Genomic DNA, 144,179 nt, shown 5'->3' with positions numbered 1-144,179 from the left:
TATCGGACTGCTCCAAATGCTCTCTGGACTTCACTGTCAGTCAATTTTCTATAGTGATCGACTACTCTCCGAATCTTTTTCCGACTTCCTCCTATCACGATCAACTTTACTTCGAGCTTCTTTCGGATTTCGTCAACGTCCGGGCTTCTCCAGCAGCATGACTTCTACAGTCACCAGATTCCATCCAAGTTTCTACGGTGGTCGGTTGCCTTCCAAATTTTATCCGAGTTTCAACAGTAAGCGAATTCCGTCCGAACTTCCATGGCAACTAGTCTCCATCCGAGCTTCTACGATAACCGATCTTCATCCAAACTTTTACAATGGACGGGCTCCATCTCAGTTACAACTGAGTAGTGCTGGATGCCAAGGAATGAGTTTGAATCTTCTAGGATCTCCACTATTATGACCTCCCTGTGATCAGCCCATGTGGTGGTGGTCATGGACCACAAGACAGGAAAGAAGCTATTGCATGATCTTTGTTGGGATATACCGACTGACCCCCGTATGCCGACTTATCCTCGGATCGATCCGACCAACGTCCGACTCTACCCACCGGACAGACAGACGACTCCGATAATTACTGCCGACAATATCCGGTCGAAGGTATGCCGGCCAAACAGACCGATACTATTTCCAACCGACCCAATGACCGAATCCATATCACCGACTCACTGTCGGGGGTGGCAGCCGACGTCCGATTTTCACAAGGCACCAGATCAGCCGACGATATTTTTGAGTCATCATCCGACGTCCCGGCAGTCGAATACCGACATATAGTCGGCCAGCCCGTCCAAACGTCGTACAATCGCTATGGGCTATTGTCCCGTCAAGGATATGCTGTGCGGCCATCCTGGGGCATTGTCCTACTAAGGACGTGGGTCAATTCTGATGACCTGACAACCCACGTCGATTTGACAGCCTCCGACGATTTGACAACTCCCCAATTGTCTGCACTATTAATGACGGGATCATACCGCATTCTACTATAAAATGGGATAAGACAACAGTTTCGGTAATTTTTCGAAAGTTCTCTCAAGCTTTCTCAAACTCTGCTAAAATCTCATTCGAGTGTTCCATTTCTGTTGAAGCAGAGTACTGATTTGAGCGTCGGAGGATCTTGTCGGAGCACCTCTAACTTTGGTTTAGATTTTTCTTGCAGGTCCCGATGGCGGCCGTGATTTTTTCGACTCCAAGTTTTTCGGCATCGACAGAATTCTGTACCAACAATAATTAATATCGGACATCTGCAGATGATCGGACATCTGAATTAGTTGATATCCGACTCCAACCGTACGAATACTTCAATCCTCATTGATTTTTATTTCACTGAATACAGTTAATCCTAATCACTTCTTCCCTTCAGCGTTCATCTCCATCACTAATCTAATCTTATCAATGTTCTTATTTTAAAATTTAAAAATATTTATGATATTTAGCTGATTCTGTGATAGATAAAACGGATATAACCATTCGACCTCAAAAATTTTAATTAAAAATTTAATCATACCACATCCAAATCAATCATGTAGTCTGTTTAAAATATTTTTTTGATCTTTACTGTAAATTTTTTTTTTTTTTTTTTTAAAGACTCCTGAGATATGCGTGAACAATTTTTTTATATTTTTTTTATTTATTTTTAACTGAAATATTGAAAAATCTCTGTCAGAGTTAACTCCCATCAAAACTTATCTTACAGGCTTTTCTTTCGAGAGGACGCGCCATTGCTCCATTTTTTTTGGCCGAATTTCAGATTTGAATGGCAACACGTAATGCCATTAAGCCGGATGCACTGGCCATACCTAACCTGGGTACTTCTTCACCCAAGCCCGGTTTCTCCGTGGTGCGGGCGAGCACACCGTGTGCGGCACACGCTGTCCGGAGTTCCAGACTCCTCCAACAGCTCGCGCAACTTTGGCTTACTCGTAGCTTTTCCGGTGCATGGCGTCCGATGTGTGGTGTGTGGGTAGAACATCCAATCCACCACTCAACTAAAGCATTTCTGACAGGACTAGTTTCGAAGGGCCCGTCCTCCTCTGGTTCTGGTTTCCCTCACATGACCCTGTCTCCCTTCCACCACAACAAGACCAGCCGCTGTATATCCACCACCACCCCCAATCGGGGTGTTATTTCAAGTTCTCCCTTATCCCCTCACCCAAACACAATCTGAGAAGTCCCCTCTCAACCCCATCCGAGAACTCCCCGCTCCTCGCAAAGATGTTCTTCTACTCCAAGACCATGGCGGCCTACTCCTCCGAGCGCGCTGGCGTCCTCCAGATCCTGTGGCAAGCCGTCCAGCTTCCCACCAAGGCTGCCACCCTCTTCTTCCCCCTCTTCGCTCTCACTCTCTTCTCTTCCTCCTGTGTCTTCTACGCCAACTTCTCCTCTATCTCTCCTGTCCTCATGGACTTGGTCTCCAAGCTCCACATCCTCCTCAAAGGCCCCGCTCCCGGCCCCGAGCTCTCCCACGTCCTCCTTGAGATGAAAAAAGAACTCAAACAAGTCGCCGGCTCCGAGTCCATCATCACCCTCATCTCTTTCTTCGCCTCCCTCTTCCTCCTCGTCGCCACCTTCTACACCTTCGCCATGGCCTACTCCGGCACTTCCCTGACTCCCAAAGCACTCCTCTCTAGAGTCGCTCGCCGCTGGTACCAAACGCTTGTCACCAGGCTCTACGTCGTTCTCCTGAGCCTGGGCTTCGGACTTTTGTCTTCGCTTGTGATCGGCACTGTCATGCTAGTCTGCGATGATTCCACATATCTGGCGAGCTCCAGCGTCGGTCTGTGTATTGTAGCGGCCTCCATTTACATTTATCTGTGGACGAGGTGGTCGATGAGCTTGGTGATCACGGTGGTGGAGGAGACATGGGGGATCGGTGCTCTCTCGTGGTCGGTGGAGCTCTTCGTTGGCAACAAGAAGAAAGGTTGGATTCTCACTTTCATCCTGATGCTGCTCAAGATCGTGATCTATGGAGTTCTCGGGCTTCTCATGATGGCCGGGCCGACTCCGCCGTCGCCTCCACCACCGCCATTGGAGGATCAGCTTAGGATTGGGTTTCTTGCGGCGACCGCTAGTGCTCTTCTGGACATGTATGCCATGGCAGTGTATACGGTGTTCTACTACGAGTGCAGGAAGAGCCATGGCTTGGATGAGATGCTCAAAGTTCAAGAAGGATTTATGTACACCAGCTTACCTGCTGCTGTTGTCAATGTTGAGGCAACTTTTCCATGAGCTTGGGTTGCAAAGAGAAATACACTGGAAAGAGCTCAAGGAGGGGGGTGTTGCCGGAAGGATTCGGTATGTTTCTACTGGGATCTATGTGGCATGTGGATGCTTTAGAATAGCTTAATAGTACTATTAGGTGTTAATATCAAACTATGGTTTGAAAATGCATGGGACTTGGCTTGCTAATATGTTTATTCTGTGATTTAATATGAGATCTACCTTGCATTTTAATATGAAATGCTGAATGATCCAATTCGGTTTGCTTGGATCATGTTGAAATCTAATAAGAGATTTGGGAAGATCTTAAAAGTGGTGCTGCTGAAGTTCTGTTGTTGGTATCTACTTTATCAGGGCTGTGTGCGAGCTTTGTAATTGATTATTGTAGCCATGGAGTGTCAATTATTGTGCTTAAATTAGGATTTGGAGTTTCCCACTATGTGGATTATTTTATTTTTTTCATGCATTCATAGAGGAGAGAGACAAATAAGCAAGTAAATAGGCCAAGAAGGTTGGGGCTGGGGGGGGTGGAGAGGGGAGTGGGGTGGCTGTGTGTGCGTAAGGAGACGGGATCTGTCGGTGAAAGACACTGAAGTCTGTATCGGTCCTTCACTTTGAAAAAAAAAAAACAACAAAATTTTTTTTGTGGACCGGATCTATTGCGTGTCCCTCAAGTGTGTCTATTCCCCCTCTTTTTTCTTTTTCCTTTTTTTTTGCAGTGCTGACCCTACTTTTGATGCCTGACAGCTTTAGTAATGTGGACGCATCCAAAAAAAAAAAAAGGAATATCTTTAGGGGTGTGGACACCGTACATTGCGCTAGGGAGAGGGTTATTGTTGGGCTCAGATAGAGCTCTTTACATGATTGGTGCTGGTAATGGGTCTCATTATTCGTATTGTGTGTGGGCCATCACCATCTATCTCTGTACAGGTCCGAGTGGTACCATTTTGTTAGCTGTCATATTAATTGCTGCCATTTTATTGATACGTGCCTAATAAAATAGTGTGTACGATAGGAACTGGTTTATAGCTCGCATCAGGATGTCACACGAGCTATCTAATTGCAATGGTCGTTAGTAATTCATGGAAGTGTATTTGTGGACGTTTCCACAACCTGTCCATCCGTTTCTAGGCTATGAACTTGAGGGGCATGATCATGTGGAACTACTACATGCTATATTGTTTTTCATATATCTACATCATGGCTACAAGCTTGTTGTTTCAAGTTGTTCCTTTTTCCACTAATAAATGACCATGAGAAGATGTAGCTTTGAGGTCGGTTGCTCGTGTTTCTTGCTGTGCACAGCAACGTCCGTAGACAACACTTGCTTAGCTATTATCAGGAAAAAGATGTGCGCTTTGCGTTATGTGAGAAAAAACTTAGTAAATTCACCCTTCTGCACATTAAATTGTTTCTATTTGTTTCTGAAACCTTTCTTAGTTCTATATTCACCTAGTCCTCGTATATTAAAGGTTTTCTATCGGCTAATTTGGTTTGTGGCTTGTAATTTCTGGTTAGTTTGCAAAGTCATTAATTCCTTGATAGAAAGGTGGATCATCCAAACACAATGACAAAGCATACAAAAATGCATCTGACCTAAATGTTATAGTTGCAAGTTGTCATCTCTTTTCCTTTTCTTGATTCTTGCAAAATCTCCTCTGGAGAATCTTCATCTGCATTCTTTTAAGAATAAAATTATATGCCTCTTGAGATCAGTATTTTTCACTTGTTATTTCATTTTTCTTCCTTTTCTTTATAAAACTTTCTCCTCTATTTGGATGAAAAAAAAATTGTTGAAAAGTCATCTATGGGTGGGTGGGTTTATATGCACAGTGAGAACTTCACATAAGTTTGAAGTACGCATAGAGAATCCAACTCATGATGTATTCATGTTGTAATTTCCATTGACCATGTGTATTATGTGTAACACCCCGGCCCAGAATCAGCCACAGCCCACATAAAAAAAAAAAAAAAGAAGAAGAAAACAGAGGATATCGGGAGGAAGAAGACTCCCGTTGAGAGTCTTCTTCCCACCGTGAAAGGGAGAGGGGAATCCGAGTAAAAAATGGATTCTTCCCTTATAAAACTCAAGCCCCTTGCCTCCTCCTTCGTGAATCACCCTAAAATCTCTATTTCTTTCGATTTTCTTTGTTCTCGGATTGAAGATTTTTGGCCGATGATTTAGTGGCCCAAAAACACCACAAAGAGCAAGGTAATAAATCAAAGACTCCTCCCTTCAATTTCTTTTGATTATAAATCAGGATTTCTACCGATTTATTGCTGTTTTTTTTTAGAAAAACTTCGAGATTTTGAAACCTTTATTTTGGCCGTCCGTGTGTGTGTGTTTTCCGACGCCGTTCGCCGCCGGCGAGCACCCAGATCGAGTGTCATGGTTGCGCCGCCTCAGGCTAGACCTCCCTTCCGTCGTTCCGACGAGATCTCGTGGGGGATTTGGATGGGAAAGAAGGGGGATCGCGTCTCCTGTTTCGGTCAAAAACAAGCCGCGGGAAGAAAAGAAAGGAAGAAGAAGAAGAGAAGAGAAGAGAAGAGAAGAGAAAAGAAAAGAAAAGAAAAGAAAAGAAAAGAAAAGAAAAGAAAAAGAAAAAAAGAAAAAGAAAAGAAAAAGAAAAAGAAAAAGAAAAAGAAAAAAGAAAAAGAAAAAGAAAAAGAAAAAGAAAAGAAAAAAAAGAAAAAGAGAAAGAAAAAAATAAAAATAAAATAAAATAAAATAAAGAAGAGAGAGAATTTTTCTCTCTCTCCTTTCTCTCTCTTTTCTCTCTCCTCTCTCTACCTTCTCTCTCTATATTTTCTCTCTCTAGATTCTCTCTCTAGATCTTTCTCTCTTTTTGTGGATTTTATCTCTCTAGAATCTTTCTACTCTCTCTGATTGCATCACAGATCCTAGGATATATTTGAATTAAAAATATGATGAATTGAGATTGCTTCGAAATTCGTGCAGTAGATCTGATCCCAGTCCGATCCTATTCGAAATTTGTAACACTTGATTCATATTGAGTCACCTTGATAGGACCTCTGATGATCTCGATCATGACTGCCTCATCGAAAGGATACGAAATTTTCTCTCTCCACTTTCTCTCTCTAAAATTTTCTCTCTCTTCATGAATTTTCTCTTTCTAGAAGTTTTATGAATCAGTGGAGGATCCTGATACATAGACAAATCCTAATTTTGATTAATCCTAAGAGAGATCCTTGTTTTGTGTATTAGGATCAATTATCGATAATTTCTCTATATGTGATTTTTATATTGATCAGGATTATGAAGAGATGATTGTCTGCATATGATATCAAGTGGAATATTTTGTTAAAGAAATTTATAAATTAAAGAAGAACATTAATTTTTGTGCTTGGATTAGTCACCGGTAAAGGTAAGAATCTCTGTACATGATCACTATTATATATATGCTATTTTACTGTTGGTCTTGCATTATTGGTTTTGCATCGTCGGATTTGAGATCGATGAATTTATTCTACCTGAGATACTGTTATTTGATTTTGAGCATGAGTATGTTATGTCAATATATATGTATCAGAGATTGATGGCATGATTATATGATATGACATATCTGAGTTGATCATAATGCAAGTCGGAATTGATTTGATGAAATCAATACATAATGATTAAATGAAAAGAAAGAGATATATGGTATGGACTAGCTTTGTCATGTGGAACAGCCCGCCAGGAGCTTATGCCTGGGACAGCCCCCACTGGCTTACAGGTGGATCAGCCGGTCAGGAGCTCATGCCTGGGACAGCCTGCCAGGAGCTTATGCCTGGGACAGCCTCTTACGGACTTTCGTATGTGGGACAGCTGGCCAGAAGCTCATCCTGGGACAGTCTTGAAAGACTTTTTAAGTGGATTCGATCCGGATGGTGACTAAGGTATAGAACTTGGATAGTCCAGAACCAGAAAGAAAAGGTTAAAAATCATGTGATTATGAAAGGAGAAATGAAAGATAAGACATGAAATAATTGTTGAATAAAAGGGGTTTCACCTGTTAACATATGATGATGCATCTATTTTGACAAGATAGAAAATTTATGAATATTTGCATTATTCTGGACATTGAACATGAGATTTTATATCTTACTGCTTATCCTTATTTTCAGATTATATTACTATATCAGTGTGATATGAAAATTTTTACTGGGCTGTAAAGCTCACACCTCTTCATCTTTCTTTTTCTTCTTAGAGCTACAGGACGTTCATGATTGGCTATGGCTTAGATTTATGGGTGAGCAGATGGATAGATAGAGTGTCATAGTACCTGATCAGAGGATTGAAGAAAATTAATTTGTAATTATGCAAGGTTTTATGAATTATTGTTGGAATTAATTGTTATGAATGTTAAGATTGTAATGATTTATTTTGGCCTTGCATATTCTTTAGGGCTTGCTCTAAGGAGTGTGCGGCCATCACGTATCCGACCCGGGTGTTGGGTTCGGGGTGTGACAGAATGGTATCAGAGTATAGGTTATGATCATTAGGGATTATGATATAAGTGATTAGAATATTACAGAGTGATATTAGAGCTTAGGTTATGATCATTGGAGATTACGATATAAATGAATAGGATGAGATAGAATAATATCAGAGCTTAGGTTTAAGATCACTAGAGATTATAAAGAGATATTAAAACTTTATGTAAGATCAGTAGGATGTGACAGAGTGGCATCTGAGCTTTGAGGTTAGGTTACGTTTATTTGGAGACAATGATACAAGTGATTAGGATATGACAGAACAGTACTAGAGCCCAAGTTTAAGGTCACTAGGGATTGTCACATAAGTGATATCAAAACTTGAGATTATAATCGATAGAGTATGATAGATAATATCAGAGTTTAATATTATAATTATTCAGAATTGTAATTTTAGTGATATCTGAACTTAGGTTATGATCATGAGGAACATGATAGATATAAGAGAGAAGATTCAATATTTAGATTTCGAATCAATAGATATTAAGATGAAATTTATGCATAAGTGGCATATGTTATCTATAATAAAATTGACGAATTATATCTTAGATTTCAATTAGTAAGATTGACCTAAGTATGAAAAGAGTTGACCTTAGAATAAAGTGGGAGGTATTGATAAGATATGTTGAGTATACTAGAGGATTTTGGAATGTAAAACTTATATGATTGAAGATCATGATAATTTTTTTTAATTTCGATGATAATTGTCTGAGCATTATGAATTTTGGACTTATTAAAGAAAGTTAATTAGGGTATGGTCTAAGAAGAAATTACATCATATGAGAGAGAAATATTTTTGAACATTGAATCTATAAGAGGTCAAATAAACTCAATTTAGATGAATATATATATATATATATATATATATATATTTAAATTTTATTATGAGAATACGAGATACACATCTTGGTAAAAGTCTTTGGTCACTCAAAATATCATATTCTGAATATAATTTCTTGTCTTTCAAATTACATTGAATTTCAAATTAAAAGTTTATTTTTCTAAGTGGATCAAAAGTATTTTGATATTGTTGTTAAATTAAAGAAGAAAATTTATTTTGTCAGAGTATAATATACATATTATGATGAAATCTTTAATAATTCGTATTATTATCTATGGATTAATTTTTTTTTAATTTTTTCTGTGATTGTTGAAGAGGGTGAAGTGTATTAATTATTCAAGTCAAGTTTAGATTTTTTTTTAAATTGAACTAAGACATCTAGCTAGTGTTAAATTTTGAATGACTTATACAAGGGACAAGATTTTGTATGGATAACAAGATTTTGTATGGATTTATTGATTAATATTAAGGGTTGTGATGAAAGGAGCTTTATAAGAAATAATCAAGTTGATTCTACTTAAGGATGTTGGCTTGAGTTCTTCTAGTTTGTCAAGTTAGAATTAATTCTTTTAAAAAAAAGAAGATTGATTTAAAAATTATCTAAATGATTGTAAGGTAAATCTAAGATTAACTCCAATTAATTCTAGACATATTGAATTCTTGAAGAGTGATGAAACTTATACAATAATTTCAAACATAGAAAGTGGATCAAGATTTAATTTTTATATGCTATACTCGAAGGTAGTGAGATAAAAAAACTTAAAATTTTACCCTAAGTCTTATATGAAATTTGAAGGTTAGATCTATCTTGGATTGATCTAACATATAAGGATATTTTTATCTTTGATAGACTTATATAATTTGATGAATTAAAATCAGAGTACGCAGCAAAAGTATGGTGGTTTAAATTGATTAGAAATATTAATTCTTTGATTCCGAAGATATTATGGAATACATTAGTTATAAATAAAGAATAATTTTAATCTGATCATAGTCGGATAATTTTGTTAGTAGGTTGTTTCATTATAGATAATGCCAAGAAATTTTAGACATTTCAAGTTACAGCTTGATAGTTCTGGTATTAGTTCAAACTTAGAAAGTCTTAACATAGATCTCATATTTTTAAAATTTAATATTGTTACTTGGACTGATATAGAAGATTGAGGTTTTCTTAAGATGAGAGTCTATATATAAAAATTTGTTGGAAGGTCAAGAGAAGAAAGAAATCGATAATCGTGAAGAGTGTCCAATGTTCGACCTTTCTTTATTTTTCTATCAAAGGTAGTCTGAGATAATTATGAATTTCGAGTGAAATATATTAGATAAATAATGATAGTATATTAATATAAGTCTAAAATGTTACAGTTCTTCAAAAAGTTGAGAAATCAAAAAGAGGAGATGAATTTAAAATTTTAAATAATTTTGTTATAACAAGATCATGAGAAATAAATAATATATAAGACATTATTGTAAGTTTGAGAATGATATGAAGAATGTATACTTTGAAATATATCTCAACAATATAACTTAATTTCGAGGACAAAATTATTTGAAGGAGGGAGAATGTAACACCCCGGTCCAGAATCAGTCACAGCCCACATAAAAAAAAAAGGAGAGAAAACAGAGGATATTGGGAGGAAGAAGACTCCCATTGAGAGTCTTCTTCCCACCGTGAAAGGGAGAGGGGAATCCGAGTAAAAAATAAATTTTTTCCCTATAAAATCCAAGCCCCTCGCCTCCTCCTTCGTGAATCACCCTAAAATCTCTATTTCTCCCGATTTTTCTTGTTCTCGGATTGAAAGTTTTTGGCCGGCGATTTAGTGGCCCAAAAACACCACAAAGAGCAAGGTAATAAATCAAAGACTCCTCCCTTCAATTCCTTTTGATTATAAATCAGAATTTCTATCGATTTATTGCTATTTTTTTGAGAAAAACTTCAAGATTTTGAAACCTCTGTTTTGGCCGTCCGTGTGTGTGTTTTCCGACGCCGTTCGCCACCAGCGAGCACCCAGACCGAGTGTCATGGTTGCGCCGCCTCAGGCTAGACCTTCCTTCCGTCATTCCGACGAGATCTCATGGGGGATTTGGACGGGAAAGAAGGGGGATCGCGTCCCCTGTTTCGGTCAAAAATAAGCCGCGGGAAGAAAAGAAAGGAAGAAGAAGAAGAAGAAGAAGAAGAAGAAAAGAAAAGAAAAGAAAAGAAAAAGAAAAAAAGAAAAAGAAAAAAAAGGAAAAAGAAAAAGAAAAGGAAAAAAAAAGAAAAAAAGAAAGAAAAAAATAAAAATAAAATAAAATAAAAAAAAGAAGAGAGAGAATTTTCCTCTCTCTCCTTTCTCTCTCTTTTCTCTCTCCTCTCTCTACCTTCTCTCTATATTTTCTCTCTCTAAATTCTCTCTCTAGATCTTTCTCTCTTTTTATGAATTTTATCTCTCTAGAATCTTTCTACTCTCTCTGATTGCATCACAGACCCTAGGATATATTTGAATTAAAAATATGATGAATTGAGATTGCTCCGAAATTTGTGCAGTAGATCTGATCCCAGTTCGATCCTATTCAAAATTTGTAACACTTGATTCATATTGAGTCACCCTGATAGGACCTCTGATGATCTCGATCATGACTGCCTCATCGGAAGGATACGAAAGTTTCTCTCTCCACTTTCTCTCTCTACTTTCTCTCTCTAGAATTTTCTCTCTCTTCATGGATTTTCTCTCTCTAGAAGTCTTATGGATCAGTGGAGGATCCTGATATATAGACAAATCCTAATTTTGATTAATCCTAAGAGAGATCCTTGATTTGTGTATTAGGATCAATTATCAATAATTTCTCTATATGTGATTTTTATATTGATCAGGGTTATGAAGAGATGATTGTCTACATATGATATCAAGTAGAATATTTTGTTAAAGAAATTCATAAATTAAAGAAGAACATTGATTTCTGTGCTTGGATCAATCACCGGTAAAGGTAAGAATCTCTGTACATGATCACTATTATATATATGCTATTTTACTGTTGGTCTTGCATTATTGGTTTTGCATCGTCGGATTTGAGATCGATGAATTTATTCTACCTGAGATACTGTTATTTGATTTTGAGCATGAGTATGTTATGTCAATATATATGTATCAGAGATTGATGGCATGATTATATAGATATGACATATCTGAGTTGATCATAATGTAAGTCGGAATTGATTTGATGAAATCAATACATAATGATTAAATGAAAAGAAAGAGATATATCGTATGGACTAGCCTTGTCATGTGGAACAGCCCGCCAGAAGCTTATGCCTGGGACAGCCTCCACTGGCTTATAGGTAGATCAGCCGGCCAAGAGCTCATGCCTGGAATAGCCCGTCAGGAGCTCATGCCTGAGACAGTCTCTCACGGGCTTTCGTACGTGGGACAGCGGCCAGGAGCTCATCCTGGGACAGTCTTGAAAGACTTTTTAAGTGGATTCGATCCGGATGGTGACTAAGGTATAGAACTTGGATAGTTCAGAACCAGAAAGAAAAGGTTAAAATCATGTGATTATGAAAGGAGAAATGAAAGATAAGACATGAAATAATTGTTGAATAAAAGGGGTTTCACCTGTTAACATATGATGATGCATCTATTTTGACAAGACAGAAAATTTATGAATGTTTGCATTATTCTGGACATTGAACATGAGATTTTATATCTTACTGCTTATCCTTATTTTCAGATTATATTACTATATCAGTGTGATATGGAAATTCTTACTGGACTATAAAGCTCACACCCCTTCATCTTTCTTTTTCTTCTCAGAGCTACAGGACGTTCATGATTGGCTATGGCTTAGATTTATGGGTGAGCAGATGGATAGATAGAATGTTATAGTACCTGATCAGAGGATTGAAGAAAATTAATTTGTAATTATGCAAGATTTTATGAATTATTGTTGGAATTAATTGTTAGGATGTTAAGATTGTAATGATTTATTTTGGCCTTGCATATTCTTTAGGGCTTGCTCTAAGGAGTGTGCGGCCATTATGTATCCGACCCGAGTGTTGGGTTCGGAGCGTGATATTATGTTAAGGGAAAGTTCTTGGAGAATCAACTTACGAGTCCTGGACATTGATAAAATAGGGTAATCTTAGGAAATTAGAGGAATAAACTAAACTTGCATGCCCCAGCCCTATGGCCCGAGCCGGGAGCGTCAAAGACGGCCGCACATCCCTAAGAGTAGAGATAACTTACGGTTTTCATTCTATAATTTTATAAAACTTTATCAATCAAGAATATTAACTAAAACTTAAAAAAATTGAACATTTGTTTAGGCTTTTGAAAAATAGTGGATAGTTTGATTTATCTCATAATAGGTTCTAATCTAGATCACCGAACTCAACTTAGCATCCAAGGGTTTCAACCAATTCTCGGATCTAACAATTATCTAACATGGATATTTAGTTAGAATTCATGGTTATCTGTAGGCATAGGATTTGGCCGTGGTCATGCTTGCTCACTACTTAAATCCGAGATCCTAACTGATCATATTAAAATAGCTAAATTAGATCTAATTCATCAACTAAAGGAAAAATTAGACTAATTAAAGAAGATTAGACTCAGTCAGGATGAATCAGTAGAGATAGAAGTAGAGAGGGAGAGAGAGAATCAGTCTGGGTTAAATCAGCATCAGAATTTGATCTATCAATGATCACAATATTTGGTGCAGGATCAAGGAAGAGGAATTAACAAGCATGAAAGTGCAGAAATTACATGAATAACTAAGTCATGAAGGGATGGGAATAAAGAAAGGAAATAAAAGAAGGGTATGAAATCAGAGAGAAAGGAAGAAAGGGAAAAGGAAGAGAAAAAAAAAAAAGAGAAAAGAAGGAAGGATGGTGGCAGTACGGAGAGCATGACTGCAAGTGGCAGCAACAGTGCTCCACAACCGATGGCAGTAGTGGCAGTCGGCAAACATGAAGGGGAAAAAGGGCATTCGGATCTGGTTTGAATCTTGTTTTCTCTATTTTTTGAGTTATTGAAGACCTATACAGAGAGGGGATGAGAAAGGGGAAGTACCAAGAGTGGAGGCATCAGCAAATCTTGACCGACCAGAGGTAGAGTTTTCAACCAAGATTTACGATGACGATACTAAAATAGAAAAAAATAAGACAAATTGGGGTTTTTGAGAGAGGAGTCTCGGGTGATGGCAGCACTTGACACAGCAGCACTCAGCTGCTAGAGATGAGGAAGAAGGGTGAGGAGGTAGCGTGAGGTTTTGGTGGTGAATTAGCCGGAAGGGAGATTTAAATCGATGGACTGCTAGTGGGATAAGGTTAGTCTAATGCTGGCTCTTTCGATTGGAGCAGCTCCAACGATCGCCGGTCACCTTCCCTGATGGGGTTCGATTAAGGATCATGATTATAATTCTCCTATTTCGATTGCGATTTCATCCCCCTCCCCCCCTCCTCCCTCTTTTTTGTTTAGATTTGGGCTAGAGTTGGCTGAGCTTGCCAACTTTGGTCCAGTGGGTTCAATTTGGGCCGATTCTCATATTAAAAATAAAGGGTGAAAAGAATGGAGCCCTTGATGTTTAGGGACAGATGATTAGCAAGCTGATATTTTTACCATTTGAGGACAGGTGGAACCGGTGATTAGCTAGCTGATATTTTTACCTTGAGATTGACTACTTGACATTGGAGAAGTGTTGCACTACTTTTGGACTGAAGAGTCTCTACTATTGAAGATGTTTGACTCGAGGGACCTTTTCGATGTTGCTTGGACTAACTATTGTCGAGTTTTTGGAGAGACCAATTCCCTGTTGTATTCACGGTACTAGGTCAGGGCATAGCAAAAATTGGTAAATTTCACACTCCTGATGGGAGACAATAAAATAACATGAAGGCTCTTTATTATATAATTACTTGCAAACTCAAATTTATATGAATTATGCTATATATGCCACGTGAGCTTCAAATATGCTTGCAAATTTCCATACAACATCAATAGTTCGCGTATGATATCTCAACCATTTAAATTTTTATATAAAAGCTATTTATTCAATCTATTTTAACATACGGCATCAACTTCTTTAATATACCTCTTGTTGAAACAATCCATAGGTCTATTGTTGCTTGTACGATGTAATTGCTTGCTTTGGCACCATGTTTCCATATTTTCCAAACTACATGTTTAAAACTGAAAATTCAATTACTTACTCTCATATTTATTATTTATCTGATAATATTAGTTTTTATAAAATATTTACATTACAATACTATACTCATGTATTGTATAACTTTCTCTGTAAATTTCACGTCATCTTTATTTGATAATTTGACTCCATCTTTTGGTTGTATATACAGCATGTGTTAGATTAATGTACTTTAAAATCTTAAATTTATTAAAATATCCAAATTATAAGTTGTAGAATGATTAAAAAATATATATATATATATATATTAATTTTTGACATTTCAATGAAATATATATATTTTTTGCTCTTTTTGCATAGTATTGCATACTTGCGTTATTTTGCGGTTTATCTTTCTGTTATATTTGGCCGTTTCCCGTCCACCGGATCGACCTTTCATTTGGCCATTCGAACGCGGCAACTCTTACCGTAGGTGACACAATCCGTCCGAACCCTCGAGTTTGATTCGGTTCGAAGGAAACCCCATGCCTCAACTAGGCTTCTTCCTAACCGTCCGCATAGAAAATTATACAAAATTTGATCTACCCAATAATTCCCTCACCAACACGCATCCTGGTCGCTCATAACTGACGTTGTATTCCCACGTCACCTTCTCTCTGGAGGGACGCTATATCAAACGGACGTGATTAACCTATACGACAAAGGGAAGCAATCCTGGAGTATCGCATAAAAATGTTATACACATAGTATTATCCGACCTACCTCAAAATAGATACTAGCGCTAAATGCACGCGGACCGGCGGTGACCAGGAACTGCCTTCCCTCCTTAACCCTACTCGGCCGCTTCGCTCTTCTTCATTTCCTCACCGCTTCCAAATTCAAATCGTCCCTCGTTTCCATCCCCTCCCCCGGCTTCGCTTCGTGCGCCACCGCATCCGGACACTGATCCGCTACTACCTCTCTCCTTCTCTTCAATCACCCCCCCTCTCTCTCTCTGTTTCTCTTCGATCCGCCATGGGCGGCGCTCACAGCCGCGAGGGTTTGGAGCTGTCCGACTCCGAGAGCGAGGCCGAGGAAGAAGAAGAATACGAGGAAGAAGAAAACCCTCAGAAAGAGGAACATTACATGCCTTCATCGGCGGAGCGGAGCCGTGGCAAAACCCTAACGCCGACCACCCTCGACGAGGTCGACGAGAAGCTAAAATCCCTCAAGCTCAAGTACTCCAAACCCTCGTCCTCCTCCGCGCAGAACCCTAAGGCCAAGAACGTTGCCAAGCTCTATCTCCACATCGGCGGCAATTCACCCAACGCCCGGTGGATCACCTCCGAGAAGCTCGCCTCGTACTCGTTCTTAAAACCCTCCCGCCCCGACGCCGTCGACGATTCCGATGGCGACGATCAGAACCCCTTGTCTCCCTGGTTCTTGAAGATTGGTTCCAAGGTCCGGGCGAAGGTGGGCCCGGACTTGCAGCTCAAGTCGTTCCCGGACCAACGGCGCGTCGATTTTGTCGCTGATGGGGTCTGGGCTCTCAAGTTCTCCACACCGGAGGGCTACCGGGAATTCCAGAACGAGTACCAGAATTGCCTCTTCGAGAATACCTATGGTTTTGAGGCGACCGATGCCAACAAGATTAGGGTTTTTGGAAACGACTTCATGGCTTGGGCCCGGCCGGATGTGGCGGATGACACCATCTGGGAGGATGCGGAGGAGAGCTTCGAGAAGAGCCCGGGCCCGGGCTTGCCATCCCGGTCGAGCCAGGACCTATTGGAGGAGTTTGAGGAGGAGGCCAATGGGGGCGGGATACAGAGCCTCGCCCTTGGGGCTCTCGACAACAGCTTCCTGGTGAGCGACTCCGGAATTCAGGTTGTCAGAAATTTTAGTCATGGTGTTCATGGGAAGGGGGTCTCGGTGAAGTTTTCCAATAATGGAAACAGAGCCGGTGGATTTTCTACTCCCAAGAAGGCACTTTTGATGAGGGCTGAGACCAATATGATGTTGATGAGCCCGGGACAGCAAGGGAGGCCCCACGCTACTGGCGTTCATCAGCTAGATATTGAGACCGGGAAGGTGGTGACAGAGTGGAGATTCGAGAAGGATGGTACCGACATCACCATGAGAGACATTACAAATGATAACAAGGGATCACAGCTGGACCCTTCAGACTCGACATTCTTGGGATTGGATGATAACAGGCTCTGCCGGTGGGATATGAGGGACCGGAGAGGGATGGTCCAGAATATAGCCAATTCGATGGAGTCGCCAGTGCTGCAGTGGACTCAGGGGCACCAGTTCTCTAGGGGGACGAACTTCCAATGTTTCGCAACAACAGGAGATGGGTCCATTGTGGTAGGGTCTCTTGATGGGAAGATAAGGTTGTACTCAAAGAGCTCAATGAGGATGGCAAAGACTGCTTTCCCGGGTCTTGGGTCGCCAATCACGCATGTGGATGTTACTTACGATGGGAAGTGGATATTGGGCACAACAGACACGTACTTGATCCTTATATGCACTATTTTCAAGGACAAAGATGGGAAGGAGAAGACGGGTTTTAGCGGAAGAATGGGGAATAGGATTGCGGCTCCAAGGTTGTTGAAGCTTACTCCATTGGATTCACATTTGGCTGGCAAGAACAATAAGTTCCACAGGGGTCAGTTCTCCTGGGTAAGTGTGCACTTCCTTTATTCATGCACATTAATGCACATTTACAAAACCATTTATAGGTTCGCTGCTAATAGTTAGATTGTCTGTTGGCTTTCTTTCTAAATTAGTACTCTTGATAGTCAGAATGCCATGCTATTAAGATACCACATCAGGTTGGTTTTCTCGAGATTGTAATTTACTTCGCTAAATTAAATACTGGAACAATTCATTAATCTTGTGTTCATTTAGTGTATGTCATTAACTTCTTATGCAACAGTCTTCATTTTAATCTCAATTGTAAATTGAGGGATATTGTTGTAAACACTCGATAAGGGAATTGAGTCATCTTCACCTGAATTATTTAATGAGAGAAATAGAGATGTTTAAATGACATGAGGAAGGTGGATCCAGCTTGACAGGTTCTGAAATTTACTTTTCTTCAATATTTGGGGATGAAAAGCTCAAACAAGCTATTGGCAGGTAAAAAACTGAGTGACATTTGGCAATTGTCCTCTAGGGATTGCAAAATATAGTTTGACAGAAATATGTGTATGATATTGTCTTATAATTATGACATGCTATAGTTTTATATCATTTATTATTCATGTTGTACAATCAAAAATGAGATATTTAGTTCCTAGCTATATTTTCTATGGTGGAGTTTGTTCAATTCCGGAAACAAAGATACCATGTTTTGGTCTACCATACTTTAAATCGATGCAAGGGGGAGATTCTTTCCTCCTGCTCATAATAAAACCTTTTTTTCCTTTTTTTGTTCTCTTCATCACAGTTTATAGCTGGTACATAAGAAGAAACTAAGAATTCAATTGTCATACTTGAGAGTATGAAATATGTCTCTTTTTTTAACACTGATTTAGGAAATATAACCAAATCTAGAACACTTCTGCTTTTGTATTTTGTTGTCATGACCTTTGTGGGGGATAGATATTGGTGCTATAGCACATGGTTTGTGATTCTATCTATCTTTATTTGCATACTCAACTCTGTTTAAAAGATCCTTCGGTTAATTGTAATTCAGCATCATCACTATAGAATAGTTATTATTTCAAGCCTGCCGAATGATTGGAACGTGTTGACCAATTTGAAGCTGGTACTGGGTGATGCATATCGCCATTCATTTTCAAGCCCGTATCCCTGTACTGAGTGTAGCTTAAAACTGATATTAGATATTTTAAACAGATAGGTTGTGATAAGTGGCTCAAAAAGTCATTTTGAACTGCTCGGTCATCATTGAATGATTAACTAGAAAGTTTCTTTCTTTAGTATCTTTTCTCATACACTTTAAAAGCAACAACATTCATTAGTTATCAAACAATACTTTTTATCATCCTCTTCAAGTTGTGTCTTGTAGCTTATTGGCTGATTAAACAAGTCATAGGAAAAATTGGAGGGAGAAGTCCTTGAGAAACTGAATATGCTTGATAATAGTAACTTAGTGTCTTTCAATTTTCAACTTTGATTTTCTCCTAAGCTAGCTTTATATGAACAAGATCCTGGCATAGGTTTTTCCCTCTTTTAATCATTACTTGGGGGAAAGGATGAATGGTCGAAAAGCATCAAAGGTCATGATTGAAGTGATGCTGGAAAAGCTATTCAAAAACTAACTTGAAAAGCAATTGATGAACTAACTCCAAAACATTTTTTTTTTCTTGTTTTACATCATTATATATATATATATTCATCAATTGTCATTTTGATTTAATCAATGTCATTTTAGGCAATTTTTTAATTTGATTTTTTTTAATTTTTTTGGCTTATAAATGAAAATTAGCTAGGGCTAGAGAGAACAATTCACTAGTGATTAAGGTAGTTGTGATGCATGACCATGAGTGCTTAACATGAAGGTGCTCTAATAAAATGTAGCAAGTTAGGTGCTTTTCTAATATCTTGTCAAACTAAAACAAATTAGTATTGGAGTGAATGCTAATTATGTCAAGGCATAAAGCCAGATAAATACATTTTAAAGCGGCCTTTTTCCTACAAGTAGAATATTAATGAATGGTTGCATGTACGGATATTCCATGATGAAACTTACAGAAGATATCTGCTGTTCATGTTTAACATATTTATACAGCAAAATGCATACAACAATATAAGTTGCTGCATCACCTTTTATCGTCCCACTTTTCCAATTTCATGTGGATGATAAGTTAAGAGTTTGTATGTGATAATTTTGTTTAGAAGTCACCAAAAGAGTTATTCTAAAGCAATGAACGAAGAAGAAAATATGATGTTCAAGGACATATTTCACAAATGAGAGGTCATAAAAGCTCGGAAGAACCAAAGTGGGATTAATGAATAAAGATTCTCAAGCTGCGGTACTAGATAAGATCTAGGGGGAATGGCTACATGAAGTATGGTGGTCATCTTGGTACGTGAACGAACTCAATCCCACGATAAAAGCCCAAGCAGCTCTACTGGTGCCAGTTGGCTTTCCACTCACTTAGCTCGCCAATGTTGTAGATTAATGTATCTGGTTCAATTAATGTGTTTAGCATTGCTGAGGCAGTAGTTTCGGCAGGGGGAGAAGTTAAGCAGGAAGGTGTGCATGGAGGTTTAAGGGGAGAAGGAAAGCGATGGAAAGAGCTTGATACGTGAGGTAACAATGCTTAGCTGGTCTAGATTGGTTACATCATATGCAATGCAAGACCACAAAGCACAGTATGACCTAGGTTTGAAGGCAGCCTAGATTTCTATGAATGGCTGAGTGAAGTCTTATAATGCTGATTTTGGTAATATCAAGATTAGAATCACAAAATGATGAGGTTGGCAAAGTAGGCTCTCTACTAATTGAACGGTGTTCAATATAAAGGTTGTTTTGCAAGTGAGATGGTGCAGCAATTCCAAGCCATGGGCAAATGATGCAAGCTCTTTGTAAAACTACAATGAAGATGAGAGATGAATACTAAAATAGGCTACACAGTGAAAGTAATACCTGAGTTCCATGAGAAAGATCTGGAGACATTGTTGGAAGAAATAGCAGGTCGGAAAGCTGATGCAAGACTGCAAGTCAATTATGTATGGTAGTCTTGAAGTTGTTTGAAGAAGAAAAGGTTAGCTAGTGATTGGTGGGTTGATCTAACACCCAGAGCAAGTACATGTGAATGGATAGTAGTTCTGGATGCTCAGGTTATTAAATAAACCTAGGCTTGTGAAGAAAAAACTGACTAAAATAGGTTCAACTGTGTGAAGACCATGAGCATCATGCAACTCGGTAGAACAGGGCTGATATATCAAGTGATGAAGAACAACCTAGATTATTGAACAAGTCAATTGAGTTTTACAGCTCAAAGACTACAAATTAGCTAAAGACTCGTGATGTCTTCACATTTAATATGGTTTTGGATTGCTTTGAGCCCCAAATGGCACAAAAGTTAATGCCATGTCTTACATGTCTTTGCTTTGTTTTCTTGAGGTGTCATCTGACATTTTATGTTCATTACTAAGCAATGGTCTTCCTTAACATTTAATAATTCATTAACACCATGGAGGTTGCTGACGTAGATTGTATTTATGATTATATGAATAGGTGTGCAGATTTTTAAATTTTTGGCTTTTTTTGTTAGCAAAATGCCAAAAGCTGGGGCACTTACTTTGTTGTGATATAGACTTAATAATGCTGTTAGTAGTATTGAAGTTATTGACGTGTAATTTGGCACTTTGTAGCTACTCTAACAATTGTAGTGCATGGACAGACTGTGTACGGTAAGGGTTTTGTGGTGTTCTGTTCATTCTTTGATTGGAATAATACAAGGAACAAACATTGATGGTCGAAATGTTTTACACATTGCCATTTGTTTAGGAAGTTAGATGCTGAAGATATAAGCAATTTAGGAGGCGGTATTTTTGACCATGTCAAATCTAGGTTCAGTGATGTCCTTTTGGAGCGGTTTAACTACAAGCATGGTTGATATTAAAAAGGTGCTGCGGGTATTGAAAAGGATTCTGAACATTGACAAAATCTTGGTGAAAAAGTGGCTTTTCTTGTTTATGACGAAGAAATTGCTTAGTTTGCAGTCCATATTAAAGTGACATGAAAAACAATTAATGCTATCATCGCTATAAATGACTTTGACTTGAGTTATAAGTTGCAGCAGCTTAAGAAGAATGTTTTATATGCTTTCAATGGTTGACGACTTGAGTCCTATGTATGTTTCTCTCCATTTTATCATCTTATTGTTGAATGATGGAAAAATTGTTAGATGTGTGCCCTAGATGCCAGATTGGCTGACACATTCCTGTACAAATCTAAGAGCAAATTTGTAATTTTGACTATAAATCAATAAATGGGTTATTTTCTATCACATTGTGTACATTGTGTCTGTGATACATCCTTTGAGTTAGTAGGAATGTCAATTCATATTTTCAAGAGTTGAAAATTTAAGGCATGAATTTACATAACTAATTCATAAACAGCTCCTGACCATAGGATCATCACGAGGATGGTGATCGATCCGGAAGATTGGTGTACGATCGCTTCTTTAGGGTAGATGTGTCTTGAGTCTACGGTGTGGAGACCCCGAAGCGAGAGTACAGGTATTCGTTGAGAACGAGAGTACTGAGCGTGACCACCTCGAGCAGTCATAAAGAAATCTACCTTCTCGTTGATGACTAGCTCGATACTGCAGTTGTGTGTCTAGTTTTTTCATCTGAGGTGCATCGACAGTTCACTTGAGTGTGTTATAGTTTGACTACACCATAATTCGGTCTCCTAGCCATTCGAATCCTGAGGTGTATGTTGGCTGTAGCATATTCATTGTAGGAACTAGGTCGCACCAAGATGGGATCTATCAACCTCGGTAGATGAGAGTAGTTCTATGATGATCGAAAGATGAGTCCTTAAGCCCATGGCCATGGCAGAGTGAAATAATGAAAAGAGTTTTTCATTGGGGTTTCACATCGGACTCGGATCGATTGATTAATTCATATGATTGATGTTGGGTTTGACGAGTTCACCTTAATCCTAATTCAGTCGGGACTCATGATAGAAGAACTCAATCACACAGGTAGCTGCACCGAGAGGTTCGTCTTCAGTTCTAATAGGTTGCCACCATATATTGTTAGGTGTCACTGATGGATTTTGAGAGCAATTAGAATGATCTTGATGATCGATCATTCTAATTGTATGAATCAGAAGAGTTCTGGTCCATCGAAAGGAGTTTGATGATATCGATGATGAGATCACGACATGTCTCATTACCATATGGAATTGAACCTAACTGGGTCACACTAACAAGGGATAGGATCTGGATGTCATCAATTGGGTTAGCCAATTGATTTGGATTAGATTCAATTAGGTTCAAGAAAATCGTGCTAGCACTCGATTGAGCCTAACTTTCTCCTCGTGTAATCTTTTCTATCTCGACTGAGCCAAATGTGATTTGACTCACTCAGAAAATCTTGAGAAGGTTTTTCTCAGTCTAAATGAAGTTTGTCCAGCTCAGAGAAGTCTTGTCTTAATTCATGAGATGAATTTAAGACAACACCTACTAATTCCTGTCACCTGTCATTTTCATTTTAGGACATCTGTCAAATGTTGACATATGGGTCTTAAACTGAAGGCCACTTGGCAAGAACTCATTGGAGGATTTTTGTGGAGTGTTCACATGCCAAATCCACATTAAATTGGGCGCCATAATCAGATTATGGCGTGAGCCCAATTGGATTAAATGGCGCCCCAAATGGATAAGGATGGAGAGTCTTGATCAACATGGACTCTTGGGCGCCACCTCCCTTGTGCTTATCCAATGTTGCCGCCAACATAGGAGAGAGAGTGAGGGTTCTTATCTGATGTGATCAGATGACATCACTCCAATCAGAATTTTTCTGGATTTATTAGAATTTTCTGATTAGTCGAATGATATGGCACTGCGCAACGCAGCAGGGTCTATATAAACCTGTCTGCGCCTAGGGTTTAGAGATTTTGCTCCCTACCTAGCAAAAGCCAGCCACCCCTCCTCTTCTCCACGTCCTCCCTGGTGTTTTCTCTCCCCTCTTCACGCCCAAAAGGTTGGGCGTCCATCTGGTGAAGGATCAAGGCGTGGTGACGCCTTGAACAGGAAGGCTACAGGACTTCTTCGACAGGCTGCTGCTCCAACTTCAAGAAGACTTTTGAAGATCTTTCTAATCAGATTTAGTTCTGATTTTTGGAGCAGAGATTCGCGAGGAGAAAACGATCCAGATCCTGCCCGAGTGGATACTGGTAGAGGCCAGGCGATTGCGTGGCTAAATCAGAACCTCAGGCTTGCTGCGATCATCTACAGGGTAATCAGATTACCTTGAGATATTTCATGTTTCCTCATACTTTTAGATTTATTTTAGAATTAATATCAGATAATAAAATTAGATCTAGAGATTTAGATATGAAATAAATATAGGATAAAATTTTTAAAAATTATTCCGCCCAGATTTGATGAAATCTGGAAGATCCTACAAGGAAAAAAGCGGTTTTTCCCTTCAAAAATAGCAGTCCATGTTTCAAAATGATAATTGTTTATTATTTGTGGTGCTAGTTCATGAATATTTGTGAGAAAACAAGAGATTCTAAGCTATTTCTAGGAACTTAGAATTATTTGGTAGTTTTTTCTTCTTGATGTCCTATGCATTATTGCAATTAGGAAGTGGCAGCAGATGAGAGAATGGTAATTAACTTGAAAGAGTTAAGAGAGAATGGAAGATATCTGCAGTGCTGTTCATTATTCTTTGTTGTAATTTACTTACGGTGGATTTTATTGATAGAATTCTTTCTTGATCATAAAAAATGGATTTTCCTGAGATGAATATTTTTCTTTTGTTGGTGCTTCAGGTTTTGGGTTGTTAAGCAATTTTTTGCAGGTTGGTATGATATGTCTTATGTCATTTTTACCATAATCAATTAATAGAAGTTAAGATTATCTTTTATATTTTTTGTAGCTAATATATTGGATTTATCTTACTAATGTAAAAATCTAAAGGTGAGCATTTGTTAAAATTCATCAATATCCTTTTTTCCTATCCTTGGACTGGATCTATTTTTTCCACTTTTGACCAAGATATTCTAAACATTCCATTCTTGTGCTTTTTCATCCCTTTTTCATCTATAGCATGTACCAATCCTTCTCTTTCCTCCCCATCTCCTCTCTATCCAGTTGCCCTTGCCACCTAGCCTATGGTCTACATGGCAACACCACACTATCTCCCCCACCCCCTCCCCCCTTCCCTTCCTTCCTCCCAACGCACATGCAAAAGCTTTTCTTGCAATGGCAAGTAAAGGTTGGCTGTCAGGAACCTGCTAGCAGCTGGCAGGATAGCTGCCACCAGATGGACAGAGCACCCAACTGTGAGATGGCTATGGCCGGAGAGTTGGAGCACCTACTGACAAGAAGCCACCTTTGTGATTGCCTAGGGAAAAGAAAGAAACAGCTTTGAAGGAATAGAAAAGGGTTGGATCACAAAGAGAATTTAACATTAAATTAATCAAAATAATAAAAATATAGTCTTACCAATTTTGTCTTGTCAATGGCAGTGAAGGGAAAAAAAAATCTATTCCACGTAATACATGGCATGCACTTATCTTGAGCAATAAAAAATCCACATTATGTTGGACCAAGAAATTGATGTTTAGATAGTAGATAAAATACTATAAAATGATATCTGGGTACTAGGATATATTAGTTTATATTGGCCAAAATAATATTGGCTGATAGTTTAAGTATTTATATTTGCTTTGAAGATTGTTTGTATGTCTCCCATTAGTATGTATCAGTTATCAACACCACATTCCAGCCCTACTACCTAATCAGCTTAACACCATAAAAACTCAAATCAGGTTGCAGTGATTAACAACTTAGAGCACTATTATTGAAGGTACCACATTTTGAATTAATTGAATCCTTATTGGCATAGAGATTGTTAGTCTCCACAACCATTATATGTAGGACTCCATGAAGATGTTGTGTGTTGAGAGGCTGTTCAGAACTATCACAATGAATGTTCTGCTTCTAGCCAGTGCTTCTATCTAGCCATAAGGCCCTATTCGTGGAGAAATGGAAACTAGTAGAATAGGTGTTCTCAGTTTGCTAGAGTCTATTCTTTTTGGACTGTGTAAATTTATTATTTCTTTCCTTAAAATAAAAGTAGTTGCAGCTTTGTGATAAATATGCTAACATGTTGATATCAGACCTTTGTTGCATGTGCTGCTTGAGTTGAAGCAATCCTCTAGTTGCCCTCGAAGGCCCATAACTTAGGTGGACAGCTTATCTGCCAAGCATTTATTATAGCCTCACAAAAAGTGGCTTGGTAGTGTCTGGTTGGACTGTATTTTGATGCAGGTTGAGGTACTAGATATATCAAGGGTTTGGATTGTGGCCACCCTCCTCCCACTTGATGATACATCGTACAATTTTCACTAATTATTGATTTATTATTTATTTTTAAAGTAAATTATAGAAACCCCTTAAGGTTTACGTTTGTTACATTTATATCCAATAGTTTGAAACCTGCATTTACGCTTAATTAAATTAACGGTGTTGGAACAACCATTTACAATATATAAAAAGTCAAAATTATCCCTTCCACCTCCTATACAGCATCCCACCACTCTCTCCCATCTATCCGCTCCTCTCTTTTCTTCTCTTCCTCCCGTGCTTCGTAGGTTCATTTGGATGTGCATCGCACGCGTCACCATGACCCACCCTTCCCCTTCCTCTCCGATCTCGGAGATGTACATTGCCAGCGTGGCAAAGCTCATTGTCTAGATTTTTAGAAGGGTTGTGATAGCAGTGCGGTGAGGATGGCGAGAGATGGGAAGAAGCACCACACACAGCACGGAGAGCGAGGCTCTATTGTTGCTGACTTCATTGCCACTTAGGAAGGCCATCGTCTATTGATCAAGGGTAGCCTTGCCATCGTCTCCAGATTATTGCCCGCTGATTTTTGACTGTCAACACATGCAAAAAAGGAAAATGAATAGTTAGCTAGAATAAGATTATTGGTGTGCAAGGAGGCAAATCAATTACGCCAAGTACAGACAAACTATGGGAGAAGGGAGAAGGAAGATGGAAAGAAAAAACAGTGATTCTTGGAATGCTGGATGTAGGCTCACGCCAAACATCAAGGATACGATCCCTGACGTGATTTAATAAGCCTTTTGCTCCGGTCTTCCAGGTGGATGGAAGATTAAATATGTTAGCACCTAGTTGCTGATGTCTCATGCCTTTTCTGGCATGGTCCACTAAATAAACTAATCACAACCTGCCATGTAATCATGTAAGCTTTGACTGGTGAATAAGCAACAGCTTAGTGAAGCTCATCGGGTACACTTGTAGGAGATGTCAAAACATGCATCTCCTTCAACTCGGCAATGCACTTCAGAAGGAGCATCCTGTCATCCTTTTCCCTCTCTAGCAGCCAATGGAGGAGGCTCTCAATATCAATCTTGTAGTGGATGGCCTACATGATGGCCATGGAGCACAGGAGGGAGCAGAGGCAGGGGATCCAAGAGCACTAGTGGGCGTGGCTCGAGGGGCCCAAGGTGAGGCGGTGCTATAGAGGAGGAGAATGATGGAGTACAAGAAGAAGAAGGTATGGTAGAGGGTGGTGATCGCCTTGTGGATGGCATCAATCCTAGCCTCCTTGAGGGCGAAGCTTTTGGGAGATGAGCTTCTTTTCTTTAACCTATTGTTTCAAAAGAAGCTTGTGAGTTGCACCCTCGGCAATCTGATGGAGGGGGTGGTGGTGAGGGTTCTGGGCTTTTCTTGCGACTCACCACTCATGTTTTCTTTTTCTTCTTAGTGAGAAAGAGAGAGAGAGAGAGAGAGAGAGAGAGAGAGAATTGAATGGCAAGGAGGACAAGAAGAGAACAAAAATGGATGGAATCCGGTGGGGGTGGTAGCGAGGAGACTAGCATGTAGAGGTGGTCAAGAGAGGGGTCGGGGAGCCCGAGCGGCGAGGGATGAGAGAGCAGCGGAAGGAGGGGGGAAGAGAGCATCGGCTTGGAAGTGGGTCTCATCTTTGTCCAGAAACAGGCAATGGAGCTCTCTTCCCCATCTTTTCTTATCCTTTATTCGAGGCTATTTCGGTCATTTCAAAAATTTATTATGACGTGGCAAATAGGTCCAAGTTAATATTAATGGGCTGTCTTACGTCATGGGTTAGACTGTAGAGTTGAATAAAACGTGAAGGGTATAAATGTAGGTTTTGAAAACTACTGGGTGTAATTGTAATTTTGATCTAATCTTAGAGGGGTTTTTATAATTTATCCTTATTTTTAAGCATGCATTACCTTATTTTAGTAAGTGACGAATTAATATTGTTGCATAATATTGGGAATTTTGTATTTTGCTAGTTGACACATCATTCTACGGTAAGGATAGTTCCCCAAATAAATGTGAAATTTTCCTTAATTTACATTTATCATCTGTAATTTCTTCTAATTTATTTATAATATTCTAGTTAAGTTTATATGTTTATGATTTTTCTTTTTTTATTTTTCAATTTAGTTAGGCAGACAATCGTTTTCCTTATAAGTGTTATCTGGTCCTCTGGCTGCTTGCATACCATATATTAATCTACTGAAATACCAGTTGCACATTTCTGCATAATTGGGTGTTTTCCTTTTCTGAAATATTTCTTATACTATGCAGTCCATCATTCTCTCGGTTATTTGTTATTCCATGTTTTGATCTCAAGGTCAGACCACACTTGTTTGGTGAACAAATGGTGGTCAGAGATGTGTTCATTTCAAATGATCCTACATGATTGTAAAGTGCAACTCTATGTTAGGCATTTTGCCCAAGGTAGCTTAAAAGTGACAGTTTTATACTGACATGACATTACACTTTGTAATTATGATCCTAGTTCCTTTGGCTTCCAAATACCTGTAGGCTTCAGAAGGCTTCTTTGACAGTGACAACCTAGCATATTCATCCAGCAGTAAAGAGGATATGTACATACCAAAAAGAAAATAACACTAAGTTGTTTGGGTTGTAATGTCAGGCAATAAAGAGGGTAAGAGCATGTGAAGTGACTGTTGTGAAAATGACAATATTAAGATGGATATATGGTAAATTTGGTAGAAGTGGTTCTTGAATTGAATATTAGGAAGCTCAAGTAGATGAACTGAAAGAGGACAAAACAATGGAAGGCTGTATTATGTACATACCAAAAAGAAAATAACACTAAGTTGTTTGGGTTGTAATGTCAGGCAATAAAGAGGGTAAGAGCATGTGAAGTGACTGTTGTGAAAATGACAATATTAAGATGGATATATGGTAAATTTGGTAGAAGTGGTTCTTGAATTGAATATTAGGAAGCTCAAGTAGATGAACTGAAAGAGGACAAAACAATGGAAGGCTGTATTATATTGTATTTTTTTTGACCAGAGGAGATAACAGAAGGGTGGGATTTGTATATGCCTGGAAGATTTAAGGAGTTCTGATATTAGAAAGCCCAAGTATAGCTTTTTGATCAGGACAACATAAGAGGCTCTGGGGAGTATGGGGCCTGCATTTCACTGGAAGTTTAAGAAAGAGGAACAGGAGGAAGTTCAAAAAAGAGGAATTTGGAAGCCTTAGACATCCTTAATGGAAGTTTTGGAAAAGGATTTGAGTCTGAGTTAATCAGGAATTAGCACTTGAAATCTGTTAACAGAGAAGAAAGATTTCTAAAGTCACACCAGATAGATGGGATAAGCTTTTTTGGTTATGAATTATGACATGAATTTGACTTGTAAAGATTCGTAAGATAAACTAATGGTTACCCTTTCTTCAACCTGTTGCTGTAATCATTTTTAATGCCTTCATTGGAATATATAGCAGACTATGGTTCATATTAGCTGAGGGAGAAGTAGGCGAGACAAGCCGCTGGAGGCTGTGTTAAGCTATTTGTGAAATGATTGATAACTTCAGTCTTGGTATATTGTATGAAGGGTTGAACATCCACTCAGTTCAGGTTAGACCCAACATTGAACAAGGGTCAGGCAATTGTTTGGGAAGTTTATTTTGTTATTGATAATATATGAAATTCCTCAGCCTGATTAGGAACAATTTTAAGCTTTGTTCAGAGTTTTTAGTCCTTGATTGTCACAAAAGGAACTAGTATATGACTAATTTTTATTAAAGGGTCTGGAATTTTAATTGAATATTCTTTAAACTAGTTAGTGTTGGGTATATTGGATCCATATGCAAGAAGGGGCATGGATGGCTGTGATATTCTAACTGGTTGCATATTTTTTCGCTTGATAACTATGTCTGTACTTTTTACTGTAGGACAAAATTAACCAAGAGTTCATATTTACTGAAATTGGTAGCATGTAGAGTCGGTCATGCATGCAACATTTACATGATCAAAAGACTCCTACAGTCTTAACATCGTTCAGCCTTCTTGTTATGTAGTTAGTAATAATAGTTAGTAGTAATACATGAATTTTGTAGAAAAATCCAAATTTATGGGGGATTGCGTGATGAGGCATTCTTTGTTGATTATGTCTTTTGCTTCCTCTCTTCCTGTTTGGATCTGATTGTCATGAGACCTTTGAGTTTGAAACAAGCTTTATATATGAACTTAAGTCAGTAATAATGCTGTTACATCTTAAAGTCCTTTTTTTTTCTCCCCTTTTTTTGGGGGGCGGTTTGGGGGGGGGGGGGCGGCGGCGGGGGGAGGTAGTTTGGTGTTAAGATTGATACTGTCCTTGGTTTTGAAATATGCTCAGTAGTCATCAGAGGCTTTGTAGTGACAGTTCTGTTATGTTTGTCATTGTTGAAGAGCATTATGATGTGAAAATTTGCAGTTTTTGAGAGTCTAATATCATAAGGACTTGCAATTGAATCATTTCGTGTGAGTACATGGTTGGCAATCTTTGATGATTTTATTAGGTAGTTTGAAGCATTGAGACTGGGTTTTCAGCTTTCCATTGTTTTTCAAGCAATGATAATTGACAGAAACTCTGAACTGGTTTACAGAATTGAAGCAACCAATCATAAGCCTAGATATGTTGCTACTTGCTACAATACAGTAAAGATTAAAAGAAGAAAATGATGTGGTTCTAGAGTCCGATTATCATGAGGTACGAGTCTGGACAATGATTAAGTAAGATCCTGTTAACATAATAAAAATCCTTTAATATATTAACCCCTCTATTTTATGGATGTGTTGGATCCTAACTTGATGGTGATTTGGGGTTTTTAGCTGTGATTTTGGATGTGCTTTTATGGATCAGATTGAACCATATTGTTGGCTGGTTAGATGAAGGCAATCACATGGACCCTTATTGTCAACCACTACATCAGATCGGTAAATCAAAGAGTCAGACATCCAAGGCCTTGATTGTCAAGATTGATGACTTAACAACCTGGGGTCTATAATTCTTGATGAATTAAAATGTACATCTTTTTTTGTTGGAACCCTTGGAGATGGGTAACTTTAGTTGTTCAGATTCCAAAATAAATTTCTGATGAGAGCTTTTGTCCTTCAGTTGGTTGTTGCTGGTGGTAGAACATGATTGACATCCTACAACTGGTTCCTTAATTTGTTTTACATGAAATGTTACCTTTTTTCAATGGTGGTGGTTGGGGTGGAGGGTTGGCAGTGCAAGTATTCTTAAAGATTTATTAGAGAGTAAATTATTTCTATCTGCTTGGAGAAAAATGATGATGGAGCACTATGAGAGGTTTTGTTGTTGGCATTAAAGAGGGGAATTTTACTAGAGGATTACATTTATCAATCAGTACATCTGTCATTAGTGATCCTCATTCTATCACTGAGTTGAAACAAAAAGAAAAAGTCATGTTGTGTTTTATTTCTGATTTTGGAGCTTAATATTATTATGTGCCCTTAATTACATTGAAGATTCATACTAGATATTCTCAAGTAAGCTACCTTTGCCTTCTACCTGGCCTTCTATATATTCTTGCATACGTTTTTGCAGCTTGTACTATGTTGCTGCTGTGGTATTAAACAAATTTCTAATATTCTCAAGTTATTAATTTTAATTTTTGTGTTAATATAATCAGCATGAATCTCTAAACTCATTCATTCTGGTTGGATGCCAGATTTTAGATCTGATTTGGTTGATGTGTCTTTGTTTATTTATTGCAACCTTCAGGTCACTGAACATGGTAAGCAGGAAAGGCATCTGGTTGCAAGTGTCGGCAAATTCAGTGTCATTTGGAACTTCCAGCAAGTGAAGAACAGCAATCATGAGTGCTACCAGAACCAGGAAGGATTGAAAAGCTGCTACTGCTACAAGATCGTCCCCAAAGATGAATCCATCGTGGACAGCCGCTTCATGCATGAGAAATTTGCCTTGAGCGACTCTCCAGAGGCACCATTGGTGGTCGCGACCCCGATGAAGGTCAGCTCCTTCAGTATATCAAATAGACGCTAACTTGTGCCCATTGACTGCCCTTTGTATCGTCTTGTTTGGAATGTATTGGAGATTGTGTTTTGCTTGGAACTGCGCCGGTTTGCATTCACTACTGTATATTTGGATTGCACTCACTGTTTGTGATTCTGTTGGAACCACCTCTTTTTTGTTTTTTTTTTTGGGTAGAATTGGAACCACCTCTTTGTGTGGCTATTTAAATTCTGAGTTTGGTTTATAAGAATTTGTTTGTGGATTTCACGGTGATCTCTACCTTATTAGGAGGGCTAGGTGATCCTGTTACCAGGGACGAGCCGTTTTAGTACAGAAACCGATAGTGGTTATTAATTAGGGCTATGGTCTGGGCCCTCGTCATGAATGAGCCCAGCCAGGTTCTGGGACCTTTTCGCAAGCTGTAAGGTCCAGAGGTTCTATTCTTGTCTTTTTGGCTGCAGCCTTGAGCAACTCTTCATGAAATGTCATTTTGATCCGACCGTCGGATCACATCACTTCCATAGTTATTGGGCTTTTGGTAAGTTCGTCTTGTGCCGTAAGACCTTTGGCAAGTGTCCTACAATCTCTTTTGGAGAAATTTTTTGTGCACTGCGCGCGGTGGTTGGCTCACGCGCGGGCCGGGAAATTTTTTTTTTTTTTTTTTCCCACCGCTGTCCGGCCCCGCACCTGAGCCGTGCGTTCCGCACTGCACGCGGTGCACAAAGAATTTTTCTTTCTTTTGATAACTTCCACACCCTCAAACCATGCAATGACCTGCGGCAGGTGTCCTCCAAGGGCCGTGTCGTCAAATGATGTAGCTGCTGAGTGGACTCCCAAACTGGATTGGCGGCATGGGAGCCTTCGAGCAGCTTCCTTTATCCTCTAGGAAGTTGGAACTGGTCAAAAAGGACTACCATCTTAAGACAAGGTAAGGTTAGACACTTCTATTAAAATTCCTCTTCCTCTCTTGCCCTCTCCCTTTCTTCGCTATGGGATGACGATAGTTCCTAATCGTCACCTATCAAACTGGTCGTTGCTTTGGGTCCAAGACCTCCTTCCACCACGATTGGAGAGTAGGAGGAGAAATACCACATCGTTTGGAGACTCTGAATGTTCTGCTAGTCATGGACGGGGGCCCCAGCCACTGGATTTTCCACGTTTTCTCTGCGACTGATTAGTCTGGTCTTTGGTTGGAAAATAGGAAGAAATGTCTTGCTATTGTGTTGAAAGCTAAAGAGTAAAGATCTTTGAATATGGGTAAGGTTAGGAACCTCCAATTCTCTCTTCATGGTTTTCCTTTACTTATTTACTTATTTTAATCAAATGGATGGCAACAGGGGTGGGACCCTATCAAGTGGCTTGCCTAGTAATTGCCTCTCTTTTCCTGGATGCAGGATGGAAAGTGGTGAGTAGCAGCATATATTATGATCTTTTGATTTGGTGGGCAAATTGTACCAAACCAAATTCCATGCGACAATCAAAGAAAGATCATGTGACCTGCCGGCCCACTAATTCACTTCGACAAATGATAAAGAAATCCATCCACTCTCAGGAAATTTCCTACTCTTGGTGGATCGCTATCCCACATGCCTTAGTCTACGGTCAATTGATTTAATTTTCAATCTTGAAGCAAGTGCGATCTGGTGAGTGTTTTTTTTGGATAAAAGATCTGGTGAATGTTTAATCCATAATGTCAAACGACTAATGTAGTGGACAGCTTGAAACCACAGCATCTTGTTCGTTGTTAACATTGAAGAGGTGCTTGCTCAAGCACCTACCAGGCATGATTCCAAGCACCTCAAATCTAGGGCTCATTTGCAGTTCAAGGCAAGATTCCATGCAAATCTCCATGTCGGGATATGGTGCCTGCAACCCGATCATGGTGACGTTGGACCCATCGCTTGTGCCATTAACCAAATCCATGAGCCTATGGTGTTTATAAACTATTTCAAAAAAATGTAGCACTGCCTTTTCTTGCCTTTACCCTTAATGCAAGCTTTCTCACCATTTCTGACGCCCAGATCCATTAAAGACCCTTTTTCCACACATTACACTAAAGAAAGGTATATCAGGTCCAGGAGCAAGTTAGCAAAGTAATATCAGGTAAAAAGAAGAAGTTCTTCATTTTCTCATGACGTTCAATATAAAAGGAAGGCAATCATGAGTATTTAACTAACAGTCCTTGTAAACCTTTCTTAGTATCCTAATTGGATGATACCAGCCCCGCTCCATGCTTTTGAATACATGCGTAACATGCCTGCATTTATTTAAGCTTATTATCCCAAGTTTTGGACCTCCATCCCTTTACTTGGATTAGCTGCTTGGAGACCATGATAACTACTTCAAACAATCTCCTAACACCCCACATGTGGCTGTTGGACAAATAGGATCACACCATGATCTTAATTTATAGGAAGACAAGCCTACGGATTTCCCTAGTAAATACCTTCATTATTTCCTTGTGCCTTCCCCTTCGAAAAGTCTGACAGCAAATCACACGGCTGCGATTTTCTGGGCCACCATCTTATTCGTGGGCCCCCACCCTTGAATCGTAAACGAGTTAAATCTAAACCTAAACCTAAGAGCCCAATCCTGACAGCTTGCTTGTCCTCTCCAACCCGGCGGATCACCGTTTGACTGTTCTGATTCCCTCCACCCCTGACTGGTATTTGTGCAATTTCAGTGTATTTATTTTTTCGAATTGTTTTTGTATGGAGCACCATAGTAAAATGGATATCTGGGAGTAGCACATCGTCTTACTTCGTTCCTTGGTTCGGATAAAGTGGGCCCCCGCACCCCCACGTCCCCCCCCCACCCGCGCGCGCGACCGAAGCGTTCAAACTTCCACCACGCGCCTGGTGCCACGTGTACTAGTATTTCATCCAACGTCACCCCTCGGACGGTGACGTGTCCTCCATCCCAGGTAGGATGTTGGGGAGTTGGCGGATCACGTGGCGAAACCCCTATCCAGAAAACGAACGACCGTACGGAACTCTCTCCGTGCGGGCGGAGCATTTACCGTTCTTTCTAGTCGTGAAACACCCGTCCTGTATTGCGACCGGACGAGATGGATTTCCTCGCCTGGTCAAACGCAGCGATAGTCGGCAGCTAAAAGCCCAACGATCACGCCTTTCACACGTGTCAGGGAAGCGTGAGGTAGGCGGACCACGATCCCAGGAGAAATTATTATTTGGATCACGTCCCGACAGACCATCCAAATCCCACGATAGATAACACCCCATATTAACCCTTATATTTCGTAGATCCGTGATTGCGCATCATCTAATGTACACATGCTCCAATATTTATGCTGATCTACGTGGCATGGTTCAGATAAATAATTTTTTTGGAACCAAAGATGGTGGGTCCAAAAAGACGAGGCCCGCTGCCAGCCACACCAAATGTGACTGACATGGTGGGATATGGAGGCGGACGGGATGGTGACGAAACAGAAAAAATTATTAAGATAGAATAATTTTACCATGTGACTTTGAATCATCTAATAATAAATTAATATATTATTTATTATTAAAAAATATTATTATTCAAATTTAATTAAAAATTTTAAATAAAAAAAATTATTATTAATTATAATTGGCTAGTTGAGAGTTTTTAGTGTTTCAAATGAAAAAAAATTTACTTCATTAGATGATAAACTAGCTTATTTTGGATGATCTAGAGTATACATAGTAAAATTATTTTAATCAATAAATTATCAAGAAGAGTATAATATGCTTCATCTTTGAGAATTATTGATTAGAATAATTTTATTATGTATAATTTAGATTATCCAATAACAAGAGACTACACATATGTGTGTGAAAAAGATTAAATATGATTGAAAATCTTAGATGAGATTCATTGTTAACTGTAATTAGCCAACTGATAATTTTTATTATTTTTAATAAAAAATATATATATTTTTAATTAATATATTGATTTGTTATTAGATAATCCAAAATATATATAGCAGGATCTTCTGATCAATAATTTTTCTGTCCCGTTGCTTTTTACTCGAGCCAGCTGGAGCTTACCTGTGTCACGTGACCTGGCATTGGAGGTCTGCTCCACTGCCACGTTTTAGAACGGCTTGGATCTGAAGAAGTATCGAATTCTTTATATGACTAAATCGCCCTTCGTGCCTTTTTTTTTTTGGTAGAAACAAGAGCCAGAGCTTTCATTAAATAGCTAAACCGTAGTACATACCAGTTATATAGATAAAAGAAAGGAAAACAACACTACTACCAGTTATACACAGACTGAAACGAAAGTGAAAACCAACAATGATGTCTTCAATAGGACCAGCATTCAAAAGTAAAAGCTACACATGAGGCTCTCCCGACAGTAACTGCTGCCCACCTAGAATAGGATCTCCAACTCTGTCAGTTTTTAAAATAGAATGCAAAACTTGGTGTAAAGAATCATATCCATTGCAGAAGAAGTCCCCCTGAAGTGCCAACTTAGCAGCAAAGTTTGCAGCGTTATTGTTATTACGATAAATATGAGAAGCTTAAAAACTGATGCAGTTAGCCTTCCACCTAAAAATATCTTGTAAGATTGACGGCCTGAGCACCTGTTCATAAGACCACTATTGATAGAGAAAATAATAGATAAAGCATCTCCTTCTAACCAAATATATAAAGTTTGCAACTGAATTACAGCAATCATTAAACCCATCCAAGCAGCCATAAGTTCAGCATAATAGATGGAGTAGGGGGTAGAAGTTTTCCTCTAGCACAAATTAGAGAACTTTGGGTATCACGGACAACAAATCCCACCACAGTATTTTCGTCCTTCACCGCAGCATCAAAATTGACCTTCAGTGTGCCTAAGAGAGGAGGGAGCCAATAAGAATAAGTGAGATATTACCATTGAGGGACGGCAAGTAACTACCCCAGCACCTTAACTGACACCCAAAGATTGTGCCATTAGCTGCTATGTCATCAGGAAGGATATATAAATGAGCTGTCAAGGAATGCTGGTGGGAGATGGGTAGATATTCTGAAAGATCCTTTCATTGCGAGCAGTCCATAATTGCCAAGCCACTATTGCAATCAATGATTTAGTGCTTTTTTCTACCCTGAAAGTTGATAGCATATTAACCAATCTCGGCAAAGAAACGGGCACAGAAGTTTCTCTACCCCTTGTGCTTGCCCTGCGGGGTGCTTTACCTCCCGCTTTGCTTCCGACTTCTATGGCATGACTAGGAAGAGTGCGGTTAGCATCACCTATGCTAAGGTTATTTCCATTTCTGATCTTCATTTTTTTTAATAGAGTTCTACAGTCTGCGAAGTGTTGCGATCTATCTTCGATGAGGTAGTCGGTCAGGAGCTAAGCTGTTGTGCCTGAACGGTGAACGACAGAAAATCTACAAAAAAAGTTCACTTGCCAGAAGTTGTCCAGTGGATGACCCGTCGATGCTCAAGTTAGCCAGAGAAAGGAGCATAGCCAAGAGAGTTAAAAATGAGAGGCAAAGCTTGTAATAAGAAAAGCTTACTGGATCCCTCATTTCTTATCGATATTTATAGAAAAGTGATGTCGTTACTGTGTAACTCCAATCTTCAAATATCCAGGATGTGGGAGTTATGGTATTTAGTGGGTGGTTACTTCATTAACTGCCATTAAGGTCAAGTAATGGGTTGCTCGTGGGCAATCATTGCACTCCATATTCATATGTGGCTAATGCTCATATCGAATAACCATCATCGATTCAGATATTCAGTATGGCACCGAATAAGTAATTGACTATACGCCGAATGCTACCAGCTAGTTGTAGGTTGCATGTCGAATCAAGTCGGATAAGTGCTGACTTGGTTAGGTCCGTTGCTTTTAGCAGTCAAGTCTCATCAATTCTGATCGATCGAACGTTGATTAGGTCCAGACCACTGATGCCAGTCGGTGCAGAGATGAATTATTGCGCGTTAGTCGGTTGAGAGGTGAGGAAGAAGGCTAGTCGGTTAAGCGATGAGGATCTACCCAACACAAGAATAATAATTTTTTTTCTTATATTTTCATAATACGAGAGATAAAATATAGGGTAAAAAGTAAACAATCCCCTACATTTTATGACTAATTTCAGATAACCCTCTGGATTTCCAATTTCAACAATATCAACCCTGCATTTTACAAAATTTTGCAATGTCATCTTTCGACGAGAGAAATTGGTTCCTGTTAACTGACGGTCCTGTGTGGCAAGGAATTAGCCGATAGAAACTTATGTGGACATCTGGGGATGATGTGGACTTGACATCCTTTTGGCACCATTTTTCTCACCAAAATCAGTGAAACATATTTTATATGGCCTATGAGCTGTGTGCTATCTCTCCCTCTCTGTCCCACGCTCTGTCTTCTTCATATGCTCCTAGCTATGCGCTGTCTCTCCCTCCTATCCCATGCTCATCTACCTCTCTAAAAATGGGAAATGAGTTCTTCAAGCTTCAATTTTTTGGAAGACGAAATAGCTGGCGATAGTGTACCCCGAAGAGATGCTGTTGCCAACTTGAGGCCGTGGTGAAGAATTCTTGGACATCTACAAATCCAGAAAGGAGATTTTGGTCATGGCCTAATTATGAAGTAAGGATTTTGCTTTATGTTACTTCTCATTAAATGATTTATTGTTATCAATGGATAGTTAATGAAAGACTTTTATAGGTTAGAGGAGATTGCAACTACTTCCAATGGTTGGATCTAAGTAGACCGGACATGCATTCAAGGTAATCCACAAATTGCAGAAAAGAGTTGACAAATTAAAAGTTAATAAATAAGTTTTGTGGCTAAAGAAGGATAGAGTTGAAAAGCAACTAGAAATTAAGAATGCTGAACTATCAAAGATGGTGGCTGATATTAAAAATCAAACCTTTTTAAAGAAAAATAGAGTCAAATGTAATAAAGTCGGTGTTATATGTTGTTTGATGTTGTCTGTTTTGATTTTTCTAGCCTATAGCATTATGTACCTTATTACCAATCCTACTAATCACTGCTATGTAATTAGAATTCTGTAAAAATTGTTGATGGTAGTGCAAATTAGATTTAGAACCTTACGTGCACTCTGTTTCAATTTACTAAACCTTGTCTGCACTCAGTTAAGACATTTACAGGTATAAGTCCGGAGAACTGATCTTGATAATTAAATTCTGAAGTGGTCATTATCTGATTTTGGGATCAAATCCAAAAAAAATCAAAAAAATAATGGATTTAAGGGTTGGTATCAAGTTTTAAACTAGGTCTCCTTTTACAAATAATAACAGGTTGCAGAATATTACATTTCAGATGGTCTGTGATATTTATTATAGACCGCAATATTTTAAATAGACTTTCTAATTGCCAACATCACAGTTCAGACATTCTAACTTCAAATAGACTTTCTAATTTCAGATGGCCTATGATATCACATGTTTAAAATTTTGCTTCTATAACTTTTCAGAAAGCCTAGGACTTTTCTAATTGCCAACATCCGCTGTATCACCTGAAAATGGGGCTTGGACATTTCAGATAGGTTAGGACATTTCAGAAGGCCTAGGAATTACAATCACTATAGCAACCGCAACATTAGATATTTAACAAACAATTACTCCCATTCATATTAACAAACAGATTACTTCTGTATCACAATAACAGACATTGGATCACATACACAAGCTTCGATAATGTTGATCACATATAATAGTTTAAAAGTATATCAAATATAATATTTCAAAAAAGTTATCACATACATAAATGTAATACATTCATGTGTCTGTCAAAATAGGACCATAACAAGACCACTGAAATCACAAAATCCCGAGAAGCCAAGTCCATGTATCAAGTATCATTGTCTTCTTTCAGAACTTTTTACTTGGCTAATTTGGGATGATACATTACTCCCTTGACTTGGAATGATACCTTGACCTCTACCCCTACCTCGGCTGTCTCTTCTAATAAAGAACTTGGTTCTCTTTGTAGGCACAAGTTCTTACAAAAAAATAATAAACTTGTTAGTTTCATGTAAAAAACCTAATCTAGATCAATGTATCAATAATTATTAGTCACAGGTGACCTGATATACAAGCCCAAATCCTATGCTATTTTCAACATATCTTGGACCTGTTCTTGCAGTTTGTTCATGAACAACCTGTCACAGGACACTTTTATGATAAGTAACATAAAAATCAACAATTCAAATATATGAACATTCAATTAAATATAGTTACATCTGCGGGTCTTTCTTTTGTTTTTCCAAATTTTTAAGTTAGGTCCCTTAGCCTTCTTGCAGGTCTTGTAATTGTGCCTAGCCTGAAAATAGTTAGAGCACCTCATAGAGTAGAATCTAACTCTCACTCCAGCCTATTTTTTTGGCTCTTCAGACCTCTCTTCCTACTTTTTTTAGGTCTACCAGGCTACTTCTTAACTGTAGGAGGATCATGAAATTCGAAATTTGTTTTGACCCATTATTCCTCACTAGGAATAGGATATATCATCGCCTCATAAGCCTCTAGATATGCCTCCTTCCTGTAATAATGGCTAATATATATTTTAGGATTCTATTTTGAGGCATAAATGGCAACAACTGAATGTTTATATGGAACTCTGTGAGTTTTCATTTCTTACACCCATAAGACATTTTTTAGATCAATACAAAAGATCCTATTGGAACAACAAATTGATAAACCATATTTCCAGCATATGTAGGCAAACAAATATTTGATGCTGCTTTTTCCACTTTAAGCATCTTTTGTTCACTTGGCATTATTTTTATTGAAAGTTCCTACATCCATCTCGCTTTACCTGAAATCTTTGCATAAGTGTTGTTTTTATCCACTCCATCATCGTCAAAAAGGCTTATCCCTCTTCTCCAATATATAGTAATTGAATGACTCACAAAGATTATTGACAACTAGATCTACCTTGGACCTCGGGTTGAAGGTGTGTCCTACCCATGTCTCATTCTTAATACCAATGACGTAGTCATAGGCAGATTTTGATTTCAATTTCAAATTCTCCATGCACTTGTTAAACTCAAACTCCTTATATACACATGTTGCCATTCAAAGATCATCTTTCAGGGTTTTGCCTCTGTGCCCTCTATCCTTGAAATTTGCATACATGCTGCATGCAGATCCTTTGCTTTGCATCTGAAACTACACTGCCAAAAGCTTCAATCAAATCCTACAACGAAATAGTAATAAAATTCGGTTAAGCAAATACCAATGATCTTAATATAAAATCTTATATTTCAAGCATCCAAAGTGATCCTAACTTACCTTCTGCCTATCTGACATGAACACCTATCCATGTAGGATGGCAAATAACCCGACCGATGGTATACACCCTACCCGAACCGGTCAAACCCGAAAATAGGTTTGACTGGGTTGGGTTCGGGTTGGGTAAAACCGAAACTATAGTACGGTATGGTAGGTATGGTATGCTATTTCTACCGAACCGACCGAACCTATGATATGGTAATATCCGAACCATATCCAATATATAATATATACATATATATATATGTACATATACATATCCGAATATATATATACATATACATATATACATATCCGAATATATATATACATATGCATATACATATATACATATCCGAATATATATATATATATATATATATATATATATATATATATATATATATACATATACATATATATATATATATACACATATATACACACACACACATATACACACACACATATATATGATCTCTCTCTCTTTCTCTCTCTCTCTCTATATATATATATAATTATATATATGTATGTATGTATATGTATGCATGCATATATGTATGCATGTATGTATGTGTGTGTGTGTTAGAAGTGTGTATGTGCGTATGTATGGATGTATGTATATATAATTGGTAATTCTATTTTTGATTGATAGTATGCATAAAATTATTTTACTTTTTTTTTTGGTATAGAATGGATGGGTATGGGTTGGGTATGGGGCGGGTATGGATTGGGTATGGGGAAATGGGTTACCCACGGGTATCCCGAACCGTTGGGTATGGGATGGTATCTTTTCTTACCGATGAGTATCGGTAGGGTTGGTATAGGTATTAAGTTCGGGTTGGGATGGGTAGTATACTACCGACCAACCTACCATTGCATCCTATATCCATGGTGCTCCATTGGGTCGATAAACTCCAATAAACAACTAAGAAAGAATTCCCACGAGTTTCTTATCTTGCCTTCTACGACTGCATATGCTAAAGGAAAAAATTATTATTGACATTTTTGCTCCTCAGTAAGAATCTGTCCATCAAATTTATTTTTAATGAAACAGCCATCTAACGCAATAACAGATCTACAACCTGATAGGAATCCAAGTTTCTGGGCTTCTAGGCATATGAACATCTTTTGAAATCTAGAATGCAAAGATTTTTTAGGTCTCTCAACAATCATTTTTATCCAACTATTTAGATTATGCTTTTTCAAAGTCTCTACATAATCCCAAGCTCTAGTGTACTGCTCTATTTATTTCTATGTACATCCTTAACAGCTTGCTTCTTTGCTCTATATAACATGTGCTCACACAGATCCACTTGATACTCCCTCGTTACTTGGTCCTTGAAAATTTTGACTTTTCCTTCAGAATCGACCTAAAGTTATCAACATATTTCTTGCTTAACCACTTTGTTATCACTTGTCAGTTCACGAAACTTCTTCCACAATTATGAACTGGATTAAAGGTTTTAATTTGGAAAGACATCTCTTCACATACACTAGAAGCATGAAGCCTCCAACCACTTTTGTTCTTATACTCAATAGTGACTCATCTTTTCATTCTTGATGAAAACAATATCCCTATCATTTTTATAGTAAAGTTTTTCAAGACTTCTCTGAATTGATATACATCTCCGAACAATAACTTATCGATAACTTAAGATCATCCATGGTTGTTGGATCAAATTCAGGATCCTTATGGCCCCTAATAGTATCGTCATCTGAGTGTAGTGGACTATACAACTCTTCAAATGGGGCTTCTTCAATAATTTCATCTCCATCTTCAAGTGTTTGTTTATCCTTTTTATCCTTTACTTGATTGGCCGGACCATTTTTAGGACCAAATGAGGAATCTTTACCTATTGCATCAAATAAGTCCTCATTATCACTTGATTCTTCAGTGACATATATCCTGTATTCATCAAATTGTTCACCTACTTCACTATCTTCTTCAAAGTTATTATCAGTATCTGCAAGTTTTTAACCTCCATATCACTCAAAATCTCATCTTCTTTCCCACTATTTTTCTTTTCATCAACGCTATCTTCTTGCTCATTCTTGCTTGAATCTTGTTCATTGTCAACATCATCATCACTTAAACATTTAGTCCTTTTTAGATTTGGATCTGATATTTCTGCATTACAAACAAAAAAAAAATAATTTATAAGAAGTAATTTATACAAACCAGTTATTATAGTGCCATTCATGCATTCCAATAACCTATTGTTTAATAACCTACTCATGTTATATATGAGGATTTTATTATTCTTTAGTGCTTCCTGGGGTGAAGAAAGATTCCTAAAATCACTGCGGACTGATTGCAATCACGTCTAACTACAGCAATAAAAAATGAGATAAATAATAGGCAATGCACTAACTCTTTAGTGCTTCCTGGGGTGAACGAAGATCTCTTGAGTCCACAGTGAGCATGTCCCCCACTAACATGGACATGTATAATATTCATGTTAAAAAATTAAGTTAAATTTCATTTAAAGACATGCAAAAGAGTCACAATATGTTGGAAAATGGAAGCACGCAGACATAAAAAACTACAAAACCAAAATTACAAATCCTAACTTTGAGAAAAATAGCAAAATAAATGAAAACAACTCACTAATAGAGGAGTCTCTCTTATTGATCGTCCGAAATAACTCACGATGAAAATCTTAAAGAAACGCACCTACTATTTCAGAGGAATAAGAGAGAAAGTAATCTTTGAAAGTGACTGAGCATGTTTGGAGAAAAAATGAGAGATGGTTTGACCGAAGGGGAAGAAAAAGGTATATGTCATTTGCGGGGAGTCTGTCTAACTAAATGGTCCACGCCAGCATATACTGACCGTCAAATTGACAAATAGGATCCAAATGGTTAATTTCTTGCCACGCAAGACTGGCGGCGAACAGGAACCCAATTTCACTCGTCGGAAGATCAAATTGCAAAATTCTATAAAATATAGGTTGACATTGCTGAAATTGAAAATGTAGGAGGGTATCTGCAAGTATTCATAAAATATGGGGTGTTATTTACTTTTTACCTAAAAATATATAAGGCAATTTCCCCAATTTAAGTATCCAATTATACAAGAAAAAAACTTAATTAAAAACAATGAAAACTATCAACCAGTGCATTTCGATGACATCTACCATGATTTGCTCTTGTGACTAGAGCTATTCATAATTGGTTTCAGATCGAAAATCAGTCCGAATCAACTGAAATCGAATCGAATATAGTTCGATTCGATTTTTGATTTTTATTTTTAAGAATTTTGATTTTCGATTGGATTCGATTAAAAATCAAAAATCAAATCGAAAACCGAAGTCATAATTAAAATTTATATTGTTTACTATGTTGAGAACTTGTTGGTGATATTTAGATTGATCTATTATTATAATTTGGTGTGTTGCTTGATTGCTTGTTTGTATTATAGATGATATAGTTTTTGATATATTATATTTTATTTATTATCGATTTATTATTTATTAATTATCAATATATCATTATTTATTGATTATTAATTTTTAATATAAAAAATTATCAATCAATAAATTCAATTGATCCTGAATTTATTTAAATATAATGTAACAAATTAATAATAAATATATAATAATTATTTGAATATATTATATAAAAATAAATAATTAAAAATAAAAAAATTATAAAAAAATTGAATGATGGAACCGAAGCTGATCTAAATTTTTTATTCGATTTGATTCATTACTCTGCTATTCTATATCAAAATTTTTGATTTTTATTTTTATATTATTTAATTTTTAAATCACATCGATTTGAATCAGAACAAGTCGATTAAATCGAATGAGCAGTCATTTCCGGTCACTCCGAAAGGTGGTGACTGTACTCGGCTTAAATCCGGCGAACCATTTCGCCCGGACCCGTCCCTCCCTCGTTGCAACGCACCGTATTCGTAGGTTTCTACGTGGCCGCCTGTTCTGGTGTTCTCTAACCCGGTGACGTGCCTCGATCTAAACTACGCCCCAATCGTGACGCCACAAAGTGGCGGACGGGATTTAGGTAAGGGATCAGAGCAACGGCAGATCCAGTCCCGCACAAATCTGTTTGCGGGAGTCGAAAAGATAAGACTCAAGAGGCCAAATAAGAGAACCACACGTGATTTGAACGAAACATCCCATCACCGAGTCCACGCGGACCAACTTCAAACCCGCCAACCACAAATCTTCTAAATACCTAAAATACCCTGTCCCTCGATAGTAATTTCGTCATTTCGGATAATATAAATCCGTTAGTCTCTAGCCTTCCAAGTTATCCCCTTCCCCCCTTCTTCTTTTCCTCGCTTTCTCCCCCTCTCCGTCGACGAGCTCGATTACGTCCACAAGAGCAAAAAGGCGGAGGAAAACCGAGGCTTCTCCTCCTGGTGTCCTCACCCTCCGTTTCTACAATCCCTAGAGAGAAGCAGGCAAAAGGAGACCAAGTTAAAGAAGACCCACCAAATGAACCCCGCGTTCTCCTTCCTTCTCGTCTGCAACACCCACCGATAGCCAAACCCTAACCCTGACCCCTAAACCTAATTCCCAAACCGAAGAAGAAGAAGAAGGAGGTGAAGAAGAAGAGGAAAGGACGACGTTTAGGAGACGAGGAGATGCCTTCTCGGTCCTCCACGAACCTTCTGGACCTGGCGGCCGCCGACTTGGACTTCCCGTCGTCGCCCCGCCCACCTTCCCGCCTCCCCCGTGTCATGGGGCACCCGGGCATCCTCTCCACCTCCGGCGCCGCCGACTCCCCGCCGGCCTCGCCGTCGTCGCCGCCCCAGCGCCGGATCATTGTTTCGCACCACCTCCCCCTCCGCGCAACCCCCGATACCGCCGCTCCCTCTGGCTGGTCCTTCTCCTACGATCCCGACGCCCTTGTCCTCCATCTCCGTTCCGGCCTCCCCGCCGACGTTGAGGTCCTCCACGTCGGCACCCTCCGCGGCCTCCCTGACGGCCTTGACCCCGCCCACCATGACGCCGTCACCGCCCAACTCCGCCGCGAGTTCCGCTGCGTCCCTGTCCTCCTCCCCCCCGATCTCCACGCCCGCTTCTACCACGGCTTCTGCAAGCACTACCTCTGGCCGCTCCTCCACTACCTCCTCCCACTTATTCCTTCCTCCCTTGGCGGCCTCCGCTTCGATCTTTCCCTGTGGCGCTCCTATCTCTCCGCTAACAAGCTCTTCGCCGATCGTCTCACCGAGCTTCTCAACCCCGACGACGACTTCGTTTGGATCCACGACTACCACCTCCTCGCCCTTCCCACCTTCCTCCGCAGGCGCTCACCGAGGGTAAAGCTCGGATTCTTCCTCCATTCCCCTTCCCTTGCTCCGAGATCTTTCGCACCATCCCCGTCCGCGACGACCTCCTCCGCGCCCTCCTCAACGCCGACATCGTCGGCTTCCACACCTTCGACTACGCCCGCCACTTCCTCTCCTCCTGCTCCCGATTGCTCGGCCTCGACTACCAGCCGAAACGAGGCTACATCGGCATCGGGTACTACGGCCGCACCGTCACCATCAAGATCCTCCCCTTCGGGATCGACATGGACCAGCTCCGTTCCGTCATGGCCTCGCCGGAGACGGCCGAACAGGTCCGGGTGCTCACAGAGAGGTACAAAGGCAGGACCTTGCTGCTTGGCGTGGACGACGTCGACCTGTTCAAAGGGATCGGATTGAAGTTTCTGGCGATGGAGCAGCTGTTGGAGGAGCACCCGGAGCTGCATGGCCGGGTGGTGCTGGTCCAGATCGCCAACCCGGCAAGGAGTCAGGGGAGGGACGTGCAGGAGGTGCAGGACGAGATCCACTCAATCACGAGTAGGATCAACCACCGGTTTGGCCGGCCCGGCTACGAGCCCATCGTCGTCATCGACCGTCCGGTGCCCACCCACGAGAAGGTTGCCTTCTATGCCGTCTCAGAGTGCTGCGTAGTGAATCCGGTAAGGGATGGGATGAACCTGGTCCCATACGAGTACACCGTATGCCGGCAAGGGAGCCTGGCCTTGGAAGGATCTCCAAAGAAGAGCATGCTCGTGGTATCGGAGTTCATCGGGTGCTCCCCCTCCCTCAGTGGGGCAATTCGGGTCAACCCCTGGAATGTGGACGCCGTGGCGGAGGCCATGAATTTGGCTATCACGATGCCTGAGGTCGAGAAGCAGCTGCGGCACGACAAGCACTATAAGTATGTTGCTCTCATGATGTTGCCTACTGGGCGAGGTCATTCGATCAGGATTTGCAGCGGGCATGCAGGAACCATTTCGTCAGGAGGTGTTGGGGGATTGGATTTGGTATGAGCTTCCGAGTCGTTGCGCTCGGTCTTAATTTCAGGAAGCTTTCAGTCGAGCACATAGTCTCGGCATACAGGAGGACGAATAGCAGGCTAATATTACTGGATTATGATGGGACGATGATGCCGAAGACTTCAATCAACAAAACACCAAGCAGTGAAGTTACTTCGATCTTGAACAATTTGTGCTCAGACCCAAAGAATGTAGTTTTGTTGTCAGTGGTAGAGGAAAGGACGAGTTGAGCAAGTGGTTCGCGCCATGTGGGAAGTTAGGAATCTCTGCTGAGCATGGATATTTCACAAGGTAAATAACTTTTGTTTAATTTCTTTGTTTATTACATTTGCTTTAAAATACAATGTTCTCTAATCTTGCTTACCTTGGAAGAGTTATAGTCAAAAGAAACAATTATCTTGAACGTGTGGAAGTATAAAATGTTCCAAGACAAAATTATTCAGACTTATGACTTACACAGTATCTTCCTTATCTGTATATAAAGTTGGTTAGTACATCGTTATGTGTAATTATATGAAGTTATGTGGCGGTATTTGGCTTTTATTTTGGTTTTTGTGTGAAGCATATAGAAAAGATGAGGATATCTGAATTAGGATCTTGCATGCGAAGATCATTAATAATAAGATGAGAGAGGGGATGTGAATTCTACAGCAAAGAGATAGAAGAAGAATTAGGCACACTAATTCATGATGATGACAAATCTGATCTTTCTGATAATTGATTGATACAAAGATTGATATGGCATTTTATAGAAGTTTTCATGGTCAAACTGGTATCAGTTGGATCATATGATGTAATTGTAGATTGGCATTTTAGATGTTTGGATATAAAAAAGAAATCCAGCAAATCCAAGCTCATTATTGAGGAGTGTGCGAATGAAGTTTATCATACTTTGTAGTTGTTTCTAATTAATAATGTAATAATAATTTGTAACTTATTACATTTGTTGCAGTTCATGTTGTATATATGATTAAGTAATGGCATTTCTGTTTCATATAATTTCAACAGAAGGGAGGATAATGGATTTTGTGTGGCTCATGATGGGTTATCTTGAATTGTTTTCTGTTGCTGTAGGTGGAGTCAGGATTCTCCTTGGGAGTCATGCATGTTTACAGCCAACTTTGACTGGAAAAAGATTGCAGAACCTGTAATGGGGCTCTACATGGAGGCAACCGATGGCTCTTACATTGAACATAAAGAAAGTGCACTAGTCTGGCATCATCAAGATGCTGATCCTGAATTTGGGTCATGCCAGGCCAAAGAACTCCTTGATCATCTAGAGAACGTGCTTGCCAACGAACCTGTGGTTGTGAAAAGGGGCCAACATATTGTAGAGATAAACCCTCAGGTAAGAAGAACTATTGTAGCTTTTATAAATTCCCCGCCTTTTCTGAATTGTCTAGGCAAAAGAATGTCCATTATCTATCAATTATGAAATGAACATAGCTTTCAAACTAAAGGTGCGTAGATTAGTATTGACTTCTAGACAATCTTGGCCCACCTCATACTTTGTGAACCCTATCTCCTGACTATGTATAAGAGGGTTAACATCCCCACACGCTTCTGATTTGGATTTCATAAAGAAGTCTCCACACCTGCATGGGCCATGCTTTCAAATTGGCCGACCTGCAAATATTGGCACTCATGCGGTGTTTTTCATTTTAAAAGAAAATTATCTTGCCTCTCTGTTTCATTGATAACTGTTAAATTGGATTATAATGACTTATTGGCTTGTATGTGTGGGATCATATGCAGGGTATAAGCAAAGGAGTGGTGGTGGAAAATCTTCTTGCGACCATGCTAAGCAGAGGAAAACAGCCAGATTTTGTATTATGCATCGGAGATGATCGGTCTGATGAAGACATGTTTGAGAGCATCATGAGTTCCATGAATAATCCATCACTGCCAGCAATATCTGAAGTCTTTGCATGCACTGTAGGTGAGAAACCGAGCAAAGCTAAGTACTATCTTGATGATACAGTTGACGTCATAAAAATGCTTCAGGGTCTAGCCAATGCATCATTGCAACCACCCACACCATCCCAGTATCAAGTCTCATTTGAAGGCTCTCTCTGAATAAACACAAGGTTTTCTTCTTGGTCTATCAGATCTGATCTGATCCATCAAAACATGTTGGTTAAACGCTATGCCCCATTGGTCTCCAGGTTGGTTATCAGTTGCATGATGTTTGTTGGAGCTCAAGCACGCTTATGATTCATGGAGTCAGAAACTGTTGAAGCCGTTTTATCTGATTTTGTGGATTTGGTAGCCAAGAGGAGGAGATTTGTCGCCTGAAGGAACGTATAGGCTGATTTGTTTCAGACTATCTTGCAATGCTATCATATTGGCATTCCATATCCAGTCCATCCTGTTCATTGTAGATAACACAGAAAAAAGGTTTTCTTTCTTCAACTTTTCTTTGTAGATGCAGCACCCAGATGTATATGATTTCACTCATTTGATGTTTCTTTCTTCTGATGTATGTATCTTGTTAGGCACCATTCTACATTCATTGCATGTTAATATCTGAACATTGTTTCCTTAATGATAAGTCTCCTCTGCTAACTGCTTGTGAGGCGGTCATTAATAAGGTTTGAAGGAAATTGATCTTTTTGTGGTTATCAATCAACTTCTAGGCACTTCCTATATCTGCGAAACACTTCTTGATGTTAATTAATGTTTATCCAACTGAAACCATTTGGTGGCGACCTCTCCTTCAGTGATACGTAGAAGCAATGTTCTGAAAGAACAACGATATGACAACGAAGTACGCAGTGCGAAGCATGACTGGTTCAAATTGAAAGTTGAACTGATGGCAAGCTGGAAGTGTTTCTCTTCGACAAAAAAAAAAAAAAAGCATAAAGAAAAGATACAGGTGCTGCCCGGTCCACTGGATTGGTATTTAGAGTTGTTAAATTCTCCACATTGGCGTCCGATCAGATACTGCCTTTTCTGGGTTTTGAATGGGTTGACATCAGCACTAGTAAATCTTTCTTTATTAACTTATCGGACGATTGGATAAACGTGAGGAACTAGAACTCTTTGATCTTTTTCTGTTCCTCTTCCTCCTCTTTTGGACCTTTCTTCGGCCTTGGACTGTTCTTTAGGTAAGAAGAGAGAGCCCCTTTTGGACCTTTCTTCGGTAATAGACTGCGTGTTGAGATGGGGAAGAGAACCGTGCGATCCAAGCTGCTGGTCGCCAGTAAAGTACTCCAAAAGGACCATAAGCGAATGACATATATCTGATTGGAAGAACATTCCACTATAGTTGCAAAATAGTGGGCTGGTTGTTTTCATTCTAAAGTGATCTCGACGTTCATGACCGGTACACCGATGAAATAGGATGGGTCCTAGCATCACGTAGAATCTTCAGGGAATCTTTGAAGGAAATTTCGGGGTGAAAGGTGAGACGTTCAAAGGAAATTTGAAGTAGGCCAACAAGTTTGCTTGCTTTGATAATATTGACAGATATCATTAGTATCACCACGGCAGCATACGGTCATAGATCCATGACATTCACAATTGAATGGAAATAGCATATCTCCCAAACTACAATCGTTTTTTCAAGCAACAATAGATTGAAATACGTAAAATGCAACATGGTAATGAGATATTGGCTAGAAGAAAGATTTTACTAACATGAAATGCATACACAGATTCAAACATGGAAGGCATCTATCCAAGATTTTTTTTTTCCTCCCTCCATCCTCTCTCTTCATCGGAGCATTCAAAGAATTTTATTAGCATGTGGTAGGGCTCCAAACCTGGATTATAAGCTAATAGAAACTCCCATTCTTGCTACCCAATAGAATTAACCTATTAATAAAATTATTGCTAGAGTATGAAGCCAAGAATTTTTTTTATTATGAATGTTACAAAATATAATTTCTATTAATTTTTGTTTTTGTAAGCTTGGATTACCATATTTTAAACTAAATTTCAACCAGATATCCACAACCCTATAAAATATATTATGATACATTATTAATATATATATTAACCTATTAATTATTAATGTATTCTATAAAATACATATGTATTCATTCTATAAATTATTAATCTTATAAAAATATATCACTTGATATTTAATATTTTTATTTGTACTTTCAGTATATTATTATATTAATAATGATATTTTTTGCATAGGAAAATAACGTAAATTAAAATAACATATTAAATAATTTTATAATATAAATATACAATACAATAATATGTTTTTATGATAATTTAAAAATATAGTTAAATAATAATACGATATTGATATGATTAATAATATATTACGATATAATATATCATAAATACTGTAGATATAACATGAATATTCTATAATATATAATATTGATACAAGATATAATGTAATATGACTGTTTTCCGGCCTGAGGTTGCAGCTGAGCCAACTTGGGCCTGTCCTCACGAGATTAACATAAGCTACCTCTTCGACTCGCAAGGTGTCTTAAATCCGAGTTGATTTCGTACCGGCTCGAAGTTCCTTGCTAAGATGCAAAGACGAAACAGGGCTGGCCATCTGGAATATTATTATCCAAATCATAAGAAAACTGTGGATTATGATAGAAAAACATCACTTCGTTAGGGAAAAATCCCAATCCGTATGAATCCCAATCAGCAACACCTAGATGCCTGCTACTTCACCAAGGATAAATTATTAAGATTTAAACAATGATTGATGCCTGATCAAATTCAAGTAAATGGAGTTAACCACAAAAATGATGTATTCGGTAAACTCACATTAAAAAAAAAAAAAAAAAAAAAAAATCCCTAAGAAAGCGACTACAAAGCCAACCAGCTTGCCTTAAATGTCTAATGTGGCAAAAAGATTCTTAGTATTAATGAAATCGTCCTTCGTAGAGTCAAAAGAAACTGGAGCTTATGTACTGGCACATGTATCATTTCTCTACGATCTCTTCTTAGAACGGCTCTTATTCTGCAAGCAACACATGGTAGAGTCAGAAGGATGAACATGATAATGTATATTGTGAACTTGAGACACGTCCAGACATGAATAAGATGCAACGCAATGCAATGTGGACGGATGACCACATAATAATTTACATTACCGTACTAGAACGACCGAATCATGAATTATAAGCCGCGACCAGAATATCGCTGTCAACGACATGTTCAAAAAAGAAATGCATTGAGAAAACCCTGGAGCATACAAAAATGAGAAAAATGAATGAGAACGCATATGGGTGAAGATGATTATGTCTCAGATGCAGCTATATCAAGCAGCTAGCGAGACACAGGTTACAACTGAATTGTTAAGGACCGGCGACAATCCTAAAACTCAGACCTGCATTTTCCACCATGGAAGAGAAAACATGCACTCCTGAAGGTCCGATGAGAGTCTTATCACGGGCAGGCCTCGGACATAAAAACCATATTGTTGGTCGGGAGCAGGCCTCGGGCATATGCTGGGGCTGAGTCTATTTAACATTTAACATTTTCTGTTACCAAGCCCGGCTCATGATCAGCTTTAAATGAGACCCCTATAAAACTGCTGAAGCTAAAGCCACCCATACGAGAATCTTCCCCACCATGCTAATAATGCCCGACGAACTAATTTTCGAATTCAATCAAAAGATCCCCAATTCTTTAAACCATGCTCCGTCATTTCAATATAGGAACAGAAATCTCAGAGCAGAATACACGTTGCTCCTCTACCATAAAAAGGTTAAGTATCATTGCCTCTACCAAACATGTAGAAAACAACATACTGAGAACAACCTACCACCCATTTTCGCACATTACCAAACATGAGATCAAGTTCAAGAACTCCTTTCCAATACTACTTGTTGTGTCTTATTTCATGGCACAAAGCATCCTTAAAATGTACAGGAACATTAATGGAAGTCATCAACCCACATGATTAAAGGAGAAAAGATGGTCTAGTCATTCCACAGTGAAGAAAGAAAGCAGTGATAGCATAACCAATCCAGTACATAATGCAGATAATGGATTAAAGTCGTTCTGCAGGCAACACTTTTGGGGTGCATTTGGTTAGCTATTAAAAAAATATTTTTTTACTTTTTAATTTTTAAAAAATAAAAATAAAAAATAATATTTGGTAACATTATGAAAATAAAAAGCAAAATCAAAAATCAAAATAATTGCTTATATGCAAAGTAAAAATTTTTTGCTTTCTAAAACTTATTTTTCTGCTTTTTTTTATTTTTTCACATCTAAAACACCAAATTAAAAAGTAAAGAGCCCGAATCCTTCTCCTTTTTGAGCTCTTCACCTCTCCACCTCCTCTCCCTCCCTTCCAAACCTTCTCCCTCATCAAGCTCTTCATCTGTCATCTCCAAACGTTGCTTTTACTTTATAGCAACGTAGTTACCAAACATACTTTTTACTTTTACTCAATAGTAAAAATCAAAAAAAATAAAAAATATTTTTTAAAATCAAAAATAAAAAAGTGCAATCAAACGCACCCTTAGCAAGTAGCAAGTGGTGGTCATAGGTCAGGATCAACATTGGCTTGCCAACCAGCAAAAGAAATCCCTCAACATCTTTGGAATATGGCTCTCGGTCCATGACATCATGATCAACTACCTCCGATACATCGTGCAAAGCGCATGATTTTCAATAACTTTCACATCTGCAGTAGACTGAACAGAGATGATGCTTCAAGTTTAACCCCCAACATTTTAAACTTGGGAAGTGAACAAGATCTGGCAAATCCTGAACCCATGCACATCCTATGTAAATCAATGAATATAAACTTCATTGATTACATGAGACCAATCAATTGATCAACTTTTTCCTACAACAGTTAATTCTTTAATGCTATGTTCCAGATGAAATCTTTGGTGAGTTCCCTCCAAAGATTGTGCACGACTTTAAATGTTAAAGCAGCCGGTTCCCTCCTTCTTTGCCTTTTTTTTTTGGAGGAAAAGGTAATGTTAATTCAAAATCGCAAATTTTCTAGGAAACACAAATACGATACAGGACACAGATACGGTACGATACGGAGATACGACAAATTCTTAAAAATATAAGATACAATACGGTTGAGATACGGTATATTAAAAAATATATAATTAATATAATATTAATATAGAAGCATAAATACTTAAGATAAATTTAACATATAAACACAAATCATAACTCAAGAGCATCTATGTTTAAAAAATAAGCATTATTAATGTATAGTTATTACAAGCAAAAATCCTAAAAGATTAATATAAAAACACCAATGTTTCAGTACCCAGCCATATCCCAACCGTATCCGACACCGAAAAAATCAAAAAAGAGAGGAAAAACAGCCAAACACGCAGTGGGCACATATCGCACCGTGTCCCCAGCGTTTCCGTATCGGAAACATATCTGACATGGGTACGGCAGCCATTTTGCCGTATCCATGTTTCCTAGCAAATTTTCCATTTCCAAGATGAAGCATGGCCTCCTGGCATGTACACTCTTCAATCTTATAAGCATCACCCTAGAAAGCAAATGAAAGATGTTTCTTACTAACATGGCCTGCCTAACTTTCCACCAAATGCAACACCTTCCAGCCCAAAATTGTCATATTCATCAGAATTAAGAACCAAATTCCAGTTTTACTTAACCTTTCAAACAGGTGCAAAAAAAAAATAAAAAAAAATTCTATTTCAGACAATACCTTCATTCCGTCAGCATGCACAAAGAAAGTCATCTTTCAATCTCTCTGGGAATGCAAAATTAGCTAAAAGCATTTAGGGGAAAGACAGAGTAAAGACAGAGAGCACAAGACTGGATTTTCCTCTCAATGAGAAAAGGTAAGCACAACCATGCCAAAGATGAATGTTGAGTGCTGTGAGGGCATGTAAACAAATGCTGTGAAAAAGAGGGGATCACTACGGAATTTCACATAAAGCCACTGCACATACAAGACAATTATTAGCATCTAAATATTATGAACAAAAATTCAACTATTAACTTTTCAAGCTTCATTGCATGTAACATCATCCATAGGAGATGTTGTACTCGGTAATATCTGATGCCTCACATGGACAAGAGGCTTGAGGGCCTCACAGATTTAACTTAGTAGCTGGAATCCTCCACCAAAGATATTGCGTTTGCTTCAAAATCTCATTTCCATACAAGCTGCTTAACGATAAAAGCTTTTGCTAGGTATTTTAATTAAGTAATTTCAGTATGGTGGAAATGTTATCATCTATTCTGTACCATTATAGAAACTTTATATAATGAATTTCTTATAAAAAACACGTAATTGGATATTTTGTATTACAAAAAGTATGGTGGCAATGCTATCATCTATTCCGCACATTATAGGAAACTTTATATTATGAATTTCTTATAAAAAACACGTAATTGAATATTTTATATTATTTTGTAATACTTTGCATATTTTATATGAATATTTCTAAGCACTTCCACATCCTGAATATTTTGGAGCTCCATCTCATTCATTCTACATCCAATGTGCTCCAACACCAAGTCATGGCTCAAACAACTAGAAACTTCATGATAAGTCCATCTTCTAGTCAATACAGTGCACCAAAAGAATGACTATACCAACAAATCAATAAATCATTCAAGCACTAGCCAGAAAGTTTATCATGGCCAGAGACACTCTTGCGTATGTTCACACACAGCTGCAAATCTGCTGCATCGACCACTTGAAATATTCACTCGATGCAATATTAATTTTTCTTGACCAAAAGTAGCCTTGATCTCCATCTATAGTCGTAACTCTACCAGCTGACCAAATCATGCAGAATCCTTCCTCCAGAAGTAGTCCCCAAATAAATGCAGAAAATCAAGTGATTTAACTTCTATCTAAGAAAAAGTACAAAACTACCATGAAGTTCTGACTTCAAACTGTAAGACCTACCATACTTAAGAGATAAAGATATTTGGTGAACCTAAAGTTGCAGCAGCTAATTTCTTTTGGAAGTGGAAATCTGTGTATGTGCATACCATTTTAAGCAAATTGCATCAACAAGAGGATTGTTTATCCTAATTATTATCCGATCCCCTCAATTTTCACCATACCATGATCATTTGTTTTCACAAAGAATAATACTCTACAGAACCTGTGAGATCGTCTGCCAATTACTCGTCCAACATGAAACCAAGGGGATGGTGTCCTTTTCCTAGAGTAAAAGTACCACTATGGTATGTGAATGGGCAATCCAGCAAAATCCATGGCCTTTTCCTTTCACAAATAACAAAGTAAACCAAATAACATACTTCATCTGAACTCAGGATCCACCAAAGCTGATCTCCTAAAGGCAGGCAATTTCTTTATTTGATAAATTATGTGATCTATGTAAGAGCTCATTAATTTTCTACAATGTCCATAACTGATAGCTCCTTCTCCATAAGGAAAGTGATATAACATGGGTTCAATCTACTGTTTCAATGTAAATCAACCCTTCCGTGTAACTGGGTTCGTAGACGGTTGCCAAAACCAGGTATCGATTTAGTCTAAGGACTCCTCACATTTATCTTCATCACAAGTTGAGCAAGTAAAACACACGTAAAAATACCAACAAGCAGTAGTCATTATACAGTGAAGAGAGGATAGCACGAAATTTCATGTCAATGGTGTAGAAATCCTATAAGTTCTGAATGGCAAATATCCACCTCCTACAAAAGTGCTTCATTGAGATCTACAGAAACCAAACCAACAGCAATTATTTTTTTTCATATCTGATGAACGGAAGACAATACGAAGCAAAAACAGGGAAAATTTCGCTTTTTAATGAAAGATTACCAGGATATAATAGCTACGGGTACTGGCCATAGAAAACGAAAACAAACTATTGAAAAAAAAAAAAAAAAAAAAACGACTGTAATAACAGATATTGCACCAAAATCATTTTTTTTCTGAATTAATGACTGACAATACTTGGAAATTATTTACGGTATGACTAAATCTTAGCGGTTTCCCTCACGTGCAGATCGCATTACCTAGCCGGATCCGACTATGATGTTGTTGATCGGGATAAAGATCAACTTCACGAAGAACCCCACGAATCCCATCACCACGAATCCGATCGCCGTGCGTACCGCCACCTTCGTGAATTCTGCAGGCCCGATCCGTATGAAATCAGGCAAGATCCAAAGGAAATAATCAAAGAACCGACAGAAAACAACAAACTCTGAACGATACAACGCATCAAATCGTACAGATCGATAGAATCGGAATCGGGGACCCGAAATCGTGACTTACCCTTGCGATCGGGCTTGTGGCATCTCTTGACGAGACGGACGCTGTCCTTGGCGAACTCCCGCAAGGGATCGACGACGGAATCCAAGGCATCCATGGATCAAGGAAGACGAAGAAAGCGATCGCAATTTACAACCCTAGCATGCAAGAAAGAAAGAGCAGGAAGGCCGGAGAAAAATGAAGGGGTGAGATTGAAGGCACCATTCATTCCGTGTGGGCCCCGCAGCCGCTATACCTGTCCACGCGCTTGTATCTGATCCGGCGCGTGTGTCTCGAGTATACGACGGGGCACTTGCATTTGATCGGCACTTTGGTGGGCGTGTAAAACGAACCCCATGAACAGCTTGGCAACCAGACGGGCCTGGTTACCCGTCGTTGGTTACGTTGACCTCTCGACGGTGGAGGGATTAGTTTTGAGCCCGCATATTATTTATAAATTTTAAATAATTATTTTTTAAAATTAATTATTTTTTAAATTAATAAATTAATATAATAAAATAATATTTATTTATATTTTTTATTATATATATGAGTAATTTTTAATTATAAAAATATAATAATATCATATTTTAATCACAACATCTAAATCATATATATGGACTACAATTCAGTCATTTAATATTATAATATTTTTTAATTTAATTTAATAATATTTTATAATTTTTTTGATCTATATAGCATTTATAAATAATGAGTTGATGTTTATATCAACGGTTTAACTTGCTAACACATTTTTTTTAAGTTTCTACTTTCATATATATATATTAGATGCATAAAGGTTGATCATGCATTCGCTACCATGCCACATAAAAAAATTTATTTATCATTATTTATTATTATTTATTTATTTATTTATTATAGTATATTGAGATTTTCACATGTGATTTGCATTCTAGCGTGATCGAAGCTAATTTAGTCTATCTCTCCATTGGTCCAAGTTTTTACAACATACAACTAAAATTTGTTGCTCGAGATTATTTAGAAATTCTAGTGTTGTATATCCTACCTAATCCATTTATGAATTAATAGCATTGAAATTAATAGCATAAAAAAAAAAACTTCTTTTCTTCATCCAAAAAAAAAAAATCTTCATTCCTTTTTTTTTTTTTCCTCTTATGTATTTGGATGAACCCCGATACATTATAGGTAAGGTTGGAAATGGTTTTGGGCCGAGTTGACTTTAGGTCGAGCTATGGGTTAGGCTTGAACAAAATCAAATCGGAATTGGACTTGAATATATAGCCTATTCTTCTTTTGGGCCAGGCTTAAATATACCATTGGTTCGATATGATTACAGGTCCATTCTTTGCTCGCTTGGTTCTCCTCTCCCTCCTCTTCCTCTCCCACCCATTTGACACTATCGCCACCGCCTCCTCCTCCTCCATCTAGTCCGACTGAAATAGGAAGAGGGAACCAGGCACTCAAAATCTTCTCCTAGGCGGCGACGGGTAGCAGCTTCATTGGTCTGATGTCCATTGCTACCACTTCACTAGCAGCCTTAGGGTTCAATTTCTCTGATCCCTAGCTGATCCGTGTTGGACCTCAGCAATCACTGCCATGACAGTGGCGACGTTGGAGGAGGAGATTAGGATGTCGAGACTCATGGACATATCGCCCCTATGGATCTACCATCCTTTCATGGTCAAGATGGAGGGTGAGGAGATTACCAATGGAGGGGGTCGGCATAGCGGCTACCGTCAAAGATGGGCTTGAGGAGGTAGAGGAGGGTCTAACGATTGTGGATGGAGTCGATGCATGCGCGGATGATGAGCTTAGAGTGGAGGACAATGAAGGCCAAGGCATCGGCAAATTATTTAGAGATAGCGAGTTGGTGCTTGATTGACTTGGCTATGACGGGCTCGTTGAGGACGAGAGAGGGGAATATGCAGTTGGAAAAAAGGTAGTGGGCAAAGCGAAGGGGTTAGGAGAGGTCAGTGGAGAGATCCCCGGAGGCAGAGGGGGAGCAGGAGAAGAGGAGGAGAAGGATTGGCCTAATCGGGCTCGGGCTTGAACCGAGCTCGAATCATTTTTTTCCAAAAAATTGAGCTTAAGCATGGTCTGAAGCAATTGAAAAATTATTTTGAACCAAGCTCAAGTAAGAATACGGCCTGGCCCAACCCAACTAGTTCCAGCTCTAATTATAAGAAAACTACAATGATTAATTTTGCCACTGAGATCTAGCCTAACCCAAGCACCAGGTTAATGAGGTCAATGGAGAAGTTGGTGGGCCTACTGTCCTAGTTAAAGGGATCAACCTGAAGGTTGTAACATATATCTGAGGTAAAAAAATAAAAATGGTTGTACTCCGATGATGGTTCCAGCATTACACTCCAGCTTAAGCATCATAGATAAAGAAAGTCCATCGGTCAAAAGTGTTCAATCGGAGTTCCTCGATGTCTAAGTTGGACTCAACTCTCACGAAACAACAAAAACATTCTGAGAGTAGAAAAGTGGGAGCATAAGAAGAATACGAGAACATTTATAGAGCTTACAAACACTTACTTGGAGGGTCCTTTGAAAGTGAGTTATACGGACGATGGCACCTATCATTGAGGAAATGAAATACGCATATCAGCTATTTTGATAACAAATCCGAATCTCCCGATTCATGCTTGAGCATGTCGCCCATGCATCTCACCTACACAGTATTTGCTCGTCACAAGGTTATAGAAACCATTTATGATCATAACCGAATTGTCAATAATTTGGGGGGGTTTGAAATTTGAAAGGCTCTCCACATACCTTTGAGTTCGACCATATAGCAGATTTCTATTAGTTGGCTTGTGGCTTCATGATGAGTGTTGCCGCTAAATTTTGGTGAGGTCCTTGATTGGGTGCCAAATACATACATTTTGCCATTGGTGAGGAAAGAATCTGCAAGATATAGTTCTTTTGCAGAAGTTATCCGATACGAGGTCTTCTGCCGTCTAAGTCAATCGGAGTTAAGAGAACAGTAAAAAAAAATCATAAAAATGAGAGCTTAATATATATCAAAAAAAACTTATCATGATCCCCCTCTTATCTCCCTTTATATGAAAGTGGAGTCTATCATTGTTCTATAACCCCTGTCCCTTGAATATGGGAATGTGGGAGTTGCCAAATTCAAGTGGACTTAGTGGGTAGTTATTCTGGCCCACGATGTTTCAATTATAAACAGCTAATGCTCATGTCAGTTATTTCGGATCGTGTATTACGATTTTTTCTCAGATTCTCGGCTATCCATCGAGTAATACAATTGATTAAATATTGATGTAATCGTGGATATATATATAGTAATTATGTTATCGGATGGATTGTTGAACATCGTCAGTTGTGTGTCATTGGTTTGATATAGCCGATGGTTGTCTCAATTTAGCTATATAAGTGATTGTCGGTCTTCCTTTGAGTAAGATCATTCTTTAAGACTGTAATTTCGGATATTCACCCCAACAACAAGCTTCTATTGGTCAATCTGCCACGTCTATCATGGCCGATTTCGATGCATATCAATCAGTATCAACACTTGTAAGATGAATGGGAGTAAGATGAAAGTTGGATGGCCAAAATCGGGGCTCTAAGGATGAAGAAGCACAATTTGCCTAAAATTCAACTGGTTGATTCCTATCGCCACCATGTCATTTAGAAATCAACGACATCAACAGCCAAATGCTTAAATGTCTCAAGGAGTAGAAGATACACCCGTTGTCCAAGAAATAGTCATCATGGAGCCATCTTCTAACCAAATCTTTGAGCATGTAGAATCTGGACCACTACCTCCATACCAAGCCATGTAAAGCGAACGAGAGAGGGACTGAGTGAGAGACTACAGTATGGTTCTAGCAAGGAGAATCGATTTATTATGAACTTTTGTTGTAGCCAATTCTCTTATCGTTTATTTGTTGGGAACGAGCACCTGCAAAATAAAATCCATACTGACCAAAGTTGCCTCTGACGGAGACCCTCCGATGCTTAAGTCAAAGAGAGAGACTGGACAACAGTAAGTTTGAATAATTTGAGTAGCAGAGCTCAGGCTAAAAGTAGCTTACCGATGCTGTTCCCTTACTCCTTTTATAGATGAGATTGTTGTAACCGTCGAACGTGGTCCCACATTTTATGATGCTAAATCGTCGGGCCATAATTGCATGTAGATTGTTAATCTTCACTAATTATGCCGCAATATGTGACTAATAACCGCCTGTGACGGTTATGGTATCGTGTTTATATATTTGACAGTCGGTCATTTGACAGTCGGTTGACAGTCGGTCATAAAGATAGTCAGTCGGCCATGAAGATGGTCGGTCGGCCATGGTGGGTCGGCCATGAAGATAGTAAGTCGGCCTGGTGAGTCGGCCATGAAGACGGTCGGTGGACCATGGTGAGTCGGCCATGAAGATGGTAAGTCAGCCATGGTGAGTCGGTCATGAAGACGGTCGATCAGCCATAGTTGGTCGAAACTCAGTCGGTAGTCACTTTCAGGATCGTCCATCTGTTTGGTGGACAGAGTCGGGTGTTGATCGAATTTGGCTGGAGATTGATCGATATTTGAGGGTCAGTCAATTTATCCCAACAGTTGCCCCCCCACTCTTGAGTCCAATGGTGAGTTGTCGCGTGCGTAGCCACGCGGTCAGTTGCTTTAGACGAAAGGAGTTGTTATCTGTTATGTCGAGTCTCGACTCTGCCACCACATTCTTCGAAATACGATCGATCATCCACTTTGTCATCCTCAAACTATCGTATCAGTAGGGAGATCTGGTGTCAGGCATCGTTTGCGGAAGGTGAGTCGGTGGCAGCCGTTACATCGAAAAGACGAACTGGCGTCATGCGTTTTAATTCTGGCTTATAGATTGTAGATCCGACTATTTTGCAGACTTCAAAATCTACTAGTCATATAGTTTTCGACGTATTTAGTTAAGATAACGATGGTAAGTCGGATATCTATTGCCCAGACCTTGGTCGGGCTTATACGTCGTATTGTTATGATAAACGATGGCAAGCCGAATATTCTTCGACTGGCCGTAGCCGAGTCGGTATGATTCTAATCCGATCTTGGTCGTCTTGACATTTTGCCTTTCTTAGCTGGTGCTAAGTTGGCAAATTAGCCAGCTGCTTCGATGGACAGTCGACTATGCGGGCAGCACGACTTTTGTGGAGAAAGTCTGCACCGCTAGTGTTGGCCTCCAGTTGTAGTCGATAGGTCGGTTCTCTGATTTTTACAGTGAAAGTCGAAATATATTCTGCATCGAGATAGTCGATTTTTTGACTTCTACAGTGAAAGCAAAATATATTCTGCACCGAGATAAAGTCGATTATTTGGGTTTTACAATGAAAGCCGAAACATGCTCGGTGTTAAAATAATCGATTTTCTGACTTTTACAGTGAAATTCAAAATATAGTCGATGTCGAGATAGTCAATCTTCTGACTATTATAGTAAAAGCCAAAGTATATTTGGAGTCGAGATTGTCGATCTTTTGACTTTTACAGTGAAAGTCGAAATATAGTCAGTGTTGAGATAGTCGATCTTCTGACTTTTATAGTTAAAGTCAAAGTATATTCGGAGTCGAGATAATCGATCTTCTGGCTTTTACAGTGAAAATCGAAATATAATCGGTGTCGAGATAGTCGATCTTCTAGTTTTTATAATGAAAGCCGAAATATTGATGTTGACAGGAATTGACTACCCATCATTTAATAGTCGGCTGAACTTAAAGAGTGATGCAATATATTGAATTCTCCGAGTAGCTGCATTCGAAAGAAAGTCAAATAAAACAAAACATCTGTCATGCTTTTATTAGCTAATTGTCAGAATAACAACAGCATCGTCGTGAGGAGTTTGAATTCTCCGAACATCCTCTTCCCCGAAAGTTATTACATTGAGTTATTGTCGTTTTGCCGATTCTTCTTCGAGAGTTATCCCTCAGTTCAGTCATCTGGAGATCATGTTGATCATGCATGCAGTCGGCTAATTATTTATAACTTCCTCAGTCTGCGGCTAAGGTCATTGATCGATAGGAGGTTGATTCGACGGATCTCTCCGATACTTTTCGAGATAGTCTCGTCGAATCAGAGCCTCTATCTCATCCCTAAGTTGGATGCCCTATTCAATATCGTGATCATGATCACGATGAAACTGACAGTATTTTTTTCGATCGTGGCTTCTCGATGACGCTTTCATCAGTGGGGGTTGTCGTAGATATCCTGCTCCTTCGATCTTTAGGAAGATCTGCGCACGAAGAGCAGAGAGAAGAGTATAGGAGTCATATCTGTCGTAGTTCGATCTTGGACTCCGTTGTTGAGGCGAAGCTCGCTCGTTGGAAGGTGGCCAACTTGATTTGGCCGGAGCTTCTTCCTTCTTCTGTTTCTTCATCTTCTGACCCTTACTTTCTATTTGGTGTCAGTCAGAAGTTCCTTCATCTATGTGCATATACTTGTATGCACGCTCTAGAAATTTGACATAAGTCCAGGAGAGGGTCTTGTCTAAAGATTACATGAATCAGGATCCCCTCAGACCTCTTTTCATGGCCAATATAGTCATGTCTTCGTTGAGGTCCCTGATCTCAAGTGTGGCCGCATTGAATTGGGTCACGAAATTTTGGAGTGTTTCGATCTCTCCTTACTTGATCGAGAAGAGACTATCTGAGGTTCGTGATGGCCTTCGGCTAGTGCTGAAGTGGGCCACGAAGGAATGTTCCAGCTGTCCAAAGGAGTGAATGTTTTTCGATCAAAGTTCGGAGTACTACGCTCGAGCAGCCTTTCGAAGTGTAGTCGAGAAGCTGATGCATAGAAGGACGTCGGTTGCCCCCTCGGATCGTCATAAGAGCCTTGTAGATCTCAAGGTGATCACTTAGGTCGGTAGAACCGTCATAGGGATCCACATGCGGCATCTTGAACCGAGTGGGATCGGTTCATCCAGGATAAGTCGGGAGAGAGGTTGGGTAGCACGAAAATCAAAGTCGTTCGAAGACTTCTGACCATCCATCTGAAGCTGGGCAAGTTGGCAGTCGATTTTCTTGAACTTTCGTTCATAGTCGTCGAGCCGTTGGTGGTGGAAGACTCCAGAGGTTGAACCTCCCGATAAATTAGAGGGAGAGGCAGACGGTGTTCGCGGTCATTTTTCTTTCCTTACTCGAACCAACTGGAAAAGAGAGGGGGATCGTGAATGATGGGTGGCGCGTCGAGGGCACCACGAGTGCCGCTGCTCATCCTACTGAGAGAGCCGAGATGGCCGTTCTGGTGGAGGAGACAGAGATCGCCGCGGATGATGGCGGCTGTGCTTGGAAGGCATTGAATGCACCATTGGTTGCTCCACCGGCGGCTGTAGTGGCTGGGTCTAGTGCTGCTGGAAGCTTTTGACTGCCTCTGTGAGAATATTCATTTACTGTACGATTGCAGCAATCTGGACATCCATGGTGAGCACGGAGTGCGGAGAACTAGGCTCTGCTACTAGAGGGAGGGGAGGAGCCTCTTCCCGACGAGAAGAGTGTCTCGTCGATCTGGTTGCTGTTGATCGTTGAGCTCTAGTTTTTATCATTGCGAGTTATTTTCTCCCCTTCCTGGTGCGTCAATCTGTTGCGGCCAATTTTCTCGTCGCGTGTTCGTCGGAAACAAGCACCTGCAAAACGAAATCCACGCTGATCGAAGTTGCTTCCGATGGAGACCCTCCGATGCTTAAGTCAAAGAGGAAGATTGGGCAACAGTAAGTTTGAATGATTTGAGTAGCAGAGCTCAGGCCAAAAATGGCTTACCGATGCTGTTGCCTTATCCCTTTTATAGATGAGATTGTTGTAACCGTCGGACGTGATCTCGTATTTTATGATGCTAAATCATCGGGCCATAATTGCGTGTGGATTGTAAATTCCCACTAATTACGCCGCGATATGTGACTAATAACTGCCTGTGACGGTTATGATATTGTGTTTATATATTTGGCAGTCGGCCGTTTGACAGTCGGTAATGAAGATGGTCAGTCGGCCATGAAGATGGTCGGTCGGTCATGATAGGTCGGCCATGAAGATGGTAAGCCAGCCATGGTGAGTCGGCTATGAAGACGGTCGATGGGCCATAGTGAGTCGGTCATGAAGACGGTCGATGGGCCATAGTGAGTCGGTCATGAAGATGATAAGTCGGTCATGAAAACGATCGGTAGGCCATAGTGAGTCGGTCATGAAGGTAGTAAGTCGGCCATGGTGAATCGGTCACGAAGACGGTCGGTCGGCCATGGTTGGTCGAAATTCAGTCGGTAGTCGTTTTTAGGGTCGTTCGTCTGTTTGGTGGATAGAGTCGGGTGTTGGTCGGATTTGACTGAAGATTGATCGATATTTGGGAGTCAGTCAGTTTGTCCCAACAATTTTAATAAAAAATCCTCCATATGAACTACAATTGGTTACTGGCACGCTTAGGGTTCTCCCAGCAAATGCAGTTGGAAGGGAACCCTAGTGCTACAACATTAGAAGTGGAGTCATGCGATTAGGCCGTCATGGATCACTATTGCTAATGGAATCCAAATATTCGTTTACTAGAAGTACTGTTTACTGCATGACCGTGCATTCTCAATCCCTTGCGGTACTGCTGATAACTGGTAGACGTTTTAAAACTGGATTTTCATAAGATTCGAGAGACTCTATGGTTGGCTTTTCTCTGAATTGTCTTGCGCTCTCTTCAGCAATCCTCTATCAACACCACCTCCACCTTTCATGGCTGGGCAAGAAAGAGATTGTATATTTTGCACAAAAGAAGAGTTCATTTTCATGCAAATCATCATTGATCATGTAATGGTTCATATAGATAGATGAATGAAAAATTTAGGATGCTTTAAGATCTATAAAATATGTGATCAAAAGACCGATGTTGCGCAAGAAAATCAGTAACCATTCTTCCGTATAAAAGATACAACCCAAATTTGACTTTGCCTATTGCCATCGCTGTCACCAATCTCCCGTCTCTCCTTCACCGTTGTTGTCGCTATCATTATGATGGTGCTCACTGTTGCCAGTTGCCTCGAACCAATTAACAGGTCTATGACCAAACACATAACCCCCAATCTCTCATCTGAATTACATGAGACACGTGTCAGCTTGTGGATTAGGTCCAATTGAACAAAACCTACGCATGATCTGGTTGCAGCTCCGGTCTAGAAGAACTTTCCCGACCCACGGGCGGTCGACTCCGGGTCTACTCGACCCGCCTCCACCTTGAGCCAGGGACCAGGGTCTACGTCTCCCCTTCTCAATTAGAAGGCAGACGCTAGGATAGTGTTTGTATCGGTGGAAGGAGACCTCGTCGCCGTCGCCAGGATTTCGAGAGATCCCTAGAGTTCCCGATTTCGATATATTCTTCACGAGTAAGCAACGATCTCTTTTCTCTTTATTTTTTATCGATCTCAGTTTACCTCCCTCGGCTTGGGGTTTCGGCGATCTACCCTCTTGCCATCGAACCCTAGAATAGTCTCGATCGATCCCTTGCCAGAAATCTTTGCGGCGAGAAAGAGGCAGGAGCTCGCGATCTCAGCATCCTTTCCGGATTTATGAAATTTTAAGATATTTCTGATATAATTTCTGTAAATCTTTATTTTTCTTTTTTTTTTTTAATGTTATAGAGAAATATATTTGATCGATTGATACAAAGAGGGGAAAGCAATCAGGAACTTATATTTTGGGTATTTTGTTGCAACCGAACGATTGGATTCAGCGATCCGCTGTTTCTCCCGTAAATTTCTTTATCGTCTTACCTTTTTCCCGTCGTTTGCTTTCGGGTTTCCTAAAATTGCGATCTTGGATGAAACTTGGTTTCTAATGTCCAACAAATTGTTGAATGTGATTAGTTCATTCTTTTTTCCTATATTAGACTGCACGGATTACAGGATGTGGCTACTTGTATATTATTTTGACTGATGCTAGTAGATATCCTTGCACAGGATGGCTCGTGTTTATGTCGGCAATTTGGATCCGCGAGCTACTGCCCGGGAACTTGAAGACGAATTTCGGGTGTTTGGGGTTTTACGAAGGTAACATGCTTAAGGCCAGAATGGATTTATATATATGACAGAACTAAGCAGGAATTCTATATTTTCTAATTTTTGCAATTCTATCTTATATGTTTTTTTGTTTGTTTGTTTAGATGCTAATTTAGACTTATTTAGCACGGGACTTAGCTTTACTCATCTGGAGCTTACGTGTGCTTAAAGCTGTTTAATTACTAGATCTGTTTCATTTACGATCTCCCCTTATGTACTAATTGGATTTTTTTTTTTTCTCTAGTTTCTTGAGTTGTTTTTGGGTATTTGTGTTATGTAGTGTCTCGTAACCTTAAGCTAACGTGTGGGGAAGGAAGGAGACACACACTTCCAGTTGATGTTCTCTAACCCACACCTGCCTCTAGAATCATGCCCACTTCATGGATTTGCTGAGAGCTTTGGCCAAAGCAGTACACTTATAATGCTCAAGGCTTGGTGAAACCTAGCAAGAAGTAAAGGCTGATGAAAAAATTTCATCATCCTTCTTTTGTTTGCATCATCTTCACTTGTTGCTTCTACCTTTGTGATGATATTGTTTGTCGTAAGTCTGTGAATCATTTGTCAGTGATATTGGAGAAAGGGTATATGCACCATGCCACTTTTTTCAATAGGAACTCTTGTGGCTTCTTTGTTTGTGAAGATTAATATTTTTGTAAGGAAAGGAGATGATAAATGGATAATGATTGATATATACCAACAAGACAGGTTATATGCCATGTTTAGACTGTGTTGATGTAAGACTTTGCGATAAATTTAGTTGGAGAACTTGAAGACTTAAAAAACTTGAACAGATATTTAAGAGCAAGAAGAAGGCTAATTGGCAGATACATAGTAAAGCAACCTTGGTAGAGCATTGCTGTATGCAGAGTATCAATTTTGATCCTTGTACTATTATTAGACTGCTTGTACATATAGAGAAAATTTAAGTTGAGTTTTCTTTTTGTTTTTTCTTTTTTTTAAACCTTTAAATGATAACATTTCTTCTGTCTTAGCTTCTGATGTTATAAAAATTGCTCTGTATCAAGGAAAGGTGGTCCATTAACATATTGAACAGGTTGCCATATTTTTATATGTTAGACAATCGCAAAAGATATTTACTGTACATGTTTAACTGAATCATTTTTAAAAGGCAACGAGTGTATCTAGAGAAGTAAACAGTCTCTAAGAAGATATTTGTTTGAGTTATCAGTTGCTTCACATTGTCTTGGCAGCTTTTTCTTCTTCCCTGTTCAGCTGAATGTCATTCCTGTAACTTAGTAACAAAGCATTATATATTCATGGAATTCCACCCCTTTAGAATCTGTATTGTTTAGATAACTTATATTTTTTGATGCAGTGTATGGGTTGCTAGGAAGCCACCGGGTTTTGCTTTCATTGACTTTGATGACCGCAGGGATGCTCAGGATGCAATTCGTGAACTTGATGGTACACTGACAAGTTACATGTTATATTGAAATGCTTTGGAAACTTGGATAAAATCATTGATTTTAATGAAATAGTCCATTGTTTTAGAAACTTACCTCATTGTTTTCTTCTGAAATGTTTATCTGGACAGGCTATTTTTAATAGGTCATTGACCTTCATTCTTTGTAGCTATAGCATACATACTCTGTGGATGAATCAAATATATCTTGAATGGCTGATTTTAGGATGACTTTTTCTGTATAACATTTAATAAGCAGGCAGATCATTACTTCTATGTTATCTCGTTGCTGTATTCTGGAATATTATTTAGTATAACCAACAATTGCAAGTCAATATAGTGCTGTAATTGTTAGAACTGTTATATTGCTCCCCTGGCATCTCCATTTTCAATAATTAGTATTTTAATACTATTTTATCTTGAAACTTATAAATTGTGAAGGCAGTTTACACTGTTGAAATTCTGGGATTGTACTTCAAATTAACTCTTTTGCGAATAATATTCCTCTTGTATGGTTATGCTCTGGAACATAAGCTTAAAGTGCAACTAATCATATTGGTGTACTTTCCTCTTATCTAGCCTTCATGTTCCATGGCACGCTCCATTCTTTCGAGACTTTATGTTCTTGGATTTTAGTACTGATTTGTTGAGCAGTGGGTTCAGGTTGAGAGCTGATAAGAATTTGCTCTTAAATTCATTCAATCAGAGCCTGGTCCAGTCATGTGTTCATGCATCCTTCTGATTCAGAACCTTTGCTTGTTCTAGATTCTAAAATATGTACTACTCTTCTGAATTTTAAAGCCCATACAACTCCCTGACTCCATGAGAATCATAAGATCTGGCACTCTCTTTTCATTTTTCTCATTTTTATCCCCATTCTACCAGCCAAGGTTCGAAAACTTGGTCTCGGCTTTGGTGTTGGCTTGGTTCATGGAGTTCTCATTGTGGCAGTTTTGGTGGTTCTGGAAGTTTCACTCCAAGTGTCATAGTTTCAATCTAAAATTCAAGAAAAAAATTAAAAGGAAAATAGAAAAAACCCAAGAAAAATCATTATACAACATTTTAAAGTATTTCTTTGTTATATGGGTTCTTTATTTGTGTAATTTTGACAATTTTAAGCTGAAGTTGACATTAATATAAGTGAAATTCATCAAATATGCTAGTATTTTGTGACTATGAACATATATTATTTAATTCTCAAGCTTTAACAGTACAAAAATATTACTTCTAGAGCTTTTTGTTGACTATTCAAATAAATTTCTTAGCTTTTTACAAGTATTAACAAGTAAATTAAATTTTGGTATTTATGTCATATTGTTGAGGTGACTATTTAATCAAAGTCATATAATAATAGTGCTATATTTATTTTATATAGAAAATATGATTGGATATGAAACATCATGTAGTAAATTGTTGTTTATTCTTTATAAAGTACTACAATATCTAATAACCAATATGTGTGATATTTCTCATGGTATATTTTATGAGTTTTTGACTAAGCTTGGATTGTTTGTTGTAGTGTTTCCTTTGTTCTTCAGGCCTTTCATGCTCCTTTTACTTTTTTTCTTTGCTGCAAAAGGCAATCATAATTCAGAAAAGCTCTTAACAGTATTTCCTTTATGACTTCATATTCATATTATAAACATGAAAGCATCCACTCACAGTTTCCTGTTCAGTTTTTTGAAATGTTTTATGGGTCTTTCTCTTATATCTAAATAAAGAAATCAGAGCCTATTTGATTTTGGTTTTAGATGTTTTAGATGTTAATTGCATTCCTTCTTGTCCAATCTTTTCTGCCTGTTGTAGTTCAAAATAGCAGTTTGTCAAGCCTCTTGTTCCGTGTGTGGAGCATGTTTTGGTCATGGCAATCTTTCAAGTTGATTGATGCTTGTTTTGATGCATTCTGATGCTCAAGGTTGGTAGAGCATGGGGTGGAAGGTTGTACACACACACACTAACCATATTGAAGGAGGTCACCTTCATTGACTTGGTGGGACCATTAAAACTCAACTAAGATAGGTGGGGAATAGTTTTGTTTGCATTTATGCATGATTTAAAAACTTTCTGTTTGTGGTGAGCTGCAGTATAAAATGGAGACACTTTTGCAGCAGTATCTCAGAGTAGTCAGAGGCTGCGATACAGGATACCGCATTTGGAAGTTTTATGTGCAAATACTTCATGCAAAGCCTCAAAGGCTCTGTGATATATGTGTTTTTATTCAGTTTGTCTGGATTGATGTATGAAATGTTTATGAGCAGGTGAGAAATATGTTTTGTTATGTTAAGCTATGATTTTGTCAGCTGTCAGCTTTGACAAATATTTTTACTACCTTTGCTTTGTCTGTCTATGACTTGGTGCTATTTTGACTGAAGCCTGCTTGATATTGTTAGAGCATTTCATGCAAAAAATTATTGTACATTAACAAAATTCATACTATGGGATTCTTTTGCAATAGGTAAGAATGGATGGAGAGTTGAGTTGTCCCATAACTCAAGTGGTGGCAGCCGTGGTCGTGACCGTTATGGAGGTTCTGATATGAAGTGTTATGAGTGTGGTGAGCCTGGTCACTTTGCCCGTGAATGCCGTTTGCGAATAGGTCCTGGAGGATTAGGCAGTGGAAGGCGTCGTAGCCGAAGTCCCAGATATCGTAGGAGTCCAAGCTATGGCAGAAGGTAATAAAGAATATAAGCAGTGTCACATGTTAACTGCCATTTGGAGCAACAATGACACAATCCAATTTGCACTTTTGTTTGTTGTTTAGCAGTCTCATGTCTTTAGTGATATATGCAATCTCAGAAACCTTAGTTGTTCATGACATGAGGGGTAACAGGGTTCATGTGGTCCAGTATTTAGCAATCTCATGTCTATAGTGATATATGCTATCTTAGTAACCTTAGTTGTTCATCACATGAGGGGTCATAGGGTTCATGCAGGCAAATAGGTAGTTGACAGTGCCAAGTGCCAACTGTTATCACCTACACAACTTCTGACAAACAAACTTTCTGCGTGCGACTCACATTTATGTGGTAAATATAATTTGCATGCTAATTTTCTCTACGTCACACAAGTGCATTAGTTATTTCAATTGAGAATATTGAGAATAATGGGGAAAAAGATGTTCTCAGCATGGCTAATCCAAACATGTGGTACTTTTCTTTATGATTAGGACAGTTTGTGTAGGTCTTTCTTGAAGTATCTTTCTACTACTTGGGGTGAAATTTTTCCAACAAAATGCTGATCACGATTTTGAAAAATTATAGGAAACTCTCAGGTCATAAATGGATATTTTTTTGATGAAATGTTTCTTCTTATTTCATGATGTGTTAATACAAAGATTTATTCATCCAATATTCACTAGGTAGCGCACGTACCACTATATATATATATATATATATATATATGTATATATTCAATCTCATCTTTCTATTTTCTCTAATGCCATCTTGATTTTCTCTGTTCACAAGTCCTGAACTTGTTACTCCCTAAATTATATTGCCACTTTTGTGTTGGGATGGACTCACATGGTAAGCTACCCAGTTTGAACAATTCACAGGGAATGATTAAAAGTAACTCACAGCATATGCTATGATCGAAAAGTGCTCCTTGCTTATTGGTAACTTTACCATGATTTTTATTGAATTATGAAAACTACTGATAAATCAAAATTAGCTATTGAAGAGTTTGAAACTCTCTTATTTGCACAATATCCTCATCATGGGGTTATAGGAACTTCTCAATCCACTGGAGGGGCTTCATTTGTATTTAAGATGAGGGAAAGTAAAGTAGTATGTTTATGTATGTTTCTTTGACATCAAAAACTTGAAGAAGTAAGAACAGGATGCTTCAATGTTACTCCTAAACAGTTCTTGTGGTATACATGCAATACTGGACTTGTCACTGGAATAATATTTTTGAGTTAGCCTACTAGGTGTTTAGGTAAAAGTCTGGAATGTATGTTCTGGTTTTTCTTTACATTCTACTCTAAAGACCTAGTTTTTTTTGTAGGTGCATAGGTGCATATATATGAAAGTAGTAAATTTGTTGAATGGTAATGAGTTTAAGATATCTTTCTTCATTAGAGGACCATTTTCAATGAACTGAGTGTGGGATGGCATACTTAAAATTATTGTAATTCAAATGCTGCTATTCTTGTGCACATCACTTGGCAGATGGACATTATGATGGCTTTATGCTAATAATTAATGGACCTTAAGCAGGAGCTACAGTCCTCGTGACCGCTCTCCAAGGCGCCGCAGTGTGTCACCTCGTGGGCGCAGTTACAGCAGGTCACCACCATATCGCCGTGGCCGTGATGAATCACCGTATGCGAATGGGTGAGCTTAATTCCATGACACCTGATTATTGATTTATGACAGGCAACTGTTGTTATCACTTGTTTCATATTGTCATATGAAGTGATTTATGATTAGTGCTTGTTGTGCAGAAACTCTGCTGCCAGATATAGGCGTCGCAGTAGGAGTTGAGCACCGATACTATGGTTTGATACTCCATCTTTTTCAACAATAGCTCCGTGGGCTTTGTTGGCTGTGAACTGTGTTCTATTTGAGCGACACTCAGCAACGACTGCTTGAATTTGGATAAGTTACTTAACTTTAATTACCTTTCTATACATGTCTCCTATCATATGCCAAATAGTTTGTGGTTTTTGTAGTGTTAAGGAATAGGGAGATTTATGATAGGGATGATGCAATGCAACTAAGATCCATATCTTCTTTTCTTTTGTGTGTTGAGGATGGGTGGTCCTGCTTAACGACGTGGTTTTGTTCTTCGCTCGCACTCACCTGCTATCTTCGAACAAATTGCGATATCTTCTTTGCTTCTTGCTCTAGATGCTTCTCCGTGCTTGATATTCTTCAGCTGCGATGCTGCTTCTTTCGAAACTTGTAACGGCCCTTCCCTTCCTCACTTGAAGGTTTGAGGAGCTACTAACCCAAATGTTTTCTGAAAAAAATTAGGCAATTCCGATTTACTTCCTAGACCTACAGGTCTGCTGGATTGTCGCTCACTCGCAGTTTCGAAGGTGAGAAAAACCTAAAACTGCATCCTGTTTATTGGAGGGTCGATCTGGCTTCTTTCTTCGGCTGCAAAGTGTAGTTGAACATTTGGGAATGAAAGTCCATGCTGGGTTGTGGGCTGTATCGTCTTGTGTTTTCATTATTGAGTCATTGGTGATCAATGGTCAAGAAGGATTTTATCACTTAACAAAAATTGCTGCCCCTTCAAGTTCATTTTCTCACATGGTCATTTCATTTGCATTTTAATTCAACATCACTTTGGTTTTTTTGCTTGAACCGTCCACATAAACCTTAAATACTAATGCGCTAAGATGGAGCTTTGGGTGCTCCAGTAGTCTCTGGTTAATGTTGGCTGGAATGTCATTGAATTATATGGCATTGCATAAAATCTTAGCTTTTTATGAAGTTTGATGCTAATCTATGTTTGGTTTGGGTGCTTCAGTAGTCTCCAGTCAATGTTGGTTGGAATGTCATTGAATTATATGGCATTGCAGAAAATCCTAGCTTTTTACAAAGTTTGATGCTAATCTATGTTTTCAACCGTCCTCAAGCTGCTAAACTAAATTACCTGGCTTTATTGATGTTTTTAAGTACTCTAAATGAGATAGTGGTCTGGCCACAAACAACTTTAGCTATAACTCACAAGATCATATTTGGTGTCTTTCCTTGGTGGAACAAGTTTCTCTTCTGATTGTGGATATGGATACTACAGAAGTCGGGGAAGGGCATCGGTTGCTCAGAAAACTAGGTTGAATAGGGATGTGTGTGGAAGTTGGTTTCACTTTGTTTGCTGCGGCTTGGTTGACCTTCTTCTGTAACAGTCTTATCAGCGGTGCTGCAAGTTTGTTGTTCTAGTGTTGCTTTATATGGGATTGCATTTGCCATTCGTTTACATAAATCCCCTGTTCATTCTTAATTGCTTTCTTAGGACTGAAGGCTATGATGGGTTATGCCAATTGCGGCTTTGAAGTATCAATCTCTATGGTTCTGATGTTGAATTAAAAAGAAAAATTCCTCCTACATGGAGCTGAATTAAAGATTTGCTCGTGGGTCTGAAGGCTTGGCAAAGTTTTGGTTTCTGAATATCTTCTCGGAGCTGGTTCTAAAAATGCAGGGCCATCCTAATTGGTGCTGTGATGGCAATTTTGGCTGATCATTGGATATCCGACCTGACTTGAAGGGGGTACATTTTATCCAATCCAATAAAAATCCAGGGTGAATACGTGTCTTAAAAAAAAATATTCAAAGCAAGTTTAGATTGGATATAGATAAGACTATATCCTACTTCAAACCCAATCGAATATAATTTAAATTTAAATTTTTCATAAAAATTATAATATTTTATAATATTTATGTTATGAGTTTTTTATTCGATTTAATCCGATTCAATCTTTTTTATCTATCTGATCCGATCCATATATCTGTTTGATCCAACCCGGTGGCAGGTATGTGTTGGTGCTACTTCTATCTGTCTTGCAAGGGCCTCTAACTCCCGTTCAGCCTTAAGCGTTTTTTTTGTAGATATATTCCGTTGATTCTGGATATGCTGTATTCATGTTTGGCTCCAGAGTAATTAGGATTTTTTAACCTCATTTATTTCATTCCAATCTACCATAGCGTATAACATATGAGTTATCAAAAAATGGTAATATACTATATTTTATTTATTTCAAAAGTTGAACAGACATTTAGAAAGGCAAATAAAATAACGTTTTTCTCTTGATTCAGAATTAATGGACCGATCTATTCTGAGTTAAAAAGTTCAGAATTGATTAATCTATTCTGAGTTAAATTTTAATTTTTAAAATTTTTTTGGTAAAAGGAACAATTGAATTATAACTGAGAAGTTTGAGGATATAAGTCCAAAAAGAACATCAGCATCTTGTGAACAAAATAGGCACTATAATATCAATCAAAACACTGTAATTTTGTAATACAGAGAAACACTGAAACGTAAGGAAAGAAAGCGGCAAGATAAGCAGAGCAAACAGCCAAAACTCAATGAAGAAGCAGCAGCCTCTTTACCATGCATTGCAAGATATGGAAACAATAGGAGAGAAGCTGAAACAAATTCAAAGGAAAACGGGCAACAACGAAAGAAGATCCAAAACAGCAACCTCATAGTCAATATGCAGTCCCCCTGTTGTAAGAGCTTTGCTGCAACAAGCAAACAGTTGAGTCAACTGCTTGATGAGGGAGACCAAACTATTGATGATCAAGCTATTGTATTTGAAACACCAGCAAGTGCCTCCCAACTGTGACTGTTCATCCATGATCCATAATGTATTATAATCATACTGGCCTCCATTCCAGGTAACTGTTGTAATAGAAACAGCAACTGCATCCAGCAACATGAGAGTAAATTGAATTCTGAAGCAACAAAGGGTCACTCCCACCGCTACTTGAAACCTGTTAAACAACCATTGAGGCCAAAGGAGACCTTGAGCACATAATAACAGGCCCTTTCTGCTCCTTTTAGCTGGGTGTACCTTTGTAGCATTAGACGGCATATAGCTGTGTTTCGTAGAGTCTTCAATAACCTGCTCATCTGTGGAGGTTTGAATGTTTGGAAGAGAGATGTGTGGAAGCTTTTTCTGTGGGCAGAACCTTATAAAGATGGAATGACCATATGAAGAATGGTAAACAGTCTGGCAGGATTTGATATTTGGGTACCGCAATATGCCATTGAGAATATGCGAGGAGTCAAATGTTGTGAAAAGCTGCTGAACTTGTAACAGTTGAGTATAAATTGAGTGCTGTAGCAGTAATCCTGAGAGACCTGCTTTAAACTATAAATGCTAGAATAGCAAAGGAAAAGCAGTTGAGTTAGCAATATATTAAACTGCTTCCACCAGAAAACCATGACATGAAGGGGAGCTTGCATCATAAATATTGAATCTGTCTTGAAATGGCTGAACAAAATGTATATACTTGGTGATAGTTTGTCTTCATAGAAAGTGGCTATAATTTTAATAATAGGCTTGAAAGAAAGTATGTTAACTCCATCCTCTTCATGCATGTGTGTAACAATAGAGGAATAATCATAGCTGGCCACCTTAGCATAGAAAGTACAAACAATTGAGCATAAAAGTCTTCCCAACAATTGATAAATCATGAAAGTACTTTAAATGAAAGTAGAGTATAATTTCAAGAGCAAAGGATGTCATTACCAACCCCATTATGATGTGCCATAATGCGTGCTACGATACAAACCTGCTTTTTGGAGAAAACAACATGCCTGCATGGACGAAGACAGATAGCAAAGGCATGCTTGTTGGCTCATAAGATGAAATGAGCATTGTGAAGTTTATTATTTTACAAAATTCGAGCCAAGACAGATGGTATCATATCTTTCAAGGCCAAGCAAAAACTACCGGTTAGAGCATATTTAGAAAACTAATCTACAGCTTGATTTTGTTCTCTTTTGATACGAGAGATAGAACAAGTTGGAAGACTATTTTTGAGAGCTATTAAGTCTTTGAAGATCGGAAGATTAGCAATTTCACATGAAAAAAGATGGATAATTTAATGAATTATCATTAGAGAATCTCCTTCCGATAAGAATTTTTTATTCGAGAAATATTGAGTGGCTACTTTTAAGCCCATTCAAGCTGCCAAAAGTTCATTACGAGGCATAGAGCAATCGGAGAGACATTCACCTTGAGTTAGTAATAGAGATCATGAGCATCTTATAATAAACGCAATTCCAATCTTACAGGTTGCACAGAAGCATCGAAGTTTAAAAAAGCTTGCTAAGAGGAGGGAGCAGCCAATCAGAAAGATTTAAACGATAAGTTTTAATTTGAAAACGATAATATAGTTAGGAATAAACTTCGGTTTGTGTTTGGTAGCTGGCAATCTATTCAGATTGCTGGCAATTTAATATGATAATCTGAATTGCTATATTTGGTATACTTTTTGGGTGGTAATTGAGACTGTCTTAGAGAGTAGTGGCTATCTAAATTACCATTTTTTTGATAATATTGCAATAAAAATTTTGGACAGAATTATCCTTAAAAAAAATCACACAAAATTCATTGCCCAAATCTCTCTCCCTCCCACCCCTCTCCGTGTGCGCCTTCGATCTGTGGCTCCTCTATTTTCTTTTGCTTATGGCTCCTCCGTCTTTATCCTCCACACTTTTATGGCTCTACGTCTGTCCCTACCACTTCCATGACTCTATATGTGCTCGTCCCCTCCACACTCCTCTCTAGTACCTGCGGTTTTTCGTACCTTTCGGTCCGTCATTTTTCTATGCTACCACCACATCCACACCACTTTCACCGCTTCTCGTTAAAAAAAAAAAAAACATTCAGATAAAATTATTGAAAATATTTTAAAATTTTAATTTTATATTATCAATAATTTAATTACCATATCAAATATATCAATTAAAATTTTTAATAAATTTATTATAATATATTTAATATAATAATTAAATTATTATAATTTAATGATGATAATTTATGTAAAGATAATCCACGGTACCTTTCAAAATTGCCTGGCACCAAACACAATCTACGCTAAGGGCCGTTCTTTTGTAGGTAAAAAATTTACCCATGAAACTATATTTTTCTGGATAAGTATTTCTCAGGTAACATTTAGACAGGAAAATAACTTACCTATGTTCTTTTATACATGGGAAAGTGGTTTTGAAATCTGTTACCCATGTTCTTTTGCATTATTACTTTTCCGGGTAAGTTGCTAAACTTTATCCATATTTCCATAATACCCTTTATACTTCTTGGGTCAAATTTGATGATTTATTTATAAAGCTTAATTTTTTTTGTACCAAACTAAATAATTTTTTTTGTACCAAACTAAATTTTAGTCTATACCAAATTATCCTAAATAATAAAATTATCAACTTCTAATAAAGATATATTTTATTAGTCTGAGTTATTAGGCATTAACGATAGAGGCATCGGAAATGAGAAAAAAATATTTTAGGAATAAAATTAAGAGATCACTTTACCGATTGATGGGAAAATCATTTAGCCATCCCTGGGATAAAATTTTTCTTCTATTTTATGGATAAATACATCCATAAAAAATAATTTATCCATCTTGAAATCTGTGAGAATATAGATAAGTTGGTTAATAAAAAAATTAATTAATTTTTTTATAATATTATTTATAAAAAAAAATCCTATAGGTAATCCACGAATCTGGGCATCGCGTCCCTCCGTGCCTCGTCACTCGTGACATTATGTTTACGTTGCTCCGCAGTCAATGAAAATCCGACATATCTTCTCGTGAAGTCGGGAATTTTTTTAAAAGAAACTCGATTCAAGATCGAGCGAGCCACGCTCTGTGTCCATTTCGTAGTCTGCTTTTATTCATTTTTTTTATAAAGATAATGAAAAATAAATAAATAACAAAGCCTTACTCTTCCTTTCTTCCGTTACCCACCTGCCCTTCCCTTCCGAGCCTTTTTTTTTTTTTAATCATTCTCAAGAAGAAACAGCCTGCAGTGATATGAATAATATAAGTAAAGATAAACAATAATAATAAAACGTAGAACTTCTTTGAAAAAACTTTCCCCTTTGAAGCCCTAGTCTTCGTTCCCGTTTCTCCCTTCCGTCTGGAATCAGAGGATCTCTCTTCTGTCCTCTCTCTTAGTTTCTTTTTCCCACGCCACCGCCGACTTATGTTGGCCTCCAGAAGCTTGCTTTTTATTTTTGGACCCACTCCCGGCTGAGAAAAGAGATAAATTGTCGGTGGAGCAACAGGAGTCATCTTTGCTCTGTTTGCCGATCGGCTTTCTTGCGCCCCCTCTTCGAATCGATGGCAAGGGTTTCCGTGCTTGCTCAAGAGTTTGGTCGATGTCGAGGCCGCCTCCTTCTGTAGATCCGCCGTGAGTTCGATGAGATACGACGCGATGTTTGGCTCGAAGAGAGTTGATGATGAGATGGAGCTCAAGAGGGAGAGAACCATAAGGTGAGTGCAGGAATGCTCTTTCTGTTTCTTCTCAGGAAGACGCAGTTGACAAGATCCGATCTTGATGTGGTTCTTAGGTTAAGGATTGGAGTCCGGCAGAAGCCATCGGTGACTTCATTCTTTTCGCATCCTGAAATGAACTAGACCTGCAGCCTACTTCTCTCTTATTTATGCTTTTTCACGAACTGAGAGAGAATCGCAAGATAAAGAGTAGAAAAACACTTATTGATTTCCTTATATAAAGAAACACCAATAAAAGGATCTGATTTTGATGTGGTTATGACGTTGGGAAAATTAAAACCCTGCACAACCTCTTTTGATTCTCTTTGTGCAATAGTCTTTACTAGGGTTTCTTGATTTTGTCTTACAGAATGAACTGAAAAAAAATTGAAGAGACCCTTGATTTAACTGCTACTAATTGTACGGGTTTACCTTATATTTCCGGGGTTTGGGTTTTTTCTGATGCAATCACGAGTGAAGGAAAAGCCAGGATTTGTTATATCGAACTCATTGTTAGAATCGAAGAAAGCCTCTCTTTCTTTTAACAAGTCCAGTTTCCCACGATCAAGCAAGACATATCATTTGATCTAATCTATCGATCCTGTTCAAAGGTTTATTTTGGTTTTGATGTGCATTTTGTTATATAGGTTCTATCCTGATGAGAAGCAAAACCCAGCCAAACCCACCTATCAGATCGCAAAAGCTGGAGGACATGTAACGAGTAGAATTGGTTCGGGAAAGTCCAAGGTTTTTGCTGAGGATCATGAGCCATGGAGAAAGCGAATACTTGATCCAGGAAGTGACCTTGTATTAAAATGGAATCGGGTTTTCCTTGTCTCATGCTTGGTTGCTCTCTTTATAGATCCTCTATATTTCTATCTGCCTTCAGTCAGAAAGGGCAATCAAACTTCATGTATTAGGATGGACCATCGTCTGAGCATTGTTGTTACTTTTTTCCGGACGCTAGCTGATTTATTCTATGTACTGCACATAGCTATAAAGTTTCGGACCGCCTATGTTGCACCGAGTTCTAGGGTGTTTGGGCGGGGAGAGCTTGTCATGAATCCTAAAAAGATTGCTAGGAGATATTTGAGATCCGATTTCTTTGTAGACCTGGCAGCTGCATTGCCTCTACCCCAGGTATTTTCTCGCTTCTCTTTCAAAGTTGGATCTTTACAAAGATTATTGAATTGCCTGTGTTTTATCTCTAAAATTTCAGTGTTATAGATGTTATCACTCAGATAAGCTGTATATGAAATGCAAGAAGCAGATTGATACGGACATACATTTTTCAAATAAAATAAAATAGATAAGTAGGTATAGTTTAATCAAATTTTATGAAATTTATAAAATTTAGCAAAATTCTATAGCTTCACCATGGAGTTTAGTGTTCATATTGTTGAAAATAACCCTCATGTGCATGAAAATGCTTTGCTTCTTTGCTTATTTTCTTCTCAACAATTCATCCTGCTACAATATGGTAACCCTTAAAGGAACATTCTTGTAGCTTTTTTAGGAAAAGAATTAGCGTCTCGCTTAAGATTAGATTCAGGACTAAGCAAATTGTAGTAAGGGAAAAATGGGTGTCTAAGATATTGGAGGAAACTTCTTGAGGCAAGGGCTTCTTTATTTTGGAGCTTCATCAAACCCTTTATGCATAAAAGAAAAAAAATGCCAAAAGCACCAGTGCACCCAGACTCTAAATGATGAAAACATCAACCTGTAACAAAATCAAAATTAAGAATGTAATCTTCTGTATTTATGTTGACTTGTAAAACCATTTAGTTGGAGCACACTTCTCTGATGAAGCAAAATCAAAGTTTTCCTGTTGGGGTTATGTTTTTGTAACATTGTAATAATTATTGACTAACTAGTTGTTTCCTGTTACTTGTAGACTGTGATGTGACCATGAATGTCACTGGGAATATTCATAATTTTCAAGCTAGACAGCTATTCTTATTTAGTCAATAACAAGAATAACGATGAAGACATGGTTTGATTTAGAAAGCTATATGCATCTTTAAAGCACAAGTTAGAGAGGAATTCTTCATACGTCTTCAAGTCATATATAATGTGTTACATAACTGATAGAAAGCTAAATTTGCAAGCATTTACATTTTATTTCTCTGTTTTGCCTTTTCTAACATTTCTTGATCTATGTTCTTTAAATCCTTTCCTTATATACTGAAGTTGAGCCTTGGACAACTATGGAAAAGATGAAAAGGAGAATGAGTTAGGACCTAATCGAAAGAGTAATGTAGTACAAAATTGGTACTGCTGGCCAATTGCTGAAAGGATATCACACGTAATCTTTGACTGCCACTGCTCCAAACCCCTGCAAGATATATTAAATTTAGTGCATCCACAGCTGCACAAAAGCCTAGGCTTCCTTTTGTTGGACTATGTTGAAGATTTGGAAGAGCCCCTAATGCTGATAGCCTACATGCTCATGTCTTGATATCTAACAAACCCTGCTGTTCTGCATAGCTTGATTGGCTAGTCAAAAATATGGACGATAGCTGTAAGATGAATTTCTGATAGGTTGTTTTTCTGTTCATGCAAGACAATGTCATGCATGTGAAAACTACTTTTATGAACAAAAGGAATTGGAAATAGGTACAGTGAACAGAAGATAATTTTTAACTGTCTGTTTGTTATAATGCCAATGAACAGACCCTATTAAGTGACATTATTTTGATCTCAAATACTTTCATTCTAGACAGACTTGGGTAAATAACAGCCACGGGATCCACCACAAGGTTATAGCAGTTTCTCTGAACTAATATTATAATGGGATAACAGCATTATTAAAACCTTATATGTAGGGTCTGCCTAAACCTCAAGCTTACCCTTCATGGAGCATAAAAGATTATCTGGAAGAGAATTTGTCCTGTTATGAATATTTCTTGAACTTCAAAACTTGTAAACACGAGTAGATGTTGTCATTAGGTTCTCCTTCTGTTTTGAAAGCTGACAGTTGCCCTGACACTCCTTTTTTCTTTTCTTTCTCTTTTGCAGATTGTTATTTGGCTAGTGATACCTGCATGTAGAAACTCAAGGGCTGATCATGATAGTAATGCTCTTGCTCTGATTGTTCTAATTCAATATATTCCAAGATTATATCTCATATTTCCGCTAAGTTACCAAATCATTAAGGCAGCTGGTGTTGTTACAAAGACTGCTTGGGCAGGTGCTGCATACAATCTATTACTTTACATGATAGCCAGCCATGTATGTAACTTTCCCCTACTTAGTTTGCATAAGTTACTAATGTGATGTGGTTGGACATTACAATGGGATGATACTACTTGCAGATTATATTCAATATGTTTGGTCGACATCTAATTTAAGGTCGTTTACTGAATTATGTTCTATCTACTCAGGTTTTAGGAGCATCATGGTACTTGCTATCAGTTGAACGACAGACAACATGCTGGAAATCAGAATGCAAGAAGGAGAATGGCACTCAGGGTACACCATTATGCAATCTTAATTTTTTGGACTGTGAGTCCTCCAGCCGAAGTGATCGGCAAATCTGGGCAAATGAGACGTCTGTTTTTACAAACTGTGATGCTAGTAACTCTAATATTTCTTTCAACTATGGCATTTTTGGAGCTGCATTAACCAATGATGCTGTCTCCTCGGGGTTCGTAAAGAAATATTTCTATTGCCTTTGGTGGGGTTTGCAAAATCTGAGGTATGATTTTGTTTGGTTCACGGTATTTCTCCACATCAAAGCCAATGTGGAATTGTTATGGTGTTCCTTTTTTCTTTTTGTCATTTCTTGAAACACTTGGCATATGAAAGCCAACATATGGTTTTTTCTCTGGTCATTTCTCCAAACACTCCAAGGCGCGCCCTTCACCCTCTCCAAAAACATGAGTGATATGGACGGTGTTACAATCACGTATAGTTCATTTGGATGTCCTATATCTTCTTGTTTGTTCTCCAGTCTAGTCAAATCTTGCTTATTTACTACATAATTTCTTAGAAAATAATGAGATATTTGCAGATATTGTGAGGTCAGGTTCTTGGAAATCATTTCCTTTCTTTATTCATTTAGCTTGAAAAACTAAGGGAAAGCAAGCTGATTGCAGTTACTTAACCAATAGGTTGGGTTCACAAGGCTGCAATTGATAAATCTCACAAGGGTATACTTGAATTATAGCATTTTTACTGGCATTTTGAAGTCTATTCCATACTGGATAAAAAAAATGTGCCCTTTGGTCTACTTATGAGTTTCCCTTTTGGTTGCCTTGGTGCAAGATTTTCACAAGAATGTTTTCATGGCATGACTTAACAAAGAAAAGGTTGATTTAATTTGTTAATGTCTATCATAGTTATTCAATAATTCTTCTTAATCGACATGTTATCTAAGAATTTTCATGTACCTGTCTTTCTGTTGTCAGCTCGTATGGTCAGAATTTGACTACAAGCACCTTCATTGGGGAGACATTGTTTGCTATACTCATCGCCATTGTTGGCCTTGTCTTATTTGCACATTTAATTGGAAACATGCAGGTAAAAAATAGGCAGATTTCCAACTTTCCTTTATTTGATCATCATGTTACTTCTTTCAACATTTTCAAGTTATTAGTTAATTAGTGAAGTCTACATGAATCTGATTCCTGAATTGTTGTAGTGTTGGATAGCTGTTATAAAAGAGCAGTTGAATGTTGCCATATTGTTTAGCATGAAGTCAGTACTTTGCCTTTGATCTTAGCAACTAGATTACTTCAGGTCATTTTTATATCTCTTTTAATAAATTTTCTTCAGGACTGTAATTAAGATGACCAACAATCTGTCTCTCTTTTCATGTTCATACATGCATTCACTAGGTGCAAACCACAGGTTTGATTTTGTTCTGGACATAGTTGGGTGCTATCAATTACCAAAGAATCTTGGGAGTCTTGTTTTGAGAGAGAGAAAAAGGGAGGAAGACCCACCTGCACTATAATTACCCAGGTCCAGGCATTTTGGAGATGCACCACCTAAGAATTGAATCCAGAACCTCTGGTTGCTAAGCAGAGGGTTTGAGGGCGCGCCCCAATTCACTTTTTGCCATTAGTAACTTATTCTTAGACCAAAATTTATCACTTTCTGGTTTTTCTTTCAGCACCTTTCTCTGTATATTCGTTACTAATTGTATTGGCATCAGCATGTAGACAATGATGCAGAGTGGAATCATATGGGTTTTGACTTTGGCAAGAGTTTGGATGTTTTTATGGACATTTGTCTGTTTTAAGTGTGCTATAGGTAGTATTATCTGCACTCACATGTTGTATGCTAGTTACAGGTATCATACATGTTACTGTTTACTTATTAAAATCTTTTTCATCAGGATTTCATTACTGATATTCAAAATCCAATATTAGCATGTTACTTTTTGGAGAAACAATCATGCCATATCGGACAGCACGTAGAAGATTATGTTATAAAAATTGTCTTGTTATGCATCATTTACATGATAATCCCAATGCTCTTCACTGAAAAACTTTTATGCACATAGCCATTGTTTTCTTGATTTTCTCCTTTGTCAACTTACCTTTTTAGAAATTTTTGCTGTATCTTATGTGCCTTTATTGGAATATGGACATCTTTGCAGAATGGAAAGGTTTAGAGAATCCAAAAGAACAGTTTTGTCTGTGGACACAAGCTTATGAATGACAAAATAGAATACTGCCTTCCAAAAACAGGGGTTATTTAGCAGATTACATTCTGTGTTCTCGTCAAGATGATTTTAGTTGAAGGGAAAAAAATATTCAAAGGAACACTAGAACTGAAACCATCAGTCACTAGTTTTTGAATTTGTTGGCTTACTGAAATCTGCAAAATATGTGGAACGAAGAACTTGAGCCACCATAAAATTAAGGCAAAAGTATGCAAATAGCTCCTCAACTTTTTCAAATTGTGCTCCGATGCCTTTCAACTAAAAATGTTATAGTTTATGTCTCTTGACTTGTAAAACATGGGCTACGAAGCCCTTTCATCAATTCTTACCATTAATTTGCTGACGTAACTTTATTTTAATACCTAAAATCAATCGAAATCAATATTTTAATATATTTTAATATTTTTTTTAATCGGTCGTTGGCTTTATTTTTTTTTATACATCAACTATTCTTTGTTTGGGATGGGTGTTGCGTCGGAGGCTGGGAGGAGAGAAGATCGTGGAGAAGCCGCGGGCCACCGTCGGCAGATGGGAGCGCGTAGAGGAGAAGCCACGGGCTGGGGGGGTGGTGTGTGGGCCAACGGCGGAGGAGCCGCAAGTGGCCAGGGGGTGTGGGGGGTGGCTGTAGGTGGGGCGAGGGGGCGGACGACTCACAGGTGGCTGGGGGACGGACGAGCTGCGGGCGCCAGGGGGGTTTGGCTATGGGCTGAGGACCGGCGGGCGTCGGGAGAAGCAGAGGGAGATGGCCGCCTCGAGTGCCTCCCACTTCATCTTGTCGATCTCCTTCGGGGCGTACGTCCGCAAGTACTTCGAGTTCAGCCGCATCAATGCTTTTGTCGCTCGACGATACCTCACCTTGTCGAAGATATCGATGTATATATCGAGACAGTTGTTGGAGGCGAGGGTTTCGGAGATTCGATGGAGGGCCTCGATCTTAAGATCAGAGCCCAAAACAGGAGGTGGAGGATCGGTTGAGCCAACGTCGCCTTCGGGAACGTGGGCGGTGATGGAGCGGTGCTTGAGGCGGTCGAGGATGGCCTTGTAGTCATTGTGAAGGTGAAGGGCATCGTCGAGGGGGCCATCGTAGCGCAAGCCGTCGACCTCGGCCTCGTAGAGCTGCTTGAGGGCCTCCATCGTTTCCCTCAGTTGGTGGATGCGGAATTGGTTCGTGGCCCTGGTCCGGTTGAGGAACTCCACCGCTTCATGGAGCCTTTGGACTGCCGGCTTGCACCCAACCGTCACCGATGGCGATAGCCTCGTGGAGGCGGTCCACGCAGTCGAGAAAGTCAAGGAGATGGGGGATGGAGGAGGTCTTGGAGAGGCGGAGGAGGCGGCACTGGAGCGACTCCACGAGGGCGAAGATGCGGAGGAAGGAGAGGGCGAGGAGATGGTGCAGTTGATGCGGGTGTGGAGGGCCTTTGTCGCAATGGCCTGCGACTAGAGCGGCGCCACTGCCTCGACGAACGCATCCAAGGAGTCGAGGCCGATGGAGAGGCGGGCGTCCACACTAGCGAGGCCTTTGTCTGTCTGGATGGAGGCGCGGAGAATGGAGACGATGTTAGAACGGGAGGCATCGCGCGTGCGATCACCGCCTCGTCGTTATCGTCAACCGCCTCATTAGCCATCGTCGCGCGCTCCACCTGGACGAAAGAGAGAAGTGGGGGGCGCTTGAGCGGACGGGGGGGCCGTGCGGAACAGCAGAGGGAGGCGAAGGTCCAACAATGTCGAGGGTGGAGGGGCGGAGATCGCTGGCAGACAAGGGGGCCTGCACGGAGAAGCGAGGGAGGCGGAGGTTCGATGGTGTCGGGGGCGGTGATCGCGGGTGGATGGGAGGGCCGGCGTGGAGAAGTAGAGGGAGGCGGAGGTGAACCGAGGGAAAAGAAAGAAAGAAAAATTCCTATAGCATCATAGCATTTACCAAGAAAAATATTAAAAAAATTTTAAAATATTATTTTTGGATGATTTTAGGGATTAAAATAAAATCATATTAGCAAATTCACGGTGAGAATTGATGGAAGGGCTTTGTAGCCTACGTATTACGAGTCAAGGGACATCAACTATAACGTATTTAGTTGAGGGGCATCATAGCACAATTTGAAAAAGTTGAGGGGCTATTTGCATACTTTTGCCTAAAATTAATGATCTAGTCAACGCATAAATCCAGGAGCATTACATTATGTTGGCTGCTAGAAGCTATGAAGCAGATTTTTAATGTAGTATGCCAACATATAATTAAATAATGAACAGGAGGTGACTTTTCTCAAAGTAAGAGAGAGGAGGGGAGGAAGGGCCTGATAAGGAGAGAATTTTGGATTTTTGGTTGCAAGTGCTAAAAAGGATGGGTGACTTAACAAATCCTGGATGAAATTTGTGGGCAATAAGTTCATAAAAGGTGATCCAAACTATGTAAGGTTGGTTGATTTGGTTGTGGTTGCTATTATCTGTTAGGTGAGGCATTGGCTGCTTGCCATTTGCTACAAAATTTTCATTTCATAGATGTTGTGCTTTTAAGGTATTCTATCTCAATTTTTTGGAAGTATCTGCATTTATATCCTTTATGCTGCATTTCTGTCTGAGTTTATTATGTTGCATATAAGATTCGTTCCCCTCATGGTGGATTTATGTATCTTTTTTATGGTTACAGTGCCAGTGCTCATTTACTTGCATGAGAAATTCTTTGTGCACCACATGTGGTGCGGAACGTGCGCACCGGGTGCGGTGATTGGTTCACGCAGGGGCCGCGCAGCAGTGCAGGAAAAAAATTTTTTTTTTTTTGCCCGGCCCACGCGTGAGCCAACCACGTTTGCGCACTGCACGTGGTGCACAAAGAATTTCTCTTACTTGCATTATAACATCCTTAGCCATATAACCAGAAAACTGGCATGTTATGCACCATACATGCATATCTGGGGTCATCTTATACTTCCATTGCTTCACCTTGTATATATTTGAGGTATTACATGCTGGTCTGGTGCTGGCATAGTATGTATCATGGCATGCAGTGTCATGCTGGGCACATGCTTCCCTATTTGATTTAAAATTGAAACCATGAAATGGTTAAAATTGAAAATCAGGGTTCCTGTTTGCTTGTTTCAGGCTTCTACGTTGCACAACATTACTACTGTTCTCTCATCTATAAAATTCTATTATATTTCAGACCTACCTGCAATCTATGACTGTAAGGCTTGAAGAGTGGAGGCTAAAGCGAAGAGATACAGAAGAGTGGATGAGACATCGCCAGCTTCCTCATGATCTGCGGGAACGAGTCAGACGTTTTGTTCAATATAAGTGGGTTGCTACACGAGGCGTGGATGAAGAATGTGTGCTGCAATCCTTGCCTGCAGACCTTCGACGAGATATTCAACGTCACCTCTGCTTGGACCTTGTTCGACGGGTATAATGTTAACCCCATCTTTTATCTAGATCTCAAAAGAGATAGGAACACTGGTATTGTTGGAGTTCTTCCCTTCTGATACCATTTACTTGTATCTACACATATTACATATGTATGTATGTGTGTGTCTGCTAGTAGGATTGCATGTACATTTGTACATGAAGCCACCAAGAATATAGTAGAAGTAAAATACATGTTCTGCAAGAAATAAAGACCTTGATGTGCATTAAACTTTGAAGGAGTCCATCAGTTTTGCTTCATGTGAAGTTATTATTTCTGAACTGAAGGTGCAGAGGTCATCCTTTGCTCATGGAGGGAAAGACCTAACCTTCGGATTCCTTTTTTCTTTGTAAACTATGGAGAGACAGTTCATTTAATTGATAATTTCTTATCTAAGTAATCCTAGATCCTAGATATGGAAGATAAAAAGCATTATCCAATGTAAAATGCCATTGTTCACCTGTTTTCAGATACATGTTCTCTCTTTGATCCTTTTTTTCTTTTGGAACTTCCTCTATCCTAATGTTAGTTACTATGATTCTTTTTTTTTTTTTTTTTTTCTTTGTGTGTTTTGAGCATCTCAATTACAACCTTGCCTTAACTTAACCAATGGAATTTCGTGCAATTAAAATGTGTTGATTCATATTTCCAACAATCAAAAAAAAAAAAAAATGTTTAGCAGAATTTCTCATCCAGTTACTGAGTCATATATGTAATGACATGGACGAGCTTGTATTGCCATAAGATGCTAATCATGCTTCTTCATTAACATCTTTCAAGGAAGGCTAGTTATGATCCAACATCAGGGGAGAATATATTAGTCTATTGCTCAATCATTGAAAATTTTAATTGTCACCATAGTAAATAATTACCATTCTTTCCTTTCAATGAGAAGCTAATGAGATTGTGTTATTATGAAAAATATGCAAGTTATGTCACAATAAAATGATTTGTTTCCTTGGCAATTTTTTCTGCTGTTCGAATATTGTTTGTATACATGCAGCCTGGACACCTTTTGGTACCAACTTATGGCAGACAACTTTGCCTTCCTAAAAGACATCTGAATTTGACTTTATATTTATTTTGATGCCCTCTGTGTCTTCAGAAAAGGGGAAAAGAGAGGGGCATGCTTGATGAAATACTTAACATAAATGCATCATCCATTTTTATCATAAAATAGATCATGATTTTACTTGAATTTTAGCCAACTTAAAGTGTCAAGTGTTCATACGTATTGAAACTTGCCCGAGGGTTTATTTACTTTCTGTTTCGGTATGAGTAGCATGCCAAATCTAATGCAAATGGAAATCTAAAGAGCAAGCAAGCAGCCATCGGCAATTTTAGGTTGAATTCCATTTATGACACACTATAATTATTTCGGACCTTGTCATAATTGGACTTCATAGTACTACTTAACCCCTATGCACCAGAACACAGAAAGTTTTTCCCCTTTGAAACTGTGGCTTTTTCCTTAGATCTCAGTGGGTCTGTTATTATATTAGCACAACAAATTACCTGCAAGCTTAAACTGTTCATGGAGTGGCACATAAGCTGAAGTTGTAATGATTATCAGGAAGATATATTTTAAAGCTGAAAACAAAATTATCAGAGAAAATATGAAGATTGAAGGGAATCCAATATTATCCCTATAACTCTTCTCCAGCCACCAGATTTGATCTCCTGACATTGGTGGGAATTGCGGCACTGCAGCTATGACTGGTAGAGAATTTTACTGTTGAGAAGGAAGGGGTTGGTTTTGAGGATGTCATCAGGGAGGAGTAGTGGTGGAGTGGTGATGGTGTCCTAATTCTAGGATAGCATCATATAACGAGACATGCAGGGGAAGTATGAGGTGCAGTCTGAATCTTCATGACCTGGGAAGAAGGGGGGAAATAGTATACAATTTGGCAATTACAAGTAGAGGATGTATCTTAGGCATGGAAGATATGCTAAACAGATTGCTCTGTTTATTATTAGTCATGGGTGTGATTTTTTTTTTTTCAAATTATATGTTAATGTTATTTTGTGCATAGATTTGATCTGGGTTAGAAAGTAAAAAAGTTTCTACAGTCAGAATTATTGAGACTTTGATAGTTGTAAGGATTCACGTATTAGTTTCAACTGATGAAAATAACCTTATTTATTGAAAAAAATAAGGTAAACAGGGTCTGAAAACCTATGTCACCCTGTTGGATATCCGTAGTTCATTTTTGGTGACTCCTAATGCTGTTCATCTTATGATATGTGTTTTCATATATAGACTGATTTCCTATTGTTTACAAGCCTTTTCCTTATCCATAATTCCAAATTGCAGGTCCCTTTTTTCTCACAAATGGATGATCAGCTTCTTGATGCCATATGTGAGCGTCTGGTTTCCTCCTTGAGCACCGAAGGTACCTATATTGTCCGAGAGGGTGACCCTGTGACAGAAATGCTCTTTATCATCCGTGGGAGATTAGAGAGCTCCACTACAAATGGGGGCCGAACAGGTTTCTTTAATTCCATAACTTTGAGACCGGGGGACTTCTGTGGTGAGGAACTGCTTGCCTGGGCTCTGGTTCCAAAGTCATCTGTCAGCTTACCTTCATCTACTCGCACCGTAAGAGCCCTTGTTGAAGTGGAGGCCTTTGCTCTGCGAGCAGAAGACCTAAAGTTTGTTGCCAACCAATTTAGGCGGCTTCACAGCAAGAAACTACAGCACACTTTCCGCTTCTATTCCCACCATTGGAGAACTTGGGCAGCTTGCTCCATTCAGGCAGCTTGGCATCGGTTCAAGAGGAGAAAGTTGGCTAAGGATCTTAGCATGACGGAGTCATTCTCATCCCAGTCAGATGAACAAGCTACTGATGAGACTGGAAAGGAGGAAGAGGACAGCAACTCAAGCTCCACTAACCCTTCTCTTCCTACACAGAATCTTGGGGTGATGATTCTGGCTTCAAAGTTTGCTGCCAGCACAAGAAAAGGAGCTCAGAAAATCAAGGGCATTGACATGCCCAAGTTACAAAAACCAGCTGAGCCTGACTTCTCTGCAGATCCTTTCGATTAGTGGCTATTGATATTTGTTATGGTCGTCGGTGCTGCTTGTTTCACTGAATCCTCAAACAGCATGAAGGGATGCTTGGGAGGATTCTACCTTGTAATGATTTGGGGTTTATGGGATCCACTCTCCATCCAATTAGCTAATCTACATCTGCCATCTGATTTATTCTGTGAAGCAAAAGGAAGAAAAAGCTTTCTGATATCAATGGCATGAATAGCAATTATAGATTCCATGGTAATGCATCAACTTACACGCATCTTGAGCTCCATCTTTAAATTGTCTATTTATAGGTCACTAGCATGCATAAAATTAATGGTAAATGAATACTAACTATTGAAGTTCTTGTTCTGTTGTTAGCTGATTTACATCACTTTAATTTTTAGGTAATCTAGGATTATCCACCTCTTTATTTGATGTTCCTACTTAGTGTGAACTCGATAGTTTTATCACATTCAACAGTAGCTGTTTTCTATATTTCTTTACCCCAAAAAAAAAAAAGTTGTTCTATTTTTCATGGCCAATCTAGTCGAAGAGGCCTCTATCAAATGGCTGGGCCGAGCAGGCGGCCTCCAGGTTTTTACCTGGAAATTATGCCAGCCGAGGGTTTACCTAAAAGCTTGAAACACCAATCAGTGTGCTAATCTACCAGGAAAAATTCTTTGTGCACCGTGTGCTGTGATTGGCTCACCTGTGGAGTTGGGTAAAAAAAATTTTTTTTTGTTTTATGTCGCTGTCCGGTCTCATATCTAAACCAATCATCGCGTGTGGTGCATGTTTTGCACTGCAGATGGTGCATAAAGAATTTCTCAATCTACCAGTGTCGTGTGGCTAGTCATAGGGAACTCTGATGTCATGCTATGACCCATCCAAATATGAAAAAAAGGGGAAGGAGATATTGAAGAATGAAGACAGTTGGCGCCATTGTTTGAGGAGCGAGACCCAGGTGAAGTGCTTGTCAGTCTTGCCACGGTCTTGTCCATCGATCCAAACGCTTCAGCATCGGACATCGGTTTCAAGAACATTAAGTTGGGGTTTTACATTGTCACAGCCACCGGCTTGCCTTTCCTCGTGTCCTTTGTCCACCACTTACCCCACATCAGAAAGCACCAAGCTTGGAGCCATTGCCCTTCCCAAGGGTTTGGATTGTATTTTGGGCACGGAAGAATGATCAATCTTTTCTCATAACATCCATTGTTTGATTGCACATTGCATGGATCTTAAAATATTTTATTCTCTTTCATTATAGATTATAGATTGAGAAGTAGATATTATGCGATTTGATAGTTGATGTTGCAAAAATAAAAAATTATTCTTTCATGCGAAACATACAACTCGAATCTCTTTTTTAAAATACAAATTGGCCTAAACAACAAAAGCCGCCAGATTCCTCACAATATTCTACCTCTGCATGATCTGGATATCAAAATCAAATTTTCCTCGAGCTTCAACGTCAAAATCTGGTCTTGCTGCAGAAAACCCTAAGAAAAATACAGCTGCCCAAAGTAGCGAGGACAGTAGAAGAGACCAATAGGCTAAGGTTAGATTTTTTATTTTTGAGTAGTTTTTTGTGCACCGTATGTGGTGTAGAAAAAATATATCATTCTATCTGATTGGGCCACATAGTCATTGTTTTCCAACGAGCATTTAACGTCTGCGGTTTCATTTTTTCATTTGAAATTTTGAATGACAAAAATATCTCTCATCTTTTGAAAAAATTATGATATTCTATTACTATATTATGACATCCTGTGGTCGAATTATGACTTTCTGTTCATAATTTGATCATAGAATATTATAAGGAAGATGAATATTTTCGTTATTTAAAAATTTTATAAAATTTCAATGATGAAAATGTGTTTTTCTTTTTATAGTTTTTTAAAAAAAAATTATGACTTCCTGTGTGTAGAAAATCATAATTTGATCGTAAGGCATAATTTTTTTGGAACAGAAAGAATATTTTTGTCATTCAAAATTTAAAATAAAAAAATAAAATTACAGATATTAAATATGCTATTAAATACGTGTTGGAAAGTGGTGGCTATATATTCCAAGTTGGTTGGATGGTGCGCTCCATGTCATCTTCTCTTTTTTTTTGTGTGAGAACTCGAAAGCTCCATGTCATCTTCTCTTTTTTTTTATGTGAGAACTCGAAAGAACCACAGGACCTTATACCACTAACAAGATCCTAAAGATATCAGACGAATAGAATGTGATGAACAAGAACAAGATCAGCTAAACAGAACCTGTGAAAACTAGGTAACTGTTGCGGCCAATCCCCCGTCGCCTGATCGTCGGGAACGAACGCCTGCAGAAGAAAGTCCGCACTGACCGGAGGCGGCTTCGGCGGGGACCCTCTGACGGTCAAGTCAGAGAGGAGACTAGGCAACAGTGAGAAGAAAGCAAAGAACTCAACGAGAGAGAGAGAGAGCAAGCCTGTGTCTTTTTTTCAGGGCCTCTAGCACTGTAGCCTTCCCCGATATATATAGTGGAGCGTAGTATGGCGCCGTCATTAATGACGCAGACAATTGAGGAATTGTCAACTCACTGTTGACTGTCAGAGTCGTCGTGAAAGTGTCACGTCGCCGTGGGACTGTCAAATCACTAGGGTTGACAATGCCCTAGGCGGGATAATGCCCTTAGGCGGTAGTGCCGCATGCTGCTGTCAGGGCTGACAGTCTCTGGCAGCAGTACGGTGATCGGAAGAGTCGACCGACCTTAGGTCGGTGGCCAGCTGAGTGGCGTCGGATGGAGATTCGGACCCCTCCGACGGTCAGTCGGGCATGTTGCGAGAGTCGACCATCGGACTCCCTGGTGCAGTCGGTCGGGAGAGCGGAGAAGGTCTGCCCGGCCGACATATCCTCAGTCGGTAGAGAGCCGTTAATCGGTCGGTAACGTCGTCCGACGATTGGTCGGTCGGCCGGTCGGTCGGTCGGGTATGCCCGATTATAAGTCGGTATGAGCGGGGTCGGTCGGTATTCCCTAACAGTTGCCCCCCTCCACTCCTGAGTCGGACGGCGTGCTGGCCAATGCTTTCGTTTGGGCAGCGACGCTGGGCGAAAAGGAGTGGATTTGCTGTGTGCCAAGTTCCGACCGTACCGCGGGTCGATATGATGTCAGGCGTCTCATGAATGCAGAGCGATTCGCTGGCGTCAGGTGTCCAGTCGGTGTCAGGTGTCCCGTCCCATCGGAAAAGGGAACCGCCGTTCCCGCCGTCCCTTCGGGGATACGAAACGTCGCGGCCTTTACGCCACGTGGCGTGCGGCCATTGGGACGGGTTTGTTGGAGCGGATGGAGGTGACGTGGCTCGATCTGAAGGTGGGTGCGTCGAACCGTCGGACGGACGGACGGCCCGGATGATGCCACGTGGCGGGATCTGGGGACTCTTCGTTGGTTGTGCCTTCATCTCGACCGTCGGGGGGTACTATATATACAGGGTCGCCCCTATTCAATTTTTTACCTCCCTCATTTCGCTGTCAAGACTCTGTCCGCGTAATTTCCTATCCCAGGTACTCTCCTCCGCTTCTCTTTTTCTCAGTAATTCCTTCTCGTTCTTCTGAGGGCCATCACCATCTTCACCATCTCCTTCCTCTTTATTCCCTACCGTTTGTTTCAGTCCATGGCCAGAACATCTCCATGAGGTGGTCGGTCGGGAGAGCCGACTGACGACACTCGATCGACCCCGAAGGTGGAGGTTTCTTCACTTTCGGGGTCGAACGTCGATCGGCTCCGGGAGCAATATCGCATCCCGGGGCAGTTTCGGCTGTTCGCCCCTGGTGCCGACGGTCGGGTCAACAGCCCGCTTGAGGGCCAGGTGGCCTTCTACTTGGAGGACCTCCGGGCTGGCCTTTGTTTCCCGGTTCCGGAGTTCGTCCGAAACATCCTTGACTATTACGGGCTGTGCCCGGCATAACTCGCGCCGAACTCAGTTCGGCTGATAGTCAGCTTCGTGCTTCTGTGTCGGCTTTTGCCGATCGATCCTCGGATCTCCCTCTTCCGAGCTTTCTTCGTCCTCCGACCCCATCCTAAAGTCCGAGGGTGGTGGTACTTCGTTCCTCGGAAGGGGCTCTCCTTCATTACTGGTCTTCCGTCGTCCATTCATGGATGGAAGAACCAGTTCTTCTTTGCATCATCTTCCATTCCGTGGGGGTTCCCTGTCCGTTGGGGGAATCTCCGAACTGAGCCGAACGAGAACAGTCGGGTGGAGGCTGAAGATCGGAAGGACTTTCATCGGCTGAAGGACATCTCGGTGCCGAAGCAGAGTGAGCTCATCACCGAGCAGGCCCTGTACGACGTCGGACTCAGCCCGGTCCCCCGCCTAGGTCGGTTTTTCATTTTTCTTGCCCTTTTTCTCCTTTTCGTTTCTTCTTTACGGTACTGACCATCTGTCGTCCTTCTGCAGACATGCCGTCGAGATCATGACTGATGACAGCCGACGTACGTCAGTACGCCGTCCGAAAGAGGCCGGCGCAAGGGGCCGGACCGTCGCGGCCTCCCAAGAGGCCCCACGCAGCTCCGTCGAGCGAACCGACTGGGTCGGGGGTGGAGCCTGTCATCGCACTGTCGGCGCCGACAGTGCTTGTCGAAGTTCCATCCGAGGGACCGTCGGGCGAGGGCGCTGCTTCGCCCGAAAGAAGGGCGGCTGAGTCGGTAGATGGCGCGCCGGCCACCCAGCAGGCAGAGGAGGACCGGGGGGAGGCCCACGAACCCGAGCGACCAGCGCCCGCTGCTGCCGTGCCGTCAGTCGAGACTCGGTCGGGCTCAAGCCTGCCGTCGATCTCCGACGTCAGGGCCTGGGCCTCCGATCGAGGGAAGGCCCCCATGGCGTCGGGCGACGAAGGACGGTCGACCGATGGAGGATCGACTGACTTCCCACTCCCCGAAGGTGCGTCAGGCTTGGCCAACCACGACTTGGCCAGGACACTATGCCAGGCGCTCCTTCTTCCTGCCGACATTGAGGCGATGAAGAACCAGCGTGTCTCCGACATGCTGTCTTCATTTTATCCGATGATGATCCGAGTAAGCTCCTCTTTCCTTTGCCTTTAACGTAGCTCCCGTAAGTTTGGTCCCTTAACGGTCGGTTTTATTTTGTGCAGCTGGTCTTCAATATATCCGAGCTAAAGGCCGGATACCGAAAGTTCGGCGACATGCGCGCGGCCTGGAGAGACAAGGTCGCGGGCCTCGAAGCCGACAAGGTTATCCTGGTCGACCAGCTGCAACAATCGGTCGACCGGGAGGGCCGACTTGAGGGGGAGGTCTCCCGACTCAAGGGAGCCTTTGCGACGTCGGAGTCGGAGCTGCAGTCGGCCAGGGATGACGCAAAAAAAAAGTCCCGAACCGTCCGTCGGCTTCGGCACGAGCGAGACAACTTTGCCAAGGAGCTGGAGGCCGACCGCGAGCAGCTCCGAGTAAGCCTCGAAAATCTTGCCAAGGCCGAAGAAGGCTTGTCCATCACCCAGGCCGACGCAGACATCACGAAGGTCGAAGCAGAGTCAGCGAAGGAGGCCTTGGGTCGGGCCGTCGAAGACTTTCGTGACTCGAAAGAGTACCGAGAAGAGCTTCTGGAGAGCGGCTTCCTTTCGTACCGGGTCAGGTACGAGGATGCTCGAGAAGCCGTTCGAGGTCTGTACCCGAAAATTGACCTCAGCAGCATAGTTCTGCCAGAATCGGAGGCCCCAGCTGTGGAGGAAACGGCCGAACCAGCATCGGAAGGCCTTTCCACCAGGGCGGAAGCCGAAGAAGACGTAGAGCAGGCTACTGAAGATCAGGCGGCCCCGACTGCCGAAGCCAGAGTGGATTTGCCGACCGTCCCCCGTCGCTATCCAGTGGAGGAGGCCGACTCCGATGATTAGTCGATTTTTGTCTTTCTTTTTTGCTTTTGTTCCGGCTTGTATTCGGGCTTCGGCCCAACTTTGTAAAGCCCATTTTGATCTTCAATGAAATCAGAGTCTTGGACTTAAACTTTTTTCCTCTGCTTGTTTTTCTCTTTTCATGTGTCGTGGAGTGCATCCGAATGCATAAGTCGCTAACCCATATAGATCAGTTAGGACGTTCGGCAATTCGTGCCGCGATGAAGGTAGAACAAGTCCTGACATTGGCTCGACCTTTCGATGGTCAAGGGCCTAAGTCGGGCGTCCTTCGCCCGGCTGTTAGTCGGGCGCTTCCGTTGAGTCAGAAGTCGACCGACCGTCGGATAAAGCTTGGCAGTCGGGTTTCTTCTGACGCGTTCAGTCGGTTGTCGTCTGGCGCGTTCAGTCGGAGAAATGATGATAAGTCGGATTTCGATACCCTTGTGTCGGGTATTTATACTGCGCCTCTTGATATACGGTGGTAAGCCGAATATCGTCCGACCGGCCGTAGCTCGGTCGGTGAGTCATAAATGCGACTGTGGTCGCGTCGTGTGATAGACGGTGGCAAGCCGAATATCCTTCGATCGGCCGTAGCTCGGTCGGTAAGTTGCGACGGCGGTCGCGTAGGCATTTCGCCTTTTTTCGGTCGGGGCTCAATATGTAAGTTAGCCGATAGTCTGGCCCGAAAGTTCGACCGTAGAAGGAGTGTCAACTCCCATCGCCGTGGATGGTTCGGCCCTTGTGAGCGTCCGACACGTCGTCGGCCATCGGTTTCACGCAGACACATTCCGAGTCGGGACGTCGGGACTCGATCTTCTTGGTGAGCGCCGATCGTCAGTCGAAGAGTTAAAACTCCAAAATTTGAAAATGGATTTGTATTCCGAATGAACAAGTACAAAGTTCATTGGTGATACAACTTCAGGTTGTCGGCGTTCCAGGTCCGGAGAATGGGTTTTCCTTCCAGAGTCTCCAGTCGGTAAGCCCTCGGCCCATAGGTGTCTGCTACCATGTAGGGTCCTTCCCAATTCGGAGCCAGCTTCCCTTGGTCTAGGGGCTTCGAGACTTCTGCCTTTCTCAGGACCAAGTCACCAGGCCTGAAAAGCTTTGGTCCAACCTTGGCATTGTAATATCGGGCTACCTTCTGTCGGTATGAAGCCATACGAAGTTGAGCCTCGTTCCGTAGTTCGGGGAGGAGGTCTAGGTCGGCTCTCCGGCAATCAGAGTTGTCCGGCTCTCGATACCGCTCGACTCTGGTAGATGGCAGCCCAATCTCGAGTGGAATCATCGTCTCCGTACCATAGGCCAAACTGAAAGGCGACTCCCCGATCGGAACGCGGAGGGTCGTTCGGTAAGCCCACAGGACGGAGCCCAGCTCGTCGACCCAGAGGCCTTTGGCTTCATTCAGTCGGGTTTTGAGTCCGTGTAGTATGGTCCGATTGGTCATCTCGACTTCTCCATTGGACTGCGGGTGCCCGACAGAAGTCAGTCGGTGCGTGATGCAAAACCTCGTACAGAAGTCTCAGAAGTCTTGGTTGTCGAATTATCGCCCATTATCGGTGATAATGGTATGCGGCAACCCGAACCTGAAGATGATGGATTTTTGGACGAAGTCCTCCATCTTTCGTTCGGTAATCTGTGCCAGGGGCTCGACTTCCATCCACTTGGTGAAGTAGTCGATGGCGACGACTATGAACTTTCTTTGGCCCGATGCTGGAGGGAAAGGATCGAGAATGTCGACCCCCCACTGAGCGAAGGGCCATGGAGCGACAATAGGAGTGATTTGGCTGGCTGGTCGGTATTGTATATTGGCATATTTCTGGCATGGTTCACACTTTCGGACCAACTCAGCCGCGTCCTTCCTCAGGGTGGGCCAGTAGTAACCCTGTCGCAGGACTTTGTAGGCTAGGGATTTGCCCCCCAAGTGACTCCCGCAGATTCCTTCATGCACTTCTCGGAGAGCATAATCTGCGTCGGTCGGTCCCAAGCACCTGAGCAAGGGGAGAAAAAATGACCTTTTGTAGAGTCGGCCATCCATGATCACATATTGGGAGGCCGACCATCGGAGCCGTCGGGCCTCCGTGGGATCTTCAGGGCTGATCCCGTCGGTCAGGAACCGAACAATCGGATCCATCCAGCATGGTTCAGCTGTCAGTCGTAGCACCTCTTCGACCCGATCGACACTCGACTGCTCGAGGTTCTCCACGAACGTCCGGCCCAAAGAGTCGAAAGCGGAGGTCGCCAGTCTGGAGAGTGCGTCGGCCCGGACGTTCTCCGACCTAGGGATGTGAAAAATTTCAAAATACTCGAGGTGCGTCACGAGATCCTTCACTTTCTGGAGATATTTGGCCATGGCTGGATCTTGCGCCTCGAATTCACCTTTGACCTGCCCCACGATCAGCTGAGAATCGGAGAATGCCCGAAGGCTGTCGATCCCAAGCTCCCTCGCCATCCTCAAGCCGGCGAGGAGCGCTTCGTACTCGGCTTGGTTATTGGAGGCTTTGAAGTCGAATCGGAGGGCGTACTCGGTGACTACCCCATCCGAGTTGGTGAGCAGGAACCCAGCCCCGCTCCCCTGAGCGTTTGAAGCTCCGTCGATGTGCAGCACCCAGGTGGAGGCTGGGTCAGGCTTAGTGACCGCGTCTCGTCCGGGGTCCGCGCCTTCCGACCCCTGGTCGGTCGTCGGGCATTCGACGATGAAGTCAGCCAGGACCTGGGCCTTTAAGGCAGGTCGCAGTCGGTACTGTATGTCAAACTCACTGAGCTTCATCGTCCACTTCGCCAGTCGTCCCGATGTATCAGGTCGGCGCAATATCGCCCTCAGGGGCTGGTTGGTGAGAACCACAATGGCATGCGCCTGGAAGTATGGGCGGAGTCGCTGTGCGGAGACGGTCAGGGCAAAAATCATCTTTTCCATCTCCGAGTATCTAGCTTCAGCGTCGCGGAGCACTTTGCTGGTATAGTAGATAGGCTGATGGATTCGGCTCTCGTTCTCTCGGACGAGCACCGAACTGATCGCCTCTGGGGAGGTGGTCTAATAGAGATACAATGTCTCCCCGACCCCCGGCTTTACTAGCAGCGGCGGGAAAGTCAAGTACCTCTTCAGATCTTCGAAGGCCTGTTGGCACTCATCCGACCAAGAGAAGCCCTTCGCCTGCCTCAGAGTTTTGAAGAACGGGAGACACCTTTCAGCCGATCGAGAGATGAATCGACTGAGGGCAACGATCTTTCCGTTCAGTTGCTGGATCTCCTTCTTGGTGTTTGGATGGCGCATGTCGATGATTGCCTTTATTTTCTCAGGGTTAGCCTCGATTCCTCGCTGTGAGACGAGGAATCCGAGAAACTTCCACGAGGTCATCCCAAAAGCGCACTTAGCCGGATTCAGCTTCATTCGATGTTGTCGTAGAGTACGGAAGGTTTCTTCGAGATCCAAGATATGATCCGAAATCTGCGTACTTTTCGCCAGCATGTCATCCACGTATACTTCCATATTGCGCCCAATCTGGTCCTTAAAGACCTTATTGACAAGTCATTGGTAGGTGGCGCCGGCATTCTTCGACAAACTAGACCTGAAGATTCCACGGAGGCCCGGCGGCTCCGATGGTCGGCCTCCCAATATGTGATCATGGATGGCCGACTCTACAAAAGGTCGTTCTCCCTTCCCTTACTCAGGTGCTTGAGACCGACCGACGCAGATTATGCTCTCTGAGAAGTGCACGAAGGAATCTGTGGGAGTCACTTGGGGGACAAATTCCTAGCCTACAAAGTCCTGCGACAGGGTTACTACTGGCCCACCTTGAGGAAGGACGCGGCTGAGTTGGTCCGGAAGTGCGAACCATGCCAGAAATACGCCAACATACAACACCGACCAGCCAGCCAAATCACTCCTATTATCGCTCCATGGCCCTTCGCTCAATGGGGGGTCGACATTCTCGGTCCTTTCCCTCCAGCATCGGACCTAAGAAAGTTCATAGTCGTCGCCATCGACTACTTCACCAAGTGGATGGAAGCCGAGCCCCTGGCGCAGATTATCGAACGAAAGATGGAGGACTTCGTCCAAAAATCCATCATCTTTAGGTTCGGGTTGCCGCATACCATTATCACCGACAATGGGCGACAATTTGACAACCAAGACTTCAGAGACTTCTGCGTGAGGTTTCGCATCACGCACCGACTGACTTCTGTCGGGCACCCGCAGTCCAATGGGGAAGTCGAGGTGACCAACCGGATCATACTATACGGGCTCAAAACCCGACTGAATGAAGCCAAAGGCCTCTGGATCGACGAGCTGGGCTCCGTCCTGTGGGCTTACCGAACGACCCCCCACGTTTCGATCAGAGAGTCACCTTTCAGTTTGGCCTATGGGACAGAGGCAATGATTCCACTCGAGATTGGGCTGCCATCTACCAGGGTCGAGCGGTATCGAGAGCCGGACAACTCTGATTGCCGGAGAGCCGACCTAGACCTCCTCCCCGAACTACGGAACGATGCTCAACTTCGCATGGCTTCATACCGACAGAAGATAGCCTGATATTACAACGCCAAGGTCAGACCAAAGCTTTTCAGACCTGGTGACTTAGTCCTGAGAAAGGCAGAAGTCTCGAAGCCCCTGGACCAAGGGAAGCTGGCTCCGAATTGGGAAGGGCCCTACATGGTAGTAGACACCTATGGGCCAAGGGCTTACCGACTGGAGACTCTGGAAGGGAAACCCATTCTCCGGACCTGGAACGCCGACAACCTGAAGTTGTATCACCAATGAACTTTGTACTTGTTCATTCGGAATACAAATTCAGTTTCAAATTTTGGAGTTTTAACTCTTCGACCGACGATCGGCGCTCACCAAGAAGGTCGAGTCCCGACATCCCGACTCGGACTAAGTGTCCGTGTGAAACCGACGGCCGACGACATGTCGGACGCTCACAAGGGCCGAACCATCCACGGCGATGGGAGTTGACACTCCTTCTACGGTCGAACTTTCGGGTCAGACTATCGGCCAACTTACATATTGAGCCCCGACCAAAGAAAGGCGAAATGCCTACGCGACCGCCGTCGCAACTTACCGACCGAACTATGATCGGTCGAAGGATATTCGGCTTGCCACCGTCTATCACACGACACGACCACAGTCGCATTTATGACTCACCGACCGAGCTACGGCTGGCCGGACGATATTCGGCTTACCACCGTATATCAAGAGGCGCAGTATGAATACCCGACACAAGGGTATCGGGATCCGACTTGTCATCGTTTCTCCGACTAAATGCGTCGGACGATAATCGACTGAACGCGTCAGAAGAAACCCGACTGCCAAGCTTTATCCGACGGTCGGTCGGCTTCTGACTCAACGGATGCGCCCGACTAATAGCCGGGCGAAGGACGCCCGACTTAGGCCCCTGACCATCGAAAGGTCGAGCCAAAGTCGGGACTTGTTCTACCTTCGTGGCGGCATGAATTGCCGAACGTCCTAACTGATCTATATGGGTTAGCGACTTACGTGTTCGAAAGCATGCCACAACACATAAAAAGAGAGAGACAAGCGGAGGAAAAAAGTTTAAGTCCAAGACTTTGATTCCATTGAAGATCAAAAAGGGCTTTACAAAGTTGGGCCGAAGCCCGAATACAAGCCGGAGCAAAAGCAAAAAAGGAAAACAAAAACCGACTAATCATCGGAGTCGGCCTCCTCCACTGGATAGCGATGGGGGACGGTCGACGAATCCGCTCTGGCTTCGGCAGTCGGGGCCACCTGATCTTCAGTAGCCTGCTCTACGTCTTCTTCGGCTTCCGCCCTGGTGGAAAGGCCTTCCGATGCTAGTTCGGCCGTCTCCTCCACGGTTGGGGCCTCCGATTCTGACAGAACTATGCTGCTGAGGTCAATTTTCGGGTACAGGCCTCGAACGGCTTCCCGAGCATCCTCGTACCCGACCCGGTACGAAAGGAAGCCGCTCTCCAAAAGCTCTTCTCGGTACTCTTTCGAGTCACGAAAGTCTTCGACGGCCCGACCCAAGGCCTCCTTCGTCGACTCTGCTTCGGCCTTCGCGATGTCTGCGTCGGTCTGGGTGATGGACAAGCCTTCTTCGGCCTTGGCAAGATTTTCGAGGCTTACTCGGAGCTGCTCGCGGTCGGCCTCCAGCTCCTTGGCAAAGTTGTCTCGCTCGTGCCGAAGCCGGCGGACGGTTCGGGACTTTTTCTTTGCGTCATCCCTGGCCGACTGCAGCTCCGACTTCGACGTCGCAAAGGCTTCCTTGAGTCGGGAGACCTCCCCCTCAAGTCGGCCCTCCCGATCGACCGACTGTTGCAGCTGGTCGACCAGGATAACCTTGTCGGCTTCAAGGCCCGCGACCTTGTCTCTCCAGGCCGCGCGCATGTCGCCGAACTTTCGGTATCCGGCCTCTAGCTCGGATATATTGAAGACCAGCTGCACAAAATAAAACTGACCGTTAAGGGACCAAACTTACGGGAGCTACGTTAAAGGCAAAGGAAAGAGGAGCTTACCCGGATCATCATCGGATAAAATGAAGACAGCATGTCGGAGACACGCTGGTTCTTCATCGCCTCAATGTCGGCAGGAAGAAGGAGCGCCTGGCATAGTCTCCTGGCCAAGTCGTGGTTGGCCAGGCCCGACGCACCTTCGGAGAGTGAGAAGTCGGTCGATCCTCCATCGATCGATCGTCCTTCGTCGCCCGACGCCATGGGGGCCTTCCCTCGGTCGGAGGCCCAGGCCCTGACGTCGGAGATCGACGGCAGGCTTGAGCCCGATCGAGTCTCGACCGACGGCACGGCAGCAGCGGGCGCTGGTCGCTCAGGTTCGTGGGCCTCCCCCCAATCCTCCTCTGCCTGCTGGGCGGTCGGCGCGCCATCTACCGACTCAGCTGCCCTTCTTTCGGGCGAAGCAGCGCCCTTGCCCGACGGTCCTTCGGACGGGACTTTGACAAGCACTGTTGGCGCCGACAATGCGATGACGGGCTCCGCCCCCGACCCAGTCGGTTCGCTCGACGGAGCTGCGTGGGGCCTCTTGGGAGGCCGCGACGGTCTGGCCCCTTACGCCGGCCTCTTTCGGATGGCGTACTGACGTACGTCGGCTGCCGTCAGTCGTGATCTCGGCAGCATGTCTGCAGAAGGACGCCAGATGGTCAGTACCGTAAAGAAGAAACGAAAAGGAGAGAAAGGGCAAGAAAAATGAAAAACCGACCTAGGCGGGGGATCGGACTGAGGTCGGCATCGTACAGAACCTGCTCGATGACGAGCTCACTCTGCTTCGGCACCGAGATATCCTTCAGCCGGTGGAAGTCCTCCCGGTCTTCATCCTCCACCCGACTGTTCTCGTTCGGCTCAGTTCGGAGATTCCCCCAACGGATAGGAAACCCCCACGGAATGGAAGATGATGCAAAGAAGAACTGGTTCTTCCATCCGTGAATGGATGACGGAAGACCAGTAATGAAGAAGAGCCCCTTCCGAGGAATGAAGTACCACCACCCTCGAGCTTTAGGATGGGGTCGGAGGACGAAAAAAGCTCGGAAGAGGGAGATCCGAGGATCGGTCGGCAAAAGTCGACACAGAAGCGCGAAGCTGACTATCAGCCGAACTGAGTTCGGTGCGAGTTATACCGGGCACAGCCCGTAATAGTCAAGGATGTTTCGGACGAACTCCGAAACCGGGAAACGAAGGCCAGCCTGGAGGTCCTCCAAGTAGAAGGCCACCTGGCCCTCAGGCGGGCTGTTGACCCGACCGTCGGCACCTGGGGCGAACAGCTGAAACTGCCCTGGGATGCGGTATTGCTCCCGGAGCCGATCGACGTTCGGCCCCGAAAGTGAAGAAACCTCCACCTCCGGGGTCGACCGAGTGTCGTCAGTCGGCTCTCCCGACCGACCACCTCGTGGAGACGTTCTAGCCATGGACTGAAACAAACGGTAGGGAATAAAGAGGAAGGAGATGGTGAAGATGGTGATGGCCCTCAGAAGAACGAGAAGGAATTACTGAGAAAAAGAGAAGCGGAGGAGAGTACCTGGGATAAGGAATTACGCGGACAGAGTCTTGACAGCGAAATGAGGGAGGTAAAAAATTGAATAGGGGCGACCCTGTATATATAGTACCCCCGACGGTCGAGATGAAGGCACGACCAACGAGGAGTCCCCAGATCCCGCCACGTGGCGTCATCCGAGCCGTCCGTTCGCCCAACGGTTCGACGCACCCACCTTCAGATCGAGCCACGTCACCTGCATCCGCTCCAACAAATCTGTCCCAATGGCCGCACGCCACGTGGCGTAAAGGCCGCGACGTTTCGTATCCCCGAAAGGACGGCGGGAACGGCGGTTCCCCTTCCCGATGGGACGGGACACCTGACACCGACTGGACACCTGACGCCAGCGAATCGCTCGGCATTCATGAGACGCCTGACATCATATCGACCTGCGGTACGGTCGGAACTTGGCACACAGTAAATCCACTCCTTTTCGTCCGACGTCGCTGCCCAAACGAAAGCATTGGCCAGCGCGCCGTCCGACTCAGGAGTGGAGGGGGGCAACTGTTAGAAAATACCGACTGACCCCGCTCACGCCGACTTATAATCGGGCATACCCGATCGGACAACGTTACCGACCGATTAACGGCTCTCTACCGACTGAGGATATGTCGGTCGGGCAGACCTTCTCCGCTCTCCCGACCGACTGCACCAGGAAGTCCGATGGCCGACTCTCGCAACATGCCCGACTGACCGTCGGAGGGGTCCGAATCTCCACCCGACGCCACTCAGCTGGCCACCGACCTAAGGTCGGTCGACTCTTCCGATCGCCGTACTGCTGCCAGAGACTGTCAGCCCTGACAGCAGCATGCGGCACTGCCGCCTAAGGGCATTATCCCGCCTAGGGCATTGTCAACCCTAGTGATTTAACAGCGCCACGGCGACGTGACACTTTCACGGCGACTCTGACAGTCTACAGTGAGTTGACAATTCCTCAATTGTCTGCGCCATTAATGACGGCGCCATACTACGCTCCACTATATATATCGGGGAAGGCTACAGTGCTAGAGGCTCTGAAAAAAAGACACAGGCTTGCTCTCTTTCTCTCTCTCGTTAAGTTTTTTGCTTTCTTCTCACTGTTGCCTAGTCTTCTCTCTGACTTGACCGTCGGAGGGTCCCCGCCGGAGCCGCCTCCGGTCAGTGCGGATTTTCTTCTGCAGACGTTCGTTCCCGACGATCAGACGACGGGGGGATTGGCCGCAACAAGTTCTTTTTGTTATTTTCATTTCTTTCTCTTGCTCTATTTCATATTTGAAGTTGGAAATTCCTCCCCTTTCATATCCAACAGAAGAAAAGAACGTAGATGATGATGATAGAAAATGGAAATGGCCTAGTGTGTACAATGAACTTTAAATGGCAATGTTCAATCATTGGCATGGAGGCCCCCAACAGGGTTTGGGCCTTTGCCAGGATCCAGGCCATGTTATTAAGTGGTAGAACAACTTATCATAACCAGCTTCCTCCTAACCACTCCACTAATTCTAGTTTGATAACCAGCAAGGTGTCCAGCTTTGGCTCACCTATATTCTCATATCAATGAGATTCCAGGCTCGACTGATCCTTCTCTGTGGTGGAGTTGCAAGCCATGGTGAACTACGATCAAATTTGGATCAACATGGGTGGGTTCAGGCACATGTTCCCAACCATAGGGCCAACGTGGCTGTTAAGCAATAACTTGTTGGAGGAGATAACTGAAGTACAGATGAAGATCCAAGTTTTGTAACTTGAACATGGTGTTGGTGCATTAGCATATGGCTATCACGTGGTGCAAAGACTTGTACTGCTCTCGTGGGGCAACTGCCTTCATATCATATTTAGATCTGTAAGCGGGCTTTGCGGCACAACAAATAAATCAATTTTTCTCGATAATGAGACAGTTTTACATAAATAATCAAAAAATGGATGTCTATGATGCCATAACAATTCTACCTCTCGTTGCTGCTCCCAGAACTGAGTTGGCTGATTCGAGGCAAATCGAGGTCATTCTTAGGGTTGTGGGATGTGAGCGGAAAAGATTGAATCTACAATAGAAGCTCTTTATTAGAGTTGTTTTTAATGGGACGCTCCAATGCTCAAATCCGTCAAGAACCAAAAAACAGTGCAAAGAAGAGAGCAAGAGGGGCTTAAGAGCATACATGGGTCCCCTATTGCTTCCCTATTTATAGAGGGAGGCTAGTGGCGGCTTCCACAGCGGATGGTGGTTATAATTGTGGAGATCATGTTCTATTTGTCACATATGATCGAGGTGAGTTTCATCTGGCTGTTTCGGACATGTTATCTAGGCCGTGGGATCTGATGGCAATCCCATGTGTAACTACAACTAGGAAGTTCGGCTTGGCAAAATCATGATTTCACCTCGGCATAGTCTAAGGCCAATAGGTCATGTAAGTTTGAGATGGCTTCTCTTCCGTCCGGATTGAGGTCGGCTATATGCCCCTGTATCATTATCCTTTTCCTGTTAATGTTGTAAATATGAGTTTGGAACCTTCATATTGCGATTTTTGCATCACAAAATTTTGTACTATTGTGGATAGTCATTAGAAGTGCAATTGAGTCGAGCCGAATCGAATAGTTGAAAATTTCAATTCAACTTGATTCAAAATATTTAGATTCAAAATTCGACTCGAGATCGATCGAATTTTAATATTTCAAACTCGAGCTCAACTTGATGAAAAATGAACAAAACTCAAGACCGACTCGATTTGAATATTAAGCGAATCATACTCGAGTTCGAACTCGAAATCGAATCTTAATTTATCAATAATATATATATATATATATATATATATATATTATAAATAAAAAATTATATTATTAAAATATATATAAATTTAAATAAATTTATAAATTTTTTATCGAATATTTTATTATTTAAATTTAATTTAAAAAATTATTTTTATTATTTAAATTTATAATAATTAAATTAAATTAAATTTAAATTTGAATCGCATATGAGTAATTTATGAGTCGCTTGATTTATTTGCACTTTCAACAACTGTGACAACATTTATTTCACAGACAGATGGCTTTTATTTGTTCCAGAAGGTGTCCCCATACTTTTAAATGTGGTGTCGGGATGTTGAGAGAGTCATATGCGTTCCAAAATGGATGCCATGGTCGCTATCCGTGCCACTTTCTTGTTTCTAAAGATGTTCCATTGTGCGGAGCTGGAAATGTTCCTGCGAGCGTATACTTTGTAAAATTGTGTGTGCATATGAAGTCGGTTGATGTTGCTGCTCCGTGGCCCGCGATCACGTGTCCTGTGTATTAGATCAGCCATCGGAAGTGCGCGCCCCGCGGCAATCTTCCGCATCGAGCCGCGACGTCTAATTCCTAAAACCATACAACGGACGGTCTCTCTCTCACCTTTCTCACTCTCATGGCCAATTCGGAGGATTTCAGATGGGTGAGAATATCAACCGTCGCCCTCGCCATCGTGACCGCGGCGATCTCCGTCGCCGCCGCCTTCGTCTCAGGTAAATCCCCGCCCGCTTTCATCTTCGACGCCGCCAAAACCCTAGAGGCGAAAGAAACCCTAAAACCTTGATAGTCCAGCTTCCATCTCCAGGCGGAAATCGAGGCGTCTGGCCTTTCGCGTCCGCGAGCTCGAAGCCTCTCTCGCGGCCGCTTTGGAGAAGGGCGCCTCGGAGAGACGCGGCAGAGTTAGAGCTCAGCAGGTTCTCCTTCCACCTCCGTTTCTTGGGTGTCTACTCGTCTTTCTCTTTCCTTAGGGATTCTAATGTTGATGAAACTTTTAGGCCTTGAGGAAAGCTTTGGCTCAGCAGAGCAATGATGGACCGAAGAAGGCGTCCTCTTCTTCCTTTTCTTATCCCATGGCTCCCATTGGCACCGTGCAATCCTGCTTCTCCACGAGGTATTGCAGCTGCGCATCGACTTACAAACTGTTATTAAGCTGATGGATGTTCAGTGTTTGGTATTAGAGCGCTTTTTTTTCGCAGAAAGAAATAGTCATCACAATATCACATATTGTGTTCATTAGCATGATGGATGGATGGATGGATAGATGGATATAGTGTTCAGTAGTATGTATGTATGTATTTATGCATGTATAATCGATAATTGGTGATGTGGATGAAGAGAACGTTTGGTATTTAAGAGTTTTGGAGTCTTATATTCTTTAATCATTGGCAGGAGAAAAGATAGTGATTTTGGGAGCCCTCATGTATCATTTCGATAAGTAGGAAGAAAAGGGAACATTTTGCTATCAGAGAATAACTTGCATATCAACTGGCCTAAATGATTATGGCACTTGAGATCCTTAGGACTCATCAGAACGATTTGAATATGCTCATGATACCAAATTCTACAAGTCGCAGTTCAACTTTTTTGAACAGTGCAGGTGCATGGAAGACTACATACAGGTTTGATTTATGGTCATGAAAAGGTGGAAGAGGCAACCGTTGAGTAGATTGGAACAACTGGCTTTACCAGAACAGTAGGCTCAGTTTATACCTGTACCAGCCTTGGTATCATTTTGGTCTATGAACTGGTACCGGATAGTTGCCAGCATAAAATGGGCCAAATCAAGCAACTTTGGTCTGTATGAAGATGAAAAGATTTATTTATTTATTTATTTATTTTTTTCATACAGTACCTTCCCCGTAACCTGGACCCTTATATCCAACTCTAAAATTCCATACATATCCGAGTTGGATATGTATCAGATATACTTTGAAGTTATATGGCCTCCACTTTTAAAAATAGTGAGAGAGGTGGACTCTTCCATGTTAGAAGTGAGTATTCGTTCTTTTTAGTGATTGATCATGAGTGTAAATATTCAAACAACTTTGCAAAATGTTATCTTTCTTATATACTCGAGTTAATTAGGAAGTTTGAATAGAAACATGCTAGAGGGCCTTAAAAAACAATATCTTGTGACCAAATTAGATACTTGGATACATGCCTGAATCCGATTCTCACATCTGTCTATGTGACACTGCCCCTTCCAATAAATCTAGAATAGGCACCTTGACATCCAACTATGTAGGCACGAATAGAAATTGGAATTACCGGAAGGAAACTTTTGCTAGGACCATCTGTGGGCAAAGTTGGACAATCCTCATCCCTTTCTCTAATGTGGTAGTAAGTTCACATGAAAGAAAGGAGTAGGTACTTGTGGAGTCAGTCTATTGTCTAATTTTGAGTAGACTGAGGCCCCAAAACATCAGCAATGGAAGTGGGAAGGGGTTTCTTAAGTTCTGTTGTTGCCACTGATGCTGATCTTGGACGGTTTTTGGGAGCTCAACTGATAGGGTTTCCTTCTATCCAGGCCAAACTAGATGCCAATTTTCTTTTTTTTTAAGCAGAGCCGCCCTTTTGGGAAGGTGGCGAAACTTAATTTTATGGCTGTGTTTCTGTGGGTGGTCATCTTATTACAAATGGATTTCATGCTAGAGATTACAGAGAAGCTGTTGCTATGGGCGGTTCGGCAGCTATTTATTTCCTTCGAGCTGAGTTGGTTTTTGTGGGAAAAAAAGGTTGCTTGTCTTGCAAAACTTGCACTGGCTTATTTGCAAATTCTTATTAATTGTCAATACCATGCTTGTTTTTATAACAAAGGAACCCATTACCATAGTAATATGATCTGGTTTAGCAAATTTTACTCTTGGGATGTATTTATGAATATATTACATCTTCAATTCTCATGTTTGAAGAAATGGTACACCAAGGCAACCTCTACTTGTACCCCTTGCAAGAGCATGCTTGGTACTTGACCCAAGTCGAGTCCCCCCAGAGGCACTTGAAGGCCTTGCAGATTATTCTCATTGCTGGATCCTATATGTATTTCATCTGAATACTGACATCGATAAGCTGTGGAATGAGCCTTCTAGGTCCAAGTTCAAGGCAAAGGTGTACTTTTCTGTTTTACAGATTCATGTTTTAATGCAGTTCTCTTTACTGTTAGTTCCGAACAAATTAGCCTCATTTAGTATATATATACTGGCGCTATATTGAACAGGTGAGAGTACCAAGACTAAAAGGCGGTAAGATGGGAGTCCTTTCCACTCGATCGCCGCATCGACCTTGTCCTATTGGTCTGACAGTTGCAAAGGTAAGAACATCTACCATAATCATACAAGTGGCTTTGTATCAATTTGTCTGTTGATCTATCTTTTTTACTAATAAAATGGGTTTGAATCAGCAGCACCTTAGAATTGGCAACAGTCATAATAAGAGAATCTCAATATAGATGTATGGTAAAACTATGAAGGATAGATAATGAAATGAGTGGATTGGAGAATCTGCATGAGTTGAACAAATTGAGGAAAAAGTGATAATAGATATTTAATTGAGATGGTATAGGCAAAAACTTGAAGTTCTCAAGGGGCTCCGGTTTGTTGGGGTATTTAATCTATGTTGAAGGATGCAAGAAAAGGAGGGAAAGTTTAAGGTAACATGGATGAAAAGATTAAAAAATGGTTTACAATCGAAATATTTAGCAAATGAGGATCCATAAGGTCCAAGAAGTTGGGACAAGGCTGGATGCTTATGATTATCGTGACATGCATCCACATTATTCAGGAGCCAAAGGGAGCATTTATATGACTTACACAGTCATTAACACAGTGATGCTTCAATAGATATTTTGTTGTAGCCAGATTTCTATGTAAATCTTTGTAGTCAGTCAAATGCTAGGCAGTTCTTAAGGAACCTGTAGAAATTTGGAGACGTAATTTATAATCTCAGGCTAGATGTAATGATGTGGTGTAAAACTACATGAGAATGTCACTGAGTATAGGTGCTCTACATGCAAGATGAGGAAGATGTGCGGTTGAGGATATCTACAGTTAGCATTACGACCGTTTACTCTAGTTGTTGTATTTATAAGGTTCCAGAAAAGGTAAGTTACATTCCTCGCATTATCTTTGGTGGTTGTCAGGGATAAATCAGGATGTGTAGTGAAAGCATGGTTGAGAATTTTTTGACCAAATGAAATTCCCATATCTCATGATGTGGATGACGTCATGGGATACTACAGTTTGTAGGCTAGACTGTCAAAGTTCGAGATTAAGATATATTGGAGTTCATTTTTGACATTTGGGAAAATTGAGGGAAGACAGATTCTCTTACTAAGGAGTGATCTTTGTGGGAGTTTGTGGTCATTGGTAGAGATCAGCCTCATTTCTGGGATCACCGCAGGATGAGATGCGTTGTGCTTGCTTGTTAAAATACCTTGATCTTTAATTTTGGTACTCTGTGTTATCATTTATTGTTAAATGAAGTCTCTTTCTTGTTTTTCAATAATTATGATCTGAGATCATAATGAGGAAAAGAAATGCCAGATTAATGTAATGCGCCTTTCTTCTTTAATATTTTCCAGGTGGAGGCGTTAGATGGACATGCAATTTTGCTTTCTGGAGTTGATTTAGTTGATGGCACTGTATCTCTCTCTCTCTCTCTGTGTCTTATTATATCTTTTGTGTGTGTGGGTGTGTGTCTTATTATATCTTGTGTGTGTGCGTGTGTGTCTTGTTATATCTTGTGAAACACTGAAACTCGTGCTTGGATTCGGCAATTTTATTATGAACTTGTGCTTATTGCTTGAACTTTTATCGACAGCCAGTACTCGATATCAAACCTTATCTGCCATATTCTGATAGCATTGATGGTGCAACTGTCCCTGAGTGGCTAAAGGTACTCTCTCCATGCAATTATATTTCTGTGACTGCATATTGTAGTTGCATCCCCCTCAAGTTGTCCTATAAAACCACAATGCATCTGGCTAAACATTGTATGATGCTTCAAAGTCTGTCTCAATCTTCTTTCTGCTTACACGATACCTGGCATATCATGCATAGATTTGAGAACTTTATTATATAAGGCATCGGGAAGTAATGGACCTTGGAAATCTTAAACTCATTTGAGAATCTTTTAAATCCCGTGTCTTGATTTAACATCTTATTTATTAGTCATTGCAGCATATTGCTAGTCATCCAGCAGGTTTTTTTCTCATTGAGGGGAGTGATGTCTATAGGAACTTGATTAACTTTTTCTTTAAACTCCTTTCTGCACGTGAGGAAGCTGGCAATGCTTTTGTGCTTGTTTTGGTGGTTTGCTATACTTAAACAGTTAAACCCTTTAAAACTATGCATAATTACCTCAACCATTCTACCTAGGAAATTGTTAACTAGAACCTGAATCAGCTGTGGCAACTTATTCACATGGAAAACAAGTATTTAAGTACACAAATCCAATTTGATGTCAAAGTGTCATGAACTACCGCAACAATGGAAACCTTTGATTTTCAATGGTGTTGAATCTCTTATGGTTGTATTGCTTGTTTCTCATGTGACTTGTTAAGCTAGCAGATTCCCATGTTAAGGTATAATGTAAGGAAAATTCTTCATTCTTGAGTTTTGCCTTTAGGTGGGATCTCTTTTTGCATTTTATTTTACATGGTAGACGCATAACTTCATTCTTACTACTGAAACAGGTGGAAAATTCCTTAGCTGTGGCATCTGTTAGCTTTTCTGCAGACTGTTCTTCTTCTCTCTCCAGTTGTTGGATAAAAGCTGTGAGTATAATTTATTTTCACAAAGCAAACAATATCTTAGTGTCATCCAAAAATAATCATTTCATGTTATCCAGTTCACTGTCATGTGGTTGAAGGTCTCTTTCTGCATTATGTAGCTAAACAGATTTTGGAGCCCTCCAGGAAAATGACCTCTAAGATCTTACTTGCTTCCATTTATTTTTTGGAGTGTTGTTTCAAGCATTTTATCTAGTGGCACTCAGATCCATGTCAATCTTTTCCGTTCCTTTTGCTTTCTTTTTCTTTTTAGCTTCTTTTCAGTAAATTGCCTGCTTGTATCCAGATAGCCATGATTTTCAAATATCTGAAAGCAACCTGATGTTTTCCTTCCCTAAAAGTAATCTAAAAAAAGTGGGATTTGTTGTAGCACTTCTTAATTTGTGCATTTCCTTTCAGAGTCAGTTGATTTGTCACAATCCACATTTATATTAGAATTGGTCAGCCTTGCATTCATCTTTGAAATGGGCCTTCATAAATTCGACCATACATCCCTTCTATTCAATCATCAGAATCATGCTCCCTACCAGGGACATTGTTGATCTATTGTGAGTATTTTACTGAATGGTTGCAACTGCCCACTGTGCCAGCCAGTACCAGCACCCAGCGTGGGCTAGCATGGTACCTATTTAACTCCTTTTTGCTATTTTTAATTAAAAAAAGAGTTTTAGAATACCTTGTTTCAGCATGGTGTGGCTTGCATGCTGACATGGGATGGTACAACATGTCTGGTGCCGGCAGTTGTCTGCCAGATCCACCAGCACCAGTACTCAAAATCTTGCTCTATTGGTTGGTCTATCATCTCTTGGTTGCTGCTCCCTGAGCCTTTTAGACATCTGTGCTTTTGACGTAGTAATACATTGCTTGGTTTTGAACTATGTAACATTAGGTTGTATTAATAGACATTTATTATGATTTTGCTTGTTCTAGGAAAATCAATCACTCTATGCTTCACCAGATGAGTTTCAGAGCTTAATTAAGGAGGTACTCTCTTGGGATATAAGGTCGCTGTCTCAAAAGAGCCGCCCCCATCATGTTTTCTTGGGGAATGCGAGCCACAATACTCTAGAAGAATTGGTGGATGATGGGGTTGGAGATCCCCATGATGCTTTCACTGAAAAGGCCTTGTCATCCTCACATGGTGACATAACATATCACCTAATCCTAGAAGGATTTGATGTTTCATATAGAATTGACGATAGTTCTAATATTATGGTTGAGAAAGTCGACCTTGCCTCCATTGCCAGAAATCAAAGTCATTACAATTACTTGATGTGGAGAGATAAGCTCAAGCAGCAGAAGTAATTATTATTATCATTTGACTTATTTTGTAGGAGAAAGGTTTCAGAGGGAAAACAAGGTTCACAGTCCAAATTAATATATTGGCAGTCTTGCTGATCACTCATTCTTAAGCTTGGATTTGGTCATGAACTCTTGGTTTTCCCTTGAATTTTTGTTTGTTGCAAAGCCCACCCACTCACCCACCCACCCACGCAAAAATGGTCAGGTTTGCAAAATGTAGTTGTAAGTGGCTTTGTGTTTTTTTAAAGACAGCATGTGTGTGTGTGAAACTGTTGATGAATGTTGGCAACCGCTTCTATATTGTTTATATTCCAACTAGAGCAATCCATTTTCTTGTTTTTGCTTTTGGGGTGCCAATCTGTGGATCTCAACTGCCTTGTTCGTTTTTTTTTTATATCTTTTAGTATTCATAGTAGTTTAAAGCTTATATGCGAGTCGTGAGTTGTTGCTTGATGTAAAAGGGGACAGGATGGTGGTCCACCTCCAGCGAGGAAGAGGACCTTTTGACTAGATGATCAAAGGACAGGATGGCAAGCATCAGAATTGTCATACCTCTTTTAATGGTTCAGCTACCTGCATGATGGCTCGTCTGCCATTGGGTGCAAATTCCATCAGTAACCCTTTCTTCCTATCTATACACGGGACTGCATCTGCCTTAACATGTGGAGAGAAGGCAGAATTTTTTTGGTAAACATAATAGGCTAATTTTGTTGCAAATTTGCAATAAAATTACTTATTACAGTTTGTTTGAAATCCATTTTGATTTCTGAATGTCAAAATGTAAGGGAGTATGCATGCATAATCCCGTGTTTTTACAAGGTTGGGTTTCTCTTATTTTCTTTTCGTTGATCAGGAGATTTCATACAAAAGGTGGTGACAGATTGCTGCAATGGCATATGGGACTCTATGATTGGTATCGGAAGCAGTATTAGGAACAGGAAAGCATGAGGGTTCTACTTTAAAGCACCAAATATTATCATAGCGTGAAGCTAAAAGGAAGGTAGTAATTGAAACACGAGTGGTTGTGATTTGAATAGTTGACTTTGGAAAGCAGATAAACACACGTGGTAGAAGCCAATGAGACCACTGAGGTGGGCCTTGAATTTTGAAATGGTCGTCATGATTTGTGTGGATGGTGCCTCTTCTAATCCTTCTCAAGATAATCTAGTTTGGTGTTCATTCATTAAGGCTGGTGTAATGGTATGCCCCGCAGTAGTAAAAGTGGCACTCCGTTGTGGGTGCCTACCACAATTTCTCCGGTAGCCTCTATTTGGATCTTAAATGCTGCCGTTGCAATTGGAGGTGGAAAGGTGAAGGTGTATGGTTGCTCTCAATAGAGGTGCAATCGAGTTGAGCTGGATGAAGTAGTTAGAAGCATGAGCTTGATTTGATACAAAATATTTGAGTTCAAGATCGATTAAATCTTAATATCTCAAGTTCAAACTCAAGCTCGACTCAATAGAAAAAAGATAAAATTTGAGATTGATTTGATTTGAATATCAATTGAGTCATATTCGAATTATATATATATATATATATATATATATATATATATATATATATATATATATATATATATATAACACACACACACGCGTGTGTGTGTGAGTTTTTGAATCAAGTATCCAACTACTTGAGCTTGATAACAGTCCAGTTGAGTCGAGCTCGAGCAGTTTGCAAGTAGTCCAAGACTCATTTGTACCCTTAGTTTTCAAATAGGGTAGGTGGTGGCTTAGTTGCTCCTTATGATTGCATAATTACATCGAAGATGTTGATTCTATTAAAAGAGTACATTCATCTCTCTCCAATAATCTTATGGTAATTATAATATCATGATTATAACAATAAAAAAAAATTATGATATAGTAATAAATTTCATCATAATGGTTGTTGTGTCATAAATTAGTATTTATCATAATATCATATAGTAATGTAATTATATATAATTATCATAATTATTTGAATTGACATCATATTATAATAATATAATGTAATATGGTATCATACTATTATATTGTTTCATGTTATCTTCTATTACATTACATATCAAATTAAAATTTAGTGTTATGTATAATGCTATGTTGTATTATGTCTATTGTATTTTTATTAATATAGTTATTATCAATATTAATACGTTATCAACATAGAATGATATTATACTTATATAAATGGATACTATGTTATAACATAAATTATATAGTATGGCAAGGTATGGGGTGTTAGGATATGGTATGGTATTGTATTGTGTATATATATCTTAGTATTATATATTACTTTATATTGTCTATTAGGGTTAAGGATGGCAAGGGGTTGGGGATGCATCAGGTCAGGTCCGCCAGTATCCGTATCCATCTTGTAATTAAAAATCTCATATTAATATCCACTTCGTGTTTGCTTCAGATCAAGTTGGAGAAAGTAGATAGTGTATGTCAAATTAGATCGAATAGACAAGACATATTGGATTAGATAAGAAATTATCATGCAAATATTCTAAAATAATTATATTTTAGAGGAGAGGATTTAAATTAAGGTTATATCAGATTGAGTTCTGGATGAGACTTACTATTATCTGCATTTGAGTTTAGATATTTTATCTAGAACTCATACTCATCTTAGAGTTTAAACAAATAAAAAAAAAATCTGTCCCATTTGGATCAGATTGGATTAGGTATCTGGTGAGTTGACTATAACTATCACCCCTAATTAGGGTTAAAGTCAAGTTATACCTAGCATGATTCTGACAAAGTTTCATCTTTTTTAAATTGAAATATAGGATCCTACATTGATGATTCGGATCGATTGATATGATCTAATACTTCTAAATTGCTTATACAAAAAATAATGTGATTTGAATATCTTTAATCTACACATCCATTGTTAAAATTGAATGATTTAAATAGTACGAAATGATGTATATTTTTTTATTATTTATTATACCTCTCAGCATCTTTAAATTACATAATTTTTGATATATAAGTAGTTTAAAAATAGTAGATGATATCCACGACTCGAGCTATCGATGTAGATACCATTATCCAATTCAAAAAATGTGTAACTTCATGAGAGTTACACCAGATATAACTTAAGCCTGATCTTTATTTTATATAAATCATTATCATATAATTTATTACATTATATTTAAAATTCTAAAAATGTAATATATTATCTTAAGTTACTTAATAATAATGTTCTAGTATGATATAATAATTTCTATGGAGCTATGTCAATTGTATGGTGATTACACCCTCTTCAAATTAACCAACCAAATAAAATAATACTGTTGTAGCTATTAGATGCGAACCGCCGAACCGGCCAAATAAACACTTGTAAATATACATGCAAAATTGTCCTACCAAAAAAAAAAAAAAAAAATGCAATATTTGTTGATGTAGCTGCATCTAGAAACATAGACATCTGAAAGGATAAGCAACCGAATTGTCCTTACATCAGTGTCAAAGTAATTTCTTGTAGTCTCTTAATGTACAAAATAGGAAGCCTCTTGACCCTCTCCTGGCTCTGCGATGCGGAGGGCTTTTTTTTTGGGTAAAATATGTGGAGGGCTGTGACAGCATGCGAACAAGTGGACGTCTTGCCACGGAAATATCGTCCCTTGGCACTTCCTTCCAACTCCAAGCGTTCAATTCCAAACGCGACATTCCATCTTTGTCATCCGCGTCGACGACTGGTTACACTCTGGTACCCTTCCCCCTCCGTTGGCAAGACTTTTAACTGTTGAAAAGGTCATGGACTCTTTGAAAGATGTGAAGGATTTGGCGTCAGATATGGACTATGCTATCATATGCAAAATATTGATTCCTTAACTATGAAACAAAGAGATTCGTGAGTAGGGATTTGATCATGCATGTTCCTTTTTTTAATTTTTCTATAAATATCTCAGGATTTGTGTTTGGCTGTCATTGACTTATTCTATATTTTTCCGATAAGGGTAAATACTAAATGGTGCCATCATAGCTTCTATCTTCATTTGGCGTAACTTGATGGCCTAATTTAAAATGTTATTTTCATTCGTCTAGTCAAATTGTTGCATGCCTGCTATCACTAGCTTGTGGTGTACCAAGCATGTTATCACATCGGGCGTTTATATAGGTAATATATTTATCACTCGGATTCTTACGAAGCAATTGCATGCTCGTGCATTAGAATCATTTTCTACAAATTGATACAAGTGTTTATTTACAATTCTTGAAGTTGTAATTTTCCTACCATGCTTCATGAATTAGATGCTACCGATGATGATTTGATTTTATATTTACAAAAATCATGATGTTAGTTGGATTAATGCATTTTTTTTTGTAGAAAAATAAATTGTAGCGGTTGTACAAATTGAAATATGATAAACTTTCTGGAGATATAGTGGGATTGATATTTTCATTCACCTTCTTTATGTTTCCAACTTAATCAATTTTGCAATCCAATCAAAAGGCAAAAAAAAAAAAAAAAAAGGTTGCACATCTATAGTCACCGGTTGGTGCCGGTAACAATGACGACGGCGAAATAGGAATCCGATCCCTCCAAAATCCAAATATTCAACTTCTCTGACCGCGTGCTGCCTGCCACAGCACTATTTTTGGGGCGAAATTCCCTCTAACCCATGGTTGACGGCGTCTTGTAGATATTTCTTTCTTCGCCCGCCGGCGTTCCCTCTTGTCAAACATGAGGCACAGTCTATCATTACCGTTCGTAAATCCCTGATGGCCATCCTTTCAAACGCCCCTTCCTTTCCATGTAAAACCACGAAAGTGCCATCACGCCTGATATCTTTGAAACAATCCCAGGGCCAAGATGGCGTGCTACATGCGGCGCATCCCTATTCCCTTCTCGCATCAGATGTTTATCACAAACAGGATACAGCAATTTTCCTGAACCAATGCAGGCCTGACTCATAATCACTACAGAGAAACAGAGCTAATTAATTCCGTTCAATTTTATATTCCTTTGATATCCAGATGCTAGGAGTTCCTTTTTTTTTAGAAAAAAAAAAAAATAAACAGTCACCCAGAATAAATGAGTGTCACAAAGCGCTGAGTTAGCGAATATAAGCAGGCAGAATAAGAGCGTGATGCCACCAAGAATCCCTCTAAGTCACTGTTCCCGTGCTGTCAGGTTCCCCCCGCGGAGCGGACGTCACAAGGCATTCCAAACTTTCCCTTAATCCCCACCCCTTTATTCCGCCCGCGGATAAAACACGCCAACGCCTATGGTGGTTCCATGTGTATGGCGTTCCCGTAATTTAGTTCATGGACAGGGGCATTCTACCTCCGCTCTTTCAACCGTCTTCAAGGCGATCAGCGCCAAGGAAACCGGCATCCCCCTGCCCGCGGAAAAAGCCCAGATCGCCGACATCCTTTTCACTCGAATTATTACTTGAATTTTAATTTTAATTATTATAGGTAAAAATAGTTAAAGTTTAAGAGGAAAACAGTATGGGCGAAGGGCCGGAGAAAGAAATAAGAAAGTATTACTAGAATCAGTTCGTTGCCCCTTTCTGGTTTCCTAGTTCTTGCTTCGCCCAGTGAGAGGGGGGAGAGGGAGAGGCGGAGAGATGTCGGGATCTGCGACGATGGAGTTGGAGCCGGCGGCGGCCGAGGCGCAGGCGGCGGCCGGGGGGAAGGTGGTGGCGGCGAGGTCGTCGATCCTGGACTCGATCAGGGGGTGCGGTCTCGCTGGGATGAGGGTCGACAAGGAGGAGCTGAGACGGATGATCTTGATGCCAAAGTACCTTCGGGTGGCCATGGCGGTGGCGGTCCGCATGAAGGACTGGAACGCTGGCGTGACGTCGGCATCGTCGACGGCGAACCGGAACAGCGACGACCAGGCGGCGCCGGAGGCGCCTATGGTGGTGTTCGTGAACTCCCGCAGTGGGGGACGCCACGGCCCGGCCCTCAAGATCCGGCTTCAAGATCTCATTGCTGAGGAACAGGTCAAGAAACCCTTTCCCCTTCTCTCTTTCACGTGTTTTATTATGTCTCTTGAAAGATTTGGGGTTTCGGATACATGGAGGGAGTTATTCGATGAAAAATTCATGACTAAGTTAGGTTATCATTTTAGTGCGTTCGGTACTCTTCTTGAATTCCAAAGTGATCTTTTAAGTAATGGTTTGACTAATGCCTGGCTCAGTGGCTTGAATTTCATGTGGGCGTAGTTTTTTGTTGATCCATAAGCTGAACTTCAGGATATCCTTCAAGGAAGAACCTAGAATCTCGTCAACAAAAAAAGAAAAAAAGAAAAAACCTAGAAACGAAACTGTGACAAATTTGGAAATCTAAATCTCTCTTCTCAAGAGAATTGTTTAATTGATTGTTATTTTCATCAAAATTGCTTAAATTTTAATTGAAAATTTAAAATAAATTTATGGCAAGAGCTTCATCATCTTTCAAGGCAAGATGCACTGCCAAGTGTCGATAGCCGGTGGAGATCAGTACCTGTTTTAGAGTGCATATGCACAGATTTCTATAAAATAGTTTTTTTAACCCTATCCCTTTCTTTTATTTTTACGTGTGTAGGAGCACCTGAATGTTTGCTAGGTGGAATCAACCGTTTTGAACCGCTTGGTTTGGGGTGTACCTAGCCGTGCCGGTGGTGGACCAGGACAGTTCCGGCAATTGAAATGAGAAATTGGCAAAGGAGAGGGAGAGGGGGAAGAAAAGAGAGAGAAAGGGGGAGAGGGAGAGAGGGTCTTCATAGGCCATTGCGCCACTGTTGAGCCTGCTGGATAGCTAGAGCAGGGGCTTCGCCCGCCTTCTGATCGAAACAAGGCCTTCGGCTCCTATTTCCTTTTTTGTTTTTTCGGGTGAAGACAGCAATGATGTTGCCGGCTTCACTTTGGCCTCTATTTCGATCAGAAGGAAGACGGAGCCCCTCCTTGGGCTTTCCAACAGGCTTGATACTGGTGCAGTTGCCTCGGTGGCCCTCCGATGGCCTCCGGACGCCCTCTCTCTCCTTCCCTTCTCTCTCTCTCTCTCTCTTTCGTTCTTCCTCTGTTCTTTCTGTTGTGTTGGTTCGGGCCAAGTACGGAATGGCACGGCTGTGTACCGAACCATGCCACCGGCTGATTGGTTTGGGCCCTAGTACTAGCACAACAAACCTTGCATTGAGGGATTTCTTGATGAAAGATACATGGCCAAGTTAGGCAATCATTCTAGTGCCTTTAATATGCCTCTTGAGTTCCTGTAGTGTTCCTTAAGTAGTGTTTTGCTATCTTCTTCAAGATGAACAAGCATCTTCTGACTCCATGGTTGGTAGCTCCGATTTCATATGAACTGAGTTTTTTTTCGATCCAGAAAATGGACTTTAGGAAAGGAATTGAGTGGTAAATTACAAATCTAGCTTCTTCAAACTGGTGATATTTGGGCTCATATCATTTTCTTTGCTTATATTTTTCATAAGATTTCCAGAAGTTGCAAAGTATTTTTCAGCATCCTTCAAGGCCAAATATATACTGTTAAAGGATCAAGAACAGTTGAGATTAGGCACTAGTCTTAGGCTGCATAACTATGCACATATTTGTATTAGTTACGTAATAGGTATTTCCCTTCTATTTTTATCTGCTTTGGAGCACTATAATTTAATTTAGTGAAACTATTACTCGAGTTGTAAACTGGTTCTTCATGTTTTTTTTGAAGGAATGGGAGTTTTGAGTCAACTTTTGTTTGTTTGCTTACATTCTTAAATAGTAACCTCCTATGTTGAAAAGGAGCTCTGGTTTGAGATGATCGATTTCTATTTTGGTTTCTGTACTTGCCTGCTCTCTCTCCGCGCGCCCCCCCCCCCTCTTTTTTTTGTGTGTGTGTGTGTGGGGTGGGGGGAGGTATCAATAGAACATTGCATGGCAGTTCTTTCTCTCCACTCATTTTCTTGGTAAACCTTCCACATATTTTCTTAGCAAATAGACACGAAAGAAAAGGGATCACATATTTCTCTTCAAAGATTAAAGGGTTCATGACCCTGACTACAATTCTGAATCAAGATGCTAACTGAGTCAAAAGAATGTTACAAGAATTAATATTTGAATATGAGCAGCCAACTATCTAAGAAGTGAGATCATGGGACCATAGTGGAGAAAAGCTAGATGAATTGGTTGAGGAATGTCTAACAAAAGGTAAGGACATAAAAAACTAGGATGAAATCTGACTAAACTTTTGCAATGGCTGTGAGAGAACTGCTGAATTAAAAGAAAAAGATGAAGAAGAGTTATAACTGAGGCAGCTATCCTTATGCTTAATGCTGTGCCCGGTGCTTGGTGTACATGTTGAGAGCTTGATGCTAAAAGTGTGGTATATATGCTTACACAAAGATCTTATAACCGGTCATCAGGATGTATTGCAATATTTTTATTTATTTTATTTCCAGTAGATGAGAAACGGAGTAGAGAAAGAGTTGTTTTGATAGCTTTTCCATTAACACCATAAGCATCGCCGGGGCATCCGAGCTTTTAGCTGTGCAATAAGACATAAGTGATGGATATGGACTGAGAAGGCAGCTTATTATATTGAAGCAGAACAGTAAGCTTACTTTGGTCTTGAAGCAGACTGTCAAACGCATTGATTCCCACTTGGTTTCTCAGAAAACTTCAAGAATTATGTGCCTTGGGTTGTGGCTGTTAGAGCCTTTTGATTTGTATTACTTAACCATATACATGCTGCGGAATTCCATAATATTTGATGTTTCTTTAACCATACAGTTTATCTTGACTTGCATTTTGTTACAGAAGATTTTGTCTTTCTGGATCTTTGTTGTTATGCTCTAAGGAATTAATGTTAGAATGTTAAATGATTCTGTTATATCTATGATGCAGATCTTTGATCTTTCAGCCGTGAAGCCTTCTGATTTTGTGCAATATGGTCTGACTTGCTTGGAGAAGTTGGCTGATCTTGGTGACAATTGTGCAAAGGCCACTCGCGCAAAGCTGAGGGTTATAGTATGTTATCTTTAAATGAAAAACTAGTCAATTTTTTATGCTGTTGCTGTGAGCCAAAACCTAATGCATGTATATAGCTGGCAACAGGTGCTAGCGAATGCAATGATCCATGCATTTGGAGTTTTCCTATTTCCACATTCTAGGAACATGAACCATTTGTTTTGTTACTGAGCTTTATCAGTGGCATGTCTTAGTTGCCAAGTCATAGTTTTTTCTAGTTCTAGGCTACTTGTTAGTATTCCACCTCATGGTGGTTTGCTTGTTTGGACGTGTGTGAGTGATGAATGCATGGTTCTGCTTGGCAGGTTGCAGGAGGTGATGGTACGGTTGGTTGGGTATTAGGAGCTCTCGCAGAACTTTTTGTGCACAAAAGAGAACCGGTTCCACCAACTGGAATCATTCCACTTGGAACAGGCAATGATCTTTCAAGAAGTTTTGATTGGGTAAGGATTTCCTTTTACTGCCTGTTTGGCTTGATTGTTATAATTTCTGTGGAATGCTATTAATTCACATATCTGTAGGGTGGTTCATTTCCATTTGCATGGCGATCGGCAGTCAAACATACTCTCTACAAGGCAGTCACCGGCCCTGTTTGCCGCCTTGATAGGTAAGAATTATCTTTATTTGAACATCGACCTAGCCTTCATTCCAACTTTTTGGTGGGTTATCTTTTTCTTGTAGCTCCATATTTTGTAAACAGTCAAATTTTATGCAGTAAATGAAAAACAAAACCCATGTATACATGGTGCAAAACAAATTGTCAGCAATTTATAAGGGATTTCGTGTGACTAGACATCCTTTTTTTGCTCGTACATATTAAAATTATTAGCTAGAAAATGACTAGAATATATGCATAAACCACAAAACATGTTTAAAAAAATAGTGAAATGTTGTGTAACTGTCTCCAAGATTTTGGGGGACCAGGGAGAGTTTCCATTTCGTCATCTAACCAAGTTCTAGGTGTTCTCTGAATTTATAACATGGAATTGAATTGTGAAAATTCCATACACTACAAAAGGAATAGCTTTCTTCAAGTGAAAATCTGTGCTTATTAAATTTATATTCCATGTGGATGTGATGGTGATGTCTCATGGGCAAATTTCTGCATGCTAGAGGGATGCTGCATGGTAAGGTACTGTTTCTGGTGCACAGTTTAATAGGAGCTGCTGCTTTTCTAAACATATGGCTCATGACATGCTGGTCTAATATATAGTCAACCAGCATATTATTTCTTCTATACTTTTTCCGTGATTGCAAAATTACTAGGATTATTGTTTACACACCCTTGACCAATATCTGTTTGTTGCTAACCACCTGCTATACAAATATCTATAGATTGATTGCCTTGATTGAGAGTGTGCTTGTCTGCATTTTAGTTCATGTACAATTTTTTTAGTGTCATTTTGTTCTACTTTTTTTATTCAATTATTAATTTCAGTTAGATTGTAAAAGCCTCTAGCCAGCTTCCTATTTTGTGATAGGCATCTGGATTGCATATTGAATTGCAGATTTTGGGAAGATTTCATGATGGTTCCAGAAAAGTGAACCTCCAAAACTTAAATACTCGGATAAGCTAGTGAAGTCCTGTCATTCTCAAGCATTACTTCTGCCATGTGCAATGCATGTGGTTTTGCTCCAAAGAAAGGAAGCTTTTAAGGAATGGCCTGAAGTCATCGGTCAGGATTTCCTAGAGTAGATTTTGACCTTGTATTCATTTCTTCTTTATTAAGTCATTTTTAAGTGAATAAGGAGGGTTTTATTTTGCAAAGAATTGACGAAGTAGGCACACTGTTTGCTCTCCTGCACCTTTTCTTTTGGGTGCTGGGAAGCGGAATGGGAAGTAAGTCGGAATGGGAAGTAAGTGAGAAGAAATATGTCCAGCCAACCCTGGGACATTGAGCTGTAGTAGTAGGAATGTTGATTGTCATTTGACACAAACAGAATATTCCTAGTTGCAGCCTTGCAGGATTGATAAGCTCTCTATTGAGAAATGTTTGGGCTCCACGCTAGAGGTCACTAACAGTGTGCATACACTTATTATTAGAGGAATGCTGTTGTGCGTGTGACTGCAGCCTACTTGGCTGATTCCTAAATGCCTAGATGGACTGGACTGACTCCATCAAAAAATGATGCATGAATTTAGAATGTGATGATAAGCTCCAAATCATGCTTAATTGATGTATAGGAATAGACAAATGATATTAAGACCACAAAGTGATGCATGATTTTCTGTTCCTTGACTGATTATACCGCGGGAGTGCTCAGGTCCCTTGTAACATGTTACTTCATTCGATACCTCCCAGTATGCTTACTGTTCATAATCATCAGTATAGTCTTCATTTGTAATTGTCAGATGGATGTTGTTTTTGCTCTGTCATATTGGCAAGATTCCCTTTGGTTCTCAATATGTGAACTATTTGTTGGATCTAACACCATGACTGTCTCCTTGATGCCTTGACTTGCCTGTTTTATATCCTACCTCATCATTAATAATTGAACTTTTCTTATTTAGCATGTAATACATTAAACCATCCATGTTTCACAATTTGAGTTGCAATTGCCTTGCAGTTGGCATGTTGTGGTTGTGATGCCTGATGGAGAATCAATAGAACTACCACATTCTCTTAGACGAATGGAAAAAATTACTTTCGGTCAGGATCAGGTTGGGACTGCAGCTATTATTTCAATTTCATTTCTGCCACATGAGTTGCTAATTCTCAAAATATCATGAATTTACAATTTCAACTCAACTATTTGTTATTTATACTTCTATATTGCCATTCCCTTTACACCAGAAATAAGGAAAAAATGCATTTGGAAAGTAAATACATGGTTAATGCATTGTTGCTGTTCTTGATTTGACAAACATGACTTGGCAGTAGATGAAACAGATAAGCTTATCACCATGGCTTCTGCCTTGCTTTTAATTTACAAGATCTTCAATGTCCTTTGATCCTCTTAGTTCTGCAATGTTCTTATTAGCCCTATCTCATATCTACTTTCCTTGTTTATATAATATAGCTCTAGTCCTTGAAGTAAAGTTAGTTTTCTTAACCAGCAATGCAATTAACATTCGGGATAAGGTGGCATAAATTTACAAATCTCTTTGCACTGACAGGTAATCCATCAATATGAGACATCTCAAATCTAACACTTTCAGACTACATTTGGTTGTGGTTAAAGGAGGGTTAAACGGAATTTTTTTGAAGGCCCCTTTTCTCCACTCATTCCACTTTAACCTGGCAAACACTGGAAGTGACCTATTTGTTTCAGAGCTAAAGTAGTCGTGCTAAAAAGGTTGGTAGAGCTACTTTTTCCATAGAGCAACTTTTACCACCTAATCCAGAGTAAATTATTCGAACATGTAGGGTTTAGTAATTTATTCAAAACTAAAGCGGGTTTGGAGCAAATTAACCCATTCCGCAACTCATTCTCGAAAAAAAAAAAGTCTGCAACTACATGCAGACATTTCTGGCGGAACCTATTTAATGGGCAAACCATTGTTTCAGGGATGTAGAAGAGACATATTTATGTCCAAAGCAAAGTTTTATTCTGTTATGTATGAAAAAGTAGAACATTCTAGTTTATTAACTCTTTGGAAAGGTCATATCACGATTTAATTCAATACATCTTGTGGCACACCATTTTTCAGTTATGTAAGAGTTGTTATATTTAATACCATTTCCTTGTATTGTTGTACCATTGATCATGAGTACCAAGAACTGGATGTTCCATTCATCTTGTTATACACGAGAAACACAATTGTGGGTTCAATTTGACTGAAAGGGGAAGCATGAATGGAAATGCCCAGGGACCTAAAGTTTATTTTTAGTACTTAAAAAACAGTATTGAGAGAACAATATGAAACTACTGCAAACTTGTATTTAGAGGGTTCCATATGGTCTTCCCGTGATTTTCCATGTGTCCCCACTTGATTAATTGTTTCCATGAGATTTCAACTCGAATTATCAATTTTATAAAAAGAGAGTAATTCTCGACATTTTTCTAATCTAGAGTTTCCAAGTATTCAGAAAATTTTTATGCAATGATAAGTCATACAGGTCAATGTCATGCAACTTTTGTTTCAATTAATAATACTGGAGATGCTTGAGGCAGGATAAAGCTTCCAAGAATTAGGGCCACCATTAGAAACATTATAACATTTATGGCTTTAATAAGTCTGGTTTCAGAAACATCTAGCCTAGGTGGGTGAAGGAGACGACTCTCTATCCATTGATCTGTATGTCTTTACATTTTTTTTATAAAGATTTTTCATGACTATGCGTACTTTTCAGTTTCCAACCAACATTAGTGAAGCATATTTATACATGTTATGTAACAGAATGACACCATGCATTGTCAAATATTAAACAAGAAAAGAGATTTTGATGTGATTAGTGGGTGTCAAGAGATTTGGAGACTTTGCTTTAAACCAAATATTGGGGCCTTGATGCATTAAGATTTGGTGGATGAGAAAAGCTTGACCTTTTGCAGAATCTTGTAGATATATGATCTTTTCCTCCAGGCTAGTGGCAAAAAAAATGTGACCTGTAACATTATATATATTCTACCTAAGTATAAACATAATTTTTTTTAGTTTCTTTATTTTTTTATTTGTGGTTGCATGTAATATTTTGAGACAATGAAAAGGGTCCAAGATCTAAAAGGGCAATGCAACGCATGCTCTTCTTAGTCTTCATTGCCACCACAACTACTATTAACAAGTTTCGTGGTAGGTTAATATAGAGTTGTGAGAGTAAGGATAATTTCCAGTTCGCAATTGAACTGTAGATGTCCAGCTCTTTGGTCAAAGATGGTTGGTGTATTGTGTGATGGCCTATGATCGAGAGGCACCTTGGTTGTACGTATCCTTTCCTGTCCCATGAGCCGCTTAATCATGGCCTTTGCATGATACATGGATGGTCGTGATCAAGTATTGGGCCTCTCCAGTTTAGCTGCAAACTGAAGAGGATCTGAACTCAAGTGATGAATGCTGCTTTGCTATTGACCTGTGTCAAGGGCCCTCTCATCCGAATACTTTCTTCTGATTTGTTCCTTCTAGTCCATCTGAGCACTGTGCTTAGCTGAGCATTTTGCAATTACCATTATACACGATCATAACACCACTGTATCCTGTTTTACTTGATTTTGCATTACCATTGAACTTATGTTTCATGGCTTGCTTATTTCATTGTCAGTGATTTGGGGTTTCTTTCTTGCTTTAATCTCATTAATGAGGCTCAATTTAGTTATATTTCTCCATTATCTGTCAAATGATATTTGTTATAGTCTTCTCAATTTCTTATGGGATGATTTACCAATTTCTTGAAGGGAGTATGAAATATTGATGCTAGCACCAACATTTGTAATTTAGAATCCATGGTTCTATATGGTGCACAATGTTTCATTCTAATGATACTAATAATTTTAGCCTTTTCTACCTGATGAAGACATTTCTATGGTATTACATCCATGAAAGAATTAAAGTTGTTGCAGGACGTGGACATTGATGGAGAGTTGCCAGAAAAGATTTCTTGCTTTGAGGGAGTCTACTATAACTATTTTAGTATTGGTATGCTTTGTTTCATGGTGACTTCAAATTTAGTTGACATGTTGCATCATTCACATTGATTATTCTCATCATGGATATAATCTTGGATAAAATTTATGTAGGTTTAATATACACAATCTCTCTATGTGCTTTTAACTCTATAAAGTGTCATGAACCCATGCATCAGCTAATCTTAGCATTTAAGCCATGAGTGACACATTTTGTTTTTGCACTGATACTTCCATGCAAAGGAAACTCAACTAATTGGAGATGGTAGCATTATTCGGCAAGAAATGAAATCCTGATTAATTGATCCCAAAACTTTGAATTCTTCTCCACCATTCATCCTATCAAAAGTTCAACTGTATCTGTGCAATCCTTCTCAAATTACATCTCTCAATATTTATTAATGCTTCACTGATACAGATCTAAGCAAATGGGTTGGATTTTGATTGCACATGTAGCTGATTGGTTTTTGATATATTAGCTTATATAAAACAGAGCACTGCTTCAACTGGAAACCACTGGCAGCACAGATTGTGGCTTGTCGCTTAAACAGAACTTCCTAGTGCTAGGCTGCTAGCTGTAAATTAATTTAGTAATTATTTTAAGGTTTGAGCCTCTCTAATCAGTATTATATTTTCTTCAGTGAAAGGTGAATGCATGGGAAGTTGTTTCTTACCAAATTAAAATCAAAAATATAAATTTTCTTTTTGAAACTACCTAAGCTAGTGCATTTCTAATAATAGATAACTGTAAGTTTAAATGTGTACTTTGCCATTTAAATTGATGTCAATTATTATCATCAGTGAGCATATATAGAGAAGGGTATCAAAATATCGTGTTCGTATTTCTTGGTATATTGTGCATTTTTGCATTAATTTATTCGACTTTAATTTTTTCAACACTGTGTTGCCAATTTTTCAAGCATCCTTATTAATATATGTAGGTAGTCTTACCCTCAACCTCAGCCTCCTGCCAATGATGTGGCTAATTATCTTGCTTCAAGATGTCATCAACATATATTTTTTAAAAAACTAAAAATGTTTCCAATATTGGGGAAGCTTATTTTCAAAATGGGTCAGGCTATGGGTCTAAATTGTTATGTTATCTTGTTGTTAATGCTTACTATGTGTCAAAGCCAATCAAAGCAGAACAAGATGGGTATTCACATTACTCACACTCTCTGTATATTGAAATATTGCTTTTCACATTCTGCTTGATACATCACCAAAATATTATGTTCAGTAAGTGCCCAAAAAGTAACTGCTGGATGATGCAAAACCAACAGAAATAGAAAAGAAGGGACATAAAACTCCTGAGTCCTCATGATTGCTGAAAGCTATTTAACATTGTTTGATGTGCTCTCCATCATTAATTATTCGTTCATGAATTTTTTTTTTTTTTGGGTGCGAGCAGATCCTTACTTTTTTGGTTTTGTCGAATGCAGGAATGGATGCTCAAGTAGCATATGGTTTCCACCGGTTACGTAATAAAAAACCATACCTTGCACAAGGTCCAATTTCGAATAAGGTCTGTTCTGATTTTTGTTAATTAATTGTTACACACATGCCTACTAGCCATCAATTTAGCTTAATCATGTTATCCAAACTTTAAGTATCTAACTGCTGCACCTTGTTTTTTATATTGTCAATTTCCTTATTCCAACAGACACATCGGCTTGTTATCCATTTACAAATTTGCTCAAAATAATTTAGAACAACCTTTTCCTTTGGATGTTACCCCCTCTTCACCCACAAACAAAACAAAAATTAAAAAAAAAAATGAGAAGTCAACTTTTTTATTTCCTTGAGCTAGTAGTTATGATATATGGTCTAGTACTGCCAGTTTTTATTTATTGTCTGATACAGACCTAAAACGTATCTTGGTATCAGAGATGATACAGATAATTACCCAACTGCATGTTTAAGATAATATGCCCTTGCAAAATATCTTTGTGGAGGAACATATGGCAATTTTTATTATCCCAACATATCAGGCTTGGTAAAAAAGGTTATTTGTGTGCTAATATGTGGGCAGGTTCAGATGATGCTGCACATGGAAGGTAAGTCAGTGGCCCAAAAAAAATATAGTATCATCTCATGGTGCTTGCTTCTAGTTATCACAGGCAATGAGATGGAAACATTAGTGTTGTTAGTGTGGTATTGAAATATGACCAAAATTAATAATGCCTTCTGTCATATGTCAGAAGAATGATTGGATGAGTGTTTGCAAGTTATGCTTATATGCAGGTTGATTGGAGAGGCAGGGTGAGAGTGCAGAATATTTACAAGGTTTGGAAAACTTGTTGGAACAAAGTACTAAACAATCAGTTGAATTACTGCAACAGTTTTGAATTTTATGTAGGACATGGATGAGACATTGGCATCATAATTTACACTGGATACTTCATTAAAAGCATATAGCCCAATTATGGATGAGATTTTTGGGAGCCCAAGACTTGGGCTATAAGATTATTTGGATAGATGTTTGAGAGCGAACAATAGCCTAAGTTACAAAATGCAATTATATCTTGCCAGCTTTGGTGGGTGGGTTTTGCATTCATGCTTGCAGGCACATGTTACATGAATGTGTATCCATCTGCATGCAAAGCTGACCTTAATCCTTGATTGTTCTTCCCTATTCAAATTTTTGGGTGATTGTGTGGTGAGGATTTGCTGCAAATAAATCTGATACTATACATGTCAAAAATCGAAATTGGGAAGATATGTCCCAATATGTGTTGTCATGGGAAATCTAACATAATGATCTAAACTGAACTTGATGGATTGGGGTGCGTATTAGCTTTTCTATATCATGATCTAACATAAACTTGTGATTTGTATGTTGCTGTTATAACTAATTTTATGCAAGTAAAAAAAAAAAAAAACCAAAATACCATTTAGACAACTAACACATCCTTACTGTAGTTATTGCACCAAACTTGCAAACGACTGAACAGGTGTTAAACTCCTGAAACTTTATGAATTACCACAAAGAATGACTTTATGGAAATGTGAAGTTGGTTCCTTGAAATTATTTCATATTTGGGATATGATCTCCTTGGCCCTATAAGCAAATAACCTTGATCTCCCACTGAACCTTTGTGCCCAGATGATATTCATATTCACTTATTTTCTTGCACATGTGCATCAATGGAGTTGATATAAGCCATGCTGTCATGCATAGTATGTGGATGCTACTTTCTTCTGAAACAATTGATACTAAGCGTCGAGGTTACCTATTTTCCTTATTTTCTGTATAGTTGTACTTTTTATTGCTAAGACGATGTCCAATAGAATCTCCGCCAATTCACTGAGCGTGCTTAGTGTAGGTTAATGAGCTTGATGTATTAAACTGTTGGAATCTAATATAACTCATGAATGCTTATGTCAAGTGGCTTATGGAAAAGGTGATTTCATAGATGAATGTCTATCTTATTGTAAGCATTAATATCCTTATATCCTATCCTTGGTGTACTTATGCACCATGCTGTTGAAGTTGCATATGTCTGACCCACCATTTTGCTTAAATGCTGATAGCATGACATGCCATTCAACATCCCATCTTGTGTTCATATGCTTATATTTGCCTGGTAAGCTCTAGGCAAGGTTTTAAAAACCACTAGAACGGGGTGCTATGAGTGGTACCATACTGTTTCGGCAGAAAATCAGCACCAGTACACAATATGTCAGTATATGTCCTGCACCATGTGTCTGTACCCGATACCAATACTGGTATTTCAAGAAAAGCTGTATGCCCTCTGGTTCTGATTTTAAATCCTTGTGCCCAACAACATGCATTGTTTGTCAAACTAGTAGAAGATTTTCAAGTTTGACATGCCTTGACTTGATCACATTATAGAATTTGCAATTTTGTTTCCAGCCATGCATGCCATCTGAAAACTTAAGCCAATGAGAAAGAGGCTTTGGGCATGAGAATATTCGAAATGTCAAAATGTTTTTTTGTATGTTTTTAGCTTATTTGTAAAGCATGTTGCGTAGAGAAATCATCACCATTGACATTGAAGTATTACTTAATGGCTTTTTCTCAGTTAAATCTTTCTATCATTATTTTGTTTGTTACGTATCATAAAGTTTGAACTTTAATAATATTCTAGAATGTTCCAAAAATGATCCATCTTCAGATTGGAGTTTGTAGATTAGGTAATTGATTTTGGGAAAGGTTGAGAAAATGTCTTAGCAATTATTATGGTGCTGCGGTATCTTTTAAGTTACCTAAAGTGATCAGCATTTGCAACTGCAACTGTAGTTCTAGCATGCCCAGCAGCAAGGTTTGCCGTCTTGGTACCAGATTTTGTACCGATAAAATCCTGCTTAATGTCGGTATGCAGTTCGGTACGTTACAGTAATATCGGTACGCTCCGAGACGGCATATCGGTACGAGATCGGTACGGTATGGTATACTCCGTACCGGACGGTATGGGGCGATACAGTATTCCATATCCAACAGTCTTGTACTTTATTTTATTTTATTATTATTATTATTATTTTGTGGAATATGAATATTTGATTTGATAGAAGGCCTATTAGTTTCTTCCTACTTCAGTACCATGACAAGGGGCAGCAATAGGATAAGTGCACTGTATTTTAAATTCTTGAAGAGGGAACGTATGGACCAGCTGTCATAACTTGTTTTCTTGAAAGACTCTTCTTTTCAGGCAGCGTCTCAAGGATATCCATAGGCTAAACTCAAACTTTTTGTAGAACTGGAGAAACTAGTTAAGTGAATAATGTGTAGGCAGACCCCAATGTTTTGTGTTGATTTCATATTACAAACTCATGACTATCAATGACCGACCATATTATGCTCATGCTTGAGGCTAGAGGACCTTCTTTTCCCTTTTCAAGTAGGTGAAAAATGTGTTGGGGTTTGGCAAGAAGAATTCATATACCATCTCGAGCAAAACTTGAAACTTGGTCATCCTTTTTAGCATAAAAATGAATATCATCTCTTTGCTACATGTGTCTTAATTTCTTATTTATTGTTATAGGTTGCCAAGTTCTATCAAGACCTGCACATATGTCCACTATTGATAGCTGTGAGATGCAAAAGTATACTTACAAAGATGAATTTCCCTTCCCGATGTTATATTTTTTGAGAGTCCTGCTTGTCAGGGAATGTTATCTTGCTGATGGTTTTAGTACATTCTACTCATCTTGACCTTTTGGCCTTACGAGAAACCGGCATGTTGAAGCATATGTATGTACTATGTAGTTCCGGATATTATTTGATATATTTTTGATGGTATTCTCACCATGCCAGTGACCATTCTTTTTGTATATGTATATTTACCTTGAGCAATAGATCAGAGACAAGCATGTTCATAAATGCATTGGTATATACATATATATTGTAGTTCAGAATGCTATGATATCTTTTTGGGCATATTCTCACCATGTTGTTGACCACTTCTTTCTACTTGTAGATTTACCTTGAGCTATATCCTACAGTGACAAGCACATTCACAAATTTGGCACATCTTCTCTGCACCTAATTCTGCTTAGAACCATCTATGTGAATATAATTTCCATCTGCTAGTTCTCACACCTCTCATATAGTAATATTCATAGAATTGATCTACATCTTAGCTTTTACATGTTTCTTTGTTGGATATTGAAGAATATAGAAAACATTTTCCTGGGTAATACCTTTTGTGTTGGCTAAAAGTTTTCCAAATGGAGTAGGGTTCCAAGGTTAAGGCTGTTAATTCAAATACCTCCTCCCACCTACCAAGGGAGGTCAAAGTATCCTTTCGTCTGATTGGTATGCTTATATATTACGCTATTCATGCTCTAACTATCTAGAGTATCTTCACAACCAACTCTGGGTACTCCTTAACTATTTACTTTTTGCCAGCCATAGAAAATAGTTTCATACTCATATTTGTTGTTTGATTTTCTTTTTTTTTCCCCCTATGTTTAGATTATGCTAACCAGGATTTCCTTATATGAAGTTTGAGACTTTGATTATCAATTTTTGTCAAAATGAAAGATATCATTTGAGGTTCTTCTTATTTCAGTTGATTTACTCCAGCTATAGCTGTACCCAGGGGTGGTTCTGTACACCATGTGTGAATGAGCCAGGCTTAAGGTTAGGTATCAATCACTTCACTTTTTTTGAACAATTTCATAAACTTATCATCACTTACATCAAATCATGCTCTGTGTGTGTGGGCGCGCGCGCGCGCTTGTGTGTGTGTGAATGCTCGTGCATGCATGTGTCTGCATGCACACACCATAATGCTCGAGCATGCATGTGTCTGCATACACACACCACATCTCTTAAGGGAAATAAAATTATGTGAAGTCTTTCATTTTTTGTATCATCGGATAACTACATTACTATATTTGTATTATTGAATGAATTGCAAAGCATGCTGTCTATTTGTAAACAGGGAGAAGTTATGTGGAGAAGTACAGTAAGAAGAGTGCAAAAGATATGGTTTCAGACCCTTAACATGAAAGGGTCACCTTAAGATACAAGTAAATAACATAAGTTTCATATCATAATGTTTCATTTGTGGGAATGTTTTCTTAGCTCATACAGAAGACATCTATCATCCAGTTTGCCGCCACCTTGCTATGGTTCTCAACATAGTTATTGGGCATTTACTTGTTTTCCGGACAGAACTAAAGGTTCTTGTACCTTGCATTCCTAGATGCACTGATAGTTGTTAATAATAGTTATTAGCCATAATCCAACTACAAGTTGACGATACACCTGGAAAGAAAAATGAGCAATGTCCCTATGAATCCCACCTTTTGTGTTCATCCATCTTTAATTCTTACTCTAATTTCACCCAAAAAATATGGAGAAGTGAGGTCCATCTACTCAATTTCTCATTATTTAGTTTTTGATTAAAGAAAGGGTTCTGCTTCTTCAAGCCCTGTGGACCAACTTAATGGTAATTCACCAATACAACCATATCACTTGCATCGCTAAACTTGGTATTATATTCACATAACCTCCAAAAGATAGATTCTTTTGGTTTGCTTTTTGACAAGGATCTCACGACCTTCAAAAGAGAGAAAATGACTCTTTCCTTACGGAATGTGATTAGTCTAGTATTTTTTCAATGTGGGTCTTAGTCATGCTATTTAGTCTTGCCTTAAACTACACCAAGTTAATAAACAAGAGGTTTCTTAATTTATACATGAGGAGTACATTCTCTTATCCTAGACAAGAAATTTTATTAGCATTCATGTAAAATTTCATCATCTGTTAGGCATGCTAGAAGAAATTTAAGATCAATTAATCTGTTTAATTATCATTATAGCAACATGGTATGATTTAGATGTTGTAGGACTACTTAGGGTATGTCATTGGAATGCTTTGCTCGAGGATGTTGCTTTCGAAATTATTTAGTATTAAAGTTGCATTTTTGAAATTTCCATTTGTTTTTGCTTATTGCTTTCTTTCTTAGGCAACACCAAAAGATATCTTGAGCCAGTTAGATTTGTCCGACAACTTGCACTGCATATAAGCTAACATTTGCATATTCCAGTCCTTCATAGAGTAGCTTTTGAAAACCAATGAGTATTGAATTGTGCAAAAAGTATAGCACAATCAAATGCAGTCAACTAAAAGACTCTTAGCATTGAAAACAGTGGGTTTAAATCACCTCCAAGCTGATTGTTTATTTAATTAGCTTGCTTGTTATCTGGACTTATCTCATATCTTGTCTCATTCTCTCTCCACATTCGTGGTTTAACTGGACATGGGGAGGCGTTAAGCCTAATTAAATTTTTTGATCTAACAGCTCAAGCTTCTAAGGTCAAATAGGTAGTAATCACAATACGATGTCCTTAAAAGCAAATTTTAGGAAGGGTGTGATGAAAGTATTGATGTGTGTGTTCCACTGGCTCCTACTCTGGATCTTGTACAATGATTCGACTTGTTTATCTGGTGTAGAAGTACATCCTTGGCCTTGTGGGTTTCACTGTTGAAAGATCTCAACCTAATACAAGCCCTATATGTATCAGCTAAAAAAGTACAAGCACTATATGATGAATCTTTTCTTATTTTGGGTGCTTTTCCTTCTATTGTATATTGGGTGCTATGCTGCTGGGTCCTACAGAGTATCCACATTCTCTCAAAGAGCAATGGTATGATCAACAGCATATAGTTTCTTATATTTTTAATATGAAGATTGGAAAACTAGGTGCATCATATTGCATACTGTGTGATGTGTAAATTGGAGGGGATCAAAGAACCTTCAAGAATCGCAATTTTGGGATGTGTTCAGAATCTGAGCATTTACTTTGGATGGAAAGCTTCAGTTAGCTTAGAGATGAAAGAAGAGTTATGGATTCTGGAAATCTCCCTGTTCCTTAAAAGGGAGTCATAGGTTATAGCTATTTGTGCTTCTGCTTTCTTCTCTCAAGTTTTGCTGAATCACTTCTGGAAATCTCTATTCTTTAAAAATGCATGGTTCCTTGTATTTTATTTGAGTTTTGTGATCTTCAATCTTTGTAATGAAGGATGGAGGATTGAGGTTTCCTCTTTTTTGTTTTCCTTAATATCCAGTTGCTTGTGTTCTTGTGCATATTAATTGTGCAACTTCTCGATAAAGCAATCTGGAAAATAGTGGTGCTTAATAAATTAGTGTTATTCTGAATGCATTATTTAACAGGGGTCTCAAGAACATTTTACGACTTTACATTAAAAAGGCCAATTGTGCAGATTGGGAGCAGATTCTGATTCCCTCGAGGCAAGTTATAATTTCTCTTCATCTTACCACCTGAATGGTCTAAGATTGTATAATGACACTATAAATAAATTAATGTAGATCAATTCAGGAATACATGCTTTTATTTGTTTTCTGCATAAAGCTATTTATAAATTTTCAGTATGCGCCTCCCCCCCCTTTCCAAACAAAAAAAAAAAAAGTAACTTCAATAAGGTTTTTGGCTGCAGTGTCAGGGCAATTGTGGCTTTAAATCTTCAAAACTATGCAAGTGGAAGACATCCATGGGGCCGTCCTGAGCCTGAATATCTCGAGAAGGTTGGCAGTGGGATTTCTTAATAGAAAGAGTTCTTGGTTACAAGTTGATTTCATATATTGTTGAGTAAATGTACGCCGTGACTATGTGATGGATTATATCTGTCCATGTTGGCTTCCAGGATGTTAATTCAATTATATGTGAAACCCAGATTCTCATGGTTTCACCACCTAATTACTGATAATTACATTATAATGCATAGGTCAAATGGATAATCTTTATTAGCTATTTCTGCATTACCTAATTTAGAATAATATCATATATTACATCAGCTAAATGGATATTGCTTGTCAACTATTGGTGTCAGAGGCCTAAGAGGTAGTCTACATTTTATTAGAAGTTGTGAATATAAAATACAGAGTAATGTTTGCCGGTTGGTTCTGACTAATTCTAGCTTCAAAAGAATTAGATAGCATGGAGCATGATGTATAGAGAGGTGCACTTTTTAACTTTTCTGGATAGAGCTCCCTTTTGGACTAGATTTGGTTGAATTGGTCATTTTGGGTCTCGGTTGTGTTTGGTCTCTTTGTTCTTAGCTTGATATCCTAGTCTCGAATTTATTATGTACATAACCCAAAGTACTTTGTTGCTAGCTTTGAAGTCATGATGCCTGTGTCATCTTAATTAAATAAAATATATCATTAAAATATAAATAGATTAACTCTTCTTTTCCAGAAGTGCAGTTCCTTTTAGTTTGTTTGCCTCAAAAACATGTTTTTGAAATGAAGGTTATCTAAGTGCGAAGGGAGTATCTGCTATTCTAGAACCTTCTCTATAAATGCTCTCCTTGTTGGTCCATCTCTAACAACTAAGAGAGAGAGAGAGAGAGAGAGAGATGCATTTACTGGAATGCAAGTTCAGATTTCTCTTCCTCTATCCTTCACCCATTGTTCATGACATTTACTTGTATGCATAACTAAAATCTTGTGCTGACCAATTTTTCTTTCTATTTTTTCTAGAGAGGCTTTGTTGAGGCTCATGCAGATGATGGTCTACTTGAAATATTTGGAATAAAGCAAGGTTGGCATGCTTCATTTGTTATGACTGAAATCATTTCTGCCAAGCACATCGCTCAGGTACCAACATTATTTAGACAGTTTCATCCTGCAGCATTAAAGTAAGATCATAAAGTGAAAACTGACACATTTTGTCCAACTGTCCAAGAAAATTATAATGTATTAATTTCATCTGTTGTGTACCACTACGCATGGTGTTCCCTGTTTGAGTAATGCACTAACAAGCAACTAGTGATGCTATTGAAAAATTGATGCTGTAATAACTGTTACTCAAATGAAAGTGCAATTGCAATGGCACATTTTAAAGTGAAATGCCTTCAAACCACTTAAAATTATTGTTCCCAAGAAATCCATCCATTGGGTTTGGGGACTCAACCAGTTAAAACTATTTTTGAAGAGGAAAGGAAAACCATGTAAAATTATTATGATGACTAAAGTTCTTGGAAGTTAATGCTCGGGGAGGAATTTTATTAGACAAACTGCTATATAAATCAAAGACAAGTTGCCAGTTCCATATTAATCAACAATCTGTTTTGTTGTGCTATTACTTCTAAGAATTCGTTGTGCATATAGAAGAAATTGAAGAAATTCAGAAATAGAAAAAAGATTCCAAGACTCTTTAGGATGCAGAAGTATTTTTATTTTGATTTCTCTTGATGCATATTTCCCACTTGTGAAGCTATTTAAAGAATCTATTGTTTTATTAAAATTGTTGATTCAATGATGATCAACGCCATCTTTTTTTGTCATGCCGTGAGATCTTTAAGTATTTATTCTTAAAATAGAATAAAATAAACTTGTATATATGACTAGCATGATAACTTATTTTCGAAAATTTATTAGCATCTTTACTTTTTCCTGAGAATTTCATGTATGCCTTTTTAGTGACCAATTGTTGTTAATAACATACTTTAAATAGTTTTATTACCAAAATCTAGTGGTTGTGATAAAGCTTGTGACATATATGTAAAGAAACTGCTGGTGTCTTTCAGGCTGCTGCAATTAAGATGGAAATCAGAGGTGGCCAGTGGAAACAGGCTTATCTGCAGATGGATGGGGAGCCATGGAAACAGCCAATTGTAAAGGACTTCTCAACTCATGTGGTGATAAAGAGGGTTCCTTTTCAGTCGCTTATGATAAGTGGAAAGTGAGTGTTTAGTTACCTTGGATTAGGTACATAACTAAAGGAAGATTATTTCATGTGACCATGAAACAGCATGCGGCTTTGTTTGTCAACTAATACTTGCAAGTTGTAATCCCGTCTCAAGTCACTACCAGGAACAATTGCTTTAGGAGATTGCTGATACTTATTGCTTAAAGTTGATGCAAGTTCAGCTTTCATCTCACCATGTATATGGACTCATCATGTACAGCATTCTAGTGTCATTGATTGGTTCTTCTTCCTGACCTGCACGTATGGAGGAACAGGATCTTCTGATGTTTCTTCTTTATATCATGTTTATTTCACAAATGCAGGTGATATCTGCAATGTGATTACGTTAGTCTTATAGTGCCAATAAGCTATTTGTGGTTTGGTAGTTATGTGTTGCCCGAATATGAAAGCTTGGATTTAAAGAATGGAAATCATTTTAAAGCTGCTGCTGTTTTGTATCATTGCCAACTCTTGAGATATAGTGGCCTTTTCTGCTTGCCAAGATGGTATGCAACAGGTGGCACCTCCAAAGCAGATTTATTGAGGGGATATTTGAGAATAATGGGAACTTTCCTCCTCTTCTTACATTTGTCTGTCTCTGCTACCCACAACGGGGGCCACCACGGCAAAAATCTGTGGACTGTCTCACATTTGTAACAACTGATTGTTCACTGTTGCTACTGAAATTGATATGCTTAAGTGGTAAGGGGGAGGGATTGTGGAGGGAAACTTGACAGGTTTAGCATCATGGGGCGAAACGATACCACTGTCGGTGCTGAAATTGATACCCTTGAGCAGGGAGGAGGAAGGATTGTGGCTGGAAACCTCACAGGTTAAGTTTAGCATTGTGGTATGAAAGTGTTAGGGCTGGTATCACATGTCAAAAGTATTTTTAAATCAATGGACGTCTCAAACTGTCTCATGACTGAGGTTATCATCAATGTGAAATAAGGTAACATGATTGTCTGACAGTGGCTGTTCAACGGTTCTTCGGGAACAATATGACTGAGGTTTTGCGGGCTATGCCTATGCTAAGTTTATTTTTATATTATTCAGGTCAAATTTTTATTCATATTTTGTTGTTGTTGTCATTTATCTGGAATTTATTCATCAAACTAAATTGATCTCTGTGATAGCTATCTTCTTATCCACTCCTTTTACAGGTTATGCTCAAAGCTCCAGGTGAAAGAATTGATGGCTGATGCGGTATTCCCTATTGCTTCTATCGGTGTTATAGATGCACTGATTTCTTCTGGAGTTGTCATAAATTTCAATACATGTTTTTCCGAATATTATTTTTTACGAACAGATATTAAGCTGCTTTTACACATTCATTACACTTAAACAAAATATTTAACATAGGAAGGTGACTTGCAAACTAAACTAAGGCAATAAAAGAATGGAATGAATTGTTGGTCCCTAGTTATGCTCCATCTTTTTATGGCATGGACATGGTCGCTGGATGTAAGCCTGTAGGTCATATCTGTGGAGGTGATCGGAGCTAACCATTATGTATGGAAAATGCTTCGGGGTGCCGGTTATGCATACACAGAAAAATTATTAGGCCCATAACTGCTTCTTTGGTAATTTCATAATCGGTTGACCATCCATGTATTGCAACAAATCCAATGAGCTGCACTGATTTCCTCTTATGACATGGCTCATTGGAAGCCCTATTTATATATACACATCTTATGATGAGAACTCGGTTTCCCTTCTCTCTCTCTGTCTTTTTTACACTTTTTCTTTTCTGGTAGCAATCTTAGGGAAGCTTTATTTGAAAGAATACTGTAGCACTTTGCCAGCCTTTTATCGTTCCAAAAGGGGCCACGACCGAATGCAAGACCTTGCTAAACAAATAGACATTTGAACCTAGATTAAGCCAATTACGCCTGCTATAATAATTCCTATTGGCCCATAACCAGATAATTACTGTGTTTGATAGTGCAAGCAAACTAGTAAGACTCGGCACAGAGTCCAGCGCTGGCTGGAAGAATAATATATGCACAAAAGAACCACACAATATACAGAGAGTTTACAAGAAACACTGATACCGCACATATGATCACATCCATGAAATAAGGCAATTTTAGATTTTGTTTCTACATATCTCCAGAGTCAAGTACAAAATATGACGATACAGAAACTCTCTGATTCATGCATATTATCAGTGTTTGTACACCATACTATCTCATGCAACACTCACTAACAACAGTTTAATAATCTGAGGGATGAAGTGACGAGAGTACCCAAAAGTCCCAGCAAATACCTATGGTACCACAGATCCACATTTCCCCTGTTTAGGCAAATCACAAGCTTTGGACTTGATATCCATTACCTCTTTAACGACATCCCACATCAGGGGTCTCTCGCTTGCCTCCTTAGCTGTGCATCTCATAGCCAATGAAAGCACTTTGCATACTTCTTCCATTTCCATGGAGCCAACGACGACTTCATGCATAAGATCTGGATCGGCAACCACTTCAATTTTATCACCACCATTCAACATGGAACTTACCCACCTTACTATGTCCGTATTTTCAGGAAATGATGGATCCAGTGCCTTCTTTCTGGTTATCAATTCAAGTAAGACTACTCCATAGCTGTAGACATCTGATTCCTTGCTCTTTCTGGTTGTAAATGCAGTTTCTGTTGCAAGGCATGGCAATACGACTTCAACATATGATTCCAAGAGATTTTTACTTTCATGTATAAACAGCAGATGGTAGTTTTGATAGATGTTATCTTGGTGGCTTGGAAGATTTGTACATCAAGTTTTACAAAGAGGAAAATTAATAAGTTATACCTGTCCGCATAACCATTAAATACCAACCTACTCATATATGATGGGAAAGGTTGTTCTGATGACAGCAATACACTGAAGAAATAGTATCTCCTATCAT

At 39.9% G+C, this 144,179-nt stretch overlaps 7 protein-coding genes, 2 long non-coding RNA genes and 1 pseudogene across 21 annotated transcripts in view; 7 read left to right on the top strand and 3 right to left on the bottom strand.

Moving 5' to 3' along the window:
- Positions 1 to 15,495: 15,495 nt before the first annotated feature.
- LOC105050771 (protein CYPRO4) lies at positions 15,496 to 31,938 on the top strand. The gene is made up of 2 exons (XM_010930916.4): positions 15,496 to 17,341; positions 31,422 to 31,938. Exons 1-2 carry the CDS (start codon positions 15,695 to 15,697, stop codon positions 31,701 to 31,703), a joined length of 1,929 nt encoding a protein of 642 aa, XP_010929218.1. The 5' UTR covers positions 15,496 to 15,694; the 3' UTR covers positions 31,704 to 31,938.
- A 524-nt stretch (positions 31,939 to 32,462) lies between these two features.
- On the top strand, positions 32,463 to 33,673 carry LOC140851064 (uncharacterized). Of its 2 annotated transcripts, none has more exons than XR_012133863.1 (3): positions 32,463 to 32,601; positions 32,723 to 32,930; positions 33,068 to 33,673. It is a non-coding gene; the product is annotated as an uncharacterized lncRNA (long non-coding RNA). The 2 variants fall into 2 exon arrangements; XR_012133862.1 differs by having other exon boundaries at positions 32,463 to 32,930; positions 33,068 to 33,316; positions 33,391 to 33,673.
- An 11,482-nt stretch (positions 33,674 to 45,155) lies between these two features.
- Positions 45,156 to 49,817, top strand: LOC105050772 (probable alpha,alpha-trehalose-phosphate synthase [UDP-forming] 9). The gene is given in 6 exon segments (XM_073242548.1): positions 45,156 to 46,203; positions 46,206 to 47,075; positions 47,078 to 47,383; positions 47,386 to 47,479; positions 48,263 to 48,536; positions 48,944 to 49,817. Coding segments are annotated over 6 exon segments (2,565 nt in total). The 5' UTR covers positions 45,156 to 45,503; the 3' UTR covers positions 49,265 to 49,817.
- Positions 49,818 to 51,798: 1,981 nt separating this feature from the next.
- On the bottom strand, positions 51,799 to 57,576 carry LOC105050773 (protein transport protein Sec61 subunit gamma). Its single transcript, XR_833089.4, has 3 exons — positions 57,390 to 57,576; positions 57,128 to 57,243; positions 51,799 to 52,130 (listed from the first exon to the last, which is right to left on the bottom strand). It is a non-coding gene; the product is annotated as a protein transport protein Sec61 subunit gamma (long non-coding RNA).
- An 8,929-nt stretch (positions 57,577 to 66,505) lies between these two features.
- LOC105050774 (serine/arginine-rich splicing factor RSZ21) lies at positions 66,506 to 74,047 on the top strand. Of its 3 annotated transcripts, XR_833090.4 has the most exons (7): positions 66,506 to 66,703; positions 67,277 to 67,366; positions 68,712 to 68,800; positions 71,254 to 71,470; positions 73,016 to 73,132; positions 73,229 to 73,731; positions 73,805 to 74,047. XR_833090.4 is itself a non-coding variant. In XM_010930918.4 (6 exons), exons 2-6 carry the CDS (start codon positions 67,278 to 67,280, stop codon positions 73,323 to 73,325), a joined length of 609 nt encoding a protein of 202 aa, XP_010929220.1. In that variant the 5' UTR covers positions 66,506 to 66,703; position 67,277; the 3' UTR covers positions 73,326 to 74,047. The 3 variants fall into 3 exon arrangements, 2 of the variants coding, with proteins under 2 accessions (XP_010929220.1, XP_010929222.1); XM_010930918.4 differs by having other exon boundaries at positions 73,229 to 74,047; XM_010930920.4 differs by having other exon boundaries at positions 66,507 to 66,703; positions 73,243 to 74,047.
- Positions 74,048 to 79,200: 5,153 nt separating this feature from the next.
- On the top strand, positions 79,201 to 92,135 carry LOC105050775 (probable cyclic nucleotide-gated ion channel 14). 2 transcript variants are annotated; one of them, XM_010930921.4, is made up of 7 exons: positions 79,210 to 79,774; positions 80,422 to 80,914; positions 82,793 to 83,005; positions 83,158 to 83,471; positions 84,184 to 84,295; positions 88,603 to 88,839; positions 91,154 to 92,135. In XM_010930921.4, exons 1-7 carry the CDS (start codon positions 79,701 to 79,703, stop codon positions 91,883 to 91,885), a joined length of 2,175 nt encoding a protein of 724 aa, XP_010929223.1. In that variant the 5' UTR covers positions 79,210 to 79,700; the 3' UTR covers positions 91,886 to 92,135. The 2 variants fall into 2 exon arrangements, with proteins under 2 accessions (XP_010929224.1, XP_010929223.1); XM_010930922.4 differs by lacking the exon at positions 82,793 to 83,005 and having other exon boundaries at positions 79,201 to 79,774.
- LOC140859666 (exocyst complex component EXO70I-like) lies at positions 86,647 to 87,350 on the bottom strand (annotated as a pseudogene).
- Positions 92,136 to 108,862: 16,727 nt separating the features above from the next.
- Positions 108,863 to 120,843, top strand: LOC105050777 (uncharacterized). Of its 7 annotated transcripts, XR_012143195.1 has the most exons (10): positions 108,867 to 109,215; positions 109,295 to 109,416; positions 109,498 to 109,613; positions 111,415 to 111,610; positions 111,720 to 111,812; positions 113,082 to 113,141; positions 113,321 to 113,395; positions 114,195 to 114,275; positions 116,054 to 116,279; positions 116,446 to 116,993. XR_012143195.1 is itself a non-coding variant. In XM_073261583.1 (9 exons), the coding sequence occupies exons 1-9, from the start codon at positions 109,119 to 109,121 to the stop codon at positions 120,840 to 120,842; spliced, it is 966 nt and encodes a 321-aa protein (XP_073117684.1). In that variant the 5' UTR covers positions 108,863 to 109,118; the 3' UTR covers position 120,843. The 7 variants fall into 7 exon arrangements, 6 of the variants coding, with proteins under 6 accessions (XP_073117684.1, XP_029122113.2, XP_029122114.1 ...); XM_073261583.1 differs by lacking the exons at positions 116,054 to 116,279; positions 116,446 to 116,993 and adding an exon at positions 120,717 to 120,843 and having other exon boundaries at positions 108,863 to 109,215; XM_029266280.2 differs by lacking the exons at positions 116,054 to 116,279; positions 116,446 to 116,993 and adding an exon at positions 115,221 to 115,949 and having other exon boundaries at positions 108,866 to 109,215; positions 109,308 to 109,416.
- A 312-nt stretch (positions 120,844 to 121,155) lies between these two features.
- Positions 121,156 to 141,737, top strand: LOC105050778 (diacylglycerol kinase 7). 2 transcript variants are annotated; one of them, XM_010930930.4, is made up of 12 exons: positions 121,156 to 121,533; positions 124,408 to 124,530; positions 124,836 to 124,973; positions 125,052 to 125,137; positions 127,099 to 127,192; positions 130,027 to 130,102; positions 131,532 to 131,614; positions 136,125 to 136,195; positions 138,738 to 138,815; positions 139,022 to 139,109; positions 140,067 to 140,183; positions 141,116 to 141,737. In XM_010930930.4, exons 1-12 carry the CDS (start codon positions 121,156 to 121,158, stop codon positions 141,272 to 141,274), a joined length of 1,491 nt encoding a protein of 496 aa, XP_010929232.1. In that variant the 3' UTR covers positions 141,275 to 141,737. The 2 variants fall into 2 exon arrangements, with proteins under 2 accessions (XP_010929232.1, XP_010929231.1); XM_010930929.4 differs by having other exon boundaries at positions 130,018 to 130,102.
- A 1,609-nt stretch (positions 141,738 to 143,346) lies between these two features.
- Positions 143,347 to 144,179, bottom strand: part of LOC105050779 (uncharacterized) — a 4,782-nt gene continuing 3,949 nt past the window's right edge. For both annotated transcript variants that reach the window (XM_010930931.3, XM_073261582.1), the window contains one exon: positions 143,347 to 143,925. In XM_010930931.3, coding sequence (XP_010929233.1) covers positions 143,546 to 143,925 — 380 coding nt within the window. In that variant the 3' untranslated portion in view covers positions 143,347 to 143,545. The remainder of the gene's footprint in view (positions 143,926 to 144,179) is intronic.

This window comes from Elaeis guineensis, chromosome 8, assembly GCF_000442705.2.
Source record: "Elaeis guineensis isolate ETL-2024a chromosome 8, EG11, whole genome shotgun sequence".
In the NCBI taxonomy this organism is placed as follows: Eukaryota; Viridiplantae; Streptophyta; class Magnoliopsida; order Arecales; family Arecaceae; genus Elaeis; species Elaeis guineensis.
Note: the sequence above shows the minus strand (reverse complement) of the source record. Positions and strands in the feature narration are given on the sequence as shown.

Bases quoted from the DNA above. Each gene is read 5' to 3' on its own strand.
- LOC105050771 (XM_010930916.4), top strand. From the start codon at position 15,695: ATGGGCGGCGCTCACAGCCGCGAGGGTTTGGAGCTGTCCGACTCCGAG. The intron at 17,342-31,421 runs GTAAGTGTGCAC...TGCAACCTTCAG, and splicing joins ACAGGGGTCAGTTCTCCTGG to GTCACTGAACATGGTAAGCA.
- LOC105050774 (XM_010930918.4), top strand. From the start codon at position 67,278: ATGGCTCGTGTTTATGTCGGCAATTTGGATCCGCGAGCTACTGCCCGG. The intron at 67,367-68,711 runs GTAACATGCTTA...TTTTTGATGCAG, and splicing joins GTGTTTGGGGTTTTACGAAG to TGTATGGGTTGCTAGGAAGC. The intron at 73,133-73,228 runs GTGAGCTTAATT...ATTTATGATTAG, and splicing joins GAATCACCGTATGCGAATGG to TGCTTGTTGTGCAGAAACTC.
- LOC105050775 (XM_010930921.4), top strand. From the start codon at position 79,701: ATGAGATACGACGCGATGTTTGGCTCGAAGAGAGTTGATGATGAGATG. The intron at 83,006-83,157 runs GTATGTAACTTT...CTATCTACTCAG, and splicing joins TTTACATGATAGCCAGCCAT to GTTTTAGGAGCATCATGGTA. The intron at 83,472-84,183 runs GTATGATTTTGT...TTCTGTTGTCAG, and splicing joins TGGGGTTTGCAAAATCTGAG to CTCGTATGGTCAGAATTTGA.
- LOC105050777 (XM_010930924.4), top strand. From the start codon at position 109,119: ATGGCCAATTCGGAGGATTTCAGATGGGTGAGAATATCAACCGTCGCC. The intron at 111,611-111,719 runs GTGTACTTTTCT...TATATTGAACAG, and splicing joins GGTCCAAGTTCAAGGCAAAG to GTGAGAGTACCAAGACTAAA. The intron at 113,396-114,194 runs GTACTCTCTCCA...CTACTGAAACAG, and splicing joins CTGTCCCTGAGTGGCTAAAG to GTGGAAAATTCCTTAGCTGT.
- LOC105050778 (XM_010930929.4), top strand. From the start codon at position 121,156: ATGTCGGGATCTGCGACGATGGAGTTGGAGCCGGCGGCGGCCGAGGCG. The intron at 130,103-131,531 runs GTATGCTTTGTT...TGTCGAATGCAG, and splicing joins CTATAACTATTTTAGTATTG to GAATGGATGCTCAAGTAGCA. The intron at 140,184-141,115 runs GTACCAACATTA...GGTGTCTTTCAG, and splicing joins CTGCCAAGCACATCGCTCAG to GCTGCTGCAATTAAGATGGA.